At 53.3% G+C, this 141,494-nt stretch overlaps 1 protein-coding gene across 1 annotated transcript in view; it reads right to left on the reverse strand.

Annotated features, from left to right (window-relative positions):
• Positions 1–137,193: 137,193 nt before the first annotated feature.
• LOC132817950 (fibrinogen alpha chain-like) overlaps positions 137,194–141,494 on the reverse strand; it is a 6,343-nt gene continuing 2,042 nt past the window's right edge. The window contains exons 4-5 of the mRNA XM_060828543.1: positions 141,019–141,164; positions 137,194–138,135 (exon numbers count right to left, since the gene is read on the reverse strand). Of these exons, the coding sequence (XP_060684526.1) occupies positions 137,194–138,135; positions 141,019–141,164 (1,088 nt within the window). The remainder of the gene's footprint in view (positions 138,136–141,018; positions 141,165–141,494) is intronic.

Below are 141,494 nucleotides of genomic sequence, written 5' to 3' on the forward strand. Positions count from 1 at the left end.
TCAATTCCCGACTCAGGCGACTGACTGTGTGGAGTTTGCACGTTCTCCCCGTGTCTGCGTGGGTTTCCTCCGGGTGCTCCGGTTTCCTCCCACAGTCCAAAGATGTGCAGGTCAGGTGAATTGGCCATGCTAAATTGCCCGTAGTGCTAGGTAAGGGGTAAATGTAGGGGTATGGGTGGGTTGCGCTTCGGCGGGTCGGTGTGGACTTGTTGGGCCGAAGGGCCTGTTTCCATACTGTAAGTAATCTAATCTAATCTAATCTATTCCTGGCATTGATCACGGAGTCAGTGGTCCTGGTGGGTATCAGGGATTCAGTGGTCCTAGCGGTGATCATTGAGTCGGTGGTCATGGAGTGAGTGGTCCTGGCAGGAATCATGGAGTCAGTGGTCCTGGCGGGTATCAGGGACTCAGTGGTCCTGGCCGTGATCATGGAGTCAGTGGTCCTTGTGGTAATTGTCGTGTTAGTGGTCCTGACTGTGAACATGGAGTCTGTGGTCCTGGCGATGATCACGGAGTCTGTGGTCCTGGCGGTGATCACGGTGTCAGTGGTCCTTGCAGTGCTCATGCAGTCAGCGGTTCTGACAGGGATCATTGAGTCAGTGGTCCTGGCAGTGATCACGGAGTGAGTGGTCCTGACAGAGATCATGGAGTCAGTGGTCCTTGTGGTGATTGTAGAGTCAGTGGTCCAGTCGGTGTTCGTGGTATCAGTGGTCCTGACGGAGATCGTGGAGTCAGTGGTGCTGACAGGGATCATGGCGTCAGTGGTCCTGGCGGTGATCATGGCGTCAGTGGTCCTGACAGGGATCATGGTGTCAGTGGTCCTAACGTTGATCATGGAGTCAGTGGTCCTGACGGTGATCACGGAGTCAGTGGTCCTGGAAGTGATCAGGGAGATAATGGTCCAGGTGGTGATCATAGAGTCAGTGGCTCTGACGGTGATCGTGGAGTCAGTGGTCCTGATGGTGATCATGGTTTCAGCGGTCCTGACAAGTATCAGGGAGTAAATGGTACTGATGGTGATCGTGGTATCAGTGGGGCTGACAGTGATCATGGAGTCAGTCGTGCTGACAGGGATCATGGAGTCAGTGGTCCTGGCGGTGATCATGGCCTCAGTGGTTCTGGCGGTGATCATGGTGTCAGTGGTCCTGACAGTGATCATGGTGTCAGTGGTTCTTCTGGTGATCACAGATTCAGTGGTCCTGACAGGGATCATGGAGTCAGTGTTCCTGACAAGGGTCATGGTGTCAGTAGTCCTGGTATTGATCATGGAGTCAGTAGTCCTGGCAAGGATCATGGAGTCAGTGGTCATGGAGTCAGTGGTCCTTGCAGTGCTCATGGAGTCAGTGGTCCAGGCAGTGATCATGGTGTCAGTGGTCCTGCTGGTGATCATGGTGTCAGTGGTCCTGACAGAGATCATGGAGTCTGTGGTCCTGGCAGGGATCATGGAGTCAGTGGTTCTGGCAGATATCAGGTAGTCAGTGATCCAAATGGTGATCATTGAATGAGTGGTCCTGGCGGTGATCATGGAGTCATTGGTCCTGGTGGGTATGAGGGAGTCAGTGGTCCTGGCCGTGATCATGGAGTCAGTGGTCCTGACGGTGAAGATGGAGTCAGTTGTCCTGGCAATGATCACGGAGTCAGTGGTCCTAGCGATGACCATGGAGTCAGTGGTCCTGGCGATGATCATGGAGTCAGTGGTCCTTGTAGTGCTCATGGAGTTAGTGGTCCTTGCAGTGCTCATGGAGTCAGTGGTCCTTGCGGTGCTCATGGAGTCAGTGGTCCTGGCGGTGATCATGGAGATAGTGGTCCAGGCGGTGATCGTAGAATCAGTGGTCCTGCCAGTGATCATGGAGTCAGTGGTCATGATGGTGATCGTGGTATCCGTGGTCCTAATGGAGATCGTAGAGACAGTGGTGCTGACAGGGATCATGGAGTCAGTGCTCCTGGCGTTGATCATGGAGGCAGTGGTCCTGATGGTGATCAGGGATTCAATGGTCCTGGCCGTGATCATGGAGTCAGTGGTTCTGGCAGCTATCAGGTAGTCAGTGGTCCTGGCGTTGATCATGGAGGCAGTGGTCCTTCCGGTGATCATGGAGTCACTGTTTCTGACAAGGGTCATGGGGTCAGTAGTCCTGGCATTGATCATGGAGTCAGTAGTCCAGGCAGGGATCATGGAGTCAGTGGTCCTGGTGGGTATTAGGGAGTCAGTGGTCCTTGCAGTGCTCATGGAGTCAGTGGTAATGCCGGGGATCATGGAGTCAGTGATCCCAACAGGGATCATGGAGTCAGTGGTCGTGGCATTCATTATGAAGTCAGTGGTCCTGGCGATGATTATGGAGATAGTGGTCCTGGTGGTGATCGTAGAGTCAGTGGTCCTGACGGTGTCCGTGGTATCAGTGGCCCTGACGGTGATCAGGGAGTCAGTGGTCCTTGAAGTGATCAGGGAGTCAGTGGTCCTGGCAGTGATCATGGAGTCATTGGTTCTGGCAAGTATCAGGTAGTCAGTGGTCCAAGCGGTGATCATGGAGTCAGTGGTCCAAGCGGTGATCATGGAGTCAGTGGTCCTGACGGTGATCATGGAGTCAGCGGTCCTAGCAGGGAACATGGATTCAGTGGTCCTGGCGGGTATCATGGAGTCAGTGGTCCTCACCGTGATCATGGAGTCAGTGGTCCTTGTTGTAATTGTGGTGTCTGCGGTCCTGACGGTGAACATGGAATCAGTTGTCCTGGCGATGATCACGGAGTCTGTGGGCCTGGCGATGATCATGGAGTCAGTGGTCTTTGCAGTGCTCATGCAGTCAGTGGTCCTTGCAGTGCACATGGAGTCAGTGGTTCTGACAGGGATCATGGAGTCAGTGGTCCATGGCGGTGATTATGGAGATAGTGGTCCAGGCGGTGATCGTAGAGTCAGTGTTCCTGATGGTGATCATGGAGTCAGTGGTCCTGACAGTGTTCGTGGTATCAGTGGTCCTTACAGTGAACATGGAGTCAGTGGCCCTGACAGTGATCATGGAATCATTGGTCATGATGGTGATTACGGAATCAGTGGTCCTGACAGGTATCAGGGAGTCAGTGGTCCTCTCAGTGTTCGTGGTATCAGCGGTCCTGATGGTGATTGTGGAGTCAGTGGTGCTGACGGTGATCGTGGAGACAGTGGTCCTCACAGGGATCATGGAGTCAGTGGTCCTGCCAGTGATCATGGAGTCAGTGGTCCTGGCGGTGATCATGGAGTCAGTGGTCCTGGCGGTGATCATGGTGTCAGTGGTCCTGGCGGTGATGATGGTGTCAGTGGTCCTGGCAGTGATCATGGAGTCAGTGGTCCTGACAGGGATCATGGCGTCTGTGGTCCTTGCAGTGATCATGGAGGCAGTGCTCCTGGCGGTGATCATGGAGTCAGTGATACTGGAAGTGATCAAGGAGTCAGTGGTCCTGTCAGGAATCAGGGTGTCAGTTGTCCTGGCGGTGATCTTGGCGCAGGGGTTCTGGTGGTGATCATGGAGTCAGTGGTCCTGACAGGGATCATGGAATCATTGGTCCTGATGGTGATTACGGAATCAGTGGTCCTGACAGGTATCAGGGAGTCAGTGATCCTCTCGGTGTTCGTGGTATCAGCGGTCCTGACGGTGATTGTGGAGTCAGTGGTGCTGATGGTGATTGTGGTATCAGTGGTCCTGACGGTGATCGTGGAGTCAATGGTCCTGATGGTGATCGTGGTATCATTGGGCCTGCCGGTGATCATGGAGTCAGTGGAGCTGACAGGGATCATGCAGTCAGCGGTCCTGGCAGGGATCATGGAGTCAGTGGTCCTGGCGGGTTCCGGAAGTCAGTGGTCCTGGCCATGATCGTGGAGTCAGTGGTCCTTGTAATTGTGGTGTCAGTGGTCCTGACGGTGAACATGGAATCAGTTGTCCTGGCAATGATCACGGAGTCAGTGGAACTTACGGTGCTCATGGAGTCAGTGGTCCTGCCGGTGATCATGGAGACAGTGTTCCTGACAGGGATCATGGAGTCAGTGGTCCTGACAGAGATCATGGAGTCAGTGGTCCTGGCAGGAATCAGGGAGTCAGTGGTCCTGACAGTGTTCATGGAGTCAGCAGTCCTGGCAGGGATCATGGATTCAGTGGTCCTGATCGTGATCATGGAGTCAGTGGTTCTGGCAGGTATCAGGAAGTCAATGATCCAAGTGGTGATCATGGAGACAGTGGTCCTGGCCGTGATCATGGAATCAGTTGTCCTGGCAATGATCACGGAGTCAATGGTTCTGGCAGGGATCATGGAGTCAGTGGTCCTTGCGGTGCTGATGGAGTCAGTGGTCCTGCCGGGAATCATGGAGACAGTGTTCCTGACAGAGATCATGGAGTCAGTTATCCTGACAGAGATCATGGAGTCAGTGGTCCTGGCAGGGATCATGGAGTCAGTGGTCCTGGCGGTGATTATGGATATAGTGGTCCATGTGGTGATTATGGAGATAGTGGTCAAGGTGGTGATCGTAGAGTCAGTGGTCCTGACGGTGTCCGTGGTATCAGTGGCCCTGACGGTGATCGTGGGGTTAGTGGTCCTGACGGTGAACATGGATTCAGTGGTCCTGATGGTGATCACGGATTCAGTGGTCCTGACAGGTATCAGGGAGTCAGTGGTCCTGACGGTGTTCGTGGTATCAGTGGTCCTGATGGTGATCGTGGAGTCAGTGGTCCTGGCGGTGATCATGGAATCAGTGGTAATGGAGTCAGTGGTCCTTGCAGTGCTCACGGAGTCAGTGGTCCTGCCGGTGATCATGGAGTCAGTGGTTCTGACAGGGATCATGGAGTCAGTGGTCCTGGCCGTGATCACGGAGTGAGTGGTCCTGACAGAGATCATGGAGTCAGTGGTCCTGGCGGTGATTATGGAGATAGTGGTCCTGACGGAGATCGTGGAGTCAGTGGTCCTGTCGGTGATCATGGAGTCAGTGGTCCTGCCGGTGATCACGGACTCAGTGATCCAGGAAGTGATCAGGGTGTCACTGGTCCTGGCAGGGATCATGGAGTCAGTGGTCCTGGCCATGATCATGGAGTCAGTGGTCCTTGTGGTAATTGTGGTGTCAGTGGTCCTGACGGTGAACATGGAGTCAGTTGTACTGGCGATGATCACGGAGTCAGTGGTCCTGGCGATGATCATGGTGTCAGTGGTCATGCCAGTGCTCATGGAGTCAGTGGTCCTTGCAGTGCTCATGGAGTCAGTGGTTCTGACAGGGATCATGGAGTCAGTGATTCTGACAGTGTTCATGGAGTCAGCGGTCCTGGTGGTGGTTATGGAGATAATGGTCCAGGCGCTGATCGTAGAGTCAGTGGTCCTGCCAGTGATCATGGAGTCAGTGGTCCTGGCAGGGATCATGGAGTCAGTGGTCCTGGCAGGGATCAGGGAGTCAGTGGTCCTGGCGGTGATCATGGAGTGAGTGGTCCTTGCAGTGATCTTGGAGGCAGTGGTCCTGATAGTGATCACGGATTCAGTTGTCCTAGTGGTGATCATGGAGTGAGTGGTCCTTGCAGTGATCATGGAGTCAGTTGTCCTGCCGGTGATCATGGAGACAGTGTTCTTGACAGAGATCATGGAGTCAGTGGTCCTGACAGAGATCATGGAGTCAGTGGTCCTGGCAGGGATCACGGAGTCAGTGGTCCTTGCGGTGCTCATGGAGTCAGTGGTCCTGCCGGTGATCATGGAGACAGTGTTCCTGACAGGGATCATGGAGTCAGTGGTCCTGACAGAGATCATGGAGTCAGTGGTCCTGGCAGGAATCAGGGAGTCAGTGGTCCTGACAGTGTTCATGGAGTCAGCGGTCCTGGCAGGGATCATGGAGTCAGTGTTCCTGGCCGTGATCAAGTAGTCAGTGATCCAAGTGGCAGGGATCATGGAGACAGTGGTCCTGCCGGTGATCATGGAATCAGTTGTCCTGGCAATGATCACGGAGTCAGTGGTCCTGGCGATGATCACGGTGTCAGTGGTCCTTGCGGTGCTCATGGAGTCAGTGGTCCTGCCGGTGATCATGGAGACAGTGTTCCTGACAGAGATCATGGAGTCAGTGGTCCTGGCAGGGATCATGGAGTCAGTGGTCCTGGCGGTGATTATGGATATAGTGGTCCATGTGGTGATTATGGAGATAGTGGTCAAGGTGGTGATCGTAGAGTCAGTGTCCTGACGGTGTCTGTGGTATCAGTGGCCCTGACGGTGATCGTGGAGTTAGTGGTCCTGACGGTGAACATGGTTTCAGTGGTCCTGATGGTGATCACGGATTCAGTGGTCCTGACAGGTATCAGGGAGTCAGTGGTCCTGACGGTGTTCGTGGTATCAGTGGACCTGATGGTGATCGTGGAGTCAGTGGTCCTGGAAGTGATCAGGGTGTCACTGGTCCTGGCAGGGATCATGGAGTCAGTGGTCCTGCCGGGTATCCGGGAGTCAGTGGTCCTGGCCATGATCATGGAGTCAGTGGTCCTTGTGGTAATTGTGGTGTCAGTGGTCCTTGCAGTGCTCATGGAGTCAGTGGTCCTTGCAGTGCTCATGGAGTCAGTGGTTCTGACAGGGATCATGGAGTCAGTGATTCTGACAGTGTTCATGGAGCCAGTGGTCCTGGTGGTGGTTATGGAGATAGTGGTCCAGGCACTGATCGTAGAGTCAGTGGTCCTGCCAGTGATCATGGAGTCAGTGGTCCTGGCAGGGATCGGGGAGTCAGTGGTCCTGGCAGGGATCAGGGAGTCAGTGGTCCTGGCGGTGATCATGGAGTGAGTGGTCCTTGCAGTGATCTTGGAGGCAGTGGTCCTGATAGTGATCACGGATTCAGTTGTCCTAGTGGTGATCATGGAGTGAGTGGTCCTTGCAGTGATCATGGAGTCAGTTGTCCTGCCGGTGATCATGGAGTCAGTGGTCCTGCCGGTGATAAGGGAGTCAGTGGTCCTGGCAGGAATCAGGGAGTCAGTGCTCCAAGCTGTGATCATGGAGTGTGTTGTCCTCGCGGTGATCATGGAGTCAGCGGGCCTGGCGGTGATCATGGAGTCAGTGGTCCTGGCAGGAATCAGGGAGTCAGTGGTCTTGACAGTGATCAATGAGTCAGCGGTCCTGGCGGTGATCATGGAGTCAGTGGCCCTGGCAGGAATCAGGGAGTCAGTGCTCCAAGCTGTGATCATGGAGTGTGTTGTCCTCGCGGTGATCATGGAGTCAGCGGGCCTGGCGGTGATCATGGAGTCAGTGGTCCTGGCAGGAATCAGGGAGTCAGTGGTCTTGACAGTGATCATGGAGTCAGTGGTCCTGGCGGATATCAGCGGGTCAGTGGTCCTGGCAGTGATCATGGAGTCAGTGGTCCTGCCGGGTATCAGGGAGTCAGTGGTCCTGGCCATGATCATGGAGTCAGTGGTCCTTGTGGTAATTGTGGTGTCAGTGGTCCGGACGGTGAACATGGAGTCAGTGGTTCTGACAGTGTTCATGAAGTCAGTGGTCCTGGTGGTGATTATGGAGATAGTGGTACAGGCGCTGATCGTAGAGTCAGTGGTCCTGCCAGTGATTATGGAGTCAGTGGTCCTGGCAGGGATCATGGAGTCAGTGGTCCTGGCAGTGATCATGGAGTCATTGGTTCTGGCAAGTATCAGGTAGTCAGTGGTCCAAGCGGTGATCATGGAGTCAGTGGTCCAAGCGGTGATCATGGAGTCAGTGGTCCTGACGGTGATCATGGAGTCAGCGGTCCTAGCAGGGAACATGGATTCAGTGGTCCTGGCGGGTATCATGGAGTCAGTGGTCCTCACCGTGATCATGGAGTCAGTGGTCCTTGTTGTAATTGTGGTGTCTGCGGTCCTGACGGTGAACATGGAATCAGTTGTCCTGGCGATGATCACGGAGTCTGTGGGCCTGGCGATGATCATGGAGTCAGTGGTCTTTGCAGTGCTCATGCAGTCAGTGGTCCTTGCAGTGCACATGGAGTCAGTGGTTCTGACAGGGATCATGGAGTCAGTGGTCCATGGCGGTGATTATGGAGATAGTGGTCCAGGCGGTGATCGTAGAGTCAGTGTTCCTGATGGTGATCATGGAGTCAGTGGTCCTGACAGTGTTCGTGGTATCAGTGGTCCTTACAGTGAACATGGAGTCAGTGGCCCTGACAGTGATCATGGAATCATTGGTCATGATGGTGATTACGGAATCAGTGGTCCTGACAGGTATCAGGGAGTCAGTGGTCCTCTCAGTGTTCGTGGTATCAGCGGTCCTGATGGTGATTGTGGAGTCAGTGGTGCTGACGGTGATCGTGGAGACAGTGGTCCTCACAGGGATCATGGAGTCAGTGGTCCTGCCAGTGATCATGGAGTCAGTGGTCCTGGCGGTGATCATGGAGTCAGTGGTCCTGGCGGTGATCATGGTGTCAGTGGTCCTGGCGGTGATGATGGTGTCAGTGGTCCTGGCAGTGATCATAGGGTCAGTGGTTCTGGCGGTGATCATGGAGTCAGTGGTCCTGACAGGGATCATGGCGTCTGTGGTCCTTGCAGTGATCATGGAGGCAGTGCTCCTGGCGGTGATCATGGAGTCAGTGATACTGGAAGTGATCAAGGAGTCAGTGGTCCTGTCAGGAATCAGGGTGTCAGTTGTCCTGGCGGTGATCTTGGCGCAGGGGTTCTGGTGGTGATCATGGAGTCAGTGGTCCTGACAGGGATCATGGAATCATTGGTCCTGATGGTGATTACGGAATCAGTGGTCCTGACAGGTATCAGGGAGTCAGTGATCCTCTCGGTGTTCGTGGTATCAGCGGTCCTGACGGTGATCGTGGAGTCAATGGTCCTGATGGTGATCGTGGTATCATTGGGCCTGCCGGTGATCATGGAGTCAGTGGAGCTGACAGGGATCATGCAGTCAGCGGTCCTGGCAGGGATCATGGAGTCAGTGGTCCTGGCGGGTTCCGGAAGTCAGTGGTCCTGGCCATGATCGTGGAGTCAGTGGTCCTTGTAATTGTGGTGTCAGTGGTCCTGACGGTGAACATGGAATCAGTTGTCCTGGCAATGATCACGGAGTCAGTGGAACTTACGGTGCTCATGGAGTCAGTGGTCCTGCCGGTGATCATGGAGACAGTGTTCCTGACAGGGATCATGGAGTCAGTGGTCCTGACAGAGATCATGGAGTCAGTGGTCCTGGCAGGAATCAGGGAGTCAGTGGTCCTGACAGTGTTCATGGAGTCAGCAGTCCTGGCAGGGATCATGGATTCAGTGGTCCTGATCGTGATCATGGAGTCAGTGGTTCTGGCAGGTATCAGGAAGTCAGTGATCCAAGTGGTGATCATGGAGACAGTGGTCCTGGCCGTGATCATGGAATCAGTTGTCCTGGCAATGATCACGGAGTCAATGGTCCTGGCGATGATCACGAAGTCAGTGGTCCTTGCGGTGCTGATGGAGTCGGTGGTCCTGCCGGGAATCATGGAGACAGTGTTCCTGACAGAGATCATGGAGTCAGTTATCCTGACAGAGATCATGGAGTCAGTGGTCCTGGCAGGGATCATGGAGTCAGTGGTCCTGGCGGTGATTATGGATATAGTGGTCCATGTGGTGATTATGGAGATAGTGGTCAAGGTGGTGATCGTAGAGTCAGTGGTCCTGACGGTGTCCGTGGTATCAGTGGCCCTGACGGTGATCGTGGGGTTAGTGGTCCTGACGGTGAACATGGATTCAGTGGTCCTGATGGTGATCACGGATTCAGTGGTCCTGACAGGTATCAGGGAGTCAGTGGTCCTGACGGTGTTCGTGGTATCAGTGGTCCTGATGGTGATCGTGGAGTCAGTGGTCCTGACAGAGATCATGGAGTCAGTGGTCCTGGCGGTGATCATGGAATCAGTGGTAATGGAGTCAGTGGTCCTTGCAGTGCTCACGGAGTCAGTGGTCCTGCCGGTGATCATGGAGTCAGTGGTTCTGACAGGGATCATGGAGTCAGTGGTCCTGGCCGTGATCACGGAGTGAGTGGTCCTGACAGAGATCATGGAGTCAGTGGTCCTGGCGGTGATTATGGAGATAGTGGTCCTGACGGAGATCGTGGAGTCAGTGGTCCTGTCGGTGATCATGGAGTCAGTGGTCCTGCCGGTGATCACGGACTCAGTGATCCAGGAAGTGATCAGGGTGTCACTGGTCCTGGCAGGGATCATGGAGTCAGTGGTCCTGGCCATGATCATGGAGTCAGTGGTCCTTGTGGTAATTGTGGTGTCAGTGGTCCTGACGGTGAACATGGAGTCAGTTGTACTGGCGATGATCACGGAGTCAGTGGTCCTGGCGATGATCATGGTGTCAGTGGTCATGCCAGTGCTCATGGAGTCAGTGGTCCTTGCAGTGCTCATGGAGTCAGTGGTTCTGACAGGGATCATGGAGTCAGTGATTCTGACAGTGTTCATGGAGTCAGCGGTCCTGGTGGTGGTTACGGAGATAATGGTCCAGGCGCTGATCGTAGAGTCAGTGGTCCTGCCAGTGATCATGGAGTCAGTGGTCCTGGCAGGGATCATGGAGTCAGTGGTCCTGGCAGGGATCATGGAGTCAGTGGTCCTGGCGGTGATCATGGAGTGAGTGGTCCTTGCAGTGATCTTGGAGGCAGTGGTCCTGATAGTGATCACGGATTCAGTTGTCCTAGTGGTGATCATGGAGTGAGTGGTCCTTGCAGTGATCATGGAGTCAGTTGTCCTGACAGAGATCATGGAGTCAATGGTCCTGGCGGTGATCATGGAATCAGTGGTAATGGAGTCAGTGGTCTTTGCAGTGCTCACGGAGTCAGTGGTCCTGCCGGTGATCATGGAGTCAGTGGTCCTGCCGGTGATCATGGAATCAGTTGTCCTGGCAATGATCACGGAGGCAGTGGTCCTGGCGATGATCACGTAGTCAGTGGTCCTTGCGGTGCTCATGGAGTCAGTGGTCCTGCCGGTGATCATGGAGACAGTGTTCCTGACAGAGATCATGGAGTCAGTGGTCCTGACAGAGATCATGGAGTCAGTGGTCCTGGCAGGGATCATGGAGTCAGTGGTCCTGGCGGTAATTATGGATATAGTGGTCCATGTGGTGATTATGGAGATAGTGGTCAAGGTGGTGATCGTAGAGTCAGTGTCCTGACGGTGTCCGTGGTATCAGTGCCCCTGACGGTGATCGTGGAGTTAGTGGTCCTGACGGTGAACATGGTTTCAGTGGTCCTGATGGTGATCACGGATTCAGTGGTCCTGACAGGTATCAGGGAGTCAGTGGTCCTGACGGTGTTCGTGGTATCAGTGGACCTTATGGTGATCGTGGAGTCAGTGGTCCTGACAGAGATCATGGAGTCAATGGTCCTGGCGGTGATCATGGAATCAGTGGTAATGGAGTCAGTGGTCCTTGCAGTGCTCACCGAGTCAGTGGTCCTGCCGGTGATCATGGAGTCAGTGGTCCTGGCGGTGATTATGGAGATAGTGGTCCAGGCGGTGATCGTAGAGTCAGGGGTCCTGACGGTGTTCGTGATATCAGTGGTCCTGACGGAGATCGTGGACTCAGTGGTCCTGGAAGTGATCAGGGTGTCACTGGTCCTGGCAGGGATCATGGAGTCAGTGGTCCTGCCGGGTATCCGGGAGTCAGTGGTCCTGGCCATGATCATGGAGTCAGTGGTCCTTGTGGTAATTGTGGTGTCAGTGGTCCTTGCAGTGCTCATGGAGTCAGTGGTCCTTGCAGTGCTCATGGAGTCAGTGGTTCTGACAGGGATCATGGAGTCAGTGATTCTGACAGTGTTCATGGAGCCAGTGGTCCTGGTGGTGGTTATGGAGATAGTGGTCCAGGCACTGATCGTAGAGTCAGTGGTCCTGCCAGTGATCATGGAGTCAGTGGTCCTGGCAGGGATCGGGGAGTCCGTGGTCCTGGCAGGGATCAGGGAGTCAGTGGTCCTGGCAGTGATCATGGAGTGAGTGGTCCTTGCAGTGATCTTGGAGGCAGTGGTCCTGATAGTGATCACGGATTCAGTTGTCCTAGTGGTGATCATGGAGTGAGTGGTCCTTGCAGTGATCATGGAGTCAGTTGTCCTGCCGGTGTTCATGGAGTGAGTGGTCCTGCCGGTGATAAGGGAGTCAGTGGTCCTTAGCAGGAATCAGGGAGTCAGTGCTCCAAGCTGTGATCATGGAGTGTGTTGTCCTCGCGGTGATCATGGAGTCAGCGGGCCTGGCGGTGATCATGGAGTCAGTGGTCCTGGCAGGAATCAGGGAGTCAGTGGTCTTGACAGTGATCATGGAGTCAGTGGTCCTGGCGGATATCAGCGGGTCAGTGGTCCTGGCAGTGATCATGGAGTCAGTGGTCCTGCCGGGTATCAGGGAGTCAGTGGTCCTGGCCATGATCATGGAGTCAGTGGTCCTTGTGGTAATTGTGGTGTCACTGGTCCGGACGGTGAACATGGAGTCAGTTGTTCTGACAGTGTTCATGAAGTCAGTGGTCCTGGTGGTGATTATGGAGATAGTGGTACAGGCGCTGATCGTAGAGTCAGTGGTCCTGCCAGTGATTATGGAGTCAGTGGTCCTAGCAGGGATCATGGAGTCAGTGGTCCAGGCAGGGATCATGGAGTCAGTGGTCCTGGCGGTGATCATGGAGTGAGTGGTCCTTGCAGTGATCTTGGAGGCAGTGGTCCTGATAGTGATCATGGATTCAGTTGTCCGAGTGGTGATCATGGAGTGAGTGGTCCTTGCAGTGATCGTGGAGTCAGTTGTCCTGCCGTTGATCATGGAGTCAGTGGTCCTGCCGGTGATCATGGAGTCAGTGGTCCTGGCAGGAATCAGGGAATCAGTGCTCCAAGCTGTGATCATGGAGTGAGTTGTCCTCGCGGTGATCATGGAGTCAGCGGTCCTGGCGGTGATCATGGAGTCAGTGGTCCTGGCAGGAATCAGGGAGTCAGTGGTCCTGGCAGTGATCATGGAGTCAATGGTCCTTGGGGTAATCGTGGTGTCAGTGGTCCTGACGATGATCATGGAGTCAATGGTCCTTGCAGTGCTCATGGAGTCAGTGGTCCTGCCGGTGATCATGGAGACAGTGGTCCTGCCGGTGATCATGGAGTCAGTGGTCCTAGTGGTGATCAGGGAGTCAGTGGTCCTAGCGGTGATCATGGAGTCGGTGGTCATTGTGTCAGTGGTCCTGCCGATGATCACGGAGTCGGTGGACCTCGCCGTGATCACAGAGTCAGTGGCCCTGGCCGTGATTGTGGTGTCAGTGGTACTGACGGTGAGCATGGAGTCAGTGGTACTGACAGGGATCATGGAGTCAGTCGTCCTGGCAGTGTTCATGGCCTCAGTGGTTCTGGCGGTGATCATGGAGTCAGTGTTCCTGGAAGTGATCAAGGAGTCATTATTCCTGGCAGGAATCAGGGAGTCAGTGGTCCTGGCAGTGTTCATGGAGTCAGTGGTCCTGGCAATGATCACGGAGTCAGTGGTGCTGACAGGGATCATGGAGTCAGTGGTGCTGGCAGTGATCGTGGCCTCAGTGGTCCTGGCGGTGATCATGGAGTCAGTGGTCCTGACAGTGATCATGGTGTCAGTCATCCTGGCGGCAATCACAGATTCAGTGTTCCTGGCAGGGATCACGGATTCAGTGTTCCTGGCGGGTATCATGGAGTCAGTGGTCCTGGCCGTGATCATGGAGTCAGTGGTCCTTGTAATTGTGGTGTCAGTGGTCCTGACGGTGAACATGGAATCAGTTGTCCTGGCAATGATCACGGAGTCAGTGGTCCTGGCTGTGATCATGGAGTCAGTGGTCCTTGCAGTGCTCATGGAGTCAGTGGTCCTGCCGGTGATCATGCAGACAGTTGTTCTGACAGGGATCATGGAGTCAGTGGTTCTGACAGGGATCATGGAGTCAGTGGTCCTGGCAGTGATCACGGAGTGAGTGGTCCTGACAGAGATCATGGAGTCAGTGGTCCTGGCGGTGATTATGGAGATAGTGGTCCAGGCAGTGATCGTGGTGTCAGTGGTACAGACGGTGATCGTGGTGTCAGTGGTCCTGACGGTGTTCGTGGTGTCAGTGGTCCTGATGGCGTTCGTGGTTTCAGTGGTCCTGACGGTGTTCGTGGTATCAGTGGTCCTGACGGTGATTGTGGAGTCAGTGGTCATGATGGTGATTGTGGATTCAGTGGTCATGATGGTGATCGTGGTATCAGTGGTGCTGAAAGGGATCATGGAGTCAGTCGTCCTGGCAGTGTTCTTGGCCTCAGTGGTTCTGGCGGTGATCATGGAGTCAGTGTTCCTGGAAGTGATCAAGGAGTCAGTAGTCCTGGCAGGAATCAGGGAGTCAATGGTCCTGGCCGGAATCAGGGAGTCAGTGGTCCAAGTGGTGATCATGGAGTGAGTGGTCCTGGTGGTGATCATGGAGTCAGTGGTCCTTGCAGTGCTCATGGAGTCGGTGGTCCTGCCGGTGATCATGGAGACAGTAGTTCTGACAGGGATCACGGAGTCAGTGGTTCAGACAGAGATGATGGAGTCAGTGGTCCTGGCGGTGATTATGGAGATAGTGGTCCAGGCGGTGATCGTGGTGTCAGTGGTCCAGGCGGTGATCGTGGTGTCAGTGGTCCTGACGGTGATCATGGAGATAGTGGTCCAGGCGGTGATCGTAGAATCAGTAGTCCTGCCAGTGATCATGGAGTCAGTGGTCATGATGGTGATCGTGGTATCCGTGGTCCTAATGGAGATCGTAGAGACAGTGGTGCTGACAGGGATCATGGGGTCAGTGCTCCTGGTGTTGATCATGGAGGCAGTGGTCCTGATGGTGATCAAGGATTCAGTGGTTCTGGCAGCTATCAGGTAGTCAGTGGTCCTGGCATTGATCATGGAGGCAGTGGTCCTTCCGGTGATCATGGAGTCACTGTTTCTGACAAGGGTCATGGGGTCAGTAGTCCTGGCATTGATCATGGAGTCAGTAGTCCAGGCAGGGATCATGGAGTCAGTGGTCCTGGTAGGTATCAGGGAGTCAGTGGTCCTTGCAGTGCTCATTGAGTCAGTGGTAATGCCGGGGATCATGGAGTCAGTGATCCCGACAGGGATCATGGAGTCAGTGGTCCTGGCATTCATTATGAAGTCAATTGTCCTGGCGATGATTATGGAGATAGTGGTCCTGGTGGTGATCGTAGAGTCAGTGGTCCTGACGGTGTCCGTGGTATCAGTGGCCCTGACGGTGATCAGGGAGTCAGTGGTCCTTGAAGTGATCAGGGAGTCAGTGGTCCTGGCAGTGATCATGGAGTCATTGGTTCTGGCAAGTATCAGGTAGTCAGTGGTCCAAGCGGTGATCATGGAGTCAGTGGTCCAAGCGGTGATCATGGAGTCAGTGGTCCTGACGGTGATCATGGAGTCTGCGGTCCTAGCAGGGAACATGGATTCAGTGGTCCTGGCGGGTATCATGGAGTCAGTGGTCCTCACCGTGATCATGGAGTCAGTGGTCCTTGTTGTAATTGTGGTGTCTGCGGTCCTGACGGTGAACATGGAATCAGTTGTCCTGGCGATGATCACGGAGTCTGTGGGCCTGGCGATGATCATGGAGTCAGTGGTCTTTGCAGTGCTCATGCAGTCAGTGGTCCTTGCAGTGCACATGGAGTCAGTGGTTCTGACAGGGATCATGGAGTCAGTGGTCCATGGCGGTGATTATGGAGATAGTGGTCCAGGCGGTGATCGTAGAGTCAGTGTTCCTGATGGTGATCATGGAGTCAGTGGTCCTGACAGTGTTCGTGGTATCAGTGGTCCTTACAGTGAACATGGAGTCAGTGGCCCTGACAGTGATCATGGAATCATTGGTCATGATGGTGATTACGGAATCAGTGGTCCTGACAGGTATCAGGGAGTCAGTGGTCCTCTCAGTGTTCGTGGTATCAGCGGTCCTGATGGTGATTGTGGAGTCAGTGGTGCTGACGGTGATCGTGGAGACAGTGGTCCTCACAGGGATCATGGAGTCAGTGGTCCTGCCAGTGATCATGGAGTCAGTGGTCCTGGCGGTGATCATGGAGTCAGTGGTCCTGGCGGTGATCATGGTGTCAGTGGTCCTGGCGGTGATGATGGTGTCAGTGGTCCTGGCAGTGATCATAGGGTCAGTGGTTCTGGCGGTGATCATGGAGTCAGTGGTCCTGACAGGGATCATGGCGTCTGTGGTCCTTGCAGTGATCATGGAGGCAGTGCTCCTGGCGGTGATCATGGAGTCAGTGATACTGGAAGTGATCAAGGAGTCAGTGGTCCTGTCAGGAATCAGGGTGTCAGTTGTCCTGGCGGTGATCTTGGCGCAGGGGTTCTGGTGGTGATCATGGAGTCAGTGGTCCTGACAGGGATCATGGAATCATTGGTCCTGATGGTGATTACGGAATCAGTGGTCCTGACAGGTATCAGGGAGTCAGTGATCCTCTCGGTGTTCGTGGTATCAGCGGTCCTGACGGTGATTGTGGAGTCAGTGGTGCTGATGGTGATTGTGGTATCAGTGGTCCTGACGGTGATCGTGGAGTCAATGGTCCTGATGGTGATCGTGGTATCATTGGGCCTGCCGGTGATCATGGAGTCAGTGGAGCTGACAGGGATCATGCAGTCAGCGGTCCTGGCAGGGATCATGGAGTCAGTGGTCCTGGCGGGTTCCGGAAGTCAGTGGTCCTGGCCATGATCGTGGAGTCAGTGGTCCTTGTAATTGTGGTGTCAGTGGTCCTGACGGTGAACATGGAATCAGTTGTCCTGGCAATGATCACGGAGTCAGTGGAACTTACGGTGCTCATGGAGTCAGTGGTCCTGCCGGTGATCATGGAGACAGTGTTCCTGACAGGGATCATGGAGTCAGTGGTCCTGACAGAGATCATGGAGTCAGTGGTCCTGGCAGGAATCAGGGAGTCAGTGGTCCTGACAGTGTTCATGGAGTCAGCAGTCCTGGCAGGGATCATGGATTCAGTGGTCCTGATCGTGATCATGGAGTCAGTGGTTCTGGCAGGTATCAGGAAGTCAGTGATCCAAGTGGTGATCATGGAGACAGTGGTCCTGGCGGTGATCATGGAATCAGTTGTCCTGGCAATGATCACGGAGTCAGTGGTCCTTGCGGTGCTGATGGAGTCAGTGGTCCTGCCGGGAATCATGGAGACAGTGTTCCTGACAGAGATCATGGAGTCAGTTATCCTGACAGAGATCATGGAGTCAGTGGTCCTGGCAGGGATCATGGAGTCAGTGGTCCTGGCGGTGATTATGGATATAGTGGTCCATGTGGTGATTATGGAGATAGTGGTCAAGGTGGTGATCGTAGAGTCAGTGGTCCTGACGGTGTCCGTGGTATCAGTGGCCCTGACGGTGATCGTGGGGTTAGTGGTCCTGACGGTGAACATGGATTCAGTGGTCCTGATGGTGATCACGGATTCAGTGGTCCTGACAGGTATCAGGGAGTCAGTGGTCCTGACGGTGTTCGTGGTATCAGTGGTCCTGATGGTGATCGTGGAGTCAGTGGTCCTGACAGAGATCATGGAGTCAGTGGTCCTGGCAGTAATCAGGGAGTCAGTGGTCCTGACAGTGTTCATGGAGTCAGCAGTCCTGGCAGGGATCATGGATTCAGTGGTCCTGGTCGTGATCATGGAGTCAGTGGTTCTGGCAGGTATCAGGTAGTCAGTGATCCAAGTGGTGATCATGGAGGCAGTGGTCCTGGCGGTGATCATGGAATCAGTTGTCCTGGCAATGATCACGGAGTCAATGGTCCTGGCGATGATCATGGAGTCAGTGGTCCTGGCAGGGATCATGGCGTCTGTGGTCCTTGCAGTGATCATGGAGGCAGTGCTCCTGGCGGTGATCATGGAGTCAGTGATACTGGAAGTGATCAAGGAGTCAGTGGTCCTGTCAGGAATCAGGGTGTCAGTTGTCCTGGCGGTGATCTTGGCGCAGGGGTTCTGGTGGTGATCATGGAGTCAGTGGTCCTGACAGGGATCATGGAATCATTGGTCCTGATGGTGATTACGGAATCAGTGGTCCTGACAGGTATCAGGGAGTCAGTGATCCTCTCGGTGTTCGTGGTATCAGCGGTCCTGACGGTGATTGTGGAGTCAGTGGTGCTGATGGTGATTGTGGTATCAGTGGTCCTGACGGTGATCGTGGAGTCAATGGTCCTGATGGTGATCGTGGTATCATTGGGCCTGCCGGTGATCATGGAGTCAGTGGAGCTGACAGGGATCATGCAGTCAGCGGTCCTGGCAGGGATCATGGAGTCAGTGGTCCTGGCGGGTTCCGGAAGTCAGTGGTCCTGGCCATGATCGTGGAGTCAGTGGTCCTTGTAATTGTGGTGTCAGTGGTCCTGACGGTGAACATGGAATCAGTTGTCCTGGCAATGATCACGGAGTCAGTGGAACTTACGGTGCTCATGGAGTCAGTGGTCCTGCCGGTGATCATGGAGACAGTGTTCCTGACAGGGATCATGGAGTCAGTGGTCCTGACAGAGATCATGGAGTCAGTGGTCCTGGCAGGAATCAGGGAGTCAGTGGTCCTGACAGTGTTCATGGAGTCAGCAGTCCTGGCAGGGATCATGGATTCAGTGGTCCTGATCGTGATCATGGAGTCAGTGGTTCTGGCAGGTATCAGGAAGTCAGTGATCCAAGTGGTGATCATGGAGACAGTGGTCCTGGCGGTGATCATGGAATCAGTTGTCCTGGCAATGATCACGGAGTCAGTGGTCCTTGCGGTGCTGATGGAGTCAGTGGTCCTGCCGGGAATCATGGAGACAGTGTTCCTGACAGAGATCATGGAGTCAGTTATCCTGACAGAGATCATGGAGTCAGTGGTCCTGGCAGGGATCATGGAGTCAGTGGTCCTGGCGGTGATTATGGATATAGTGGTCCATGTGGTGATTATGGAGATAGTGGTCAAGGTGGTGATCGTAGAGTCAGTGGTCCTGACGGTGTCCGTGGTATCAGTGGCCCTGACGGTGATCGTGGGGTTAGTGGTCCTGACGGTGAACATGGATTCAGTGGTCCTGATGGTGATCACGGATTCAGTGGTCCTGACAGGTATCAGGGAGTCAGTGGTCCTGACGGTGTTCGTGGTATCAGTGGTCCTGATGGTGATCGTGGAGTCAGTGGTCCTGACAGAGATCATGGAGTCAGTGGTCCTGGCAGTAATCAGGGAGTCAGTGGTCCTGACAGTGTTCATGGAGTCAGCAGTCCTGGCAGGGATCATGGATTCAGTGGTCCTGGTCGTGATCATGGAGTCAGTGGTTCTGGCAGGTATCAGGTAGTCAGTGATCCAAGTGGTGATCATGGAGGCAGTGGTCCTGGCGGTGATCATGGAATCAGTTGTCCTGGCAATGATCACGGAGTCAATGGTCCTGGCGATGATCATGGAGTCAGTGGTCCTGGCAGGGATCATGGAGTCAGTGGTCCTGGCGGTGATTATGGAGGTAGTGGTCCATGTGGTGATTATGGAGATAGTGGTCAAGGTGGTGATCGTAGAGTCAGTGGTCCTGACGGTGTCCGTGGTATCAGTGGCCCTGACGGTGATCGTGGGGTTAGTGGTCCTGACGGTGAACATGGATTCAGTGGTCCTGATGGTGATCACGGATTCAGTGGTCCTGACAGGTATCAGTGAGTCATTGGTCCTGACGGTGTTCGTGGTATCAGTGGTCCTGATGGTGATCGTGGAGTCAGTGGTCCTGACAGAGATCATGGAGTCAGTGGTCCAGGCGGTGATCATGGAATCAGTGGTAATGGAGTCAGTGGTCCTTGCAATGCTCACGGAGTCAGTGGTCCTGCCGGTGATCATGGAGATAGTGGTCCAGGCAGTGATCGTGGTGTCAGTGGTACAGGCGGTGATCGTGGTGTCAGTGGTCCTGACGGTGTTCGTGGTGTCAGTGGTCCTGATGGCGTTCATGGTATCAGTGGTCCTGACGGTGTTCGTGGTATCAGTGGTCCTGACGGTGATTGTGGAGTCAGTGGTCATGATGGTGATTGTGGATTCAGTGGTCATGATGGTGATCGTGGTATCAGTGGTGCTGAAAGGGATCATGGAGTCAGTCGTCCTGGCAGTGTTCATGGCCTCAGTGGTTCTGGCGGTGATCATGGAGTCAGTGTTCCTGGAAGTGATCAAGGAGTCAGTAGTCCTGGCAGGAATCAGGGAGTCAGTGCTCCTGGCAGTGTTCATGGAGTCAGTGCTCCTGGCAATGATCACGGAGACAGTGGTCCTGGCAATGATCACAGAGTCAGTGGTGCTGACAGGGATCATGGAGTCAGTGGTGCTGGCAGTGATCATGGCCTCAGCGGTCCTGGCGGTGATCATGGAGTCAGTGGTCCTGACAGTGATCGTGGTGTCAGTGGTCCTGGCGGCGATCACGGATTCAGTGGTACCTGGCAGTGATCATGGAGTCAGTGGTCCTGGCAGTGATCATGGAGTCAGTGGTCCTCGCGGGTATCAGGGTATCAATGGTCCTCGCGGTGATCATGGAGTCGGTGGTCATGGAGTCAGTGGAGCTGGCAATGGTCATGGAGTCAGTGGTCCTTGCAGAGCTCATGGATTCAGTGGTCCTGCCGGTGATCATGGTGTCAGTGGTCCTGACAGAGTTCATGGAGTCAGTGGTCCTGGCAGTGATCACGAAGTGAGTGGTCCTGACAGAGATGATGGAGTCAGTGGTCCTGGCGGTGATTATGGAGATAGTGGTCCAGGCGGTGATCGTGGTGTCAGTGGTCCAGGCGGTGATCGTGGTGTCAGTGGTCCTGACGGTGATCATGGAGATAGTGGTCCAGGCGGTGATCGTAGAATCAGTGGTCCTGTCAGTGATCATGGAGTCAGTGGTCCTGATGGTGATCGTGGAGTCAGTGGTCCTGACAGAGATCATGGAGTCAGTGGTCCTGGCGGTGATCATGGAATCAGTGGTAATGGAGTCAGTGGTCCTTGCAATGCTCACGGAGTCAGTGGTCCTGCCGGTGATCATGGAGTCAGTGGTCCTGCCGGTGATGATGGAGTCAGTGGTTCGGACAGGGATCATGGGGTCAGTGGTCCTGGCCGTGATCACGGAGTGAGTGGCCCTGACAGAGATCATGGAGTCAGTGGTCCTGGCGGTGATTATGGAGATAGTGGTCCAGGCGGTGACCGTAGAGTCAGGGGTCCTGACGGTGTTCGTGATATCGGTGGTCCTGACGGAGATCGTGGAGTCAGTGGTCCTGTCGGTGATCATGGAGTCAGTGGTCCTGCCGGTGATCACGGACTCAGTGGTCCAGGAAGTGATCAGGGTGTCACTGGTCCTGGCAGGGATCATGGAGTCAGTGGTCCTGGCCATGATCATGGAGTCAGTGGTCCTGATGGTGATCGTGGAGTCAGTGGTCCTGACAGAGATCATGGAGTCAGTGGTCCTGGCGGTGATCATGGAATCAGTGGTAATGGAGTCAGTGGTCCTTGCAATGCTCACGGAGTCAGTGGTCCTGCCGGTGATCATGGAGTCAGTGGTCCTGCCGGTGATGATGGAGTCAGTGGTTCTGACAGGGATCATGGGGTCAGTGGTCCTGGCCGTGATCACGGAGTGAGTGGCCCTGACAGAGATCATGGAGTCAGTGGTCCTGGCGGTGATTATGGAGATAGTGGTCCAGGCGGTGACCGTAGAGTCAGGGGTCCTGACGGTGTTCGTGATATCGGTGGTCCTGATGGAGATCGTGGAGTCAGTGGTCCTGTCGGTGATCATGGAGTCAGTGGTCCTACCGGTGATCACGGACTCAGTGGTCCAGGAAGTGATCAGGGTGTCACTGGTCCTGGCAGGGATCATGGAGTCAGTGGTCCTGGCCATGATCATGGAGTCAGTGGTCCTTGTGGTAATTGTGGTGTCAGTGGTCCTGACGGTGAACATGGAGTCAGTTGTACTGGCGATGATCACGGAGTCAGTGGTCCTGGCGATGATCATGGTGTCAGTGGTCCTTGCAGTGCTCATGGAGTCAGTGGTCCTTGCAGTGCTCATGTAGTCAGTGGTTCTGACAGGGATCATGGAGTCAGTGATTCTGACAGTGTTCATGGAGTCAGTGGTCCTGGTGGTGGTTATGGAGATAATGGTCCAGGCGCTGATCGTAGAGTCAGTGGTCCTGCCAGTGATCATGGAGTCAGTGGTCCTGGCGATGATCACGGAGTCAGTGGTCCTGGCGATGATCATGGTGTCAGTGGTCCTTGCAGTGCTCATGGAGTCAGTGGTCCTTGCAGTGCTCATGGAGTCAGTGGTTCTGACAGGGATCATGGAGTCAGTGATTCTGACAGTGTTCATGGAGTCAGTGGTCCTGGTGGTGGTTATGGAGATAATGGTCCAGGCGCTGATCGTAGAGTCAGTGGTCCTGCCAGTGATCATGGAGTCAGTGGTCCTGGCAGGGATCATGTAGTCAGTGGTCCTGGCGGTGATCATGGAGTGAGTGGTCCTTGCAGTGATCTTGGAGGCAGTGGTCCCGATAGTGATCACGGATTCAGTTGTCCTAGTGGTGATCATGGAGTGAGTGGTCCTTGCAGTGATCATGGAGTCAGTTGTCCTGCCGGTGATCATGGAGACAGTGTTCTTGTCAGAGATCATGGAGTCAGTGGTCCTGACAGAGATTATGGAGTCAGTGGTCCTGGCAGGGATCATGGAGTCAGTGGTGCTGACAGAGATCATGGAGTCAGTGGTCCTGGCAGGAATCAGGGAGTCAGTGGTCCTGACAGTGTTCATGGAGTCAGCGGTCCTGGCAGGGATCATGGAGTCAGTGTTCCTGGCCGTGATCAGGAAGTCAGTGATCCAAGTGGCAGGGATCATGGAGACAGTGGTCCTGGCGGTGATCATGGAATCAGTTGTCCTGGCAATGATCACGGAGTCAGTGGTCCTGGCGATGATCACGGAGTCAGTGGTCCTTGCGGTGCTCATGGAGTCAGTGGTCCTGCCGGTGATCATGGAGACAGTGTTCCTGACAGAGATTAGACTTACAGTGTGGAAACAGGCCCTTCGGCCCAACAAGTCCACTCCGACCCGCCGAAGCGCAACCCACCCATACCCCTACATTTACCCCTTACCTAACACTACGGGCAATTTAGCTTGGCCAATTCACCTGACCCGCACATCTTTGTGACTGTGGGAGGAAACCGGAGCACCCGGAGGAAACCCACGCAGACACGGGGAGAACGTGCAAACTCCACACAGTCAGTCGCCTGAGTCGGGAATTGAACCTGGATCTACAGGCGCTGTGAGGCAGCAGTGCTAACCACTGTGCCACCGTGCCGCCCACTGGATCATGGAGTCAGTGGTCCTGACAGAGATCATGGAGTCAGTGGTCCATGTGGTGATTATGGATATAGTGGTCCATGTGGTGATTATGGAGACAGTGGTCAAGGTGGTGATCGTAGAGTCAGTGTCCTGACGGTGTCTGTGGTATCAGTGGCCCTGACGGTGATCGTGGAGTTAGTGGTCCTGACGGTGAACATGGATTCAGTGGTCCTGATGGTGATCACGGATTCAGTGGTCCTGACAGGTATCAGGGAGTCAGTGGTCCTGACGGTGTTCGTGGTATCAGTGGTCCTGATGGTGATCGTGGAGTCAGTGGTCCTGACAGAGATCATGGAGTCAATGGTCCTGGCGGTGATCATGGAATCAGTGGTAATGGAGTCAGTGGTCCTTGCAGTGTTCACGGAGTCAGTGGTCCTGCCGGTGATCATGGAGTCAGGGGTCCTGCCGGTGATCATGGATACAGTGGTCCTGGCGGTGATTATGGAGATAGTGGTCCAGGCGGTGATCGTAGAGTCAGGGGTCCTGACGGTGTTCGTGATATCCGTGGTCCTGACGGAGATCGTGGACTCATTGGCCCTGGAAGTGATCAGGGTGTCACTGGTCCTGGCAGGGATCATGGAGTCAGTGGTCCTGCCGGGTATCCGGGAGTCAGTGGTCCTGGCCATGATCATGGATTCAGTGGTCCTTGTGGTAATTGTGGTGTCAGTGGTCCTGACGGTGAACATGGAGTCAGTTGTACTGGCGATGATCACGGAGTCAGTGGTCCTGGCGATGATTATGGTGTCAGTGGTCCTTGCAGTGCTCATGGAGTCAGTGGTCCTTGCAGTGCTCATGGAGTCAGTGGTTCTGACAGGGATCATGGAGTCAGTGATTCTGACAGTGTTCATGGAGCCAGTGGTCCTGGTGGTGGTTATGGAGATAGTGGTCCAGGCGCTGATCGTAGAGTCAGTGGTCCTGCCAGTGATCATGGAGTCAGTGGTCCTGGCAGGGATCGGGGAGTCAGTGGTCCTGGCAGAGATCAGGGAGTCAGTGGTCCTGGCGGTGATCATGGAGTGAGTGGTCCTTGCAGTGATCTTGGAGGCAGTGGTCCTGATAGTGATCACGGATTCAGTTGTCCTAGTGGTGATCATGGAGTGAGTGGTCCTTGCAGTGATCATGGAGTCAGTTGTCCTGCCGGTGATCATGGAGTCAGTGGTCCTGCCGGTGATCATGGAGTCAGTGGTCCTGGCAGGAATCAGGGAGTCAGTGCTCCAAGCTGTGATCATGGAGTATGTTGTCCTCGCGGTGATCATGGAGTCAGCGGTCCTGGCGGTGATCATGGAGTCAGTGGTCCTGGCAGGAATCAGGGAGTCAGTGGTCTTGACAGTGATCATGGAGTCAGTGGTCCTGGCGGATATCAGCGAGTCAGTGGTCCTGGCAGTGATCATGGAGTCAATGGTCCTTGTGGTAATCGTGAGTCTCAGTGGTCGTGAAGATGATCACGGAGTCAATGGTCCTTGCAGTGCTCATGGAGTCAGTGGTCCTGCCGGTGATCATGGAGACAGTGGTCCTAGTGGTGATCAGGGAGTCAGTGGTCCTAGCGGTGACTATGGAGTCGGTGGTCATTGTGTCTGTGGTCCTGCCGATGATCACGGAGTCAGTGGTCCTGGCCGGGATCACAGAGTCAGTGGCCCTGGCCGTGATCGTGGTGTCAGTGGTACTGACGGTGAACATGGAGTCAGTGGTACTGACAGGGATCATGGAGTCAGTAGTCCTGGCAGTGATCATGGAGTCAGTGGTCCTGCCGGTGATCATGGAGTCAGTGGTCCTGGAAGGAATCAGGGAGTCAGTGCTCCAAACTGTGATCATGGAGTGTGTTGTCCTCGCGGTGATCATGGAGTCAGCGGTCCTGGCGGTGATCATGGAGTCAGTGGTCCTGGCAGGAATCTGGGAGTCAGTGGTCTTGACAGTGATCATGGAGTCAGTGGTCCTGGCGGATATCAGCGAGTCAGTGGTCCTGGCAGTGATCATGGAGTCAGTGGTCCTGCCGGGTATCAGGGAGTCAGTGGTCCTGGCCATGATCATGGAGTCAGTGGTCCTTGAGGTAATTGTGGTGTCAGTGGTCCTGACGGTGAACATGGAGTCAGTAGTCCTGGCAGTGATCATGGAGTCAGTGGTCCTGCCGGTGATCATGGAGTCAGTGGTCCTGGCAGGAATCAGGGAGTCATTGCTCCAAGCTGTGATCATGGAGTGTGTTGTCCTCGCGGTGATCATGGAGTCAGCGGTCCTGGCGGTGATCATGGAGTCAGTGGTCCTGGCAGGAATCAGGGAGTCAGTGCTCCAAGCTGTGATCATGGAGTATGTTGTCCTCGCGGTGATCATGGAGTCAGCGGTCCTGGCGGTGATCATGGAGTCAGTGGTCCTGGCAGGAATCAGGGAGTCAGTGGTCTTGACAGTGATCATGGAGTCAGTGGTCCTGGCGGATATCAGCGAGTCAGTGGTCCTGGCAGTGATCATGGAGTCAATGGTCCTTGTGGTAATCGTGAGTCTCAGTGGTCGTGAAGATGATCACGGAGTCAATGGTCCTTGCAGTGCTCATGGAGTCAGTGGTCCTGCCGGTGATCATGGAGACAGTGGTCCTAGTGGTGATCAGGGAGTCAGTGGTCCTAGCGGTGACTATGGAGTCGGTGGTCATTGTGTCTGTGGTCCTGCCGATGATCACGGAGTCAGTGGTCCTGGCCGGGATCACAGAGTCAGTGGCCCTGGCCGTGATCGTGGTGTCAGTGGTACTGACGGTGAACATGGAGTCAGTGGTACTGACAGGGATCATGGAGTCAGTAGTCCTGGCAGTGATCATGGAGTCAGTGGTCCTGCCGGTGATCATGGAGTCAGTGGTCCTGGAAGGAATCAGGGAGTCAGTGCTCCAAACTGTGATCATGGAGTGTGTTGTCCTCGCGGTGATCATGGAGTCAGCGGTCCTGGCGGTGATCATGGAGTCAGTGGTCCTGGCAGGAATCTGGGAGTCAGTGGTCTTGACAGTGATCATGGAGTCAGTGGTCCTGGCGGATATCAGCGAGTCAGTGGTCCTGGCAGTGATCATGGAGTCAGTGGTCCTGCCGGGTATCAGGGAGTCAGTGGTCCTGGCCATGATCATGGAGTCAGTGGTCCTTGAGGTAATTGTGGTGTCAGTGGTCCTGACGGTGAACATGGAGTCAGTAGTCCTGGCAGTGATCATGGAGTCAGTGGTCCTGCCGGTGATCATGGAGTCAGTGGTCCTGGCAGGAATCAGGGAGTCATTGCTCCAAGCTGTGATCATGGAGTGTGTTGTCCTCGCGGTGATCACGGAGTCAGTGGAACTTACGGTGCTCATGGAGTCAGTGGTCCTGCCGGTGATCATGGAGACAGTGTTCCTGACAGGGATCATGGAGTCAGTGGTCCTGACAGAGATCATGGAGTCAGTGGTCCTGGCAGGAATCAGGGAGTCAGTGGTCCTGACAGTGTTCATGGAGTCAGCAGTCCTGGCAGGGATCATGGATTCAGTGGTCCTGATCGTGATCATGGAGTCAGTGGTTCTGGCAGGTATCAGGAAGTCAGTGATCCAAGTGGTGATCATGGAGACAGTGGTCCTGGCGGTGATCATGGAATCAGTTGTCCTGGCAATGATCACGGAGTCAGTGGTCCTTGCGGTGCTGATGGAGTCAGTGGTCCTGCCGGGAATCATGGAGACAGTGTTCCTGACAGAGATCATGGAGTCAGTTATCCTGACAGAGATCATGGAGTCAGTGGTCCTGGCAGGGATCATGGAGTCAGTGGTCCTGGCGGTGATTATGGATATAGTGGTCCATGTGGTGATTATGGAGATAGTGGTCAAGGTGGTGATCGTAGAGTCAGTGGTCCTGACGGTGTCCGTGGTATCAGTGGCCCTGACGGTGATCGTGGGGTTAGTGGTCCTGACGGTGAACATGGATTCAGTGGTCCTGATGGTGATCACGGATTCAGTGGTCCTGACAGGTATCAGGGAGTCAGTGGTCCTGACGGTGTTCGTGGTATCAGTGGTCCTGATGGTGATCGTGGAGTCAGTGGTCCTGACAGAGATCATGGAGTCAGTGGTCCTGGCAGTAATCAGGGAGTCAGTGGTCCTGACAGTGTTCATGGAGTCAGCAGTCCTGGCAGGGATCATGGATTCAGTGGTCCTGGTCGTGATCATGGAGTCAGTGGTTCTGGCAGGTATCAGGTAGTCAGTGATCCAAGTGGTGATCATGGAGGCAGTGGTCCTGGCGGTGATCATGGAATCAGTTGTCCTGGCAATGATCACGGAGTCAATGGTCCTGGCGATGATCATGGAGTCAGTGGTCCTGGCAGGGATCATGGAGTCAGTGGTCCTGGCGGTGATTATGGAGGTAGTGGTCCATGTGGTGATTATGGAGATAGTGGTCAAGGTGGTGATCGTAGAGTCAGTGGTCCTGACGGTGTCCGTGGTATCAGTGGCCCTGACGGTGATCGTGGGGTTAGTGGTCCTGACGGTGAACATGGATTCAGTGGTCCTGATGGTGATCACGGATTCAGTGGTCCTGACAGGTATCAGTGAGTCATTGGTCCTGACGGTGTTCGTGGTATCAGTGGTCCTGATGGTGATCGTGGAGTCAGTGGTCCTGACAGAGATCATGGAGTCAGTGGTCCAGGCGGTGATCATGGAATCAGTGGTAATGGAGTCAGTGGTCCTTGCAATGCTCACGGAGTCAGTGGTCCTGCCGGTGATCATGGAGATAGTGGTCCAGGCAGTGATCGTGGTGTCAGTGGTACAGGCGGTGATCGTGGTGTCAGTGGTCCTGACGGTGTTCGTGGTGTCAGTGGTCCTGATGGCGTTCATGGTATCAGTGGTCCTGACGGTGTTCGTGGTATCAGTGGTCCTGACGGTGATTGTGGAGTCAGTGGTCATGATGGTGATTGTGGATTCAGTGGTCATGATGGTGATCGTGGTATCAGTGGTGCTGAAAGGGATCATGGAGTCAGTCGTCCTGGCAGTGTTCATGGCCTCAGTGGTTCTGGCGGTGATCATGGAGTCAGTGTTCCTGGAAGTGATCAAGGAGTCAGTAGTCCTGGCAGGAATCAGGGAGTCAGTGCTCCTGGCAGTGTTCATGGAGTCAGTGCTCCTGGCAATGATCACGGAGACAGTGGTCCTGGCAATGATCACAGAGTCAGTGGTGCTGACAGGGATCATGGAGTCAGTGGTGCTGGCAGTGATCATGGCCTCAGCGGTCCTGGCGGTGATCATGGAGTCAGTGGTCCTGACAGTGATCGTGGTGTCAGTGGTCCTGGCGGCGATCACGGATTCAGTGGTACCTGGCAGTGATCATGGAGTCAGTGGTCCTGGCAGTGATCATGGAGTCAGTGGTCCTCGCGGGTATCAGGGTATCAATGGTCCTCGCGGTGATCATGGAGTCGGTGGTCATGGAGTCAGTGGAGCTGGCAATGGTCATGGAGTCAGTGGTCCTTGCAGAGCTCATGGATTCAGTGGTCCTGCCGGTGATCATGGTGTCAGTGGTCCTGACAGAGTTCATGGAGTCAGTGGTCCTGGCAGTGATCACGAAGTGAGTGGTCCTGACAGAGATGATGGAGTCAGTGGTCCTGGCGGTGATTATGGAGATAGTGGTCCAGGCGGTGATCGTGGTGTCAGTGGTCCAGGCGGTGATCGTGGTGTCAGTGGTCCTGACGGTGATCATGGAGATAGTGGTCCAGACGGTGATCGTAGAATCAGTGGTCCTGTCAGTGATCATGGAGTCAGTGGTCCTGATGGTGATCGTGGAGTCAGTGGTCCTGACAGAGATCATGGAGTCAGTGGTCCTGGCGGTGATCATGGAATCAGTGGTAATGGAGTCAGTGGTCCTTGCAATGCTCACGGAGTCAGTGGTCCTGCCGGTGATCATGGAGTCAGTGGTCCTGCCGGTGATGATGGAGTCAGTGGTTCGGACAGGGATCATGGGGTCAGTGGTCCTGGCCGTGATCACGGAGTGAGTGGCCCTGACAGAGATCATGGAGTCAGTGGTCCTGGCGGTGATTATGGAGATAGTGGTCCAGGCGGTGACCGTAGAGTCAGGGGTCCTGACGGTGTTCGTGATATCGGTGGTCCTGACGGAGATCGTGGAGTCAGTGGTCCTGTCGGTGATCATGGAGTCAGTGGTCCTGCCGGTGATCACGGACTCAGTGGTCCAGGAAGTGATCAGGGTGTCACTGGTCCTGGCAGGGATCATGGAGTCAGTGGTCCTGGCCATGATCATGGAGTCAGTGGTCCTGATGGTGATCGTGGAGTCAGTGGTCCTGACAGAGATCATGGAGTCAGTGGTCCTGGCGGTGATCATGGAATCAGTGGTAATGGAGTCAGTGGTCCTTGCAATGCTCACGGAGTCAGTGGTCCTGCCGGTGATCATGGAGTCAGTGGTCCTGCCGGTGATGATGGAGTCAGTGGTTCTGACAGGGATCATGGGGTCAGTGGTCCTGGCCGTGATCACGGAGTGAGTGGCCCTGACAGAGATCATGGAGTCAGTGGTCCTGGCGGTGATTATGGAGATAGTGGTCCAGGCGGTGACCGTAGAGTCAGGGGTCCTGACGGTGTTCGTGATATCGGTGGTCCTGATGGAGATCGTGGAGTCAGTGGTCCTGTCGGTGATCATGGAGTCAGTGGTCCTACCGGTGATCACGGACTCAGTGGTCCAGGAAGTGATCAGGGTGTCACTGGTCCTGGCAGGGATCATGGAGTCAGTGGTCCTGGCCATGATCATGGAGTCAGTGGTCCTTGTGGTAATTGTGGTGTCAGTGGTCCTGACGGTGAACATGGAGTCAGTTGTACTGGCGATGATCACGGAGTCAGTGGTCCTGGCGATGATCATGGTGTCAGTGGTCCTTGCAGTGCTCATGGAGTCAGTGGTCCTTGCAGTGCTCATGTAGTCAGTGGTTCTGACAGGGATCATGGAGTCAGTGATTCTGACAGTGTTCATGGAGTCAGTGGTCCTGGTGGTGGTTATGGAGATAATGGTCCAGGCGCTGATCGTAGAGTCAGTGGTCCTGCCAGTGATCATGGAGTCAGTGGTCCTGGCGATGTTCAGGGAGTCAGTGGTCCTGACGGTGAACATGGAGTCAGTTGTACTGGCGATGATCACGGAGTCAGTGGTCCTGGCGATGATCATGGTGTCAGTGGTCCTTGCAGTGCTCATGGAGTCAGTGGTCCTTGCAGTGCTCATGGAGTCAGTGGTTCTGACAGGGATCATGGAGTCAGTGATTCTGACAGTGTTCATGGAGTCAGTGGTCCTGGTGGTGGTTATGGAGATAATGGTCCAGGCGCTGATCGTAGAGTCAGTGGTCCTGCCAGTGATCATGGAGTCAGTGGTCCTGGCAGGGATCATGTAGTCAGTGGTCCTGGCGGTGATCATGGAGTGAGTGGTCCTTGCAGTGATCTTGGAGGCAGTGGTCCCGATAGTGATCACGGATTCAGTTGTCCTAGTGGTGATCATGGAGTGAGTGGTCCTTGCAGTGATCATGGAGTCAGTTGTCCTGCCGGTGATCATGGAGACAGTGTTCTTGTCAGAGATCATGGAGTCAGTGGTCCTGACAGAGATTATGGAGTCAGTGGTCCTGGCAGGGATCATGGAGTCAGTGGTGCTGACAGAGATCATGGAGTCAGTGGTCCTGGCAGGAATCAGGGAGTCAGTGGTCCTGACAGTGTTCATGGAGTCAGCGGTCCTGGCAGGGATCATGGAGTCAGTGTTCCTGGCCGTGATCAGGAAGTCAGTGATCCAAGTGGCAGGGATCATGGAGACAGTGGTCCTGGCGGTGATCATGGAATCAGTTGTCCTGGCAATGATCACGGAGTCAGTGGTCCTGGCGATGATCACGGAGTCAGTGGTCCTTGCGGTGCTCATGGAGTCAGTGGTCCTGCCGGTGATCATGGAGACAGTGTTCCTGACAGAGATTAGACTTACAGTGTGGAAACAGGCCCTTCGGCCCAACAAGTCCACTCCGACCCGCCGAAGCGCAACCCACCCATACCCCTACATTTACCCCTTACCTAACACTACGGGCAATTTAGCTTGGCCAATTCACCTGACCCGCACATCTTTGTGACTGTGGGAGGAAACCGGAGCACCCGGAGGAAACCCACGCAGACACGGGGAGAACGTGCAAACTCCACACAGTCAGTCGCCTGAGTCGGGAATTGAACCTGGATCTACAGGCGCTGTGAGGCAGCAGTGCTAACCACTGTGCCACCGTGCCGCCCACTGGATCATGGAGTCAGTGGTCCTGACAGAGATCATGGAGTCAGTGGTCCATGTGGTGATTATGGATATAGTGGTCCATGTGGTGATTATGGAGACAGTGGTCAAGGTGGTGATCGTAGAGTCAGTGTCCTGACGGTGTCTGTGGTATCAGTGGCCCTGACGGTGATCGTGGAGTTAGTGGTCCTGACGGTGAACATGGATTCAGTGGTCCTGATGGTGATCACGGATTCAGTGGTCCTGACAGGTATCAGGGAGTCAGTGGTCCTGACGGTGTTCGTGGTATCAGTGGTCCTGATGGTGATCGTGGAGTCAGTGGTCCTGACAGAGATCATGGAGTCAATGGTCCTGGCGGTGATCATGGAATCAGTGGTAATGGAGTCAGTGGTCCTTGCAGTGTTCACGGAGTCAGTGGTCCTGCCGGTGATCATGGAGTCAGGGGTCCTGCCGGTGATCATGGATACAGTGGTCCTGGCGGTGATTATGGAGATAGTGGTCCAGGCGGTGATCGTAGAGTCAGGGGTCCTGACGGTGTTCGTGATATCCGTGGTCCTGACGGAGATCGTGGACTCATTGGCCCTGGAAGTGATCAGGGTGTCACTGGTCCTGGCAGGGATCATGGAGTCAGTGGTCCTGCCGGGTATCCGGGAGTCAGTGGTCCTGGCCATGATCATGGATTCAGTGGTCCTTGTGGTAATTGTGGTGTCAGTGGTCCTGACGGTGAACATGGAGTCAGTTGTACTGGCGATGATCACGGAGTCAGTGGTCCTGGCGATGATTATGGTGTCAGTGGTCCTTGCAGTGCTCATGGAGTCAGTGGTCCTTGCAGTGCTCATGGAGTCAGTGGTTCTGACAGGGATCATGGAGTCAGTGATTCTGACAGTGTTCATGGAGCCAGTGGTCCTGGTGGTGGTTATGGAGATAGTGGTCCAGGCGCTGATCGTAGAGTCAGTGGTCCTGCCAGTGATCATGGAGTCAGTGGTCCTGGCAGGGATCGGGGAGTCAGTGGTCCTGGCAGAGATCAGGGAGTCAGTGGTCCTGGCGGTGATCATGGAGTGAGTGGTCCTTGCAGTGATCTTGGAGGCAGTGGTCCTGATAGTGATCACGGATTCAGTTGTCCTAGTGGTGATCATGGAGTGAGTGGTCCTTGCAGTGATCATGGAGTCAGTTGTCCTGCCGGTGATCATGGAGTCAGTGGTCCTGCCGGTGATCATGGAGTCAGTGGTCCTGGCAGGAATCAGGGAGTCAGTGCTCCAAGCTGTGATCATGGAGTATGTTGTCCTCGCGGTGATCATGGAGTCAGCGGTCCTGGCGGTGATCATGGAGTCAGTGGTCCTGGCAGGAATCAGGGAGTCAGTGGTCTTGACAGTGATCATGGAGTCAGTGGTCCTGGCGGATATCAGCGAGTCAGTGGTCCTGGCAGTGATCATGGAGTCAATGGTCCTTGTGGTAATCGTGAGTCTCAGTGGTCGTGAAGATGATCACGGAGTCAATGGTCCTTGCAGTGCTCATGGAGTCAGTGGTCCTGCCGGTGATCATGGAGACAGTGGTCCTAGTGGTGATCAGGGAGTCAGTGGTCCTAGCGGTGACTATGGAGTCGGTGGTCATTGTGTCTGTGGTCCTGCCGATGATCACGGAGTCAGTGGTCCTGGCCGGGATCACAGAGTCAGTGGCCCTGGCCGTGATCGTGGTGTCAGTGGTACTGACGGTGAACATGGAGTCAGTGGTACTGACAGGGATCATGGAGTCAGTAGTCCTGGCAGTGATCATGGAGTCAGTGGTCCTGCCGGTGATCATGGAGTCAGTGGTCCTGGAAGGAATCAGGGAGTCAGTGCTCCAAACTGTGATCATGGAGTGTGTTGTCCTCGCGGTGATCATGGAGTCAGCGGTCCTGGCGGTGATCATGGAGTCAGTGGTCCTGGCAGGAATCTGGGAGTCAGTGGTCTTGACAGTGATCATGGAGTCAGTGGTCCTGGCGGATATCAGCGAGTCAGTGGTCCTGGCAGTGATCATGGAGTCAGTGGTCCTGCCGGGTATCAGGGAGTCAGTGGTCCTGGCCATGATCATGGAGTCAGTGGTCCTTGAGGTAATTGTGGTGTCAGTGGTCCTGACGGTGAACATGGAGTCAGTAGTCCTGGCAGTGATCATGGAGTCAGTGGTCCTGCCGGTGATCATGGAGTCAGTGGTCCTGGCAGGAATCAGGGAGTCATTGCTCCAAGCTGTGATCATGGAGTGTGTTGTCCTCGCGGTGATCATGGAGTCAGCGGTCCTGGCGGTGATCATGGAGTCAGTGGTCCTGGCAGGAATCAGGGAGTCAGTGGTCTTGACAGTGATCATGGAGTCAGTGGTCCTGGCGGATATCAGCGAGTCAGTGGTCCCGGCAGTGATCATGGAGTCAGTGGTCCTGCCGGGTATCAGGGAGTCAGTGGTCCTGGCCATGATCATGGAGTCAGTGGTCCTTGTGGTAATTGTGGTGTCAGTGGTCCTGACGGTGAACATGGAGTCAGTTGTACTGGCGATGATCACGGAGTCAGTGGTCCTGGCGATGATCATGGAGTCATTGGTCCTTGCAGTGCTCATGGAGTCAGTGGTCCTTGCGGTGCTCATGGAGTCAGTGGTTCTGACAGTGTTCATGGAGTCAGTGGTCCTGGTGGTGATTATGGAGATAGTGGTACAGGCGCTGATCGTAGAGTCAGTGGTCTGCCAGTGATCATGGAGTCAGTGGTCCTGGCGGTGATCGTGGAGTCAGTGGTCCTGGCAGTGATCATGGAGTCAGTGGTCCTGGCAGGAATCAGGGAGTCTGTGGTCCTGGCAGTGATCATGGAGTCAGTGGTCCTGGCGGATATCAGCGAGTCTGTGGTCCTGGCAGTGATCATGGAGTCAGTGGTCCTGGCAGGAATCAGGGAGTCAGTGGTCCTGGCAGTGATCATGGAGTCAATGGTCCTTGTGGTAATCGTGGTGTCAGTGGTCCTGACGATGATCACGGAGTCAATGGTCCTTGCAGTGCTCATGGAGTCAGTGGTCCTGCCGGTGATCATGGAGACAGTGGTCCTGCCGGTGATCATGGAGTCAGTGGTCCTAGTGGTGATCAGGGAGTCAGTGGGCCTAGCGGTGATCATGGAGTCGGTGGTCATTGTGTCAGTGGTCCTGCCGATGATCAAGGAGTCAGTGGCCCTGGCCGTGATCGTGGTGTCAGTGGTACTGACGGTGAACATGGAGTCAGTGGTACTGACAGGGATCATGGAGTCAGTAGTCCTGGCAGTGATCATAGAGTCAGTGGCCTTGGAAGGGATCATGGAGTCAGTGGTTCTAGCGGTGATCATGGAGTCGGTCGTCATGGAGTCAGTGGTGCTGGCAATGATCACGGAGTCAGTGGTCCTTGCAGTGCCCATGGAGTCGGTGATCCTGCCGGTGATCATGGTGACAGTGGTCCTTCTGGTGATCACGGATTCAGTGTTCTTGACAAGGATCATGGTGTCAGTAGTCCTGGCATTGATCATGGAGTCAGTGGTCCTGGCGATGATCACAGGTTCAGTGGTCCAGGCGGTGATAATGGAGACAGTGGTCCTGGCGGTGATCATGGACTCAGTAGTCCTGATGGTGATCATGGTGTCAGTGGTCCTTGTGGTGATCTTGGAGGCAGTGGACCTGACAGGGATCACGGAGTCAGCGGTCCTTGCAGTGATCATGGAGTCAGTGGTCCTTCCGGTGATCACGGATTCAGTGGTTCTGACAGTGATCATGGAGTCAGCAGTCCTGGCGTAATCATGGAGTCAGTGGTCCCTGTGGTAATCGTGGTGTCAGTGGTCCTGGCGATGATCACGGAGTCAGTGGTCCTGGCGATGATCACGGAGTCAGTGGTCCTGGCCGTGATCACAGAGTTACTGGTCCTGGCCGTGATCGTGGTGTCAGTTGTACTGATGGTGAACATGGAGCCAGTGGTACTGACAGGGATCATGGAGTCAGTAGTCCTGGCAGTGATCATAGAGTCAGTGGCCTTGGAAGGGATCATGGAGTCAGTGGTTCTAGCGGTGATCATGGAGTCGGTCGTCATGGAGTCAGTGGTGCTGGCAATGATCACGGAGTCAGTGGTCCTTGCAGAGCCCATGGAGTCGGTGATCCTGCCGGTGATCATGGTGACAGTGGTCCTTCCGGTGATCACGGATTCAGTGTTCTTGACAAGGATCATGGTGTCAGTAGTCCTGTCATTGATCATGGCGTCAGTGGTCCTGGCGATGATCACGGAGTCAGTGGTCCTGGTGGTGATCATGAAGTCAGTGGTCCTGGCCATGATCACAGTGTCAATGGTCCTTGCAGTGTTCATGGAGACCGTGGTCCAGGCGGTGATCATGGAGTCAGTGGTCCTGATGGTGATCATGGTGTCAGTGGTCCTTGCGGTGATCTTGGAGGTAGTGGACCTAACAGGGATCACAGTGTCAGCGGTCCTGGCAGTGATCATGGAGTCAGTGGTCCTGACAGTGATCATGGTGTCAGTGGTCCTTCCGGTGATCACGGATTCAGTGGTCCTGACAGTGATCATGGAGTCAGCGGTCCTGGCGGGTTTCAGGGAGTCAGTGTTCCTGGTGGGTAACAGGGAGTCAGTGGTCCCGGCCCTAATCATGGAGTCAGTGGTCCCTGTGGTAATCGTGGTGTCAGTGGTCCTGGCGATGATCACGGAGTCAGTGGTCCTGGCCATGATCATGGAGTCAATGGTCCTTGCAGTGCTCATGGAGTCAATGGTCCTTGCAGTGCTCATGGAGTCAGTGGTCCTGCCGGTGGTCATGGAGTCAGTGGTCCTAGTGGTGATCAGGGAGTCCGTGGGCCTAGCGGTGATCATGGAGTCGGTGGTCATTGTGTCTGTGGTCCTGCCGATGATCACGGAGTCAGTGGTTCTGGCCGTGATCACAGAGTTAGTGGCCCTGGCCGTGATCGTGGTGTCAGTGGTACTGACGGTGAACATGGAGTCAGTGGTACTGACAGGGATCATGGAGTCAGTAGTCCTGGCAGTGATCATAGAGTCAGTGGCCTTGGAAGGGATCATGGAGTCAGTGGTTCTAGCGGTGATCATGGAGTCGGTCGTCATGGAGTCAGTGGTGCTGGCAATGATCACGGAGTCAGTGGTCCTTGCAGTGCCCATGGAGTCGGTGATCCTGCCGGTGATCATGGTGACAGTGGTCCTTCTGGTGATCACGGATTCAGTGTTCTTGACAAGGATCATGGTGTCAGTAGTCCTGGCATTGATCATGGAGTCAGTGGTCCTGGCGATGATCACAGGTTCAGTGGTCCAGGCGGTGATAATGGAGACAGTGGTCCTGGCGGTGATCATGGACTCAGTAGTCCTGATGGTGATCATGGTGTCAGTGGTCCTTGTGGTGATCTTGGAGGCAGTGGACCTAACAGGGATCACGGAGTCAGCGGTCCTGGCAGTGATCATGGAGTCAGTGGTCCTTCCGGTGATCACGGATTCAGTGGTTCTGACAGTGATCATGGAGTCAGCAGTCCTGGCCGTAATCATGGAGTCAGTGGTCCCTGTGGTAATCGTGGTGTCAGTGGTCCTGGCGATGATCACGGAGTCAGTGGTCCTGGCGATGATCACGGAGTCAGTGGTCCTGGCCGTGATCACAGAGTTACTGGTCCTGGCCGTGATCGTGGTGTCAGTTGTACTGACGGTGAACATGGAGTCAGTGGTAGTGACAGGGATCATGGAGTCAGTAGTCCTGGCAGTGATCATAGAGTCAGTGGCCTTGGAAGGGATCATGGAGTCAGTGGTTCTAGCGGTGATCATGGAGTTGGTCGTCATGGAGTCAGTGGTGCTGGCAATGATCACGGAGTCAGTGGTCCTTGCAGAGCCCATGGAGTCGGTGATCCTGCCGGTGATCATGGTGACAGTGGTCCTTCCGGTGATCACGGATTCAGTGTTCTTGACAAGGATCATGGTGTCAGTAGTCCTGTCATTGATCATGGCGTCAGTGGTCCTGGCGATGATCACGGAGTCAGTGGTCCTGGTGGTGATCATGAAGTCAGTGGTCCTGGCCATGATCACAGTGTCAATGGTCCTTGCAGTGTTCATGGAGACCGTGGTCCAGGCGGTGATCATGGAGTCAGTGGTCCTGATGGTGATCATGGTGTCAGTGGTCCTTGCGGTGATCTTGGAGGTAGTGGACCTAACAGGGATCACAGTGTCAGCGGTCCTGGCAGTGATCATGGTGTCAGTGGTCCTTCCGGTGATCACGGATTCAGTGGTCCTGACAGTGATCATGGAGTCAGCGGTCCTGGCGGGTTTCAGGGAGTCAGTGTTCCTGGTGGGTAACAGGAAGTCAGTGGTCCCGGCCCTAATCATGGAGTCAGTGGTCCCTGTGGTAATCGTGGTGTCAGTGGTCCTGGCGATGATCACGGAGTCAGTGGTCCTGGCCATGATCATGGAGTCAATGGTCCTTGCAGTGCTCATGGAGTCAATGGTCCTTGCAGTGCTCATGGAGTCAGTGGTCCTGCCGGTGATCATGGAGTCAGTGGTCCTAGTGGTGAACAGGGAGTCCGTGGTCCTAGCGGTGATCATGGAGTCGGTGGTCATGGTGTCAGTTGTCCTACCGATGATCATGGTGTCAGTGGTCCTGACGGTGTTCGTGGTGTCAGTGGTCCTGACGGTGATTGTGGAGTCAGGGGTCATAATAGTGATCGTGGTATCAGTGGTGCTGACAGGGATCATGGAGTCAGTCGTCCTGGCAGTGTTCATGGCCTCAGTGGTTCTGGCGGTGATCATGGAGTCAGTGTTCCTGGAAGTGATCAAGGAGTCAGTAGTCCTGGCAGGAATCAGGGAGTCAGTGGTCCTGGCAGTGTTCATGGAGGCAGTGGTCCTGGCAGTGTTCATGGAGTCAGTGGTCCTGGCAATGATCACGGAGTCAGTGGTCCTGACAGTGATCATGGTGTCAGTGGTCCTGGCGGTGATCACGGATTCAGTGTTCCTGGCAGGGATCACGGATTCAGTGTTACTGGCAGGTATCATGGAGTCAGTGGTCCAGTCCGTGATCACGGAGTCAGTGGTGCTGACAGGGATCATGGAGTCAGTGGTGCTGGCAGTGATCGTGGCCTCAGTGGTCCTGGCGGTGATCATGGAGTCAGTGGTCCTGGCCGTGATCATGGAGTCAGTGATCCTGGTGGTGATCATGGAGTGAGTGGTCCTGCCGGTGATCATGGAGACAGTTGTTCTGACAGGGATCATGGAGTCAGTGGTTCTGACAGGGATCATGGAGTCAGTGGTCCTGGCAGTGATCACGGAGTGAGTGGTCCTGACAGAGATCATGGAGTCAGTGGTCCTGGCGGTGATTATGGAGATAGTGGTCCAGGCAGTGATCGTGGTGTCAGTGGTCCAGGCGGTGATCGTGATGTCAGTGGTCCTGACGGTGTTCGTGGTGTCAGTGGTCCTGATGGCGTTCGTGGTATCAGTGGTCCTGACGGTGTTCGTGGTATCAGTGGTCCTGACGGTGATTGTGGAGTCAGTGGTCATGATGGTGATTGTGGATTCAGTGGTCATGATGGTGATCGTGGTATCAGTGGTGCTGAAAGGGATCATGGAGTCAGTCGTCCTGGCAGTGTTCATGGCCTCAGAGGTTCTGGCGGTGATCATGGAGTCAGTGTTCCTGGAATTGATCAAGGAGTCAGTAGTCCTGGCAGGAATCAGGGAGTCAATGGTCCTGGCCGGAATCAGGGAGTCAGTGGTCCTGGCAAAGTTCATGGAGTCAGTGGTGCTGACAGGGATCATGGAGTCAGTGGTGCTGGCAGTGATCATGGCCTCAGTGGTCCCGGCGGTGATCATGGAGTCAGTGGTCTTGACAGTGATCATGGAGTCAGTGGTCCTGGCAGTGATCATGGAGTCAGTGGTCCTGGCGGGTATCAGGGTATCAATGGTCCTCGCGGTGATCATGGAGTCGGTGGTCATGGAGTCAGTGGAGCTGGCAATGATCATGGAGTCAGTGGTCCTTGCAGAGCTCATGGATTCAGTGGTCCTGCCAGTGATCATGGGGTCAGTGGTCCTGCCAGCGATCATGGTGTCAGTGGTCCTGACAGAGTTCATGGAGTCAGTGTTTCTGGCAGGTATCAGGTAGTCAGTGGTCCAAGTGGTGATCATGGAGTGAGTGGTCCTGGCGGTGATCATGGAGTGAGTGGTCCTGGTGGTGATCATGGAGTCAGTGGTCCTTGCAGTGCTTATGGAGTCAGTGGTCCTGCCAGTGATCATGGAGACAGTTGTTCTGACAGGGATCATGGAGTCAGTGGTTCTGACAGGGATCATGGAGTCAGTGGTCCTGGCAGTGATCACGAAGTGAGTGGTCCTGACAGAGATGATGGAGTCAGTGGTCCTGGCGGTGATTATGGAGATAGTGGTCCAGGCAGTGATCGTGGTGTCAGTGGCCCAGGTGGTGATCGTGGTGTCAGTGGTCCTGACGGTGTTCGTGGTGTCAGTGGTCCTGATGGCGTTCGTGGTGTCAGTTGTCCTGACCGTGTTCGTGGTATCAGTGGTCCTGACGGTGATTGTGGAGTCAGTGGTCATGATGGTGATTGTGGATTCAGTGGTCATGATAGTGATCGTGGTATCAGTGGTGCTGACAGGGATCATGGAGTCAGTCGTCCTGGCAGTGTTCATGGCCTCAGTGGTTCTGGCGGTGATCATGGAGTCAGTGTTCCTGGAAGTGATCAAGGAGTCAGTAGTCCTGGCAGAAATCAGGGAGTCAGTGGTCCTGGCCGGAATCAGGGAGTCAGTGGTCCTGGCAGTTTTCATGGAGTCAGTGGTCCTGGCAATTATCACGGAGTCAGTGATGCTGACAGGGATCATGGAGTCAGTGGTGCTGGCAGTGATCATGGCCTCAGTGGTCTTGGCGGTGATCATGGAGTCAGTGGTCCTGACAGTGATCATGGTGTCAGTGGTCCTTGCGGTGATCATGGAGTCAGTGTTCCTGGCAGTGATCAAGGAGTCAGTGGTCCTGGCAGAAATCAGGGAGTCAGTGGTCCTGGCCGGAATCAGGGAGTCAGTGGTCCTGGCAGTGTTCATGGAGTTAGTGGTCCTGGCAATGATCACGGAGTCAGTGGTGCTGACAGGGATCATGGAGTCAGTGGTGCTGGCAGTGATCATGGCCTCAGTGGTCCTGGCGGTGATCATGGAGTCAGTGGTCCTGACAGTGATCATGGTGTCAGTGGTCCTGGCGGCGATCACGGATTCAGTGTTCCTGACAGTGATCATGGAGTCAGTGGTCCTGGCAGGTATCAGGGTGTCAATGGTCCTCGCGGTGATCATGGAGTCGGTGGTCATGGAGTCAGTGGAGCTGGCAATGATCACGGAGTCAGTGGTCCTTGCAGAGTTCATGGATTCAGTGGTCCTGCCGGTGATCATGGAGTCAGTGGTCCTGCCGGTGATCATGGTGTCAATGGTCCTGACAGAGTTCATGGAGTCAGTGTTTCTGGCAGGTATCAGGTAGTCAGTGGTCCAAGTGGTGATCATGGAGTGAGTGGTCCTGGCGGTGATCATGAAGTCAGTGGTCCTCGCGGTGATCACGGATTCAGTGGTCCTGACAGTGTTCACGGAGTCAGTCGTCCTGACAGTGTTATTGGAGTCAGCGGTCCCAGCAGGGATCATGGAGTCAGTGGTCCTAGCGGGTAACCGGAAGTCAGTGGTCCTGGCCGTGATCATGGAATCAGTGGTCCTCGTAATTGTGGTGGCAGTGGTCCTGACGATGAACATGGAATCAGTTGTCCTGGCAATGATCACGGAGTCAGTGGCACTGGTGGTGATCACGGAGTCAGTGGTCCTGGCGATGATCAAGGAGTCAGTGGTCCTGGCAATTTTCACGTCGTCAGTGGTCCTTGCAGTGCTCATGGAGTCAGTCGTTCTGACAGGAATCATGGAGTCAGTGGTCCTGGCAGTGATCACGGAGTGAGTGGTCCTGACAGAGCTCATGGAGCCAGTTGTCCTGGAAGTGATAATGGAGATAGTGGTCCAGGCGGTGATCGGAGAGTCAGTGTTCCTGATGGTGATCATGGAGTCAGTGGTCCAGGTGGTGTTCGTGGTATCAGTGGTCCTGGTCGTGATCATGGAGACAGTGGTCCTTGCCGTGATCATGGCGTCAGTGGTCCTGGCGGTAATCACGGATTCATTTGTCCCGACAAGGATTATGGTGTCAGTAGTCCTGGCATTGATCATGGAGTCAGTGGTCCTTGCCGTGATCAGGGAGTCAGTGGTCCTGGTGGTGATCATGGAGTCAGTGGTCCTGGCGATGATCATGGTGTCAGTGGTCCTTGCAGTGCTCATGGAGTCAGTGGTCCTTGCAGTGCTCATGTAGTCAGTGGTTCTGACAGGGATCATGGAGTCAGTCATTCTGACAGTGTTCATGGAGTCAGTGGTCCTGGTGGTGGTTATGGAGATAATGGTCCAGGCGCTGATCGTAGAGTCAGTGGTCCTGCCAGTGATCATGGAGTCAGTGGTCCTGGCAGGGATCATGGAGTCAGTGGTCCTGGCGGTGATCATGGAGTGAGTGGTCCTTGCAGTGATCTTGGAGGCAGTGGTCCTGATAGTGATCACGGATTCAGTTGTCCTAGTGGTGATCATGGAGTGAGTGGTCCTTGCAGTGATCATGGAGTCAGTTGTCCTGCCGGTGATCATGGAGACAGTGTTCTTGTCAGAGATCATGGAGTCAGTGGTCCTGACAGAGATCATGGAGTCAGTGGTCCTGGCAGGGATCATGGAGTCAGTGGTCCTGACAGAGATCATGGAGTCAGTGGTCCTGGCAGGAATCAGGGAGTCAGTGGTCCTGACAGTGTTCATGGAGTCAGCGGTCCTGGCAGGGATCATGGAGTCAGTGTTCCTGGCCGTGATCAGGTAGTCAGTGATCCAAGTGGCAGGGATCATGGAGACAGTGGTCCTGGCGGTGATCATGGAATCAGTTGTCCTGGCAATGATCACGGAGTCAGTGGTCCTGGCGGTGATCACGCAGTCAGTGTTCCTGACAGAGATCATGGAGTCAGTGGTCCTGACAGAGATCATGGAGTCAGTGGTCCTGGCAGGGATCATGGAGTCAGTGGTCCATGTGGTGATTATGGATATAGTGGTCCATGTGGTGATTATGGAGACAGTGGTCAAGGTGGTGATCGTAGAGTCAGTGTCCTGACGGTGTCTGTGGAATCAGTGGTCCTGACGGTGAACATGGATTCAGTGGTCCTGATGGTGATCACGGATTCAGTGGTCCTGACAGGTATCAGGGAGTCAGTGGTCCTGACAGAGATCATGGAGTCAGTGGTCCTGGCGGTGATCATGGAATCAGTGGTAATGGAGTCAGTGGTCCTTGCAGTGCTCACGGAGTCAGTGGTCCTGTCGGTGATCATGGAGTCAGTGGTCCTGGCGGTGATCATGGAGTCAGTGGTCCTGGCGGTGATTATGGAGATAGTGGTCCAGGCGGTGATCGTAGAGTCAGGGGTCCTGACGGTGTTCGCGATATCAGTGGTCCTGACGGAGATCGTGGACTCAGTGGTCCTGGAAGTGATCAGGGTGTCACACTGGTCCTGGCAGGGATCATGGAGTCAGTGGTCCTGCCGGGTATCCGGGAGTCAGTGGTCCTGGCCATGATCATGGAGTCAGTGGTCCTGCCGGTGATCATGGTGTCAATGGTCCTGACAGAGTTCATGGAGTCAGTGTTTCTGGCAGGTATCAGGTAGTCAGTGGTCCAAGTGGTGATCATGGAGTGAGTGGTCCTGGCGGTGATCATGGAGTGAGTGGTCCTGGTGGTGATCATGGAGTCAGTGGTCCTTGCAGTGCTTATGGAGTCAGTGGTCCTGCCAGTGATCATGGAGACAGTTGTTCTGACAGGGATCACGGAGTCAGTGGTTCTGACAGGGATCATGGAGTCAGTGGTCCTGGCAGTGATCACGAAGTGAGTGGTCCTGACAGAGATGATGGAGTCAGTGGTCCTGGCGGTGATTATGGAGATAGTGGTCCAGGCAGTGATCGTGGTGTCAGTGGCCCAGGTGGTGATCGTGGTGTCAGTGGTCCTGACGGTGTTCGTGGTGTCAGTGGTCCTGATGGCGTTCGTGGTGTCAGTTGTCCTGACCGTGTTCGTGGTATCAGTGGTCCTGACGGTGATTGTGGAGTCAGTGGTCATGATGGTGATTGTGGATTCAGTGGTCATGATAGTGATCGTGGTATCAGTGGTGCTGACAGGGATCATGGAGTCAGTCGTCCTGGCAGTGTTCATGGCCTCAGTGGTTCTGGCGGTGATCATGGAGTCAGTGTTCCTGGAAGTGATCAAGGAGTCAGTAGTCCTGGCAGAAATCAGGGAGTCAGTGGTCCTGGCCGGAATCAGGGAGTCAGTGGTCCTGGCAGTTTTCATGGAGTCAGTGGTCCTGGCAATTATCACGGAGTCAGTGATGCTGACAGGGATCATGGAGTCAGTGGTGCTGGCAGTGATCATGGCCTCAGTGGTCATGGCGGTGATCATGGAGTCAGTGGTCCTGACAGTGATCATGGTGTCAGTGGTCCTTGCGGTGATCATGGAGTCAGTGTTCCTGGCAGTGATCAAGGAGTCAGTGGTCCTGGCAGAAATCAGGGAGTCAGTGGTCCTGGCCGGAATCAGGGAGTCAGTGGTCCTGGCAGTGTTCATGGAGTTAGTGGTCCTGGCAATGATCACGGAGTCAGTGGTGCTGACAGGGATCATGGAGTCAGTGGTGCTGGCAGTGATCATGGCCTCAGTGGTCCTGGCGGTGATCATGGAGTCAGTGGTCCTGACAGTGATCATGGTGTCAGTGGTCCTGGCGGCGATCACGGATTCAGTGTTCCTGACAGTGATCATGGAGTCAGTGGTCCTGGCAGGTATCAGGGTGTCAATGGTCCTCGCGGTGATCATGGAGTCGGTGGTCATGGAGTCAGTGGAGCTGGCAATGATCACGGAGTCAGTGGTCCTTGCAGAGTTCATGGATTCAGTGGTCCTGCCGGTGATCATGGAGTCAGTGGTCCTGCCGGTGATCATGGTGTCAATGGTCCTGACAGAGTTCATGGAGTCAGTGTTTCTGGCAGGTATCAGGTAGTCAGTGGTCCAAGTGGTGATCATGGAGTGAGTGGTCCTGGCGGTGATCATGAAGTCAGTGGTCCTCGCGGTGATCACGGATTCAGTGGTCCTGACAGTGTTCACGGAGTCAGTCGTCCTGACAGTGTTATTGGAGTCAGCGGTCCCAGCAGGGATCATGGAGTCAGTGGTCCTAGCGGGTAACCGGAAGTCAGTGGTCCTGGCCGTGATCATGGAATCAGTGGTCCTCGTAATTGTGGTGGCAGTGGTCCTGACGATGAACATGGAATCAGTTGTCCTGGCAATGATCACGGAGTCAGTGGCACTGGTGGTGATCACGGAGTCAGTGGTCCTGGCGATGATCAAGGAGTCAGTGGTCCTGGCAATTTTCACGTCGTCAGTGGTCCTTGCAGTGCTCATGGAGTCAGTCGTTCTGACAGGAATCATGGAGTCAGTGGTCCTGGCAGTGATCACGGAGTGAGTGGTCCTGACAGAGCTCATGGAGCCAGTTGTCCTGGAAGTGATAATGGAGATAGTGGTCCAGGCGGTGATCGGAGAGTCAGTGTTCCTGATGGTGATCATGGAGTCAGTGGTCCAGGTGGTGTTCGTGGTATCAGTGGTCCTGGTCGTGATCATGGAGACAGTGGTCCTTGCCGTGATCATGGCGTCAGTGGTCCTGGCGGTAATCACGGATTCATTTGTCCCGACAAGGATTATGGTGTCAGTAGTCCTGGCATTGATCATGGAGTCAGTGGTCCTTGCCGTGATCAGGGAGTCAGTGGTCCTGGTGGTGATCATGGAGTCAGTGGTCCTGGCGATGATCATGGTGTCAGTGGTCCTTGCAGTGCTCATGGAGTCAGTGGTCCTTGCAGTGCTCATGTAGTCAGTGGTTCTGACAGGGATCATGGAGTCAGTCATTCTGACAGTGTTCATGGAGTCAGTGGTCCTGGTGGTGGTTATGGAGATAATGGTCCAGGCGCTGATCGTAGAGTCAGTGGTCCTGCCAGTGATCATGGAGTCAGTGGTCCTGGCAGGGATCATGGAGTCAGTGGTCCTGGCGGTGATCATGGAGTGAGTGGTCCTTGCAGTGATCTTGGAGGCAGTGGTCCTGATAGTGATCACGGATTCAGTTGTCCTAGTGGTGATCATGGAGTGAGTGGTCCTTGCAGTGATCATGGAGTCAGTTGTCCTGCCGGTGATCATGGAGACAGTGTTCTTGTCAGAGATCATGGAGTCAGTGGTCCTGACAGAGATCATGGAGTCAGTGGTCCTGGCAGGGATCATGGAGTCAGTGGTCCTGACAGAGATCATGGAGTCAGTGGTCCTGGCAGGAATCAGGGAGTCAGTGGTCCTGACAGTGTTCATGGAGTCAGCGGTCCTGGCAGGGATCATGGAGTCAGTGTTCCTGGCCGTGATCAGGTAGTCAGTGATCCAAGTGGCAGGGATCATGGAGACAGTGGTCCTGGCGGTGATCATGGAATCAGTTGTCCTGGCAATGATCACGGAGTCAGTGGTCCTGGCGGTGATCACGCAGTCAGTGTTCCTGACAGAGATCATGGAGTCAGTGGTCCTGACAGAGATCATGGAGTCAGTGGTCCTGGCAGGGATCATGGAGTCAGTGGTCCATGTGGTGATTATGGATATAGTGGTCCATGTGGTGATTATGGAGACAGTGGTCAAGGTGGTGATCGTAGAGTCAGTGTCCTGACGGTGTCTGTGGAATCAGTGGTCCTGACGGTGAACATGGATTCAGTGGTCCTGATGGTGATCACGGATTCAGTGGTCCTGACAGGTATCAGGGAGTCAGTGGTCCTGACAGAGATCATGGAGTCAGTGGTCCTGGCGGTGATCATGGAATCAGTGGTAATGGAGTCAGTGGTCCTTGCAGTGCTCACGGAGTCAGTGGTCCTGTCGGTGATCATGGAGTCAGTGGTCCTGGCGGTGATCATGGAGTCAGTGGTCCTGGCGGTGATTATGGAGATAGTGGTCCAGGCGGTGATCGTAGAGTCAGGGGTCCTGACGGTGTTCGCGATATCAGTGGTCCTGACGGAGATCGTGGACTCAGTGGTCCTGGAAGTGATCAGGGTGTCACACTGGTCCTGGCAGGGATCATGGAGTCAGTGGTCCTGCCGGGTATCCGGGAGTCAGTGGTCCTGGCCATGATCATGGAGTCAGTGGTCCTGCCGGTGATCATGGTGTCAATGGTCCTGACAGAGTTCATGGAGTCAGTGTTTCTGGCAGGTATCAGGTAGTCAGTGGTCCAAGTGGTGATCATGGAGTGAGTGGTCCTGGCGGTGATCATGGAGTGAGTGGTCCTGGTGGTGATCATGGAGTCAGTGGTCCTTGCAGTGCTTATGGAGTCAGTGGTCCTGCCAGTGATCATGGAGACAGTTGTTCTGACAGGGATCACGGAGTCAGTGGTTCTGACAGGGATCATGGAGTCAGTGGTCCTGGCAGTGATCACGAAGTGAGTGGTCCTGACAGAGATGATGGAGTCAGTGGTCCTGGCGGTGATTATGGAGATAGTGGTCCAGGCAGTGATCGTGGTGTCAGTGGCCCAGGTGGTGATCGTGGTGTCAGTGGTCCTGACGGTGTTCGTGGTGTCAGTGGTCCTGATGGCGTTCGTGGTGTCAGTTGTCCTGACCGTGTTCGTGGTATCAGTGGTCCTGACGGTGATTGTGGAGTCAGTGGTCATGATGGTGATTGTGGATTCAGTGGTCATGATAGTGATCGTGGTATCAGTGGTGCTGACAGGGATCATGGAGTCAGTCGTCCTGGCAGTGTTCATGGCCTCAGTGGTTCTGGCGGTGATCATGGAGTCAGTGTTCCTGGAAGTGATCAAGGAGTCAGTAGTCCTGGCAGAAATCAGGGAGTCAGTGGTCCTGGCCGGAATCAGGGAGTCAGTGGTCCTGGCAGTTTTCATGGAGTCAGTGGTCCTGGCAATTATCACGGAGTCAGTGATGCTGACAGGGATCATGGAGTCAGTGGTGCTGGCAGTGATCATGGCCTCAGTGGTCATGGCGGTGATCATGGAGTCAGTGGTCCTGACAGTGATCATGGTGTCAGTGGTCCTTGCGGTGATCATGGAGTCAGTGTTCCTGGCAGTGATCAAGGAGTCAGTGGTCCTGGCAGAAATCAGGGAGTCAGTGGTCCTGGCCGGAATCAGGGAGTCAGTGGTCCTGGCAGTGTTCATGGAGTTAGTGGTCCTGGCAATGATCACGGAGTCAGTGGTGCTGACAGGGATCATGGAGTCAGTGGTGCTGGCAGTGATCATGGCCTCAGTGGTCCTGGCGGTGATCATGGAGTCAGTGGTCCTGACAGTGATCATGGTGTCAGTGGTCCTGGCGGCGATCACGGATTCAGTGTTCCTGACAGTGATCATGGAGTCAGTGGTCCTGGCAGGTATCAGGGTGTCAATGGTCCTCGCGGTGATCATGGAGTCGGTGGTCATGGAGTCAGTGGAGCTGGCAATGATCACGGAGTCAGTGGTCCTTGCAGAGTTCATGGATTCAGTGGTCCTGCCGGTGATCATGGAGTCAGTGGTCCTGCCGGTGATCATGGTGTCAATGGTCCTGACAGAGTTCATGGAGTCAGTGTTTCTGGCAGGTATCAGGTAGTCAGTGGTCCAAGTGGTGATCATGGAGTGAGTGGTCCTGGCGGTGATCATGAAGTCAGTGGTCCTCGCGGTGATCACGGATTCAGTGGTCCTGACAGTGTTCACGGAGTCAGTCGTCCTGACAGTGTTATTGGAGTCAGCGGTCCCAGCAGGGATCATGGAGTCAGTGGTCCTAGCGGGTAACCGGAAGTCAGTGGTCCTGGCCGTGATCATGGAATCAGTGGTCCTCGTAATTGTGGTGGCAGTGGTCCTGACGATGAACATGGAATCAGTTGTCCTGGCAATGATCACGGAGTCAGTGGCACTGGTGGTGATCACGGAGTCAGTGGTCCTGGCGATGATCAAGGAGTCAGTGGTCCTGGCAATTTTCACGTCGTCAGTGGTCCTTGCAGTGCTCATGGAGTCAGTCGTTCTGACAGGAATCATGGAGTCAGTGGTCCTGGCAGTGATCACGGAGTGAGTGGTCCTGACAGAGCTCATGGAGCCAGTTGTCCTGGAAGTGATAATGGAGATAGTGGTCCAGGCGGTGATCGGAGAGTCAGTGTTCCTGATGGTGATCATGGAGTCAGTGGTCCAGGTGGTGTTCGTGGTATCAGTGGTCCTGGTCGTGATCATGGAGACAGTGGTCCTTGCCGTGATCATGGCGTCAGTGGTCCTGGCGGTAATCACGGATTCATTTGTCCCGACAAGGATTATGGTGTCAGTAGTCCTGGCATTGATCATGGAGTCAGTGGTCCTTGCCGTGATCAGGGAGTCAGTGGTCCTGGTGGTGATCATGGAGTCAGTGGTCCTGGCGATGATCATGGTGTCAGTGGTCCTTGCAGTGCTCATGGAGTCAGTGGTCCTTGCAGTGCTCATGTAGTCAGTGGTTCTGACAGGGATCATGGAGTCAGTCATTCTGACAGTGTTCATGGAGTCAGTGGTCCTGGTGGTGGTTATGGAGATAATGGTCCAGGCGCTGATCGTAGAGTCAGTGGTCCTGCCAGTGATCATGGAGTCAGTGGTCCTGGCAGGGATCATGGAGTCAGTGGTCCTGGCGGTGATCATGGAGTGAGTGGTCCTTGCAGTGATCTTGGAGGCAGTGGTCCTGATAGTGATCACGGATTCAGTTGTCCTAGTGGTGATCATGGAGTGAGTGGTCCTTGCAGTGATCATGGAGTCAGTTGTCCTGCCGGTGATCATGGAGACAGTGTTCTTGTCAGAGATCATGGAGTCAGTGGTCCTGACAGAGATCATGGAGTCAGTGGTCCTGGCAGGGATCATGGAGTCAGTGGTCCTGACAGAGATCATGGAGTCAGTGGTCCTGGCAGGAATCAGGGAGTCAGTGGTCCTGACAGTGTTCATGGAGTCAGCGGTCCTGGCAGGGATCATGGAGTCAGTGTTCCTGGCCGTGATCAGGTAGTCAGTGATCCAAGTGGCAGGGATCATGGAGACAGTGGTCCTGGCGGTGATCATGGAATCAGTTGTCCTGGCAATGATCACGGAGTCAGTGGTCCTGGCGGTGATCACGCAGTCAGTGTTCCTGACAGAGATCATGGAGTCAGTGGTCCTGACAGAGATCATGGAGTCAGTGGTCCTGGCAGGGATCATGGAGTCAGTGGTCCATGTGGTGATTATGGATATAGTGGTCCATGTGGTGATTATGGAGACAGTGGTCAAGGTGGTGATCGTAGAGTCAGTGTCCTGACGGTGTCTGTGGAATCAGTGGTCCTGACGGTGAACATGGATTCAGTGGTCCTGATGGTGATCACGGATTCAGTGGTCCTGACAGGTATCAGGGAGTCAGTGGTCCTGACAGAGATCATGGAGTCAGTGGTCCTGGCGGTGATCATGGAATCAGTGGTAATGGAGTCAGTGGTCCTTGCAGTGCTCACGGAGTCAGTGGTCCTGTCGGTGATCATGGAGTCAGTGGTCCTGGCGGTGATCATGGAGTCAGTGGTCCTGGCGGTGATTATGGAGATAGTGGTCCAGGCGGTGATCGTAGAGTCAGGGGTCCTGACGGTGTTCGCGATATCAGTGGTCCTGACGGAGATCGTGGACTCAGTGGTCCTGGAAGTGATCAGGGTGTCACACTGGTCCTGGCAGGGATCATGGAGTCAGTGGTCCTGCCGGGTATCCGGGAGTCAGTGGTCCTGGCCATGATCATGGAGTCAGTGGTCCTTGTGGTATTTGTGGTGTCAGTGGTCCTGACGGTGAACATGGAGTCAGTTGTACTGGCGATGATCACGGAGTCAGTGGTCCTGGCGATGATTATGGTGTCAGTGGTCCTTGCAGTGCTCATGGAGTCAGTGGTCCTTGCAGTGCTCATGGAGTCAGTGGTTCTGACAGGGATCATGGAGTCAGTGATTCTGACAGTGTTCATGGAGCCAGTGGTCCTGGTGGTGGTTATGGAGATAGTGGTCCAGGCGCTGATCGTAGAGTCAGTGGTCCTGCCAGTGATCATGGAGTCAGTGGTCCTGGCAGGGATCGGGGAGTCAGTGGTCCTGGCAGGGATCAGGGAGTCAGTGGTCCTGGCGGTGATCATGGAGTGAGTGGTCCTTGCAGTGATCTTGGAGGCAGTGGTCCTGATAGTGATCACGGATTCAGTTGTCCAATTGGTGATCATGGAGTGAGTGGTCCTTGCAGTGATCTTGGAGGCAGTGGTCCTGATAGTGATCACGGATTCAGTTGTCCTAGTGGTGATCATGGAGTGAGTGGTCCTTGCAGTGATCATGGAGTCAGTTGTCCTGCCGGTGATCATGGAGTCAGTGGTCCTGCAGGTGATCATGGAGTCAGTGGTCCTGGCAGGAATCAGGGAGTCAGTGCTCCAAGCTGTGATCATGGAGTGTGTTGTCCTCGCGGTGATCATGGAGTCAGCGGTCCTGGCGGTGATCATGGAGTCAGTGGTCCTGGCAGGAATCAGGGAGTCAGTGGTCTTGACAGTGATCATGGAGTCAGTGGTCCTGGCGGATATCAGCGAGTGAGTGGTCCTGGCAGTGATCATGGAGTCAGTGGTCCTGCCGGGTATCCGGGAGTCAGTGGTCCTGGCCATGATCATGGAGTCAGTGGTCCTTGTGGTAATTGTGGTGTCAGTGGTCCTGACGGTGAACATGGAGTCAGTTGTACTGGCGATGATCACGGAGTCAGTGGTCCTGGCGATGATCATGGAGTCAGTGGTTCTGACAGTGTTCATGGAGTCAGTGGTCCTGGTGGTGATTATGGAGATAGTGGTACAGGCGCTGATCGTAGAGTCAGTGGTCCTGCCAGTGATTATGGAGTCAGTGGTCCTGGCAGGGATCATGGAGTCAGTGGTCCTGGCAGGAATCAGGGAGTCAGTGCTCCAAGCTGTGATCATGGAGTGAGTTGTCCTCGCGGTGATCATGGAGTCAGCGGTCCTGGCGGTGATCATGGAGTCAATGGTCCTTGTGGTAATCGTGGTGTCAGTGGTCCTGACGATGATCACGGAGTCAATGGTCCTTGCAGTGCTCATGGAATCAGTGGTCCTGCCGGTGATCATGGAGACAGTGGTCCTGCCGGTGATCATGGAGTCAGTGGTCCTAGTGGTGGTCAGGGAGTCAGTGGTCCTAGCGGTGATCATGGAGTCGGTGGTCATTGTGTCAGTGGTCCTGCCAATGATCACGGAGTCAGTGGTCCTGGCCGTGATCACAGAGTCAGTGGCCCTGGCCGTGATTGTGGTGTCAGTGGTACTGACGGTGAGCATGGAGTCAGTGGTACTGACAGGGATCATGGAGTCAGTGGTCCTGGCAGGAATCAGGGAGTCAGTGCTCCAAGCTGTGATCATGGAGTGAGTTGTCCTCGCAGTGATCATGGAGTCAGCGGTCCTGGCGGTGATCATGGAGTCAATGGTCCTTGTGGTAATCGTGGTGTCAGTGGTCCTGACGATGATCACGGAGTCAATGGTCCTTGAAGTGCTCATGGAGTCAGTGGTCCTGCCGGTGATCATGGAATCAGTGGTAATGGAGTCAGTGGTCGTTGCAGTGCTCACGGAGTCAGTGGTCCTGCCGGTGATCATGGAGTCAGTGGTCCTGGCGGTGATCATGGAGTCAGTGGTCCTGGCGGTGATTATGGAGATAGTGGTCCAGGCGGTGATCGTAGAGTCAGGGGTCCTGACGGTGTTCGCGAAATCAGTGGTCCTGACGGAGATCGTGGACTCAGTGGTCCTGGAAGTGATCAGGGTGTCACTGGTCCTGGCAGGGATCATGGAGTCAGTGGTCCTGCCGGGTATCCGGGAGTCAGTGGTCCTGGCCATGATCATGGAGTCAGTGGTCCTTGTGGTAATTGTGGTGTCAGTGGTCCTGACGGTGAACATGGAGTCAGTTGTACTGGCGATGATCACGGAGTCAGTGGTTCTGACAGTGTTCATGGAGTCAGTGGTCCTGGTGGTGATTATGGAGATAGTGGTACAGGCGCTGATCGTAGAGTCAGTGGTCCTGCCAGTGATTATGGAGTCAGTGGTCCTGGCAGGGATCATGGAGTCAGTGGTCCTGGCAGGAATCAGGGAGTCAGTGCTCCAAGCTGTGATCATGGAGTGAGTTGTCCTCGCGGTGATCATGGAGTCAGCGGTCCTGGCGGTGATCATGGAGTCAATGGTCCTTGTGGTAATCGTGGTGTCAGTGGTCCTGACGATGATCACGGAGTCAATGTTCCTTGCAGTGCTCATGGAGTCAGTGGTCCTGCCGGTGATCATGGAGACAGTGGTCCTGCCGGTGATCATGGAGTCAGTGGTCCTAGTGGTGGTCAGGGAGTCAGTGGTCCTAGCGGTGATCATGGAGTCGGTGGTCATTGTGTCAGTGGTCCTGCCAATGATCACGGAGTCAGTGGTCCTGGCCGTGATCACAGAGTCAGTGGCCCTGGCCGTGATTGTGGTGTCAGTGGTACTGACGGTGAGCATGGAGTCAGTGGTACTGACAGGGATCATGGAGTCAGTGGTCCTGGCAGGAATCAGGGAGTCAGTGCTCCAAGCTGTGATCATGGAGTGAGTTGTCCTCGCAGTGATCATGGAGTCAGCGGTCCTGGCGGTGATCATGGAGTCAATGGTCCTTGTGGTAATCGTGGTGTCAGTGGTCCTGACGATGATCACGGAGTCAATGGTCCTTGAAGTGCTCATGGAGTCAGTGGTCCTGCCGGTGATCATGGAATCAGTGGTAATGGAGTCAGTGGTCGTTGCAGTGCTCACGGAGTCAGTGGTCCTGCCGGTGATCATGGAGTCAGTGGTCCTGGCGGTGATCATGGAGTCAGTGGTCCTGGCGGTGATTATGGAGATAGTGGTCCAGGCGGTGATCGTAGAGTCAGGGGTCCTGACGGTGTTCGCGAAATCAGTGGTCCTGACGGAGATCGTGGACTCAGTGGTCCTGGAAGTGATCAGGGTGTCACTGGTCCTGGCCATGATCATGGAGTCAGTGGTCCTGCCGGGTATCCGGGAGTCAGTGGTCCTGGCCATGATCATGGAGTCAGTGGTCCTTGTGGTATTTGTGGTGTCAGTGGTCCTGACGGTGAACATGGAGTCAGTTGTACTGGCGATGATCACGGAGTCAGTGGTTCTGACAGTGTTCATGGAGTCAGTGGTCCTTGTGGTGATTATGGAGATAGTGGTACAGGCGCTGATCGTAGAGTCAGTGGTCCTGCCAGTGATTATGGAGTCAGTGGTCCTGGCAGGGATCATGGAGTCAGTGGTCCTGGCAGGAATCAGGGAGTCAGTGCTCCAAGCTGTGATCATGGAGTGAGTTGTCCTCGCGGTGATCATGGAGTCAGCGGTCCTGGCGGTGATCATGGAGTCAATGGTCCTTGTGGTAATCGTGGTGTCAGTGGTCCTGACGATGATCACGGAGTCAATGTTCCTTGCAGTGCTCATGGAGTCAGTGGTCCTGCCGGTGATCATGGAGACAGTGGTCCTGCCGGTGATCATGGAGTCAGTGGTCCTAGTGGTGGTCAGGGAGTCAGTGGTCCTAGCGGTGATCATGGAGTCGGTGGTCATTGTGTCAGTGGTCCTGCCAATGATCACGGAGTCAGTGGTCCTGGCCGTGATCACAGAGTCAGTGGCCCTGGCCGTGATTGTGGTGTCAGTGGTACTGACGGTGAGCATGGAGTCAGTGGTACTGACAGGGATCATGGAGTCAGTGGTCCTGGCAGGAATCAGGGAGTCAGTGCTCCAAGCTGTGATCATGGAGTGAGTTGTCCTCGCAGTGATCATGGAGTCAGCGGTCCTGGCGGTGATCATGGAGTCAATGGTCCTTGTGGTAATCGTGGTGTCAGTGGTCCTGACGATGATCACGGAGTCAATGGTCCTTGAAGTGCTCATGGAGTCAGTGGTCCTGCCGGTGATCATGGAATCAGTGGTAATGGAGTCAGTGGTCGTTGCAGTGCTCACGGAGTCAGTGGTCCTGCCGGTGATCATGGAGTCAGTGGTCCTGGCGGTGATCATGGAGTCAGTGGTCCTGGCGGTGATTATGGAGTTAGTGGTCCAGGCGGTGATCGTAGAGTCAGGGGTCCTGACGGTGTTCGCGAAATCAGTGGTCCTGATGGAGATCGTGGACTCAGTGGTCCTGGAAGTGATCAGGGTGTCACTGGTCCTGGCCATGATCATGGAGTCAGTGGTCCTGCCGGGTATCCGGGAGTCAGTGGTCCTGGCCATGATCATGGAGTCAGTGGTCCTTGTGGTATTTGTGGTGTCAGTGGTCCTGACGGTGAACATGGAGTCAGTTGTACTGGCGATGATCACGGAGTCAGTGGTTCTGACAGTGTTCATGGAGTCAGTGGTCCTTGTGGTGATTATGGAGATAGTGGTACAGGCGCTGATCGTAGAGTCAGTGGTCCTGCCAGTGATTATGGAGTCAGTGGTCCTGGCAGGGATCATGGAGTCAGTGGTCCTGGCAGGAATCAGGGAGTCAGTGCTCCAAGCTGTGATCATGGAGTGAGTTGTCCTCGCGGTGATCATGGAGTCAGCGGTCCTGGCGGTGATCATGGAGTCAATGGTCCTTGTGGTAATCGTGGTGTCAGTGGTCCTGACGATGATCACGGAGTCAATGGTCCTTGCAGTGCTCATGGAGTCAGTGGTCCTGCCGGTGATCATGGAGACAGTGGTCCTGCCGGTGATCATGGAGTCAGTGGTCCTAGTGGTGATCAGGGAGTCAGTGGTCCTAGCGGTGATCATGGAGTCGGTGGTCATTGTGTCAGTGGTCCTGCCAATGATCACGGAGTCAGTGGTCCTTGCCGTGATCACAGAGTCAGTGGCCCTGTCCGTGATTGTGGTGTCAGTGGTACTGACGGTGAGCATGGAGTCAGTGGTACTGACAGGGATCATGGAGTCAGTGGTCCTGGCAGGAATCAGGGAGTCAGTGCTCCAAGCTGTGATCATGGAGTGAGTTGTCCTCGCGGTGATCATGGAGTCAGCGGTCCTGGCGGTGATCATGGAGTCAATGGTCCTTGTGGTAATCGTGGTGTCAGTGGTCCTGACGATGATCACGGAGTCAATGGTCCTTGCAGTGCTCATGGAGTCAGTGGTCCTGCTGGTGATCATGGAGACAGTGGTCCTGCCGGTGATCATGGAGTCAGTGGTCGTAGTGGTGATCAGGGAGTCAGTGGTCCTAGCGGTGATCATGGAGTCGGTGGTCATTGTGTCAGTGGTCCTGCCAATGATCACGGAGTCAGTGGTCCTTGCCGTGATCACAGAGTCAGTGGCCCTGGCCGTGATTGTGGTGTCAGTAGTACTGACGGTGAGCATGGAGTCAGTGGTACTGACAGGGATCATGGAGTCAGTGGTCCTGGCAGGAATCAGGGAGTCAGTGCTCCAAGCTGTGATCATGGAGTGAGTTGTCCTCGCGGTGATCATGGAGTCAGCGGTCCTGGCGGTGATCATGGAGTCAATGGTCCTTGTGGTAATCGTGGTGTCAGTGGTCCTGACGATGATCACGGAGTCAATGGTCCTTGTAGTGCTCATGGAGTCAGTGGTCCTGCCGGTGATCATGGAATCAGTGGTAATAGAGTCAGTGGTCGTTGCAGTGCTCACGGAGTCAGTGGTCCTGCCGGTGATCATGGAGTCAGTGGTCCTGGTGGTGATCATGGAGTCAGTGGTCCTGGCGGTGATTATGGAGATAGTTGTCCAGGCGGTGATCGTAGAGTCAGGGGTCCTGACGGTGTTCGCGATATCAGAGGTCCTGACGGAGATCGTGGACTCAGTGGTCCTGGAAGTGATCAGGGTGTCACTGGTCCAGGCGGTGATCATGGAGTCAGTGGTCCTGATGGTGATCAGGGTGTCAGTGGTCCTTGCGGTGATCTTGGAGGTAGTGGACCTAACAGGGATCACAGTGTCAGCGGTCCTGGCAGTGATCATGGAGTCAGTGGTCCTGACAGTGATCATGGTGTCAGTGGTCCTTCCGGTGATCACGGATTCAGTGGTCCTGACAGTGATCATGGAGTCAGCGGTCCTGGCGGGTTTCAGGGAGTCAGTGTTCCTGGTGGGTAACAGGGAGTCAGTGGTCCCTGTGGTAATCGTGGTGTCAGTGGTCCTGGTGATGATCACGGAGTCAGTGGTCCTGGCCATGATCATGGAGTCAATGGTCCTTGCAGTGCTCATGGAGTCAATGGTCCTTGCAGTGCTCATGGAGTCAGTGGTCCTGCTGGTGATCATGGAGTCAGTGGTCCTAGTGGTGAACAGGGAGTCTGTGGTCCTAGCGGTGATCATGGAGTCGGTGGTCATGGTGTCAGTTGTCCTACCGATGATCATGGTGTCAGTGGTCCTGACGGTGTTCGTGGTGTCAGTGGTCCTGACGGTGATTGTGGAGTCAGTGGTCATAATAGTGATCGTGGTATCAGTGGTGCTGACAGGGATCATGGAGTCAGTCGTCCTGGCAGTGTTCATGGCCTCAGTGGTTCTGGCGGTGATCATGGATTCAGTGCTCCTGGAAGTGATCAAGGAGTCAGTAGTCCTGGCAGGAATCAGGGAGTCAGTGGTCCTGGCAGTGTTCATGGAGTCAGTGGTTCTGGCGGTGATCATGGAATCAGTGGTAATGGAGTCAGTGGTCCTTGCAGTGCTCACGGAGTCAGTGGTCCTGCCGGTGATCATGGAGTCAGTGGTCCTGGCGGTGATCATGGAGTCAGTGGTCCTGGCGGTGATTATGGAGATAGTGGTCCAGGCGGTGATCGTAGAGTCAGGGGTCCTGACGGTGTTCGCGATATCAGTGGTCCTGACGGAGATCGTGGACTCAGTGGTCCTGGAAGTGATCAGGGTGTCACACTGGTCCTGGCAGGGATCATGGAGTCAGTGGTCCTGCCGGGTATCCGGGAGTCAGTGGTCCTGGCCATGATCATGGAGTCAGTGGTCCTTGTGGTATTTGTGGTGTCAGTGGTCCTGACGGTGAACATGGAGTCAGTTGTACTGGCGATGATCACGGAGTCAGTGGTCCTGGCGATGATTATGGTGTCAGTGGTCCTTGCAGTGCTCATGGAGTCAGTGGTTCTGACAGGGATCATGGAGTCAGTGGTTCTGACAGGGATCATGGAGTCAGTGATTCTGACAGTGTTCATGGAGCCAGTGGTCCTGGTGGTGGTTATGGAGATAGTGGTCCAGGCGCTGATCGTAGAGTCAGTGGTCCTGCCAGTGATCATGGAGTCAGTGGTCCTGGCAGGGATCGGGGAGTCAGTGGTCCTGGCAGGGATCAGGGAGTCAGTGGTCCTGGCGGTGATCATGGAGTGAGTGGTCCTTGCAGTGATCTTGGAGGCAGTGGTCCTGATAGTGATCACGGATTCAGTTGTCCAATTGGTGATCATGGAGTGAGTGGTCCTTGCAGTGATCTTGGAGGCAGTGGTCCTGATAGTGATCACGGATTCAGTTGTCCTAGTGGTGATCATGGAGTGAGTGGTCCTTGCAGTGATCATGGAGTCAGTTGTCCTGCCGGTGATCATGGAGTCAGTGGTCCTGCAGGTGATCATGGAGTCAGTGGTCCTGGCAGGAATCAGGGAGTCAGTGCTCCAAGCTGTGATCATGGAGTGTGTTGTCCTCGCGGTGATCATGGAGTCAGCGGTCCTGGCGGTGATCATGGAGTCAGTGGTCCTGGCAGGAATCAGGGAGTCAGTGGTCTTGACAGTGATCATGGAGTCAGTGGTCCTGGCGGATATCAGCGAGTGAGTGGTCCTGGCAGTGATCATGGAGTCAGTGGTCCTGCCGGGTATCCGGGAGTCAGTGGTCCTGGCCATGATCATGGAGTCAGTGGTCCTTGTGGTAATTGTGGTGTCAGTGGTCCTGACGGTGAACATGGAGTCAGTTGTACTGGCGATGATCACGGAGTCAGTGGTCCTGGCGATGATCATGGAGTCAGTGGTTCTGACAGTGTTCATGGAGTCAGTGGTCCTGGTGGTGATTATGGAGATAGTGGTACAGGCGCTGATCGTAGAGTCAGTGGTCCTGCCAGTGATTATGGAGTCAGTGGTCCTGGCAGGGATCATGGAGTCAGTGGTCCTGGCAGGAATCAGGGAGTCAGTGCTCCAAGCTGTGATCATGGAGTGAGTTGTCCTCGCGGTGATCATGGAGTCAGCGGTCCTGGCGGTGATCATGGAGTCAATGGTCCTTGTGGTAATCGTGGTGTCAGTGGTCCTGACGATGATCACGGAGTCAATGGTCCTTGCAGTGCTCATGGAATCAGTGGTCCTGCCGGTGATCATGGAGACAGTGGTCCTGCCGGTGATCATGGAGTCAGTGGTCCTAGTGGTGGTCAGGGAGTCAGTGGTCCTAGCGGTGATCATGGAGTCGTTGGTCATTGTGTCAGTGGTCCTGCCAATGATCACAGAGTCAGTGGTCCTGGCCGTGATCACAGAGTCAGTGGCCCTGGCCGTGATTGTGGTGTCAGTGGTACTGACGGTGAGCATGGAGTCAGTGGTACTGACAGGGATCATGGAGTCAGTGGTCCTGGCAGGAATCAGGGAGTCAGTGCTCCAAGCTGTGATCATGGAGTGAGTTGTCCTCGCAGTGATCATGGAGTCAGCGGTCCTGGCGGTGATCATGGAGTCAATGGTCCTTGAAGTGCTCATGGAGTCAGTGGTCCTGCCGGTGATCATGGAATCAGTGGTAATGGAGTCAGTGGTCGTTGCAGTGCTCACGGAGTCAGTGGTCCTGCCGGTGATCATGGAGTCAGTGGTCCTGGCGGTGATCATGGAGTCAGTGGTCCTGGCGGTGATTATGGAGATAGTGGTCCAGGCGGTGATCGTAGAGTCAGGGGTCCTGACGGTGTTCGCGAAATCAGTGGTCCTGACGGAGATCGTGGACTCAGTGGTCCTGGAAGTGATCAGGGTGTCACTGGTCCTGGCAGGGATCATGGAGTCAGTGGTCCTGCCGGGTATCCGGGAGTCAGTGGTCCTGGCCATGATCATGGAGTCAGTGGTCCTTGTGGTAATTGTGGTGTCAGTGGTCCTGACGGTGAAAATGGAGTCAGTTGTACTGGCGATGATCACGGAGTCAGTGGTCCTGGCGATGATTATGGTGTCAGTGGTCCTTGCAGTGCCCATGGAGTCAGTGGTCCTTGCAGTGCTCATGGAGTCAGTGGTTCTGACAGGGATCATGGAGTCAGTGGTCCTGGCAGGGATCATGGAGTCAGTGGTCCTGGCAGGAATCAGGGAGTCAGTGCTCCAAGCTGTGATCATGGAGTGAGTTGTCCTCGCGGTGATCATGGAGTCAGCGGTCCTGGCGGTGATCATGGAGTCAATGGTCCTTGTGGTAATCGTGGTGTCAGTGGTCCTGACGATGATCACGGAGTCAATGGTCCTTGCAGTGCTCATGGAGTCAGTGGTCCTGCCGGTGATCATGGAGACAGTGGTCCTGCCGGTGATCATGGAGTCAGTGGTCCTAGTGGTGATCAGGGAGTCAGTGGTCCTAGCGGTGATCATGGAGTCGGTGGTCATTGTGTCAGTGGTCCTGCCAATGATCACGGAGTCAGTGGTCCTTGCCGTGATCACAGAGTCAGTGGCCCTGTCCGTGATTGTGGTGTCAGTGGTACTGACGGTGAGCATGGAGTCAGTGGTACTGACAGGGATCATGGAGTCAGTGGTCCTGGCAGGAATCAGGGAGTCAGTGCTCCAAGCTGTGATCATGGAGTGAGTTGTCCTCGCGGTGATCATGGAGTCAGCGGTCCTGGCGGTGATCATGGAGTCAATGGTCCTTGTGGTAATCGTGGTGTCAGTGGTCCTGACGATGATCACGGAGTCAATGGTCCTTGCAGTGCTCATGGAGTCAGTGGTCCTGCTGGTGATCATGGAGACAGTGGTCCTGCCGGTGATCATGGAGTCAGTGGTCGTAGTGGTGATCAGGGAGTCAGTGGTCCTAGCGGTGATCATGGAGTCGGTGGTCATTGTGTCAGTGGTCCTGCCAATGATCACGGAGTCAGTGGTCCTTGCCGTGATCACAGAGTCAGTGGCCCTGGCCGTGATTGTGGTGTCAGTAGTACTGACGGTGAGCATGGAGTCAGTGGTACTGACAGGGATCATGGAGTCAGTGGTCCTGGCAGGAATCAGGGAGTCAGTGCTCCAAGCTGTGATCATGGAGTGAGTTGTCCTCGCGGTGATCATGGAGTCAGCGGTCCTGGCGGTGATCATGGAGTCAATGGTCCTTGTGGTAATCGTGGTGTCAGTGGTCCTGACGATGATCACGGAGTCAATGGTCCTTGTAGTGCTCATGGAGTCAGTGGTCCTGCCGGTGATCATGGAATCAGTGGTAATAGAGTCAGTGGTCGTTGCAGTGCTCACGGAGTCAGTGGTCCTGCCGGTGATCATGGAGTCAGTGGTCCTGGTGGTGATCATGGAGTCAGTGGTCCTGGCGGTGATTATGGAGATAGTTGTCCAGGCGGTGATCGTAGAGTCAGGGGTCCTGACGGTGTTCGCGATATCAGAGGTCCTGACGGAGATCGTGGACTCAGTGGTCCTGGAAGTGATCAGGGTGTCACTGGTCCAGGCGGTGATCATGGAGTCAGTGGTCCTGATGGTGATCAGGGTGTCAGTGGTCCTTGCGGTGATCTTGGAGGTAGTGGACCTAACAGGGATCACAGTGTCAGCGGTCCTGGCAGTGATCATGGAGTCAGTGGTCCTGACAGTGATCATGGTGTCAGTGGTCCTTCCGGTGATCACGGATTCAGTGGTCCTGACAGTGATCATGGAGTCAGCGGTCCTGGCGGGTTTCAGGGAGTCAGTGTTCCTGGTGGGTAACAGGGAGTCAGTGGTCCCTGTGGTAATCGTGGTGTCAGTGGTCCTGGTGATGATCACGGAGTCAGTGGTCCTGGCCATGATCATGGAGTCAATGGTCCTTGCAGTGCTCATGGAGTCAATGGTCCTTGCAGTGCTCATGGAGTCAGTGGTCCTGCTGGTGATCATGGAGTCAGTGGTCCTAGTGGTGAACAGGGAGTCTGTGGTCCTAGCGGTGATCATGGAGTCGGTGGTCATGGTGTCAGTTGTCCTACCGATGATCATGGTGTCAGTGGTCCTGACGGTGTTCGTGGTGTCAGTGGTCCTGACGGTGATTGTGGAGTCAGTGGTCATAATAGTGATCGTGGTATCAGTGGTGCTGACAGGGATCATGGAGTCAGTCGTCCTGGCAGTGTTCATGGCCTCAGTGGTTCTGGCGGTGATCATGGATTCAGTGCTCCTGGAAGTGATCAAGGAGTCAGTAGTCCTGGCAGGAATCAGGGAGTCAGTGGTCCTGGCAGTGTTCATGGAGTCAGTGGTTCTGGCGGTGATCATGGAATCAGTGGTAATGGAGTCAGTGGTCCTTGCAGTGCTCACGGAGTCAGTGGTCCTGCCGGTGATCATGGAGTCAGTGGTCCTGGCGGTGATCATGGAGTCAGTGGTCCTGGCGGTGATTATGGAGATAGTGGTCCAGGCGGTGATCGTAGAGTCAGGGGTCCTGACGGTGTTCGCGATATCAGTGGTCCTGACGGAGATCGTGGACTCAGTGGTCCTGGAAGTGATCAGGGTGTCACACTGGTCCTGGCAGGGATCATGGAGTCAGTGGTCCTGCCGGGTATCCGGGAGTCAGTGGTCCTGGCCATGATCATGGAGTCAGTGGTCCTTGTGGTATTTGTGGTGTCAGTGGTCCTGACGGTGAACATGGAGTCAGTTGTACTGGCGATGATCACGGAGTCAGTGGTCCTGGCGATGATTATGGTGTCAGTGGTCCTTGCAGTGCTCATGGAGTCAGTGGTCCTTGCAGTGCTCATGGAGTCAGTGGTTCTGACAGGGATCATGGAGTCAGTGATTCTGACAGTGTTCATGGAGCCAGTGGTCCTGGTGGTGGTTATGGAGATAGTGGTCCAGGCGCTGATCGTAGAGTCAGTGGTCCTGCCAGTGATCATGGAGTCAGTGGTCCTGGCAGGGATCGGGGAGTCAGTGGTCCTGGCAGGGATCAGGGAGTCAGTGGTCCTGGCGGTGATCATGGAGTGAGTGGTCCTTGCAGTGATCTTGGAGGCAGTGGTCCTGATAGTGATCACGGATTCAGTTGTCCAATTGGTGATCATGGAGTGAGTGGTCCTTGCAGTGATCTTGGAGGCAGTGGTCCTGATAGTGATCACGGATTCAGTTGTCCTAGTGGTGATCATGGAGTGAGTGGTCCTTGCAGTGATCATGGAGTCAGTTGTCCTGCCGGTGATCATGGAGTCAGTGGTCCTGCAGGTGATCATGGAGTCAGTGGTCCTGGCAGGAATCAGGGAGTCAGTGCTCCAAGCTGTGATCATGGAGTGTGTTGTCCTCGCGGTGATCATGGAGTCAGCGGTCCTGGCGGTGATCATGGAGTCAGTGGTCCTGGCAGGAATCAGGGAGTCAGTGGTCTTGACAGTGATCATGGAGTCAGTGGTCCTGGCGGATATCAGCGAGTGAGTGGTCCTGGCAGTGATCATGGAGTCAGTGGTCCTGCCGGGTATCCGGGAGTCAGTGGTCCTGGCCATGATCATGGAGTCAGTGGTCCTTGTGGTAATTGTGGTGTCAGTGGTCCTGACGGTGAACATGGAGTCAGTTGTACTGGCGATGATCACGGAGTCAGTGGTCCTGGCGATGATCATGGAGTCAGTGGTTCTGACAGTGTTCATGGAGTCAGTGGTCCTGGTGGTGATTATGGAGATAGTGGTACAGGCGCTGATCGTAGAGTCAGTGGTCCTGCCAGTGATTATGGAGTCAGTGGTCCTGGCAGGGATCATGGAGTCAGTGGTCCTGGCAGGAATCAGGGAGTCAGTGCTCCAAGCTGTGATCATGGAGTGAGTTGTCCTCGCGGTGATCATGGAGTCAGCGGTCCTGGCGGTGATCATGGAGTCAATGGTCCTTGTGGTAATCGTGGTGTCAGTGGTCCTGACGATGATCACGGAGTCAATGGTCCTTGCAGTGCTCATGGAATCAGTGGTCCTGCCGGTGATCATGGAGACAGTGGTCCTGCCGGTGATCATGGAGTCAGTGGTCCTAGTGGTGGTCAGGGAGTCAGTGGTCCTAGCGGTGATCATGGAGTCGTTGGTCATTGTGTCAGTGGTCCTGCCAATGATCACAGAGTCAGTGGTCCTGGCCGTGATCACAGAGTCAGTGGCCCTGGCCGTGATTGTGGTGTCAGTGGTACTGACGGTGAGCATGGAGTCAGTGGTACTGACAGGGATCATGGAGTCAGTGGTCCTGGCAGGAATCAGGGAGTCAGTGCTCCAAGCTGTGATCATGGAGTGAGTTGTCCTCGCAGTGATCATGGAGTCAGCGGTCCTGGCGGTGATCATGGAGTCAATGGTCCTTGAAGTGCTCATGGAGTCAGTGGTCCTGCCGGTGATCATGGAATCAGTGGTAATGGAGTCAGTGGTCGTTGCAGTGCTCACGGAGTCAGTGGTCCTGCCGGTGATCATGGAGTCAGTGGTCCTGGCGGTGATCATGGAGTCAGTGGTCCTGGCGGTGATTATGGAGATAGTGGTCCAGGCGGTGATCGTAGAGTCAGGGGTCCTGACGGTGTTCGCGAAATCAGTGGTCCTGACGGAGATCGTGGACTCAGTGGTCCTGGAAGTGATCAGGGTGTCACTGGTCCTGGCAGGGATCATGGAGTCAGTGGTCCTGCCGGGTATCCGGGAGTCAGTGGTCCTGGCCATGATCATGGAGTCAGTGGTCCTTGTGGTAATTGTGGTGTCAGTGGTCCTGACGGTGAAAATGGAGTCAGTTGTACTGGCGATGATCACGGAGTCAGTGGTCCTGGCGATGATTATGGTGTCAGTGGTCCTTGCAGTGCCCATGGAGTCAGTGGTCCTTGCAGTGCTCATGGAGTCAGTGGTTCTGACAGGGATCATGGAGTCAGTGGTCCTGGCAGGGATCATGGAGTCAGTGGTCCTGGCAGGAATCAGGGAGTCAGTGCTCCAAGCTGTGATCATGGAGTGAGTTGTCCTCGCGGTGATCATGGAGTCAGCGGTCCTGGCGGTGATCATGGAGTCAATGGTCCTTGTGGTAATCGTGGTGTAAGTGGTCCTGACGATGATCACGGAGTCAATGGTCCTTGCAGTGCTCATGGAGTCAGTGGTCCTGCCGGTGATCATGGAGACAGTGGTCCTGCCGGTGATCATGGAGTCAGTGGTCCTAGTGGTGATCAGGGAGTCAGTGGTCCTAGCGGTGATCATGGAGTCGGTGGTCATTGTGTCAGTGGTCCTGCCAATGATCACGGAGTCAGTGGTCCTTGCCGTGATCACAGAGTCAGTGGCCCTGGCCGTGATTGTGGTGTCAGTGGTACTGACGGTGAGCATGGAGTCAGTGGTACTGACAGGGATCATGGAGTCAGTGGTCCTGGCAGGAATCAGGGAGTCAGTGCTCCAAGCTGTGATCATGGAGTGAGTTGTCCTCGCGGTGATCATGGAGTCAGCGGTCCTGGCGGTGATCATGGAGTCAATGGTCCTTGTGGTAATCGTGGTGTCAGTGGTCCTGACGATGATCACGGAGTCAATGGTCCTTGTAGTGCTCATGGAGTCAGTGGTCCTGCCGGTGATCATGGAATCAGTGGTAATGGAGTCAGTGGTCGTTGCAGTGCTCACGGAGTCAGTGGTCCTGCCGGTGATCATGGAGTCAGTGGTCCTGGCGGTGATCATGGAGTCAGTGGTCCTGGCGGTGATTATGGAGATAGTTGTCCAGGCGGTGATCGTAGAGCCAGGGGTCCTGACGGTGTTCGCGATATCAGTGGTCCTGACGGAGATCGTGGACTCAGTGGTCCTGGAAGTGATCAGGGTGTCACTGGTCCTGGCAGGGATCATGGAGTCAGTGGTCCTGCCGGGTATCCGGGAGTCAGTGGTCCTGGCCATGATCATGGAGTCAGTGGTCCTTGTGGTATTTGTGGTGTCAGTGGTCCTGACGGTGAACATGGAGTCAGTTGTACTGGCGATGATCACGGAGTCAGTGGTCCTGGCGATGATTATGGTGTCAGTGGTCCTTGCAGTGCTCATGGAGTCAGTGGTCCTTGCAGTGCTCATGGAGTCAGTGGTTCTGACAGGGATCATGGAGTCAGTGATTCTGACAGTGTTCATGGAGCCAGTGGTCCTGGTGGTGGTTATGGAGATAGTGGTCCAGGCGCTGATCGTAGAGTCAGTGGTCCTGCCAGTGATCATGGAGTCAGTGGTCCTGGCAGGGATCGGTTAGTCAGTGGTCCTGGCAGGGATCAGGGAGTCAGTGGTCCTGGCGGTGATCATGGAGTGAGTGGTCCTTGCAGTGATCTTGGAGGCAGTGGTCCTGATAGTGATCACGGATTCAGTTGTCCAATTGGTGATCATGGAGTGAGTGGTCCTTGCAGTGATCTTGGAGGCAGTGGTCCTGATAGTGATCACGGATTCAGTTGTCCTAGTGGTGATCATGGAGTGAGTGGTCCTTGCAGTGATCATGGAGTCAGTTGTCCTGCCGGTGATCATGGAGTCAGTGGTCCTGCAGGTGATCATGGAGTCAGTGGTCCTGGCAGGAATCAGGGAGTCAGTGCTCCAAGCTGTGATCATGGAGTGTGTTGTCCTCGCGGTGATCATGGAGTCAGCGGTCCTGGCGGTGATCATGGAGTCAGTGGTCCTGGCAGGAATCAGGGAGTCAGTGGTCTTGACAGTGATCATGGAGTCAGTGGTCCTGGCGGATATCAGCGAGTGAGTGGTCCTGGCAGTGATCATGGAGTCAGTGGTCCTGCCGGGTATCCGGGAGTCAGTGGTCCTGGCCATGATCATGGAGTCAGTGGTCCTTGTGGTAATTGTGGTGTCAGTGGTCCTGACGGTGAACATGGAGTCAGTTGTACTGGCGATGATCACGGAGTCCGTGGTCCTGGCGATGATCATGGAGTCAGTGGTTCTGACAGTGTTCATGGAGTCAGTGGTCCTGGTGGTGATTATGGAGATAGTGGTACAGGCGCTGATCGTAGAGTCAGTGGTCCTGCCAGTGATTATGGAGTCAGTGGTCCTGGCAGGGATCATGGAGTCAGTGGTCCTGGCAGGAATCAGGGAGTCAGTGCTCCAAGCTGTGATCATGGAGTGAGTTGTCCTCGCGGTGATCATGGAGTCAGCGGTCCTGGCGGTGATCATGGAGTCAATGGTCCTTGTGGTAATCGTGGTGTCAGTGGTCCTGACGATGATCACGGAGTCAATGGTCCTTGCAGTGCTCATGGAGTCAGTGGTCCTGCCGGTGATCATGGAGACAGTGGTCCTGCCGGTGATCATGGAGTCAGTGGTCCTAGTGGTGATCAGGGAGTCAGTGGTCCTAGCGGTGATCATGGAGTCGGTGGTCATTGTGTCAGTGGTCCTGCCAATGATCACGGAGTCAGTGGTCCTTGCCGTGATCACAGAGTCAGTGGCCCTGGCCGTGATTGTGGTGTCAGTGGTACTGACGGTGAGCATGGAGTCAGTGGTACTGACAGGGATCATGGAGTCAGTGGTCCTGGCAGGAATCAGGGAGTCAGTGCTCCAAGCTGTGATCATGGAGTGAGTTGTCCTCGCGGTGATCATGGAGTCAGCGGTCCTGGCGGTGATCATGGAGTCAATGGTCCTTGTGGTAATCGTGGTGTCAGTGGTCCTGACGATGATCACGGAGTCAATGGTCCTTGAAGTGCTCATGGAGTCAGTGGTCCTGCCGGTGATCATGGAATCAGTGGTAATGGAGTCAGTGGTCGTTGCAGTGCTCACGGAGTCAGTGGTCCTGCCGGTGATCATGGAGTCAGTGGTCCTGGCGGTGATCATGGAGTCAGTGGTCCTGGCGGTGATTATGGAGATAGTGGTCCAGGCGGTGATCGTAGAGTCAGGGGTCCTGACGGTGTTCGCGAAATCAGTGGTCCTGACGGAGATCGTGGACTCAGTGGTCCTGGAAGTGATCAGGGTGTCACTGGTCCTGGCAGGGATCATGGAGTCAGTGGTCCTGCCGGGTATCCGGGAGTCAGTGGTCCTGGCCATGATCATGGAGTCAGTGGTCCTTGTGGTATTTGTGGTGTCAGTGGTCCTGACGGTGAACATGGAGTCAGTTGTACTGGCGATGATCACGGAGTCAGTGGTCCTGGCGATGATTATGGTGTCAGTGGTCCTTGCAGTGCTCATGGAGTCAGTGGTCCTTGCAGTGCTCATGGAGTCAGTGGTTCTGACAGGGATCATGGAGTCAGTGATTCTGACAGTGTTCATGGAGCCAGTGGTCCTGGTGGTGGTTATGGAGATAGTGGTCCAGGCGCTGATCGTAGAGTCAGTGGTCCTGCCAGTGATCATGGAGTCAGTGGTCCTGGCAGGGATCGGGTAGTCAGTGGTCCTGGCAGGGATCAGGGAGTCAGTGGTCCTGGCGGTGATCATGGAGTGAGTGGTCCTTGCAGTGGTCTTGGAGGCAGTGGTCCTGATAGTGATCACGGATTCAGTTGTCCAATTGGTGATCATGGAGTCAGTGGTCCTTGCAGTGATCTTGGAGGCAGTGGTCCTGATAGTGGTCACGGATTCAGTTGTCCTAGTGGTGATCATGGAGTGAGTGGTCCTTGCAGTGATCATGGAGTCAGTTGTCCTGCCGGTGATCATGGAGTCAGTGGTCCTGCAGGTGATCATGGAGTCAGTGGTCCTGGCAGGAATCAGGGAGTCAGTGCCCCAAGCTGTGATCATGGAGTGTGTTGTCCTCGCGGTGATCATGTAGTCAGCGGTCCTGGCGGTGATCATGGAGTCAGTGGTCCTGGCAGGAATCAGGGAGTCAGTGGTCTTGACAGTGATCATGGAGTCAGTGGTCCTGGCGGATATCAGCGAGTGAGTGGTCCTGGCAGTGATCATGGAGTCAGTGGTCCTGCCGGGTATCCGGGAGTCAGTGGTCCTGGCCATGATCATGGAGTCAGTGGTCCTTGTGGTAATTGTGGTGTCAGTGGTCCTGACGGTGAACATGGAGTCAGTTGTACTGGCGATGATCACGGAGTCAGTGGTCCTGGCGATGATCATGGAGTCAGTGGTTCTGACAGTGTTCATGGAGACAGTGGTCCTGGTGGTGATTATGGAGATAGTGGTACAGGCGCTGATCGTAGAGTCAGTGGTCCTGCCAGTGATTATGGAGTCAGTGGTCCTGGCAGGGATCATGGAGTCAGTGGTCCTGGCAGGAATCAGGGAGTCAGTGCTCCAAGCTGTGATCATGGAGTGAGTTGTCCTCGCGGTGATCATGGAGTCAGCGGTCGTGGCGGTGATCATGGAGTCAATGGTCCTTGTGGTAATCGTGGTGTCAGTGGTCCTGACGATGATCACGGAGTCAATGGTCCTTGCAGTGCTCATGGAATCAGTGGTCCTGCCGGTGATCATGGAGACAGTGGTCCTGCCGGTGATCATGGAGTCAGTGGTCCTAGTGGTGATCAGGGAGTCAGTGGTCCTAGCGGTGATCATGGAGTCGGTGGTCATTGTGTCAGTGGTCCTGCCGATGATCACGGAGTCAGTGGTCCTGGCCGTGATCACAGAGTCAGTGGCCCTGTCCGTGATTGTGGTGTCAGTGGTACTGACGGTGAGCATGCAGTCAGTGGTACTGACAGGGATCATGGAGTCAGTAGTCCTGACATGGATCATGGAGTCAGTGGTCCTGGCAGGAATCAGGGAGTCAGTGCTCCAAGCTGTGATCATGGAGTGAGTTGTCCTCGCGGTGATCATGGACTCAGCGGTCCTGGCGGTGATCATGGAGTCAATGGTCCTTGTGGTAATCATGGTGTCAGTGGTCCTGACGATGATCACGGAGTCAATGGTCCTTGTAGTGCTCATGGAGTCAGTGGTCCTGCCGGTGATCATGGAGACAGTGGTCCTGCCGGTGATCATGGAGTCAGTGGTCCTAGTGGTGATCAGGGAGTCAGTGGTCCTAGCGGTGATCATGGAGTCGGTGGTCATTGTGTCAGTGGTCCTGCCGATGATCACAGAGTCAGTGGCCCTGGCCGTGATTGTGGTGTCAGTGGTACTGACGGTGAGCATGGAGTCAGTGGTACTGACAGGGATCATGGGGTCAGTAGTCCTGGCAGTGATCATGGAGTCAGTGGTCCTGGCAGGAATCAGGGAGTCAGTGCTCCAAGCTGTGATCATGGAGTGTGTTGACCTCGCGGTGATCATGGAGTCAGCAGTCCTGGCGGTGATCATGGAGACAGTGTTCCTGACAGGGATCATGGAGTCAGTGGTCCTGACAGAGATCATGGAGTCAGTGGTCCTGGCAGGAATCAGGGAGTCAGTGGTCCTGACAGTGTTCATGGAGTCAGCGGTCCTGGCAGGGATCATGGAGTCAGTGTTCCTGGCCGTGATCAGGTAGTCAGTGATCCAAGTGGCAGGGATCATGGAGACAGTGGTCCTGGCGGTGATCATGGAATCAGTTGTCCTGGCAATGATCACGGAGTCAGTGGTCCTGGCGATGATCACGGAGTCAGTGGTCCTTGCGGTGCTCATGGAGTCAGTGGTCCTGCCGGTGATCATGGAGACAGTGTTCCTGACAGAGATCATGGAGTCAGTGGTCCTGACAGAGATCATGGAGTCAGTGGTCCTGGCAGGGATCATGGAGTCAGTGGTCCATGTGGTGATTTGGATATAGTGGTCCATGTGGTGATTATGGAGATAGTGGTCAAGGTGGTGATCGTAGAGCCAGTGTCCTGACGGTGTCCGTGGTATCAGTGGCCCTGACGGTGATCGTGGAGTTAGTGGTCCTGACGGTGAACATGGATTCAGTGGTCCTGATGGTGATCACGGATTCAGTGGTCCTGACAGGTATCAGGGAGTCAGTGGTCCTGACGGTGTTCGTGGTATCAGTGGTCCTGATGGTGATCGTGGAGTCAGTGGTCCTGACAGAGATCATGGAGTCAATGGTCCTGGCGGTGATCATGGAATCAGTGGTAATGGAGTCAGTGGTCCTTGCAGTGTTCACGGAGTCAGTGGTCCTGCCGGTGATCATGGAGTCAGTGGTCCTGCCGGTGATCATGGATACAGTGGTCCTGGCGGTGATTATGGAGATAGTGGTCCAGGCGGTGATCGTAGAGTCAGGGGTCCTGACGGTGTTCGTGATATCAGTGGTCCTGACGGAGATCGTGGAATCATTGGCCCTGGAAGTGATCAGGGTGTCACTGGTCCTGGCCATGATCATGGAGTCAGTGGTCCTGCCGGGTATCCGGGAGTCAGTGGTCCTGGCCATGATCATGGAGTCAGTGGTCCTTGTGGTAATTGTGGTGTCAGTGGTCCTGACGGTGAACATGGAGTCAGTTGTACTGGCGATGATCACGGAGTCAGTGGTCCTGGCGATGATTATGGTGTCAGTGGTCCTTGCAGTGCTCATGGAGTCAGTGGTCCTTGCAGTGCTCATGGAGTCAGTGGTTCTGACAGGGATCATGGAGTCAGTGATTCTGACAGTGTTCATGGAGCCAGTGGTCCTGGTGGTGGTTATGGAGATAGTGGTCCAGGCGCTGATCGTAGAGTCAGTGGTCCTGCCAGTGATCATGGAGTCAGTGGTCCTGGCAGGGATCGGGGAGTCAGTGGTCCTGGCAGGGATCAGGGAGTCAGTGGTCCTGGCGATGATTATGGTGTCAGTGGTCCTTGCAGTGCTCATGGAGTCAGTGGTCCTTGCAGTGCTCATGGAGTCAGTGGTTCTGACAGGGATCATGGAGTCAGTGATTCTGACAGTGTTCATGGAGCCAGTGGTCCTGGTGGTGGTTATGGAGATAGTGGTCCAGGCGCTGATCGTAGAGTCAGTGGTCCTGCCAGTGATCATGGAGTCAGTGGTCCTGGCAGGGATCGGGGAGTCAGTGGTCCTGGCAGGGATCAGGGAGTCAGTGGTCCTGGCGGAGATCATGGAGTGAGTGGTCCTTGCAGTGATCTTGGAGGCAGTGGTCCTGATAGTGATCACGGATTCAGTTGTCCAATGGTGATCATGGAGTGAGTGGTCCTTGCAGTGATCTTGGAGGCAGTGGTCCTGATAGTGATCACGGATTCAGTTGTCCTAGTGGTGATCATGGAGTGAGTGGTCCTTGCAGTGATCATGGAGTCAGTTGTCCTGCCGGTGATCATGGAGTCAGTGGTCCTGCAGGTGATCATGGAGTCAGTGGTCCTGGCAGGAATCAGGGAGTCAGTGCTCCAAGCTGTGATCATGGAGTGTGTTGTCCTCGCGGTGATCATGGAGTCAGCGGTCCTGGCGGTGATCATGGAGTCAGTGGTCCTGGCAGGAATCAGGGAGTCAGTGGTCTTGACAGTGATCATGGAGTCAGTGGTCCTGGCGGATATCAGCGAGTGAGTGGTCCTGGCAGTGATCATGGAGTCAGTGGTCCTGCCGGGTATCCGGGAGTCAGTGGTCCTGGCCATGATCATGGAGTCAGTGGTCCTTGTGGTAATTGTGGTGTCAGTGGTCCTGACGGTGAACATGGAGTCAGTTGTACTGGCGATGATCACGGAGTCAGTGGTCCTGGCGATGATCATGGAGTCAGTGGTTCTGACAGTGTTCATGGAGTCAGTGGTCCTGGTGGTGATTATGGAGATAGTGGTACAGGCGCTGATCGTAGAGTCAGTGGTCCTGCCAGTGATTATGGAGTCAGTGGTCCTGGCAGGGATCATGGAGTCAGTGGTCCTGGCAGGAATCAGGGAGTCAGTGCTCCAAGCTGTGATCATGGAGTGAGTTGTCCTCGCGGTGATCATGGAGTCAGCGGTCCTGGCGGTGATCATGGAGTCAATGGTCCTTGTGGTAATCGTGGTGTCAGTGGTCCTGACGATGATCACGGAGTCAATGGTCCTTGCAGTGCTCATGGAGTCAGTGGTCCTGCCGGTGATCATGGAGACAGTGGTCCTGCCGGTGATCATGGAGTCAGTGGTCCTAGTGGTGATCAGGGAGTCAGTGGTCCTAGCGGTGATCATGGAGTCGGTGGTCATTGTGTCAGTGGTCCTGCCGATGATCACGGAGTCAGTGGTCCTGGCCGTGATCGCAGAGTCAGTGGCCCTGTCCGTGATTGTGGTGTCAGTGGTACTGACGGTGAGCATGGAGTCAGTGGTACTGACAGGGATCATGGAGTCAGTAGTCCTGGCAGTGATCATGGAGTCAGTGGTCCTGGCAGGAATCAGGGAGTCAGTGCTCCAAGCTGTGATCATGGAGTGTGTTGACCTCGCGGTGATCATGGAGTCAGCGGTCCTGGCGGTGATCATGGAGTCAGTGGTCCTGGCAGGAATCAGGGAGTCAGTGGTCTTGACAGTGATCATGGAGTCAGAGGTCCTGGCGGATATCAGCGAGTCAGTGGTCCTGGCCATGATCATGGAGTCAGTGGTCCTTGTGGTAATTGTGGTGTCAGTGGTCCTGACGGTGAACATGGAGTCAGTGGTCCTGGCGATGATCATGGAGTCAGTGGTCCTTGCAGTGCTCATGGAGTCAGTCATCCTGGCGGTGATCATGGAGTCAGTGGTCCTGGCGATGATCATGGAGTCAGTGGTCCTTGCAGTGCTCATGGAGTCAGTGGTCCTGACGGTGATCGTGGAGTTAGTGGTCCTGACGGTGAACATGGATTCAGTGGTCCTGATGGTGATCACGGATTCAGTGGTCCTGACAGGTATCAGGGAGTCAGTGGTCCTGACGGTGTTCGTGGTATCAGTGGTCCTGATAGTGATCGTGGAGTCAGTGGTCCTGACAGAGATCATGGAGTCAATGGTCCTGGTGGTGATCATGGAATCAGTGGTAATGGAGTCAGTGGTCCTTGCAGTGCTCACGGAGTCAGTGGTCCTGCCGGTGATCATGGAGTCAGTGGTCCTGCCGGTGATCATGGAGACAGTGTTCCTGACAGGGATCATGGAGTCAGTGGCCCTGACAGAGATCATGGAGTCAGTGGTCCTGGCAGGAATCAGGGAGTCAGTGGTCCTGACAGTGTTCATGGAGTCAGCGGTCCTGGCAGGGATCATGGAGTCAGTGTTCCTGGCCGTGATCAAGTAGTCAGTGATCCAAGTGGCAGGGATCATGGAGACAGTGGTCCTGGCGGTGATCATGGAATCAGTTGTCCTGGCAATGATCACGGAGTCAGTGGTCCTGGCGATGATCACGGAGTCAGTGGTCCTTGCGGTGCTCATGGAGTCAGTGGTCCTGCCGGTGATCATGGAGACAGTGTTCCTGACAGAGATCATGGAGTCAGTGGTCCTGACAGAGATCATGGAGTCAGTGGTCCTGGCAGGGATCATGGAGTCAGTTGTCCATGTGGTGATTATGGAGATAGTGGTCAAGGTGGTGATCGTAGAGTCAGTGTCCTGACGGTGTCCGTGGTATCAGTGGCCCTGACGGTGATCGTGGAGTTAGTGGTCCTGACGGTGAACATGGATTCAGTGGTCCTGATGGTGATCACGGATTCAGTGGTCCTGACAGGTATCAGGGAGTCAGTGGTCCTGACGGTGTTCGTGGTATCAGTGGTCCTGATGGTGATCGTGGAGTCAGTGGTCCTGACAGAGATCATGGAGTCAATGGTCCTGGCGGTGATCATGGAATCAGTGGTAATGGAGTCAGTGGTCCTTGCAGTGTTCACGGAGTCAGTGGTCCTGCCGGTGATCATGGAGTCAGTGGTCCTGCCGGTGATCATGGATACAGTGGTCCTGGCGGTGATTATGGAGATAGTGGTCCAGGCGGTGATCGTAGAGTCAGGGGTCCTGACGGTGTTCGTGATATCAGTGGTCCTGACGGAGATCGTGGACTCATTGGCCCTGGAAGTGATCAGGGTGTCACTGGTCCTGGCAGGGATCATGGAGTCAGTGGTCCTGCCGGGTATCCGGGAGTCAGTGGTCCTGGCCATGATCATGGAGTCAGTGGTCCTTGTGGTAATTGTGGTGTCAGTGGTCCTGACGGTGAACATGGAGTCAGTTGTATTGGCGATGATCACGGAGTCAGTGGTCCTGGCGATGATTATGGTGTCAGTGGTCCTTGCAGTGCTCATGGAGTCAGTGGTCCTTGCAGTGCTCATGGAGTCAGTGGTTCTGACAGGGATCATGGAGTCAGTGATTCTGACAGTGTTCATGGAGCCAGTGGTCCTGGTGGTGGTTATGGAGATAGTGGTCCAGGCGCTGATCGTAGAGTCAGTGGTCCTGCCAGTGATCATGGAGTCAGTGGTCCTGGCAGGGATCGGGGAGTCAGTGGTCCTGGCAGGGATCAGGGAGTCAGTGGTCCTGGCGGTGATCATGGAGTGAGTGGTCCTTGCAGTGATCTTGGAGGCAGTGGTCCTGATAGTGATCACGGATTCAGTTGTCCTAGTGGTGATCATGGAGTGAGTGGTCCTTGCAGTGATCTTGGAGGCAGTGGTCCTGATAGTGATCACGGATTCAGTTGTCCTAGTGGTGATCATGGAGTGAGTGGTCCTTGCAGTGATCATGGAGTCAGTTGTCCTGCCGGTGATCATGGAGTCAGTGGTCCTGCAGGTGATCATGGAGTCAGTGGTCCTGGCAGGAATCAGGGAGTCAGTGCTCCAAGCTGTGATCATGGAGTGTGTTGTCCTCGCGGTGATCATGGAGTCAGCGGTCCTGGCGGTGATCATGGAGTCAGTGGTCCTGGCAGGAATCAGGGAGTCAGTGCTCCAAGCTGTGATCATGGAGTGTGTTGACCTCGCGGTGATCATGGAGTCAGCGGTCCTGGCGGTGATCATGGAGTCAGTGGTCCTGGCAGGAATCAGGGAGTCAGTGGTCCTGACAGTGATCATGGAGTCAGAGGTCCTGGCAGATATCAGCGAGTCAGTGGTCCTGGCAGTGATCATGGAGTCAGTGGTCCTGCCGGGTATCCGGGAGTCAGTGGTCCTGGCCATGATCATGGAGTCAGTGGTCCTTGTGGTAATTGTGGTGTCAGTGGTCCTGACGGTGAACATGGAGTCAGTGGTCCTGGCGATGATCATGGAGTCAGTGGTCCTTGCAGTGCTCATGGAGTCAGTGGTCCTGGCGGTGATCATGGAGTCAGTGGTCCTGGCGATGATCATGGAGTCAGTGGTCCTTGCAGTGCTCATGGAGTCAGTGGTCCTGACGGTGATCGTGGAGTTAGTGGTCCTGACGGTGAACATGGATTCAGTGGTCCTGATGGTGATCACGGATTCAGTGGTCCTGACAGTTATCAGGGAGTCAGTGGTCCTGACGGTGTTCGTGGTATCAGTGGTCCTGATAGTGATCGTGGAGTCAGTGGTCCTGACAGAGATCATGGAGTCAATGGTCCTGGTGGTGATCATGGAATCAGTGGTAATGGAGTCAGTGGTCCTTGCAGTGCTCACGGAGTCAGTGGTCCTGCCGGTGATCATGGAGTCAGTGGTCCTGCCGGTGATCATGGAGACAGTGTTCCTGACAGGGATCATGGAGTCAGTGGTCCTGACAGAGATCATGGAGTCAGTGGTCCTGGCAGGAATCAGGGAGTCAGTGGTCCTGACAGTGTTCATGGAGTCAGCGGTCCTGGCAGGGATCATGGAGTCAGTGTTCCTGGCCGTGATCAGGTAGTCAGTGATCCAAGTGGCAGGGATCATGGAGACAGTGGTCCTGGCGGTGATCATGGAATCAGTTGTCCTGGCAATGATCACGGAGTCAGTGGTCCTGGCGATGATCACGGAGTCAGTGGTCCTTGCGGTGCTCATGGAGTCAGTGGTCCTGCCGGTGATCATGGAGACAGTGTTCCTGACAGAGATCATGGAGTCAGTGGTCCTGACAGAGATCATGGAGTCAGTGGTCCTGGCAGGGATCATGGAGTCAGTGGTCCATGTGGTGATTATGGATATAGTGGTCCATGTGGTGATTATGGAGATAGTGGTCAAGGTGGTGATCGTAGAGTCAGTGTCCTGACGGTGTCCGTGGTATCAGTGGCCCTGACGGTGATCGTGGAGTTAGTGGTCCTGACGGTGAACATGGATTCAGTGGTCCTGATGGTGATCACGGATTCAGTGGTCCTGACAGGTATCAGGGAGTCAGTGGTCCTGACGGTGTTCGTGGTATCAGTGGTCCTGATGGTGATCGTGGAGTCAGTGGTCCTGACAGAGATCATGGAGTCAATGGTCCTGGCGGTGATCATGGAATCAGTGGTAATGGAGTCAGTGGTCCTTGCAGTGTTCACGGAGTCAGTGGTCCTGCCGGTGATCATGGAGTCAGTGGTCCTGCCGGTGATCATGGATACAGTGGTCCTGGCGGTGATTATGGAGATAGTGGTCCAGGCGGTGATCGTAGAGTCAGGGGTCCTGACGGTGTTCGTGATATCAGTGGTCCTGACGGAGATCGTGGACTCATTGGCCCTGGAAGTGATCAGGGTGTCACTGGTCCTGGCAGGGATCATGGAGTCAGTGGTCCTGCCGGGTATCCGGGAGTCAGTGGTCCTGGCCATGATCATGGAGTCAGTGGTCCTTGTGGTAATTGTGGTGTCAGTGGTCCTGACGGTGAACATGGAGTCAGTTGTACTGGCGATGATCACGGAGTCAGTGGTCCTGGCGATGATTATGGTGTCAGTGGTCCTTGCAGTGCTCATGGAGTCAGTGGTCCTTGCAGTGCTCATGGAGTCAGTGGTTCTGACAGGGATCATGGAGTCAGTGATTCTGACAGTGTTCATGGAGCCAGTGGTCCTGGTGGTGGTTATGGAGATAGTGGTCCAGGCGCTGATCGTAGAGTCAGTGGTCCTGCCAGTGATCATGGAGTCAGTGGTCCTGGCAGGGATCGGGTAGTCAGTGGTCCTGGCAGGGATCAGGGAGTCAGTGGTCCTGGCGATGATTATGGTGTCAGTGGTCCTTGCAGTGCTCATGGAGTCAGTGGTCCTTGCAGTGCTCATGGAGTCAGTGGTTCTGACAGGGATCATGGAGTCAGTGATTCTGACAGTGTTCATGGAGCCAGTGGTCCTGGTGGTGGTTATGGAGATAGTGGTCCAGGCGCTGATCGTAGAGTCAGTGGTCCTGCCAGTGATCATGGAGTCAGTGGTCCTGGCAGGGATCGGGGAGTCAGTGGTCCTGGCAGGGATCGGGTAGTCAGTGGTCCTGGCAGGGATCAGGGAGTCAGTGGTCCTGGCGGAGATCAAGGAGTGAGTGGTCCTTGCAGTGATCTTGGAGGCAGTGGTCCTGATAGTGATCACGGATTCAGTTGTCCAATGGTGATCATGGAGTGAGTGGTCCTTGCAGTGATCTTGGAGGCAGTGGTCCTGATAGTGATCACGGATTCAGTTGTCCTAGTGGTGATCATGGAGTGAGTGGTCCTTGCAGTGATCATGGAGTCAGTTGTCCTGCCGGTGATCATGGAGTCAGTGGTCCTGCAGGTGATCATGGAGTCAGTGGTCCTGGCAGGAATCAGGGAGTCAGTGCTCCAAGCTGTGATCATGGAGTGTGTTGTCCTCGCGGTGATCATGGAGTCAGCGGTCCTGGCGGTGATCATGGAGTCAGTGGTCCTGGCAGGAATCAGGGAGTCAGTGGTCTTGACAGTGATCATGGAGTCAGTGGTCCTGGCGGATATCAGCGAGTGAGTGGTCCTGGCAGTGATCATGGAGTCAGTGGTCCTGCCGGGTATCCGGGAGTCAGTGGTCCTGGCCATGATCATGGAGTCAGTGGTCCTTGTGGTAATTGTGGTGTCAGTGGTCCTGACGGTGAACATGGAGTCAGTTGTACTGGCGATGATCACGGAGTCAGTGGTCCTGGCGATGATCATGGAGTCAGTGGTTCTGACAGTGTTCATGGAGTCAGTGGTCCTGGTGGTGATTATGGAGATAGTGGTACAGGCGCTGATCGTAGAGTCAGTGGTCCTGCCAGTGATTATGGAGTCAGTGGTCCTGGCAGGGATCATGGAGTCAGTGGTCCTGGCAGGAATCAGGGAGTCAGTGCTCCAAGCTGTGATCATGGAGTGAGTTGTCCTCGCGGTGATCATGGAGTCAGCGGTCCTGGCGGTGATCATGGAGTCAATGGTCCTTGTGGTAATCGTGGTGTCAGTGGTCCTGACGATGATCACGGAGTCAATGGTCCTTGCAGTGCTCATGGAGTCAGTGGTCCTGCCGGTGATCATGGAGACAGTGGTCCTGCCGGTGATCATGGAGTCAGTGGTCCTAGTGGTGATCAGGGAGTCAGTGGTCCTAGCGGTGATCATGGAGTCGGTGGTCATTGTGTCAGTGGTCCTGCCGATGATCACGGAGTCAGTGGTCCTGGCCGTGATCACAGAGTCAGTGGCCCTGGCCGTGATTGTGGTGTCAGTGGTACTGACGGTGAGCATGGAGTCAGTGGTACTGACAGGGATCATGGAGTCAGTAGTCCTGGCAGTGATCATGGAGTCAGTGGTCCTGGCAGGAATCAGGGAGTCAGTGCTCCAAGCTGTGATCATGGAGTGTGTTGACCTCGCGGTGATCATGGAGTCAGCGGTCCTGGCGGTGATCATGGAGTCAGTGGTCCTGGCAGGAATCAGGGAGTCAGTGGTCTTGACAGTGATCATGGAGTCAGAGGTCCTGGCGGATATCAGCGAGTCAGTGGTCCTGGCCATGATCATGGAGTCAGTGGTCCTTGTGGTAATTGTGGTGTCAGTGGTCCTGACGGTGAACATGGAGTCAGTGGTCCTGACGATGATCATGGAGTCAGTGGTCCTTGCAGTGCTCATGGAGTCAGTCATCCTGGCGGTGATCATGGAGTCAGTGGTCCTGGCGATGATCATGGAGTCAGTGGTCCTTGCAGTGCTCATGGAGTCAGTGGTCCTGACGGTGATCGTGGAGTTAGTGGTCCTGACGGTGAACATGGATTCAGTGGTCCTGATGGTGATCACGGATTCAGTGGTCCTGACAGGTATCAGGGAGTCAGTGGTCCTGACGGTGTTCGTGGTATCAGTGGTCCTGATAGTGATCGTGGAGTCAGTGGTCCTGACAGAGATCATGGAGTCAATGGTCCTGGTGGTGATCATGGAATCAGTGGTAATGGAGTCAGTGGTCCTTGCAGTGCTCACGGAGTCAGTGGTCCTGCCGGTGATCATGGAGTCAGTGGTCCTGCCGGTGATCATGGAGACAGTGTTCCTGACAGGGATCATGGAGTCAGTGGTCCTGACAGAGATCATGGAGTCAGTGGTCCTGGCAGGAATCAGGGAGTCAGTGGTCCTGACAGTGTTCATGGAGTCAGCAGTCCTGGCAGGGATCATGGAGTCAGTGTTCCTGGCCGTGATCAGGTAGTCAGTGATCCAAGTGGCAGGGATCATGGAGACAGTGGTCCTGGCGGTGATCATGGAATCAGTTGTCCTGGCAATGATCACGGAGTCAGTGGTCCTGGCGATGATCACGGAGTCAGTGGTCCTTGCGGTGCTCATGGAGTCAGTGGTCCTGCCGGTGATCATGGAGACAGTGTTCCTGACAGAGATCATGGAGTCAGTGGTCCTGACAGAGATCATGGAGTCAGTGGTCCTGGCAGGGATCATGGAGTCAGTGGTCCATGTGGTGATTATGGAGATAGTGGTCAAGGTGGTGATCGTAGAGTCAGTGTCCTGACGGTGTCCGTGGTATCAGTGGCCCTGACGGTGATCGTGGAGTTAGTGGTCCTGACGGTGAACATGGATTCAGTGGTCCTGATGGTGATCACGGATTCAGTGGTCCTGACAGGTATCAGGGAGTCAGTGGTCCTGACGGTGTTCGTGGTATCAGTGGTCCTGATGGTGATCGTGGAGTCAGTGGTCCTGACAGAGATCATGGAGTCAATGGTCCTGGCGGTGATCATGGAATCAGTGGTAATGGAGTCAGTGGTCCTTGCAGTGTTCACGGAGTCAGTGGTCCTGCCGGTGATCATGGAGTCAGTGGTCCTGCCGGTGATCATGAATACAGTGGTCCTGGCGGTGATTATGGAGATAGTGGTCCAGGCGGTGATCGTAGAGTCAGGGGTCCTGACGGTGTTCGTGATATCAGTGGTCCTGACGGAGATCGTGGACTCATTGGCCCTGGAAGTGATCAGGGTGTCACTGGTCCTGGCAGGGATCATGGAGTCAGTGGTCCTGCCGGGTATCCGGGAGTCAGTGGCCCTGGCCATGATCATGGAGTCAGTGGTCCTTGTGGTAATTGTGGTGTCAGTGGTCCTGACGGTGAACATGGAGTCAGTTGTATTGGCGATGATCACGGAGTCAGTGGTCCTGGCGATGATTATGGTGTCAGTGGTCCTTGCAGTGCTCATGGAGTCAGTGGTCCTTGCAGTGCTCATGGAGTCAGTGGTTCTGACAGGGATCATGGAGTCAGTGATTCTGACAGTGTTCATGGAGCCAGTGGTCCTGGTGGTGGTTATGGAGATAGTGGTCCAGGCGCTGATCGTAGAGTCAGTGGTCCTGCCAGTGATCATGGAGTCAGTGGTCCTGGCAGGGATCGGGGAGTCAGTGGTCCTGGCAGGGATCAGGGAGTCAGTGGTCCTGGCGGTGATCATGGAGTGAGTGGTCCTTGCAGTGATCTTGGAGGCAGTGGTCCTGATAGTGATCACGGATTCAGTTGTCCTAGTGGTGATCATGGAGTGAGTGGTCCTTGCAGTGATCTTGGAGGCAGTGGTCCTGATAGTGATCACGGATTCAGTTGTCCTAGTGGTGATCATGGAGTGAGTGGTCCTTGCAGTGATCATGGAGTCAGTTGTCCTGCCGGTGATCATGGAGTCAGTGGTCCTGCAGGTGATCATGGAGTCAGTGGTCCTGGCAGGAATCAGGGAGTCAGTGCTCCAAGCTGTGATCATGGAGTGTGTTGTCCTCGCGGTGATCATGGAGTCAGCGGTCCTGGCGGTGATCATGGAGTCAGTGGTCCTGGCAGGAATCAGGGAGTCAGTGGTCTTGACAGTGATCATGGAGTCAGTGGTCCTGGCGGATATCAGCGAGTGAGTGGTCCTGGCAGTGATCATGGAGTCAGTGGTCCTGCCGGATATCCGGGAGTCAGTGGTCCTGGCCATGATCATGGAGTCAGTGGTCCTTGTGGTAATTGTGGTGTCAGTGGTCCTGACGGTGAACATGGAGTCAGTTGTACTGGCGATGATCACGGAGTCAGTGGTCCTGGCGATGATCATGGAGTCAGTGGTTCTGACAGTGTTCATGGAGTCAGTGGTCCTGGTGGTGATTATGGAGATAGTGGTACAGGCGCTGATCGTAGAGTCAGTGGTCCTGCCAGTGATTATGGAGTCAGTGGTCCTGGCAGGGATCATGGAGTCAGTGGTCCTGGCAGGAATCAGGGAGTCAGTGCTCCAAGCTGTGATCATGGAGTGAGTTGTCCTCGCGGTGATCATGGAGTCAGCGGTCCTGGCGGTGATCATGGAGTCAATGGTCCTTGTGGTAATCGTGGTGTCAGTGGTCCTGACGATGATCACGGAGTCAATGGTCCTTGCAGTGCTCATGGAGTCAGTGGTCCTGCCGGTGTTCATGGAGACAGTGGTCCTGCCGGTGATCATGGAGTCAGTGGTCCTAGTGGTGATCAGGGAGTCAGTGGTCCTAGCGGTGATCATGGAGTCGGTGGTCATTGTGTCAGTGGTCCTGCCGATGATCACGGAGTCAGTGGTCCTGGCCGTGATCACAGAGTCAGTGGCCCTGGCCGTGATTGTGGTGTCAGTGGTACTGACGGTGAGCATGGAGTCAGTGGTACTGACAGGGATCATGGAGTCAGTAGTCCTGGCAGTGATCATGGAGTCAGTGGTCCTGGCAGGAATCAGGGAGTCAGTGCTCCAAGCTGTGATCATGGAGTGTGTTGACCTCGCGGTGATCATGGAGTCAGCGGTCCTGGCGGTGATCATGGAGTCAGTGGTCCTGGCAGGAATCAGGGATTCAGTGGTCCTGACAGTGATCATGGAGTCAGAGGTCCTGGCAGATATCAGCGAGTCAGTGGTCCTGGCAGTGATCATGGAGTCAGTGGTCCTGCCGGGTATCAGGGAGTCAGTGGTCCTGGCCATGATCATGGAGTCAGTGGTCCTTGTGGTAATTGTGGTGTCAGTGGTCCTGACGGTGAACATTGAGTCAGTGGTCCTGGCGATGATCATGGAGTCAGTGGTCCTTGCAGTGCTCATGGAGTCAGTGGTCCTGGCGGTGATCATGGAGTGAGTGGTCCTTGCAGTGATCTTGGAGGCAGTGGTCCTGATAGTGATCATGGATTCAGTTGTCCTAGTGGTGATCATGGAGTGAGTGGTCCTTGCAGTGATCGTGGAGTCAGTTGTCCTGCCGGTGATCATGGAGTCAGTGGTTCTGACAGTGTTCATGGAGTCAGTGGTCCTGGTGGTGATTATGGAGATAGTGGTACAGGCGCTGATCGTAGAGTCAGTTGTCCTGCCAGTGATTATGGAGTCAGTGGTCCTGGCAGGGATCATGGAGTCAGTGGTCCTGGCAGGGATCAGGGAGTCAGTTGTCCTGCAGGTGATCATGGAGTCAGTGGTCCTGCTGGTGATCACGGAGTCAGTGGTCCTGGCAGGAATCACTGACTCTACGATCAGCGCCTGTAAGGATAGTAGTGGGAAGTTGTGTGTGGAGGCGGAGGAGATTGGAGAGACACTAAATCAATACTTTTCATCAGTATTCACTCAGGAACAGGACACTGTTGCTGATGTGAATATGGAGTCACAAATGATTAGAATGGATGGCCTGGAAATATGCAGGGAAGAGGTTCTGGGAATATTGGAGAGGATGAAAATAGATAAGTCTCCTGGGCCTGATGGCATTTACCCTAGGATCCTATGGGAAGCTAGGGAGGAGATAGCAGAGCCATTGGCCTGGATTTTTATGTCGTCATTGTCAACGGGAATAGTACCAGAGGACTGGAGGATAGCGAATGTGGTCCCCTTGTTCAAGAAAGGGAGTAGGGATAGCCCTAGTAACTATAGGCCAGTGAGTCTGACTTCAGTGGTGGGCAAAGTCTTAGAGAGAATGGTAAGGGATAAGATTTATGAACATCTGGATAGGAGTAACGTGATCAAGGATAGCCAGCATGGTTTTGTGAAGGGCAGGTCGTGCCTCACAAACCTTATTGAGTTCTTTGAGAAGGTGACTAAGGATGTGGACGAGGGTAAAGCGGTAGATGTTGTGTATATGGATTTTAGTAAGGCGTTCGATAAGGTTCCCCATGGTAGGCTAATGCTAAAACTACGGAGGTATTGCATTGAGGATACATTAGAGGTTTGGATTAGGAATTGGCTGGCTGGAAGGAGACAGAGGGTAGTAGTTGATGGACTATGTTCATCTTGGAGAGCAGTTACTAGCGGTGTACCACAAGGATCTGTTTTGGGACCATTGCTTTTTGTTATCTTTATAAATGATCTAGAGGAAGGGCTTGAAAGCTGGGTAAGCAAGTTTGCGGATGACACAAAAGTCGGTGGAGTTGTGGATAGTGAGGAAGGAAGTGATAGGTTACAGCGGGATATAGATAAGTTGCAGAGCTGGGCAGAAATGTGGCAAATGGAATTCAATGTAGCTAAGTGTGAAGTCATTCACTTTGGTAGGAGTAACAAGAAGATGGATTACTGGGCTAATGGTAGGCTACTTGGTAGTGTGGATGAGCAGAGGGATCTTGGTGTCCATGTACACAGATCTCTGAAAGTTGCCACCCAGGTAAATAGTGCTGTGAGGAAGGCATATGGTGTACTGGGCTTTATTGGTAGAGGAATTGAGTTCCGGAGTCCTGAGGTCATGTTGCAACTGTATAAGACTCTGGTGCGGCCTCATCTGGAGTATTGTGTGCAGTTTTGGTCGCCATACTATAGGAAGGATGTGGAGGCATTGGAACGAGTGCAGAGGAGGTTTACCAGGATGTTGCCTGGAATGGTAGGAAAATCCTATGAGGAAAGGCTGAGGCACTTGGGGCTGTTCTCATTGGAGAAGAGAAGGTTTAGGGGATATTTGATAGAGGTGTATAAGATGATTAGGGGTTTAGATAGGGTCGACACTGAGAACCTTTTACCGCTAATGGAGTCAGGTGTTACTAGGGGACACAGCTTTAAATTAAGGGGTGGTAGGTATTGGACAGATGTTAGGGGTAGATTCTTTACACAGCGGGTTGTGAGTTCATGGAATGCCCTGCCAGTAGCAGTGGTGAACTCTCCTTCTTTATGGTCATTTAAGCAGGCATTGGATAGGCATTTGGAAGTTATTGGGCTAGTGTAGGTTAGGTAGGATTCGGTCGGCGCAACATCGAGGGCCGAAGGGCCTGTACTGCGCTGTATCTTTCTATGTTCTATGTTCTATGAATCAGGGAGTCAGTGCTCCAAGCTGTGATCATGGAGTGAGTTGTCCTCGCGGTGATCATGGAGTCAGCGGTCCTGGCGGTGATCATGGAGTCAGTGGTCCTGGCAGGAATCAGGGAGTCAGTGGTCTTGACAGTGATCATGGAGTCAGTGGTCCTGGCGGATATCAGCGAGTCAGTGGTCCTGGCAGTGATCATGGAGTCAATGGTCCTTGTGGTAATCGTGGTGTCAGTGGTCCTGACGATGATCACGGAGTCAATGGTCCTTGCAGTGCTCATGGAGTCAGTGGTCCTGCCGGTGATCATGGAGACAGTGGTCCTGCCGGTGATCATGGAGTCAGTGGTCCTAGTGGTGATCAGGGAGTCAGTGGTCCTAGCGGTGATCATGGAGTCGGTGGTCATTGTGTCAGTGGTCCTGCCGATGATCACGGAGTCAGTGGTTCTGGCCGTGATCACAGAGTTAGTGGTCTTGGCCGTGATCGTGGTGTCAGTGGTACTGACGGTGAACATGGAGTCAGTGGTACTGACAGGGATCATGGAGTCAGTAGTCCTGGCAGTGATCATAGAGTCAGTGGCCTTGGAAGAGATCATGGAGTCAGTGGTTCTAGCGGTGATCATGGAGTCGGTCGTCATGGAGTCAGTGGTGCTGGCAATGATCACGGAGTCAGTGGTCCTTGCAGTGCCCATGGAGTCGGTGATCATGGTGACAGTGGTCCTTCCGGTGATCACGGATTCAGTGGTCCTGACAAGGATCATGGTGTCAGTAGTCCTGGCATTGATCATGGAGTCAGTGGTACTGGCGATGATCATGGAGTCAGTGGTCCTGGTGGTGATCATGAAGTCAGTGGTCCTGGCCATGATCACAGTGTCAATGGTCCTTGCAGTGTTCATGGAGACAGTGGTCCAGGCGGTGATCATGGAGTCAGTGGTCCTGATGGTGATCAGGGTGTCAGTGGTCCTTGCGGTGATCTTGGAGGTAGTGGACCTAACAGGGATCACAGTGTCAGCGGTCCTGGCAGTGATCATGGAGTCAGTGGTCCTGACAGTGATCATGGTGTCAGTGGTCCTTCCGGTGATCACGGATTCAGTGGTCCTGACAGTGATCATGGAGTCAGCGGTCCTGGCGGGTTTCAGGGAGTCAGTGTTCCTGGTGGGTAACAGGGAGTCAGTGGTCCCTGTGGTAATCGTGGTGTCAGTGGTCCTGGTGATGATCACGGAGTCAGTGGTCCTGGCCATGATCATGGAGTCAATGGTCCTTGCAGTGCTCATGGAGTCAATGGTCCTTGCAGTGCTCATGGAGTCAGTGGTCCTGCTGGTGATCATGGAGTCAGTGGTCCTAGTGGTGAACAGGGAGTCTGTGGTCCTAGCGGTGATCATGGAGTCGGTGGTCATGGTGTCAGTTGTCCTACCGATGATCATGGTGTCAGTGGTCCTGACGGTGTTCGTGGTGTCAGTGGTCCTGACGGTGATTGTGGAGTCAGTGGTCATAATAGTGATCGTGGTATCAGTGGTGCTGACAGGGATCATGGAGTCAGTCGTCCTGGCAGTGTTCATGGCCTCAGTGGTTCTGGCGGTGATCATGGATTCAGTGCTCCTGGAAGTGATCAAGGAGTCAGTAGTCCTGGCAGGAATCAGGGAGTCAGTGGTCCTGGCAGTGTTCATGGAGTCAGTGGTCCTGGCAGTGTTCATGTTGTCAGTGGTCCTGGCAATGATCACGGAGTCAGTGGTGCTGACAGGGATCATGGAGTCAGTGGTGCTGGCAGTGATCGTGGCCTCAGTGGTCCTGGCGGTGATCATGGAGTCAGTGGTCCTGACAGTGATCATGGTGTCAGTGGTCCTGGCGGCGATCACGGATTCAGTGTTCCTGGCGGGTATCCTGGAGTCAGTGGTCCTGGCCGTGATCATGGAGTCAGTGGTCCTTGTAATTGTGGTGTCAGTGGTCCTGACGGTGAACATGGAATCAGTTGTCCTGGCAATGATCACGGAGTCAGTGGCTCTGGCGATGATCATGGAGTCAGTGATCCTGGTGGTGATCATGTTGTCAGTGGTCCTTGCAGTGCTCATGGAGTCAGTTGTTCTGACAGGGATCATGGAGTCAGTGGTTCTGACAGGGATCATGGAGTCAGTGGTCCTGGCAGTGATCACGGAGTGAGTGGTCCTGGCGGTGATTATGGAGATAGTGGTCCAGGCAGTGATCGTGGTGTCAGTGGTCCAGGCGGTGATCGTGGTGTCAGTGGTCCTGACGGTGTTCGTGATGTCAGTGGTCCTGATGGCGTTTGTGGTCTCAGTGGTCCTGACAGTGTTCGTGATATCAGTGGTCCTGACGGTGATTGTGGAGTCAGTGATCATGATGGTGATCGTGGTATCAGTGGTGCTGAAAGGGATCATGGAGTCAGTCGTCCTGGCAGGAATCAGGGAGTCAATGGTCCTGGCTGGAATCAGGGAGTCAGTGGTGCTGACAGGGATCATGGGGTCAGTGGTGCTGGCAGTGATCACGGAGACAGTGGTCCTGGCAATGATCACGGAGACAGTGGTCCTGGCAATGATCACGGAGACAGTGGCCCTGGCAATGATCACAGAGTCAGTGGTGCTGACAGGGATCATGGAGTCAGTGGTGCTGGAAGTGATCAAGGAGTCAGTAGTCCTGGCAGGAATCAGGGAGTCAATGGTCCTGGCTGGAATCAGGGAGTCAGTGGTGCTGACAGGGATCATGGAGTCAGTGGTGCTGGCAGTGATCACGGAGACAGTGGTCCTGGCAATGATCACGGAGACAGTGGTCATGGCAATGATCACAGAGTCAGTGGTGCTGACAGGGATCATGGAGTCAGTGGTGCTGGCAGTGATCATGGCCTCAGTGGTCCTGGCGGTGATCATGGAGTCAGTGTTCCTGGCAGTGATCATGGAGTCAGTGGTCCTGGCAGTGATCATGGAGTCAGTGGTCCTGGCGGGTATCAGGGAGTCAATGATCCTCGCGGTGATCATGGAGTCGGTGGTCATGGAGTCAGTGGAGCTGGCAATGATCATGGAGTCAGTGGTCCTTGCAGAGCTCATGGATTCAGTGGTCCTGCCGGTGATCATGGTGTCAGTGGTCCTGACAGAGTTCATGGAGTCAGTGTTTCTGGCAGGTATCAGGTAGTCAGTGGTCCTAGCGGTGATCATGGAGTGAGTGGTCCTGGCGGTGATCATGAAGTCAGTGGTCCTCGCGGTGATCACGGATTCAGTGGTCCTGACAGTGTTCACGGAGTCAGTGGTCCTGACAGTGTTCATGGAGTCAGCGGTCCTGCCGGTGATCATGGAGACAGTGGTCCTAGCGGTGATCATGGAGTCGGTGGTCATTGTGTCAGTGGTCCTGCCGATGATCACGGAGTCAGTGGTCCTGCCGGTGATCATGGAGACAGTGGTCCTGCCGGTGATCATGGAGTCAGTGGTCCTAGCGGTGATCATGGAGTCGGTGGTCATTGTGTCAGTGGTCCTGCCAATGATCACGGAGTCAGTGGTCCTGGCCGTGATCACAGAGTTAGTGGTCCTGGCCGTGATCGTGGTGTCAGTGGTACTGACGGTGAACACGGAGTCAGTGGTTCTGACAGGGATCATGGAGTCAGTAGTCCTGGCAGTGGTCATAGAGTCAGTGGCCTTGGAAGGGATCATGGAGTCAGTGGTTCTAGCGGTGATCATGGAGTCGGTTGTCATGGAGTCAGTGGTGCTGGCAATGATCACGGAGTCAGTGGTCCTTGCAGTGCCCATGGAGTCGGTGATCATGGTGACAGTGGTCCTTCCGGTGATCACGGATTCAGTGGTCCTGACAAGGATCATGGTGTCAGTAGTCCTGGCATTGATCATGGCGTCAGTGGTCCTGGCGATGATCACGGAGTCAGTGGTCCTGGTGGTGATCATGAAGTCAGTGGTCCTGGCCATGATCACAGTGTCAATGGTCCTTGCAGTGTTCATGGAGACCGTGATCCAGGTGGTGATCATGGAGTCAGTGGTCCTGATGGTGATCAGGGTGTCAGTGGTCCTTGCGGTGATCTTGGAGGTAGTGGACCTAACAGGGATCACAGAGTCAGCGGTCCTGGCAGTGATCATGGAGTCAGTGGTCCTGACAGTGATCATGGTGTCAGTGGTCCTTCCGGTGATCACGGATTCAGTGGTCCTGACAGTGATCATGGAGTCAGCGGTCCTGGCGGGTTTCAGGGAGTCAGTGTTCCAGGTGGGTATCAGGGAGTCAGTGGTCCTGGCCCTAATCATGGAGTCAGTGGTCCCTGTGGTAATCGTGGTGTCAGTGGTCCTGGCGATGATCACGGAGTCAGTGGTCCTGGCCATGATCATGGAGTCGATCATGGTCCTTGCAGTGCTCATGGAGTCAATGGTCCTTGCAGTGCTCATGGAGTCAGTGGTCCTGCCGGTGATCATGGAGTCAGTGGTCCTAGTGGTGATCAGGGAGTCCGTGGGCCTAGCGGTGATCATGGAGTCGGTGGTCATGGTGTCAGTTGTCCTGACGGTGATCGTGGTGTCAGTGGTCCTGGCGGCGATCACGGATTCAGTGTTCCTGGCAGGGATCACGGATTCAGTGTTCCTGGCGGGTATCATGGAGTCAGTGGTCCTGGCCGTGATCATGGAGTCAGTGGTCCTTGTAATTGTGGTGTCAGTGGTCCTGACGGTGAACATGGAATCAGTTGTCCTGGCAATGATCACGGAGTCAGTGGCTCTGGCGATGATCATGGAGTCAGTGATCCTGGTGGTGATCATGTTGTCAGTGGTCCTTGCAGTGCTCATGGAGTCAGTGGTCCTGCCGGTGATCATGCAGACAGTTGTTCTGACAGGGATCATGGAGTCAGTGGTTCTGACAGGGATCATGGAGTCAGTGGTCCTGGCAGTGATCACGGAGTGAGTGGTCCTGACAGAGATCATGGAGTCAGTGGTCCTGGCGTTGATTATGGAGATAGTGGTCCAGGCAGTGATCGTGGTGTCAGTGGTACAGGCGGTGATCGTGGTGTCAGTGGTCCTGACGGTGTTCGTGGTGTCAGTGGTCCTGATGGCGTTCGTGGTATCAGTGGTCCTGACGGTGTTCGTGGTATCAGTGGTCCTGACGGTGATTGTGGAGTCAGTGGTCATGATGGTGATTGTGGATTCAGTGGTCATGATGGTGATCGTGGTATCAGTGGTGCTGAAAGGGATCATGGAGTCAGTCGTCCTGGCAGTGTTCATGGCCTCAGTGGTTCTGGCGGTGATCATGGAGTCAGTGTTCCTGGAAGTGATCAAGGAGTCAGTAGTCCTGGCAGGAATCAGGGAGTCAATGGTCCTGGCCGGAATCAGGGAGTCAGTGGTCCTGGCAGTGTTCATGGAGTCAGTGCTCCTGGCAATGATCACGGAGACAGTGGTCCTGGCAATGATCACAGAGTCAGTGATGCTGACAGGGATCATGGAGTCAGTGGTGCTGGCAGTGATCATGGCCTCAGTGGTCCTGGCGGTGATCATGGAGTCAGTGGTCCTGGCAGTGATCATGGAGTCAGTGGTCCTGGCGGGTATCAGGGTGTCAATGGTCCTCGCGGTGATCATGGAGTCGGTGGTCATGGAGTCAGTGGAGCTGGCAATGATCATGGAGTCAGTGGTCCTGCCAGTGATCATGGAGTCAGTGGTCCTGCCGGCGATCATGGTGTCAGCGGTCCTGACAGAGTACATGGAGTCAGTGTTTCTGGCAGGTATCAGGTAGTCAGTGGTCCAAGTGGTGATCATGGAGTGAGTGGTCCTAGCGGTGATCATGGAGTGAGTGGTCCTGGTGGTGATCATGGAGTTAGTGGTCCTTGCAGTGCTCATGGAGTCAGTGGTCCTGCCGGTGATCATGGAGACAGTTGTTCTGACAGGGATCACAGAGTCAGTGGTTTTGACAGGGATCATGGAGTCAGTGGTCCTGGCAGTGATCACGGAGTGAGTGGTCCTGACAGAGATGGTGGAGTCAGTGGTCCTGGCGGTGATTATGGAGATAGTGGTCCAGGCGGTGATCGTGGTGTCAGTGGTCCAGGCGGTGATCGTGGTGTCAGTGGTCCTGACGGTGTTCGTGGTGTCAGTGGTCCTGATGGCGTTCGTGGTGTCAGTTGTCCTGACCGTGTTCGTGGTATCAGTGGACTGATGGTGATTGTGGAGTCAGTGGTCATGATGGTGATTGTGGATTCAGTGGTCATGATAGTGATCGTGGTATCAGTGGTGCTGACAGGGATCATGGAGTCAGTCGTCCTGGCAGTTTTCATGGCCTCAGTGGTTCTGGCGGTGATCATGGAGTCAGTGTTCCTGGAAGTGATCAAGGAGTCAGCAGTCCTGGCAGAAATCAGGGAGTCAGTGGTCCTGGCCGGAATCAGGGAGTCAGTGGTCCTGGCAGTGTTCATGGAGTCAGTGCTCCTGGCAATGATCACAGAGTCAGTGGTCCTGGCAATGATCGCGGAGTCAGTGGTGCTGACAGGGATCATGGAGTCAGTGGTGCTGGCAGTGATCATGGCCTCAGTGGTCCTGGCGGTGATCATGGAGTCAGTGGTCCTGACAGTGATCATGGAGTCAGTGGTCCTGGCAGTGATCATGGAGTCAGTGGTCTTGGCAGGTATCAGGGAGTCAATGGTCCTCGCGGTGATCATGGAGTCGGTGGTCATGGAGTCAGTGGAGCTGGCAATGATCACGGAGTCAGTGGTCCTTGCAGAGCTCATGGATTCAGTGGTCCTGCCAGTGATCATGGTGTCAGTGGTCCTGACAGAGTTCATGGAGTCAGTGTTTCTGGCAGGTATCAGGTAGTCAGTGGTCCAAGTGGTGATCATGGAGTGAGTGGTCCTAGCGGTGATCATGGAGTGAGTGGTCCTGGCGGTGATCATGAAGTCAGTGGTCCTCGCGGTGATCACGGATTCAGTGGTCCTGACAGTGTTCATGGAGTCAGCGGTCCTAGTAGGGATCATGGAGTCAGTGGTCCTAGCGGGTAACCAGAAGTCAGTGGTCCTGGCCGTGATCATGGACCAGTGGTCCTTGTAATCGTCGTGACAGTGGTCCTGACGATGAACATGGAATCAGTTGTCCTGGCAATGATCACGGAGTCAGTGGCACTGGCGGTGATCACGGAGTCAGTGGTCCTGGCGATGATCAAGGAGTCAGTGGTCCTGGCAATTTTCACGTCGTCAGTGGTCCTTGCAGTGCTCATGGAGTCAGTCGTTCTGACAGGGATCATGGAGTCAGTGGTCCTGGCAGTGATCACGGAGTGAGTGGTCCTGACAGAGCTCATGGAGCCAGTTGTCCTGGAAGTGATAATGGAGATAGTGGTCCAGGCGGTGATCGTAGAGTCAGTGTTCCTGATGGTGATCATGGAGTCAGTGGTCCAGGTGGTGTTCGTGGTATCAGTGGTCCTGGTCGTGATCATGGAGACAGTGGTCCTGGCCGTGATCATGGAGACAGTGGTCCTGGCGGTGATCACGGAGTCAGTGATCCTGGCTGTGATCATTGTGTCAGTGGTCCTTCCTGTAATCACGGATTCATTTGTCCCGACAAGGATTATGGTGTCAGTAGTCCTGGCATTGATCATGGAGTCAGTGGTCCTGGCGATGATCAGGGAGTCAGTGGTCCTGGTGGTGATCATGGAGTCAGTGGTCCAGGCGGTGACCATGGAGTCAGTGGTCCTGGCGGTGATCATGGAGTCAGTGGTCCTGATGATGATCATGATGTCAGTGGTCCTTGCAGTGATCTTGGAGGCAGTGGACCTAACAGGGATCACGGAGTCAGCGGTCCTGACAGTGATCATGGAGTCAGTGGTCCTTCCGGTGATCATGGAGGCAGTGGAACCTGTGGTAATCGTGGTGTCAGTGGTCCTGGCCATGATCACGGAGTCAATGGTCATTGCAGTGCTCATGGAGTCAGTGGTCCTGGCGTTGATCATGGAGACAGTGGTCCTGGCTGTGATCACTGTGTCAGTGGTCCTGGTGGTGATCATGGAGTCAGTGATCCTGGCGGTGATCATGGAGTCAGTGGTCCTGACAGTGATCATGGTGTCAGTAGTCCTTCCGGTGATCACGGATTCAGTGGTCCTGACAAGGGTCATGGTGTCAGTAGTCCTGGCAGTGTTCATGGAGTCAGTGCTCCTGGCAATGATCACAGAGTCAGTGGTCCTGGCAATGATCACGGAGTCAGTGGTGCTGACAGGGATCATGGAGTCAGTGGTGCTGGCAATGATCATGGCCTCAGTGGTCCTGGCGGTGATCATGGAGTCAGTGGTCCTGGCAGGTATCAGGGAGTCAATGGTCCTCGCGGTGATCATGGAGTCGGTGGTCATGGAGTCAGTGGAGCTGGCAATGATCACGGAGTCAGTGGTCCTTGCAGAGCTCATGGATTCAGTGGTCCTGCCAGTGATCATGGTGTCAGTGGTCCTGACAGAGTTCATGGAGTCAGTGTTTCTGGCAGGTATCAGGTAGTCAGTGGTCCAAGTGGTGATCATGGAGTGAGTGGTCCTAGCGGTGATCATGGAGTGAGTGGTCCTGGCGGTGATCATGAAGTCAGTGGTCCTCGCGGTGATCACGGATTCAGTGGTCCTGACAGTGTTCACGGAGTCAGTGGTCCTGACAGTGTTCATGGAGTCAGCGGTCCTAGCAGGGATCATGGAGTCAGTGGTCCTAGCGGGTAACCAGAAGTCAGTGGTCCTGGCCGTGATCAGGAGTCAGTGGTCCTTGTAATCGTCGTGGCAGTGGTCCTGACGATGAACATGGAATCAGTTGTCCTGGCAATGATCATGGAGTCAGTGGCACTGGCGGTGATCACGGAGTCAGTGGTCCTGGCGATGATCAAGGAGTCAGTGGTCCTGGCAATTTTCACGTCGTCAGTGGTCCTTGCAGTGCTCATGGAGTCAGTCGTTCTGACAGGGATCATGGAGTCAGTGGTCCTGGCAGGGATCACGGAGTGAGTGGTCCTGACAGAGCTCATGGAGCCAGTTGTCCTGGAAGTGATAATGGAGATAGTGGTCCAGGCGGTGATCGTAGAGTCAGTGTTCCTGATGGTGATCATGATGCCAGTGGTCCTTGCGGTGATCTTGGAGGCAGTGGCCCTAACAGGGATCACGGAGTCAGCGGTCCTGGCAGTGATCATGGAGTCAGTGGTCCTTCCGGTGATCATGGAGGCAGTGGACCCTGTGGTAATCGTGGTGTCAGTGGTCCTGGCCATGATCACGGAGTCAATGGTCATTGCAGTGCTCATGGAGTCAGTGGTGCTGCCGGTGATCATGGAGACAGTGGTCCTGGCTGTGATCACGGAGTCAGTGGTCCTAGTGGTGATCAGGGAGTCAGTGGTCATTGCAGTGCTCATGGAGTCAGTGGTGCTGCCGGTGATCATGGAGACAGTGGTCCTGGCTGTGATCACGGAGTCAGTGGTCCTAGTGGTGATCAGGGAGTCAGTGGTCCTAGCGGTGATCATGGAGTCGGTGGTCATGGTGGCAGTGGTCCTGCCAATGATCATGGAGTCAGTGGTCCTGGCCGTGATCACGGAGTCAGTGGTCCTGGCCATGATCACGGAGTCAATGGTCCTTGCAGTGCTCATGGAGTCAGTGTTCCTGACAAGAATCATGTTGTCAGTCGTCCTGGCAGTGATCTTGGAGTCAGTGGTCCTGGCAGGGATCAGGGAGTCAGTGGTTCTAGCGGTGATCATGGAGTCGGTGGTCCTGCCGGTGATCATGGAGACAGTTGTTCTGACAGGGATCACGGAGTCAGTGGTCCTGGCAGTGATCACGGAGTGAGTGGTCCTGACAGAGATGATGGAGTCAGTGGTCCTGGTGATGATTATGGAGATAGTGGTCCAGGCGGTGATCGTGGTGTCAGTGGTCCAGGCGGTGATCGTGGTGTCAGTTGTCCTGATGGCGTTCGTGGTGTCAGTTGTCCTGACCGTGTTCGTGGTATCAGTGGTCCTGACGGTGATTGTGGATTCAGTGGTCATGATAGTGATCGTGGTATCAGTGGTGCTGACAGGGATCATGGAGTCAGTCGTCCTGGCAGTGTTCATGGCCTCAGTGGTTCTGGCGGTGATCATGGAGTCAGTGTTCCTGGAAGTGATCAAGGAGTCAGTAGTCCTGGCAGAAATCAGGGAGTCAGTGGTCCTGGCCGGAATCAGGGAGTCAGTGGTCCTGGCAGTTTTCATGGAGTCAGTGCTCCTGGCAATGATCACGGAGTCAGTGGTGCTGGCAGTGATCATGGCCTCAGTGGTCTTGGCGGTGATCATGGAGACAGTGGTCCTGACAGTGATCATGGTGTCAGTGGTCCTGGCGGCGATCACGGATTCAGTGTTCCTGGCAGTGATCAAGGAGTCAGTAGTCCTGGCCGGAATCAGGGAGTCAGTGGTCCTGGCAATGATCACGGAGTCAGTGGTGCTGACAGGGATCATGGAGTCAGTGGTGCTGGCGGTGATCATGGAGTCAGTGTTCCTGACAGTGATCATGGAGTCAGTGGTCCTGACAGTGATCACGGAGTCAGTGGTCCTGGCCATGATCATGGAGTCGATCATGGTCCTTGCAGTGCTCATGGAGTCAATGGTCCTTGCAGTGCTCATGGAGTCAGTGGTCCTGCCGGTGATCATGGAGTCAGTGGTCCTAGTGGTGATCAGGGAGTCCGTGGGCCTAGCGGTGATCATGGAGTCGGTGGTCATGGTGTCAGTTGTCCTGACGGTGATCGTGGTGTCAGTGGTCCTGGCGGCGATCACGGATTCAGTGTTCCTGGCAGGGATCACGGATTCAGTGTTCCTGGCGGGTATCATGGAGTCAGTGGTCCTGGCCGTGATCATGGAGTCAGTGGTCCTTGTAATTGTGGTGTCAGTGGTCCTGACGGTGAACATGGAATCAGTTGTCCTGGCAATGATCACGGAGTCAGTGGCTCTGGCGATGATCATGGAGTCAGTGATCCTGGTGGTGATCATGTTGTCAGTGGTCCTTGCAGTGCTCATGGAGTCAGTGGTCCTGCCGGTGATCATGCAGACAGTTGTTCTGACAGGGATCATGGAGTCAGTGGTTCTGACAGGGATCATGGAGTCAGTGGTCCTGGCAGTGATCACGGAGTGAGTGGTCCTGACAGAGATCATGGAGTCAGTGGTCCTGGCGTTGATTATGGAGATAGTGGTCCAGGCAGTGATCGTGGTGTCAGTGGTACAGGCGGTGATCGTGGTGTCAGTGGTCCTGACGGTGTTCGTGGTGTCAGTGGTCCTGATGGCGTTCGTGGTATCAGTGGTCCTGACGGTGTTCGTGGTATCAGTGGTCCTGACGGTGATTGTGAAGTCAGTGGTCATGATGGTGATTGTGGATTCAGTGGTCATGATGGTGATCGTGGTATCAGTGGTGCTGAAAGGGATCATGGAGTCAGTCGTCCTGGCAGTGTTCATGGCCTCAGTGGTTCTGGCGGTGATCATGGAGTCAGTGTTCCTGGAAGTGATCAAGGAGTCAGTAGTCCTGGCAGGAATCAGGGAGTCAATGGTCCTGGCCGGAATCAGGGAGTCAGTGGTCCTGGCAGTGTTCATGGAGTCAGTGCTCCTGGCAATGATCACGGAGACAGTGGTCCTGGCAATGATCACAGAGTCAGTGATGCTGACAGGGATCATGGAGTCAGTGGTGCTGGCAGTGATCATGGCCTCAGTGGTCCTGGCGGTGATCATGGAGTCAGTGGTCCTGGCAGTGATCATGGAGTCAGTGGTCCTGGCGGGTATCAGGGTGTCAATGGTCCTCGCGGTGATCATGGAGTCGGTGGTCATGGAGTCAGTGGAGCTGGCAATGATCATGGAGTCAGTGGTCCTGCCAGTGATCATGGAGTCAGTGGTCCTGCCGGCGATCATGGTGTCAGCGGTCCTGACAGAGTACATGGAGTCAGTGTTTCTGGCAGGTATCAGGTAGTCAGTGGTCCAAGTGGTGATCATGGAGTGAGTGGTCCTAGCGGTGATCATGGAGTGAGTGGTCCTGGTGGTGATCATGGAGTTAGTGGTCCTTGCAGTGCTCATGGAGTCAGTGGTCCTGCCGGTGATCATGGAGACAGTTGTTCTGACAGGGATCACAGAGTCAGTGGTTTTGACAGGGATCATGGAGTCAGTGGTCCTGGCAGTGATCACGGAGTGAGTGGTCCTGACAGAGATGGTGGAGTCAGTGGTCCTGGCGGTGATTATGGAGATAGTGGTCCAGGCGGTGATCGTGGTGTCAGTGGTCCAGGCGGTGATCGTGGTGTCAGTGGTCCTGACGGTGTTCGTGGTGTCAGTGGTCCTGATGGCGTTCGTGGTGTCAGTTGTCCTGACCGTGTTCGTGGTATCAGTGGACTGATGGTGATTGTGGAGTCAGTGGTCATGATGGTGATTGTGGATTCAGTGGTCATGATAGTGATCGTGGTATCAGTGGTGCTGACAGGGATCATGGAGTCAGTCGTCCTGGCAGTTTTCATGGCCTCAGTGGTTCTGGCGGTGATCATGGAGTCAGTGTTCCTGGAAGTGATCAAGGAGTCAGCAGTCCTGGCAGAAATCAGGGAGTCAGTGGTCCTGGCCGGAATCAGGGAGTCAGTGGTCCTGGCAGTGTTCATGGAGTCAGTGCTCCTGGCAATGATCACAGAGTCAGTGGTCCTGGCAATGATCGCGGAGTCAGTGGTGCTGACAGGGATCATGGAGTCAGTGGTGCTGGCAGTGATCATGGCCTCAGTGGTCCTGGCGGTGATCATGGAGTCAGTGGTCCTGACAGTGATCATGGAGTCAGTGGTCCTGGCAGTGATCATGGAGTCAGTGGTCTTGGCAGGTATCAGGGAGTCAATGGTCCTCGCGGTGATCATGGAGTCGGTGGTCATGGAGTCAGTGGAGCTGGCAATGATCACGGAGTCAGTGGTCCTTGCAGAGCTCATGGATTCAGTGGTCCTGCCAGTGATCATGGTGTCAGTGGTCCTGACAGAGTTCATGGAGTCAGTGTTTCTGGCAGGTATCAGGTAGTCAGTGGTCCAAGTGGTGATCATGGAGTGAGTGGTCCTAGCGGTGATCATGGAGTGAGTGGTCCTGGCGGTGATCATGAAGTCAGTGGTCCTCGCGGTGATCACGGATTCAGTGGTCCTGACAGTGTTCATGGAGTCAGCGGTCCTAGTAGGGATCATGGAGTCAGTGGTCCTAGCGGGTAACCAGAAGTCAGTGGTCCTGGCCGTGATCATGGACCAGTGGTCCTTGTAATCGTCGTGACAGTGGTCCTGACGATGAACATGGAATCAGTTGTCCTGGCAATGATCACGGAGTCAGTGGCACTGACGGTGATCACGGAGTCAGTGGTCCTGGCGATGATCAAGGAGTCAGTGGTCCTGGCAATTTTCACGTCGTCAGTGGTCCTTGCAGTGCTCATGGAGTCAGTCGTTCTGACAGGGATCATGGAGTCAGTGGTCCTGGCAGTGATCACGGAGTGAGTGGTCCTGACAGAGCTCATGGAGCCAGTTGTCCTGGAAGTGATAATGGAGATAGTGGTCCAGGCGGTGATCGTAGAGTCAGTGTTCCTGATGGTGATCATGGAGTCAGTGGTCCAGGTGGTGTTCGTGGTATCAGTGGTCCTGGTCGTGATCATGGAGACAGTGGTCCTGGCCGTGATCATGGAGACAGTGGTCCTGGCGGTGATCACGGAGTCAGTGATCCTGGCTGTGATCATTGTGTCAGTGGTCCTTCCTGTAATCACGGATTCATTTGTCCCGACAAGGATTATGGTGTCAGTAGTCCTGGCATTGATCATGGAGTCAGTGGTCCTGGCGATGATCAGGGAGTCAGTGGTCCTGGTGGTGATCATGGAGTCAGTGGTCCAGGCGGTGACCATGGAGTCAGTGGTCCTGGCGGTGATCATGGAGTCAGTGGTCCTGATGATGATCATGATGTCAGTGGTCCTTGCAGTGATCTTGGAGGCAGTGGACCTAACAGGGATCACGGAGTCAGCGGTCCTGACAGTGATCATGGAGTCAGTGGTCCTTCCGGTGATCATGGAGGCAGTGGAACCTGTGGTAATCGTGGTGTCAGTGGTCCTGGCCATGATCACGGAGTCAATGGTCATTGCAGTGCTCATGGAGTCAGTGGTCCTGGCGTTGATCATGGAGACAGTGGTCCTGGCTGTGATCACTGTGTCAGTGGTCCTGGTGGTGATCATGGAGTCAGTGATCCTGGCGGTGATCATGGAGTCAGTGGTCCTGACAGTGATCATGGTGTCAGTAGTCCTTCCGGTGATCACGGATTCAGTGGTCCTGACAAGGGTCATGGTGTCAGTAGTCCTGGCAGTGTTCATGGAGTCAGTGCTCCTGGCAATGATCACAGAGTCAGTGGTCCTGGCAATGATCACGGAGTCAGTGGTGCTGACAGGGATCATGGAGTCAGTGGTGCTGGCAATGATCATGGCCTCAGTGGTCCTGGCGGTGATCATGGAGTCAGTGGTCCTGGCAGGTATCAGGGAGTCAATGGTCCTCGCGGTGATCATGGAGTCGGTGGTCATGGAGTCAGTGGAGCTGGCAATGATCACGGAGTCAGTGGTCCTTGCAGAGCTCATGGATTCAGTGGTCCTGCCAGTGATCATGGTGTCAGTGGTCCTGACAGAGTTCATGGAGTCAGTGTTTCTGGCAGGTATCAGGTAGTCAGTGGTCCAAGTGGTGATCATGGAGTGAGTGGTCCTAGCGGTGATCATGGAGTGAGTGGTCCTGGCGGTGATCATGAAGTCAGTGGTCCTCGCGGTGATCACGGATTCAGTGGTCCTGACAGTGTTCACGGAGTCAGTGGTCCTGACAGTGTTCATGGAGTCAGCGGTCCTAGCAGGGATCATGGAGTCAGTGGTCCTAGCGGGTAACCAGAAGTCAGTGGTCCTGGCCGTGATCAGGAGTCAGTGGTCCTTGTAATCGTCGTGGCAGTGGTCCTGACGATGAACATGGAATCAGTTGTCCTGGCAATGATCATGGAGTCAGTGGCACTGGCGGTGATCACGGAGTCAGTGGTCCTGGCGATGATCAAGGAGTCAGTGGTCCTGGCAATTTTCACGTCGTCAGTGGTCCTTGCAGTGCTCATGGAGTCAGTCGTTCTGACAGGGATCATGGAGTCAGTGGTCCTGGCAGGGATCACGGAGTGAGTGGTCCTGACAGAGCTCATGGAGCCAGTTGTCCTGGAAGTGATAATGGAGATAGTGGTCCAGGCGGTGATCGTAGAGTCAGTGTTCCTGATGGTGATCATGATGCCAGTGGTCCTTGCGGTGATCTTGGAGGCAGTGGCCCTAACAGGGATCACGGAGTCAGCGGTCCTGGCAGTGATCATGGAGTCAGTGGTCCTTCCGGTGATCATGGAGGCAGTGGACCCTGTGGTAATCGTGGTGTCAGTGGTCCTGGCCATGATCACGGAGTCAATGGTCATTGCAGTGCTCATGGAGTCAGTGGTGCTGCCGGTGATCATGGAGACAGTGGTCCTGGCTGTGATCACGGAGTCAGTGGTCCTAGTGGTGATCAGGGAGTCAGTGGTCATTGCAGTGCTCATGGAGTCAGTGGTGCTGCCGGTGATCATGGAGACAGTGGTCCTGGCTGTGATCACGGAGTCAGTGGTCCTAGTGGTGATCAGGGAGTCAGTGGTCCTAGCGGTGATCATGGAGTCGGTGGTCATGGTGGCAGTGGTCCTGCCAATGATCATGGAGTCAGTGGTCCTGGCCGTGATCACGGAGTCAGTGGTCCTGGCCATGATCACGGAGTCAATGGTCCTTGCAGTGCTCATGGAGTCAGTGTTCCTGACAAGAATCATGTTGTCAGTCGTCCTGGCAGTGATCTTGGAGTCAGTGGTCCTGGCAGGGATCAGGGAGTCAGTGGTTCTAGCGGTGATCATGGAGTCGGTGGTCCTGCCGGTGATCATGGAGACAGTTGTTCTGACAGGGATCACGGAGTCAGTGGTCCTGGCAGTGATCACGGAGTGAGTGGTCCTGACAGAGATGATGGAGTCAGTGGTCCTGGTGATGATTATGGAGATAGTGGTCCAGGCGGTGATCGTGGTGTCAGTGGTCCAGGCGGTGATCGTGGTGTCAGTTGTCCTGATGGCGTTCGTGGTGTCAGTTGTCCTGACCGTGTTCGTGGTATCAGTGGTCCTGACGGTGATTGTGGATTCAGTGGTCATGATAGTGATCGTGGTATCAGTGGTGCTGACAGGGATCATGGAGTCAGTCGTCCTGGCAGTGTTCATGGCCTCAGTGGTTCTGGCGGTGATCATGGAGTCAGTGTTCCTGGAAGTGATCAAGGAGTCAGTAGTCCTGGCAGAAATCAGGGAGTCAGTGGTCCTGGCCGGAATCAGGGAGTCAGTGGTCCTGGCAGTTTTCATGGAGTCAGTGCTCCTGGCAATGATCACGGAGTCAGTGGTGCTGGCAGTGATCATGGCCTCAGTGGTCTTGGCGGTGATCATGGAGACAGTGGTCCTGACAGTGATCATGGTGTCAGTGGTCCTGGCGGCGATCACGGATTCAGTGTTCCTGGCAGTGATCAAGGAGTCAGTAGTCCTGGCCGGAATCAGGGAGTCAGTGGTCCTGGCAATGATCACGGAGTCAGTGGTGCTGACAGGGATCATGGAGTCAGTGGTGCTGGCGGTGATCATGGAGTCAGTGTTCCTGACAGTGATCATGGAGTCAGTGGTCCTGACAGTGATCATGGAGTCAGTGGTCTTGGCAGGTATCAGGGTATCAATGGTCCTCGCGGTGATCATGGAGTCGGTGGTCATGGAGTCAGTGGAGCTGGCAATGATCACGGAGTCAGTGGTCCTTGCAGAGCTCATGGATTCAGTGGTCCTGGCGATGATCATGGTGTCAGTGGTCCTGACAGAGTTCATGGAGTCAGTGTTTCTGGCAGGTATCAGGTAGTCAGTGGTCCAAGTGGTGATCATGGAGTGAGTGGTCCTGGCGGTGATCATGAAGTCAGTGGTCCTCGCGGTGATCACGGATTCAGTGGTCCTGACAGTGTTCACGGAGTCAGTGGTCCTGACAGTGTTCATGGAGTCAGCGGTCCTAGCAGGGATCATGGAGTCAGTGGTCCTAGCGGGTAACCGGAAGTCAGTGGTCCTGGCCGTGATCATGGAGTCAGTGGTCCTTGTAATTGTGGCGGCCGTGGTCCTGACGATGAACATGGAATCAGTTGTCCTGGCAATGATCACGGAGTCAGTGGCACTGGCGGTGATCACGGAGTCAGTGATCCTGGCAATTTTCATGTAGTCAGTGGTCCTTGCAGTGCTCATGGAGTCAGTGGTTCTGACAGGGATCATGGAGTCAGTGGTCCTGGCAGGGATCACGGAGTGAGTGGTCCTGACAGAGCTCATGGAGCCAGTTGTCCTGGAAGTGATAATGGAGATAGTGGTCCAGGCGGTGATCGTAGAGTCAGTGTTCCTGATGGTGATCATGGAGTCAGTGGTCCAGGTGGTGTTCGTGGTATCAGTGGTGCTGAAAGGGATCATGGAGTCAGTGGTCCTGGCGATGATCAGGGAGTCAGTGGTCCTGGTGGTGATCATGGAGTCAGTGGTCCTGGCGGTGATCATGGAGTCAGTGGTCCTGATGGTGATCATGATGTCAGTGGTCCTTGCGGTGATCTTGGAGGCAGTGGACCTAACAGGGATCACGGAGTCAGCGGTCCTGGCTGTGATCATGGAGTCAGTGGTCCTTCCGGTGACCATGGAGGCAATGGACCCTGTGGTAATCGTGGTGTCAGTGGTCCTGGCAATGATCACGGAGTCAGTGGCCCTGGCCATGATCACGGAGTCAATGGTCATTGCAGTGCTCATGGAGACAGTGGTCCTGGCTGTGATCACGGAGTCAGTGGTCCAGTGGTGATCAGGGAGTCAGTGGTCCTAGCGGTGATCATGGAGTCGGTGGTCATGGTGGCAGTGGTCCTGCCAATGATCATGGAGTCAGTGGTCCTGTCCGTGATCACGGAGTCAGTGGTCCTGGCCGTGATCACGGAGTCAATGGTCCTTGCAGTGCTCATGGAGTCAGTGTTCCTGACAAGGATCATGTTGTCAGTAGTCCTGGCAGTGATCTTGGAGTCAGTGGTCCTGGCAGGAATCACGGAGTCAGTGGTTCTAGCGGTGATCATGGAGTCGGTCATCATGGAGTCAGTGGTGCTGGCAATGATCACGGAGTCAGTGGTCCTTGCAGTGCCCTTGGAGACAGTGGTCCTGCCAGTGATCAAGGAGTCAGTGGTCCTGCCGGTGATCATGGAGTGAGTGGTCCTGGCGGTGATCATGGAGTCGGGGATCCTGGCGATGATCAGGGAGTTAGTGGTCCTGGTGGTGATCATGGAGTCAGTGGTCCTGGCGGTGATCATGGAGTCAGTGGTCCTGATGGTGATCATGATGTCAGTGGTCCTTGCGGTGATCTTGGAGGCAGTGGACCTAACAGGGATCACGGAGTCAGCGGTCCTGGCTGTGATCATGGAGTCAGTGGTCCTTCCGGTGACCATGGAGGCAATGGACCCTGTGGTAATCGTGGTGCCAGTGGCCCTGGCCATTATCACGGAGTCAATGGTCATTGCAGTGCTCATGGAGTCAGTGGTCCTGCCGGTGATCATGGAGACAGTGGTCCTGGCTGTGATCACGGAGTCAGTGGTCCTAGTGGTGATCAGGGAGTCAGTGGTCCTAGCGGTGATCATGGAGTCGGTGGTCATGGTGGCAGTGGTCCTGCCAATCATCATGGAGTCAGTGGTCCTGGCCGTGATCACGGAGTCAGTGGTCCTGGCCATGATCACGGTGTCAATGGTCCTTGCAGTGCTCATGGAGTCAGTGTTCCTGACAAGAATCATGGTGTCAGTAGTCCTGGCAGTGATCTTGGAGCCAGTGGTCCTGGCAGGGATCATGGAGTCAGTGGTTCTAGCGGTGATCATGGAGTCGGTCATCATGGAGTCAGTGGTGCTGGCAATGATCACGGAGTCAGTGGTCCTTGCAGTGCCCTTGGAGACAGTGGTCCTGCCAGTGATCAAGGAGTCAGTGGTCCTGCCGGTGATCATGGAGTGAGTGGTCCTGGCGGTGATCATGGAGTCGGGGATCCTGGCGATGATCAGGGAGTTAGTGGTCCTGGTGGTGATCATGGAGTCAGTGGTCCTGGCGGTGATCATGGAGTCAGTGGTCCTGATGGTGATCATGATGTCAGTGGTCCTTGCGGTGATCTTGGAGGCAGTGGACCTAACAGGGATCACGGAGTCAGCGGTCCTGGCTGTGATCATGGAGTCAGTGGTCCTTCCGGTGACCATGGAGGCAATGGACCCTGTGGTAATCATGGTGCCAGTGGCCCTGGCCATTATCACGGAGTCAATGGTCATTGCAGTGCTCATGGAGTCAGTGGTCCTGCCGGTGATCATGGAGACAGTGGTTCTGGCTGTGATCACGGAGTCAGTGGTCCTAGTGGTGATCAGGGAGTCAGTGGTCCTAGCGGTGATCATGGAGTCGGTGGTCATGGTGGCAGTGGTCCTGCCAATGATCATGGAGTCAGTGGTCCTGGCCGTGATCACGGAGTCAGTGGTCCTGGCCGTGATCACGGAGTCAATGGTCCTTGCAGTGCTCATGGAGTCAGTGTTCCTGACAAGAATCATGGTGTCAGTAGTCCTGGCAGTGATCTTGGAGTCAGTGGTTCTAGCGGTGATCATGGAGTCGGTCATCATGGAGTCAGTGGTGCTGGCAATGATCACGGAGTCAGTGGTCCTTGCAGTGCCCTTGGAGACAGTGGTCCTGCCAGTGATCAAGGAGGCAGTGGTCCTGCCGGTGATCATGGAGTGAGTGGTCCTGGCGGTGATCATGGAGTCGGGAATCCTGCCGGTGATCATGGTGTCATTGGTCATGGTGGTGATCACGTAGTCAGTGGTCCTGGCGGTGATCACGTAGTCAGTGGTCCTGACAGTGTTCATGGAGTCAGCGGTCCTGGCAGGGATCATGGAGTCAGTGGTCCTAGTGGGTATCCAGAGGTCAGTGGTCCTGGCCGTGATCATGGAGTCTGTGGCCCTGTAATTGTGGTGTCAATGGTCCTGACGGTGAACATGGAATCAGTTGTCCTGGCAATGATCACGGAGTCAGTGGTCCTGGCGATGATCATAGCGTCAGTGATCCTGGTGGTGATCATGGAGTCAGTGGTCCTGCCGGTGATCATGGAGACAGTTGTTCTGACAGGGTTCATGGAGTCAGTGGTTCTGACAGGGATCATGGAGTCAGTGGTCCTGGCAGTGATCACGGAGTGAGTGGTCCAGGCGGTGATCGTAGTGTCAGTGATCCAGGTGGTGATCGTGGTGTCAGTGGTCCTGACAGTGTTCATGGTGTCAGTGGTCCTGACGGTGTTCGTGGTATCAGTGGTCCTGACGGTGATTGTGGAATCAGTGGTCATGATAGTGATCGTGGTATCAGTGGTGCTGACAGGGATCATGGAGTCAGTCGTCCTGGCAGTGTTCATGGCCTCAGTGGTTCTGGCGATGATCATGGAGTCAGTGTTCCTGGAAGTGATCAAGGAGTCGGTGGTCCTGTCAGGAATCAGGGAGTCAGTGGTCCTGGCAGTGTTCATGGAGTCAGTGGTCCTGGCAATGATCACGGAGTCAGTGGTCCTGGCAATGATCATGGAGTCAGTGATGCTGACAGGGATCATGGAGTCAGTGGTGCTGGCAGTGTTCATGGCCTCCGTGGTCCTGGCGGTGATCATGGAGTCAGTGGTCCTGACAGTGATCATGGTGTCAGTGGTCCTGGCAGGGATCATGGAGACAGTGTTCCTGGCAGTGATCATGGAGTAAGTGGTCCTGGCAGTGATCATGGAGTCAGTGGTCCTGAGAGGGATCATGGAGTCAGTGGTCCTGGCGGGTATCAGGGAGTCAGTGGTCCTGCCGGTGATCATGGAGTCAGTGGTTCTGGCAGGTATCCGGTAGTCAGTGGTCCAAACTGTGATCATGGAGTGAGTGGTCCTGGCAGTGATCACGTAGTCACTGGTCCTGGCAGGGATCACGGAGTCAGTGGTCCTGGGAATGATCATGGAGTCAGTTGTCCTTGTGGTAATTGTGGTGTCAGTGATCCTGATGGTGAACATGGTGTCAGTTGTCCTGACGATGATCACAGAGTCAGTGATCCTGGTGGTGATCACGGAGTGAGTGGTCCTGGCAATTTTCATGGACTCAGTGGTCCTTGCAGTGCTCATGGAGTCAGTGGTCCTTGCAGTGCTCATGGAGTCAGTGGTTCTGACAGGGATCATGGAGTCAGTTGTCCTGGCGTTGATCATGGAGGCAGTGATCCTGGTGGTGATCACGGAGTGAGTGGTCCCGGCAATTTTCATGGACTCAGTGGTCCTTGCAGTGCTCATGGAGTCAGTGGTCCTAGTGGGTATCCAGAGGTCAGTGGTCCTGGCCGTGATCATGGAGTCTGTGGCCCTGTAATTGTGGTGTCAATGGTCCTGACGGTGAACATGGAATCAGTTGTCCTGGCAATGATCACGGAGTCAGTGGTCCTGGCGATGATCATAGCGTCAGTGATCCTGGTGGTGATCATGGAGTCAGTGGTCCTGCCGGTGATCATGGAGACAGTTGTTCTGACAGGGTTCATGGAGTCAGTGGTTCTGACAGGGATCATGGAGTCAGTGGTCCTGGCAGTGATCACGGAGTGAGTGGTCCAGGCGGTGATCGTAGTGTCAGTGATCCAGGTGGTGATCGTGGTGTCAGTGGTCCTGACAGTGTTCATGGTGTCAGTGGTCCTGACGGTGTTCGTGGTATCAGTGGTCCTGACGGTGATTGTGGAATCAGTGGTCATGATAGTGATCGTGGTATCAGTGGTGCTGACAGGGATCATGGAGTCAGTCGTCCTGGCAGTGTTCATGGCCTCAGTGGTTCTGGCGATGATCATGGAGTCAGTGTTCCTGGAAGTGATCAAGGAGTCGGTGGTCCTGTCAGGAATCAGGGAGTCAGTGGTCCTGGCAGTGTTCATGGAGTCAGTGGTCCTGGCAATGATCACGGAGTCAGTGGTCCTGGCAATGATCATGGAGTCAGTGATGCTGACAGGGATCATGGAGTCAGTGGTGCTGGCAGTGTTCATGGCCTCAGTGGTCCTGGCGGTGATCATGGAGTCAGTGGTCCTGACAGTGATCATGGTGTCAGTGGTCCTGGCAGGGATCATGGAGACAGTGTTCCTGGCAGTGATCATGGAGTAAGTGGTCCTGGCAGTGATCATGGAGTCAGTGGTCCTGAGAGGGATCATGGAGTCAGTGGTCCTGGCGGGTATCAGGGAGTCAGTGGTCCTGCCGGTGATCATGGAGTCAGTGGTTCTGGCAGGTATCCGGTAGTCAGTGGTCCAAACTGTGATCATGGAGTGAGTGGTTCTGGCAGTGATCACGTAGTCACTGGTCCTGGCAGGGATCACGGAGTCAGTGGTCCTGGGAATGATCATGGAGTCAGTTGTCCTTGTGGTAATTGTGGTGTCAGTGATCCTGATGGTGAACATGGTGTCAGTTGTCCTGACGATGATCACAGAGTCAGTGATCCTGGTGGTGATCACGGAGTGAGTGGTCCTGGCAATTTTCATGGACTCAGTGGTCCTTGCAGTGCTCATGGAGTCAGTGGTCCTTGCAGTGCTCATGGAGTCAGTGGTTCTGACAGGGATCATGGAGTCAGTTGTCCTGGCGTTGATCATGGAGGCAGTGATCCTGGTGGTGATCACGGAGTGAGTGGTCCCGGCAATTTTCATGGACTCAGTGGTCCTTGCAGTGCTCATGGAGTCAGTGGTCCTTGCAGTGCTCATGGAGTCAGTGGTTCTGACAGGGATCATGGAGTCAGTTGTCCTGGCGTTGATCATGGAGGCAGTGGTCCTGATGGTGATCACGGATTCAATGGTCCTGGTGGTGATCATGGAGTCAGTGATCCTGGCGGTGATCATGGAGTCAGTGGTCATGATGGTGATTGTGGATTCAGTGGTCATGATAGTGATCGTGGTATCAGTGGTGCTGACAGGGATCATGGAGTCAGTCGTCCTGGCAGTGTTCATGGCCTCAGTGGTTCTGGCGGTGATCATGGAGTCAGTGTTCCTGGAGGTGATCAAGGAGTCAGTGGTCCTGGCAGGAATCAGGGAGTCAGTGGTCCTGGCGGTGAACATGGAGTCAGTGGTCCTGGCAGTGATCACGGTGTCAGTGGTCCTGGCCGTGATCATGGAGCCAGAGGTCCTTGCAGGTATCAGGGAGTCAGTGGTCCTGACGGTGGTCATAGAGTCAGTGGCCCTGGGAGTGGTCATGGAGTCAGTGGTCCTGGCAGTGATCGCGGTGTCAGTGGTCCTGCAGTGATTATGGAGTCAGTGGTCCTGGCAGTGATTATGGAATCAGTGGTCCTGAGAGTGACCATGGTGTCAGTGATCCTTACCGTTATCACGGAATCAGTAATCCTGGCAGTGATCATGGAGTCAATAGTCCTGGCGGTGATCATGAAGTCAGTGGCCCTGGCTGTGATCATGGAGTCAGTGGTCCTGACGATGATCATGGAGTCAGTGACCCTGGCTGTGATCACGGAGTCAGTGGTCCTGGGAGTGGTCATGGAGTCAGTGGTCCTGCCAGTGATTATGGAGTCAGTGGTCCTGGTAGTGATTATGGAGTCAGTGGTCCTGCCCGTGATCATGGAGTCAGCGGTCCTGGCGGGTATCAGGGAGTCAGAGGTCCTGGTAGTGATCATGGTGTCAGTGGTCCTGAAAGTGATCATGGAGTCAGTGGTCCTGGTAGTGATTATGGAGTCAGTGGTCCTGCCAGTGATCATGGAGTCAGTGGTCCTGTCCGTAATTATGGAGTCAGTGGTCCTGACAGTGATCATGGAGTCAGTAGTCCTGGCGGGTATCAGGGAGTCAGTGTTCCTGGAGGGTATCAGGGAGTCAGTGGTCCTGGCCGTGATCATGGAGTCAGTGGTCCCTGTGGTAATCGTGGTGCCAGTGGTCCTGGCGATGATCACGGAGTCAGTGATCCTGGTGGTGACCATGGAGTCAGTGGTCCTGGCCATGATCACGGTGTCAGTGGTCCTTGCAGTGCTCATGGAGTCAGTGGTCCTGCCGGAGATCATGGAGACAGTGGTCCTTATCGTCAACATTGAGTCTGTGGTCCTGGCAGGGATCATGGAGTCAGTGGTCCTGGCCGTGATCATGGAGTCAGTGGTCCTTATCGTCAACATTGAGTCTGTGGTCCTGGCCGTGATCATGGAGTCAGTGGTCCTGGCCGTGATCATGGAGTCAGTGGTCCTTGTAATTGTGGTGTCAGTGGTCCTGATGGTGAACATGGAATCAGTTGTCCTGGCGATGATCACGGAGTCAGTGGTCCTGGCGATGATCACGGAGTCAGTGGTCCTGGTGGTGATCATGGAGTCAGTGCTCCTTGCGGTGCTCATGGAGTCTGTGGTCCTGCCGGGGATCACGGAGACAGTTGTTCTGACAGGGATCATGGAGTCAGTGGTTCCGACAGGGATCATGGAGTCAGTGGTCCTGGCAGTGATCACGGAGTGAGTGGTCCTGACAGAGATCATGGAGTCAGTGGTCCTGGCGGTGATTACGGAGAGAGTGGTCCAGGCGGTGATCGTGGTGTCAGTGGTCCAGGTGGTGATCGTGGTGTCAGTGGTCCTGACTGTGTTCGTGGTGTCAATGGTCCTGACGGTGATTGTGGAGTCAGTGGTCATGATGGTGATTGTGGATTCAGTGGTCATGATAGTGATCGTGGTATCAGTGGTGCTGACAGGGATCATGGAGTCAGTCGTCCTGGCAGTGTTCATTGCCTCAGTGGTTCTGGCGGTGATCATGGAGTCAGTGTTCCTGGAGGTGATCAAGGAGTCAGTGGTCCTGGCAGGAATCAGGGAGTCAGTGGTCCTGGCAGTGTTGATGGAGTCAGTGGTCCTGGCAGTGATCACGGTGTCAGTGGTCCTGGCCGTGATCATGGAGCCAGAGGTCCTTGCAGGTATCAGGGAGTCAGTGGTCCTGACGGTGGTCATAGAGTCAGTGGCCCTGGGAGTGGTCATGGAGTCAGTGGTCCTGGCAGTGATCGCGGTGTCAGTGGTCCTGCAGTGATTATGGAATCAGTGGTCCTGAGAGTGACCATGGTGTCAGTGATCCTTACCATTATCACGGAATCAGTAATCCTGGCAGTGATCATGGAGTCAATAGTCCTGGCGGTGATCATGGAGTCAGTAGTCCTGACGGTGATCATGGATTTAGTGGTCCTGGCGGTGATCATGAAGTCAGTGGCCCTGGCTGTGATCATGGAGTCAGTGGTCCTGGCGATGATCATGGAGTCAGTGACCCTGGCAGTGCTCATGGAGTCAGTGGTCCTGGGAATGGTCATGGAGTCAGTGGTCCTGACAGGGATCACGGAGTCAGTGGTCCTGACAGGGATCACGGAGTCAGTGTTCCTGGCCGTGATCATGGAGTCAGTGTTCCTGGCCGTGATCACGGAGTCAATGGTCCTATCGGTGACCATGGAGTCAGTGTTCCTGGCCGTGATCATGGAGTCAGTGGTCCTGACGGTGGTCATGGAGTCAGTGGTCCTGGCAATGATCATGGAGTCAGTGGTCCTGGCAGTGCTCATGGAGTCAGTGGTCCTGACAGTGGTCATGGAGTCAGTGGTCCTGGCAATGATCATGGAGTCAGTGGTCCTGGCAGTGCTCATGGAGTCAGTGGTCCTGGCAAGTATCAGGGAGTCAGTGGTCCTGGCAGTGATCGTGGAGTGAGTGGTCCTGGTGGTGATCATGAAGTCAGTGGCCCTGGTTGTGATCACGGAGTCAGTGGTCCTGGGAGTGGTCATGGAGTCAGTGGTCCTGACGGTGATTATGGAGTCAGTGGTCCTGGCAGTGATCATGGAGTCAGCGGTCCTGGCGGGTATCAGGGAGTCAGTGCTCCTGCCAGTGATCATGGAGTCAGTGGTCCTGCCAATGATCATGGAGTCAGAGGTCCTGGTAGTGATCATGGAGTCAGTGGTCCTTATAGTGAATATGGAGTCAGTGGTCCTGACAGGGATCACGGAGTCAGTGGTCCTGACAGGGGTCACGGAGTCAGTGTTCCTGGCCGTGATCATGGAGTCAGTGGTACTGGCAGTGATCACGGAGTCAATGGTCCTATCGGTGACCATGGAGTCAGTGGTCCTGGCCGTCATCATGGAGACAGTGGTCTTGGCCGTGATCATGGAGTCAGTGTTCCTGGCCGTGATCATGGAGTCGGTGTTCCTGTTAGTGATCATGGAGTCAGTGGTCCTGGCAATGATCATGGAGTCAGTGGTCCTGGCAGTGCTCATGGAGTCAGTGGTCCTGGCAAGTATCAGGGAGTCAGTAGTCCTGGCAGTGATCGTGGAGTGAGTGGAGTGAGTGGTCCTCATGAAGTCAGTGGCCCTGGCTGTGATCACGGAGTCAGTGGTCCTGGGAGTGGTCATGGAGTCAGTGGTCCTGACGGTGATCATGGAGTCAGTGATCCTGGCGGTGATCATGGAGTCAGTGGTCCTGACATTGATCATGGTGTCAGTGGCCCTTCCGGTGATCACGGATTCAGTGGTCCTGACAGGGATCATGGTGTCAGTGTTTCTGACAAGGGTCATGGTGTCAGTAGTCCTGGCATTGATCATGGAGTCAGTAGTCCTGGCAGGGCTCATGGAGTCAGTGGTCCTGGCGGGTATCAGGGGGTCAGTGGTCATAGCGGTGATCATGGCGTCGGTGGTCATGGAGTCAGTGGTCCTGGCGGGTATCAGGGAGTCAGTGCTCCTGCCAGTGATCATGGAGTCAGTGGTCCTGCCAGTGATCATGGTGTCAGTGGTCCTGCCAATGATCATGGAGTCAGAGGTCCTGGTAGTGATCATGGTGTCAGTGGTCCTGACAGTGATCATGGAGTCAGTGGTCCTGTCCGTAATTATGGAGTGAGTGGTCCTGACAGAGATCATGGAGTCAGTGGTCCTGGCGGTGATTACGGAGAGAGTGGTCCAGGCGGTGATCGTGGTGTCAGTGGTCCAGGTGGTGATCGTGGTGTCAGTGGTCCTGACTGTGTTCGTGGTGTCAATGGTCCTGACGGTGATTGTGGAGTCAGTGGTCATGATGGTGATTGTGGATTCAGTGGTCATGATAGTGATCGTGGTATCAGTGGTGCTGACAGGGATCATGGAGTCAGTCGTCCTGGCAGTGTTCATGGCCTCAGTGGTTCTGGCGGTGATCATGGAGTCAGTGTTCCTGGAGGTGATCAAGGAGTCAGTGGTCCTGGCAGAAATCAGGGAGTCAGTGGTCCTGGCAGTGTTGATGGAGTCAGTGGTCCTGGCAGTGTTCACGGATCAGTGGTCCTGGCAATGATCATGGAGTCAGTGGTGCTGGCAGTGATCATGGCCTCAGCGGTCCTGGCGGTGATCATGAAGTCAGTGTTCCTGGCGGTGATCATGAAGTCAGTGTTCCTGGCGGTGATCATGGAGTCAGTGGTCCTGGCCGTGATCATGGAGCCAGAGGTCCTGGCGGGTATCAGGGAGTCAGTGGTCCTGACAGTGGTCATGGAGTCAGTGGTCCTGACGGTGGTCATAGAGTCAGTGGTCCTGGCAGTGCTCAAGGAGTCAGTGGTCCTGGCAATGATCACGGCATCAGTAGTCCTGGCGGTGATCATGAAGTCTGTGGCGCTGGCTGTGATCACGGAGTCAGTGGTCCTGGGAGTTGTCATGGATTCAATGGTCCTGGCGGTGAACATGGAGTCAGTGGTCCTGGCGGTGAACATGGAGTCAGTGGTCCTGGCAGTGATCACGGTGTCAGTGGTCCTGGCCGTGATCATGGAGCCAGAGGTCCTGGCGGGTATCAGGGAGTCAGTGGTCCTGACGGTGGTCAAAGAGTCAGTAGTCCTGACGGTGATCATGGATTCAGTGGTCCTGGCAGTGTTCATGGAGTCAGTGGTCCTGGCAGTGTTCACGGATCAGTGGTCCTAGCAATGATCATGGAGTCAGTGGTCCTGGCAGTGTTCATGGAGTCAGTGGTCCTGGCAGTGTTCATGGAGTCAGTGGTCCTAGCAATGATCATGGAGTCAGTGGTCCTGGCAGTGTTCATGGAGTCAGTGGTCCTGGCAATGATCATGGAGTCAGTGTTCCTGGCGGTGATCATGAAGTCAGTGTTCCTGGCGGTGATCATTGAGTCAGTGGTCCTGGCCATGATCATGGAGCCAGAGGTCCTGGCGGGTATCAGGGAGTCAGTGGTCCTGACGGTGGTCATAGAGTCAGTGGTCCTGACGGTGGTCATAGAGTCAGTGGTCCGGGCAGTGCTCAAGGAGTCAGTGGTCCTGGCAATGATCACGGCATCAGTAGTCCTGGCGGTGATCATGAAGTCAGTGGTGCTGGCTGTGATCACGGAGTCAGTGGTCCTGTGAGTGGTCATGGATTCAATGGTCCTGGCGGTGAACATGGAGTCAGTGGTCCTGGCAGTGATCACGGTGTCAGTGGTCCTGGCCGTGATCATGGAGCCAGAGGTCCTGGCGGGTATCAGGGAGTCAGTGGTCCTGACGGTGGTCATAGAGTCAGTGGTCCTGGCTGTGATCACGGAGTCAGTTGTCTTGGGAGTGGTCATGGAGTCAGTGGTCCTGGCAGTGATCACGGTGTCAGTGGACCTGCAGTGATTATGGAGTCAGTGGTCCTGGCAGTGATTATGGAATCAGTGGTCCTGAGAGTGACCATGGTGTCAGTGATCCTTACCGTTATCATGGAATCAGTAATCCTGGCAGTGATCATGGATTTAGTGGTCCTGGCGGTGATCATGGAGTCAGTAGTCCTGGCGGTGATCATGGAGTCAGTAGTACTGACGGTGATCATGGATTCAGTGGTCCTGGCGGTGATCATGAAGTCAGTGGCCCTGGCTGTGATCATGGAGTCAGTGTTCCTGGCGATGATCATGGAGTCAGTGACCCTGGCTGTGATCACGGAGTCAGTGGTCCTGGGAATGGTCATGGAGTCAGTGGTCCTGACAGGGATCACGGAGTCAGTGGTCCTGACAGGGATCACGGAGTCAGTGTTCCTGGCCGTGATCATGGAGTCAGTGTTCCTGGCCGTGATCACGGAGTCAATGGTCCAATCGGTGACCATGGAGTCAGTGTTCCTGGCTGTGGTCATGGAGTCAGTGGTCCTGGCAATGATCATGGAGTCAGTGGTCCTGGCAGTGCTCATGGAGTCAGTGGTCCTGGAAAGTATCAGGGAGTCAGTGGTCCTGGCAGTGATCGTGGAGTGAGTGGTCCTGGTGGTGATCATGAAGTCAGTGGCCCTGGTTGTGATCACGGAGTCAGTGGTCCTGGGAGTGGTCATGGAGTCAGTGGTCCTGACGGTGATTATGGAGTCAGTGGTCCTGGCAGTGATCATGGAGTCAGCGGTCCTGAGAGTGACCATGGTGTCAGTGATCCTTACCGTTATCATGGAATCAGTAATCCTGGCAGTGATCATGGATTTAGTGGTCCTGGCGGTGATCATGGAGTCAGTAGTCCTGGCGGTGATCATGGAGTCAGTAGTACTGACGGTGATCATGGATTCAGTGGTCCTGGCGGTGATCATGAAGTCAGTGGCCCTGGCTGTGATCATGGAGTCAGTGTTCCTGGCGATGATCATGGAGTCAGTGACCCTGGCTGTGATCACGGAGTCAGTGGTCCTGGGAATGGTCATGGAGTCAGTGGTCCTGTCAGGGATCACGGAGTCAGTGGTCCTGACAGGGATCACGGAGTCAGTGTTCCTGGCCGTGATCATGGAGTCAGTGTTCCTGGCCGTGATCACGGAGTCAATGGTCCAATCGGTGACCATGGAGTCAGTGTTCCTGGCTGTGGTCATGGAGTCAGTGGTCCTGGCAATGATCATGGAGTCAGTGGTCCTGGCAGTGCTCATGGAGTCAGTGGTCCTGGAAAGTATCAGGGAGTCAGTGGTCCTGGCAGTGATCGTGGAGTGAGTGGTCCTGGTGGTGATCATGAAGTCAGTGGCCCTGGTTGTGATCACGGAGTCAGTGGTCCTGGGAGTGGTCATGGAGTCAGTGGTCCTGACGGTGATTATGGAGTCAGTGGTCCTGGCAGTGATCATGGAGTCAGCGGTCCTGGCGGGTATCAGGGAGTCAGTGCTCCTGCCAGTGATCATGGAGTCAGTGGTCCTGCCAATGATCATGGAGTCAGAGGTCCTGGTAGTGATCATGGAGTCAGTGGTCCTTATAGTGAATATGGAGTCAGTGGTCCTGACAGGGATCACGGAGTCAGTGGTCCTGACAGGGGTCACGGAGTCAGTGTTCCTGGCCGTGATCATGGAGTCAGTGGTACTGGCAGTGATCACGGAGTCAATGGTCCTATCGGTGACCATGGAGTCAGTGGTCCTGGCCGTCATCATGGAGACAGTGGTCTTGGCCGTGATCATGGAGTCAGTGTTCCTGGCCGTGATCATGGAGTCGGTGTTCCTGTTAGTGATCATGGAGTCAGTGGTCCTGGCAATGATCATGGAGTCAGTGGTCCTGGCAGTGCTCATGGAGTCAGTGGTCCTGGCAAGTATCAGGGAGTCAGTAGTCCTGGCAGTGATCGTGGAGTGAGTGGAGTGAGTGGTCCTCATGAAGTCAGTGGCCCTGGCTGTGATCACGGAGTCAGTGGTCCTGGGAGTGGTCATGGAGTCAGTGGTCCTGACGGTGATCATGGAGTCAGTGATCCTGGCGGTGATCATGGAGTCAGTGGTCCTGACATTGATCATGGTGTCAGTGGCCCTTCCGGTGATCACGGATTCAGTGGTCCTGACAGGGATCATGGTGTCAGTGTTTCTGACAAGGGTCATGGTGTCAGTAGTCCTGGCATTGATCATGGAGTCAGTAGTCCTGGCAGGGCTCATGGAGTCAGTGGTCCTGGCGGGTATCAGGGGGTCAGTGGTCATAGCGGTGATCATGGCGTCGGTGGTCATGGAGTCAGTGGTCCTGGCGGGTATCAGGGAGTCAGTGCTCCTGCCAGTGATCATGGAGTCAGTGGTCCTGCCAGTGATCATGGTGTCAGTGGTCCTGCCAATGATCATGGAGTCAGAGGTCCTGGTAGTGATCATGGTGTCAGTGGTCCTGACAGTGATCATGGAGTCAGTGGTCCTGTCCGTAATTATGGAGTGAGTGGTCCTGACAGAGATCATGGAGTCAGTGGTCCTGGCGGTGATTACGGAGAGAGTGGTCCAGGCGGTGATCGTGGTGTCAGTGGTCCAGGTGGTGATCGTGGTGTCAGTGGTCCTGACTGTGTTCGTGGTGTCAATGGTCCTGACGGTGATTGTGGAGTCAGTGGTCATGATGGTGATTGTGGATTCAGTGGTCATGATAGTGATCGTGGTATCAGTGGTGCTGACAGGGATCATGGAGTCAGTCGTCCTGGCAGTGTTCATTGCCTCAGTGGTTCTGGCGGTGATCATGGAGTCAGTGTTCCTGGAGGTGATCAAGGAGTCAGTGGTCCTGGCAGAAATCAGGGAGTCAGTGGTCCTGGCAGTGTTGATGGAGTCAGTGGTCCTGGCAGTGTTCACGGATCAGTGGTCCTGGCAATGATCATGGAGTCAGTGGTGCTGACAGGGAGCATGGAGTCAATGGTGCTGGCAGTGATCATGGCCTCAGCGGTCCTGGCGGTGATCATGAAGTCAGTGTTCCTGGCGGTGATCATGAAGTCAGTGTTCCTGGCGGTGATCATGGAGTCAGTGGTCCTGGCCGTGATCATGGAGCCAGAGGTCCTGGCGGGTATCAGGGAGTCAGTGGTCCTGACAGTGGTCATGGAGTCAGTGGTCCTGACGGTGGTCATAGAGTCAGTGGTCCTGGCAGTGCTCAAGGAGTCAGTGGTCCTGGCAATGATCACGGCATCAGTAGTCCTGGCGGTGATCATGAAGTCTGTGGCGCTGGCTGTGATCACGGAGTCAGTGGTCCTGGGAGTTGTCATGGATTCAATGGTCCTGGCGGTGAACATGGAGTCAGTGGTCCTGGCGGTGAACATGGAGTCAGTGGTCCTGGCAGTGATCACGGTGTCAGTGGTCCTGGCCGTGATCATGGAGCCAGAGGTCCTGGCGGGTATCAGGGAGTCAGTGGTCCTGACGGTGGTCAAAGAGTCAGTAGTCCTGACGGTGATCATGGATTCAGTGGTCCTGGCAGTGTTCATGGAGTCAGTGGTCCTGGCAGTGTTCACGGATCAGTGGTCCTAGCAATGATCATGGAGTCAGTGGTCCTGGCAGTGTTCATGGAGTCAGTGGTCATGGCAATGATCATGGAGTCAGTGTTCCTGGCGGTGATCATGAAGTCAGTGTTCCTGGCGGTGATCATTGAGTCAGTGGTCCTGGCCATGATCATGGAGCCAGAGGTCCTGGCGGGTATCAGGGAGTCAGTGGTCCTGACGGTGGTCATAGAGTCAGTGGTCCTGACGGTGGTCATAGAGTCAGTGGTCCGGGCAGTGCTCAAGGAGTCAGTGGTCCTGGCAATGATCACGGCATCAGTAGTCCTGGCGGTGATCATGAAGTCAGTGGTGCTGGCTGTGATCACGGAGTCAGTGGTCCTGTGAGTGGTCATGGATTCAATGGTCCTGGCGGTGAACATGGAGTCAGTGGTCCTGGCAGTGATCACGGTGTCAGTGGTCCTGGCCGTGATCATGGAGCCAGAGGTCCTGGCGGGTATCAGGGAGTCAGTGGTCCTGACGGTGGTCATAGAGTCAGTGGTCCTGGCTGTGATCACGGAGTCAGTTGTCCTGGGAGTGGTCATGGAGTCAGTGGTCCTGGCAGTGATCACGGTGTCAGTGGACCTGCAGTGATTATGGAGTCAGTGGTCCTGGCAGTGATTATGGAATCAGTGGTCCTGAGAGTGACCATGGTGTCAGTGATCCTTACCGTTATCATGGAATCAGTAATCCTGGCAGTGATCATGGATTTAGTGGTCCTGGCGGTGATCATGGAGTCAGTAGTCCTGGCGGTGATCATGGAGTCAGTAGTACTGACGGTGATCATGGATTCAGTGGTCCTGGCGGTGATCATGAAGTCAGTGGCCCTGGCTGTGATCATGGAGTCAGTGTTCCTGGCGATGATCATGGAGTCAGTGACCCTGGCTGTGATCACGGAGTCAGTGGTCCTGGGAATGGTCATGGAGTCAGTGGTCCTGACAGGGATCACGGAGTCAGTGGTCCTGACAGGGATCACGGAGTCAGTGTTCCTGGCCGTGATCATGGAGTCAGTGTTCCTGGCCGTGATCACGGAGTCAATGGTCCAATCGGTGACCATGGAGTCAGTGTTCCTGGCTGTGGTCATGGAGTCAGTGGTCCTGGCAATGATCATGGAGTCAGTGGTCCTGGCAGTGCTCATGGAGTCAGTGGTCCTGGAAAGTATCAGGGAGTCAGTGGTCCTGGCAGTGATCGTGGAGTGAGTGGTCCTGGTGGTGATCATGAAGTCAGTGGCCCTGGTTGTGATCACGGAGTCAGTGGTCCTGGGAGTGGTCATGGAGTCAGTGGTCCTGACGGTGATCAGGGATTCAGTGATCTTGACAGGCATCAGGTAGTCAATAGTCTTATTGGTGATCATGGAGTCAGTGATCCTGGAAGTGATCAAGGAGTCAGTGGTCCTGGCAATGATCATGGCATCAGTAGTCCTGGCGGTGATCATGAAGTCAGTGGCCCTGGCTGTGATCACGGAGTCAGTGGTCCTGGCGATGATCATGGAGTCAGTGACCTTGGCTGTGATCACGGAGTCAGTGGTCCTGGGAGTGGTCATGGAGTCAGTGGTCCTGACGGTGATCAGGGATTCAGTGATCCTGACAGGTATCAGGTAGTCAGTGGTCATATCGGTGATCATGGAGTCAGTGATCCTGGAAGTGATCAAGCAGTCAGTGGTCTTGGCAGGCATCATGCAGTCAGTGGTCCTGGTGGTGATCATGCAGTCAGTGGTTCTGGCAGTGATCATGGAGTCAGTGGTCCTTATAGTGAATATGGAGACAGTGGTCCTGACAGGGATCACGGAGTCAGCTTTCCTGACAGGGATCAAGGAGTCAGTGTTCCTGGCCGTGATCATGGAGTCAGTGGTACTGGCAGTGATCACGGAGTCAATGGTCCTATCGGTGACCATGGAGTCAGTGGTCCTGGCCGTCATCATGGAGACAGTGGTCTTGGCCGTGATCATGGAGTCAGTGTTCCTGGCCGTGATCATGGAGTCGGTGTTCCTGTTAGTGATCATGGAGTCAGTGGTCCTGGCAATGATCATGGAGTCAGTGGTCCTGGCAGTGCTCATGGAGTCAGTGGTCCTGGCAAGTATCAGGGAGTCAGTAGTCCTGGCAGTGATCGTGGAGTGAGTGGAGTGAGTGGTCCTCATGAAGTCAGTGGCCCTGGCTGTGATCACGGAGTCAGTGGTCCTGGGAGTGGTCATGGAGTCATTGGTCCTTGCAGTGCTCAAGGAGTCAGTGGTCCTGGCAATGATCACAGCATCAGTAGTCCTGGCGGTGATCATGAAGTCAGTGGCCGTGGCTGTGATCACGGAGTCAGTAGTCCTGGCGATGATCATGGAGTCAGTGACCTTGGCTGTGATCACAGAGTCAGTGGTCCTGGGAGTGGTCATGGAGTCAGTGGTCCTGACGGTGATCAGGGATTCAGTGATCCTTACAGGCATCAGGTAGTCAATGGTCTTATTGGTGATCATGGAGTCAGTGATCCTGGAAGTGATCAAGGAGTCAGTGGTCCTGGCAGTGCTCAAGGAGTCAGTGGTCCTGGCAATGATCACGGCATCAGTAGTCCTGGCGGTGATCATGAAGTCAGTGGCCCTGGCTGTGATCATGGAGTCAGTGGTCCTGGGAGTGGTCATGGAGTCAGTGGTCCTGACGGTGATCATGGAGTCAGTGGTCCTGGTAGTGATCACGGTGTCAGTGGTCCTGCAGTGATCATGGAGTCAGTGGTCCTGGCAGTGATTATGGAGTCAGTGGTCCTGAAAGTGATCATGGTGTCAGTGATCCTTACCGTAATCACGGAATCAGTAATCCTGGCAGTGATCACGTAGTCAATGGTCCTGTCAGTGATCATGGAGTCAGTGGTCCTGGCTGTAATCATGGAGCCAGTGGCCCTAGCGATGAAAACGGAGTCAGTGGGCTTGACAGTGATCATGGTGTCAGTGGTCCTGGCAATGATCACGGAGTCAGTGGTCCTGACAGTGCTCATGAAGTCAGTGGCCCTGACGTTGATCACAGAGTCAGTGATCCTGGCCATGATCATAGAGCCAATGGTCCTGGCGGTGATCATGGAGTCAGTGGTCCTGGCGGTGATCATGCAGTCAGTGGTTCTGGCAGTGATCATGGAGTCAGTGGTCCTTATAGTGAATATGGAGTCAGTGGTCCTGACAGGGATCACGGAGTCAGTGGTCCTGACAGGGATCACGGAGTCAGTGTTCCTGGCCGTGATCATGGAGTCAGTGGTCCTGTTAGTGATCACGGAGTCAATGGTCCTATCGGTGACCATGGAGTCAGTGGTCCTGGCCGTCATCATGGAGACAGTGGTCTTGGCCGTGATCATGGAGTCGGTGTTCCTGTTAGTGATCACGGTGTCAGTGGTCCTGCAGTGATCATGGAGTCAATGGTCCTGGCAGTGATTATGGAGTCAGTGGTCCTGAAAGTGATAATGGTGTCAGTGATCCTTACCATAATCACGGAATCATTAATCCTGGCAATGATCATGGAGTCAATAGTCCTGGCGGTGATCATGGAGTCAGTGGTCATGGCGGTGGTCATGGAGTCAGTGGTCCTGGCAGTGCTCAAGGAGTCAGTGGTCCTGGCAATGAACACGGCATCAGTAGTCCTGGCGGTGATCATGAAGTCAGTGGCCCTGGCTGTGATCACGGAGTCAGTGGTCCTGGGAGTGGTCATGGAGTCAGTGGTCCTGACGGTGATCATGGTATCAGTGGTGCTGACGCTGATCGTGGAGTCAGTGGTCCTGAAAGTGATAATGGTGTCAGTGATCCTTACCATAATCACGGAATCATTAATCCTGGCAATGATCATGGAGTCAATAGTCCTGGCGGTGATCATGGAGTCAGTGGTCATGGCGGTGGTCATGGAGTCAGTGGTCCTGGCAGTGCTCAAGGAGTCAGTGGTCCTGGCAATGATCACGGCATCAGTAGTCCTGGCGGTGATCATGAAGTCAGTGGCCCTGGCTGTGATCATGGAGTCAGTGGTCCTGGGAGTGGTCATGGAGTCAGTGGTCCTGACGGTGATCATGGTATCAGTGGTGCTGACGCTGATCGTGGAGTCAGTGGTCCTGAAAGTGATAATGGTGTCAGTGATCCTTACCATAATCACGGAATCATTAATCCTGGCAATGATCATGTAGTCAATAGTCCTGGCGGTGATCATGGAGTCAGTGGTCATGGCGGTGGTCATGGAGTCAGTGGTCCTGGCAGTGCTCAAGGAGTCAGTGGTCCTGGCAATGATCACGGCATCAGTAGTCCTGGCGGTGATCATGAAGTCAGTGGCCCTGGCTGTGATCACGGAGTCAGTGGTCCTGGGAGTGGTCATGGAGTCAGTGGTCCTGACGGTGATCATGGAGTCAGTGGTCCTGGCAGTGATCACGGTGTCAGTGGTCCTGCAGTGATCATGGAGTCAGTGGTCTGGTAGTGATTATGGAGTCAGTGGTCCTGAAAGTGATCATGGTGTCAGTGATCCTTACCGTAATCACGGAATCAGTAATCCTGGCAGTGATCACGTAGTCAATGGTCCTGTCAGTGATCATGGAGTCAGTGGTCCTGGCTGTAATCATGGAGCCAGTGGCCCTAGCGATGAAAACGGAGTCAGTGGGCTTGACAGTGATCATGGTGTCAGTGGTCCTGGCAATGATCACGGAGTCAGTGGTCCTGACAGTGCTCATGAAGTCAGTGGCCCTGACGTTGATCACAGAGTCAGTGATCCTAGCCATGATCATAGAGCCAATGGTCCTGGCGGTGATCATGGAGCCAGTGGTCCTGGCGGTGATCATGGAGTCAGTGGTCCTGGCAATGATCATGGAGTCAGTGGTCCTGGCAGTGATCACGGATTCAGTGGTCCTGCCGGTGATCATGGAGACAGTGGTCCTTACAGTGAACATGGAGTCAATGGTCCTGACAGGTATCATGGAGTCATTGGTCCTGGCAGTGATCACGTTGTCAGTGGTCCTGCAGTGATCATGGACTCAGTGGTTGTGGTGGTGGTCATGGAGTCAGTGGTCCTGGCAGTGCTCAAGGAGTCAGTGGTCCTGGCAGTGATCACGGTGTCAGTGGTCCTGCTGTGATCATGGAGTCAGTGGTCCTGGCAGTGATTATGGAGTTAGTGGTCCTGAAAGTGATAATGGTGTCAGTGATCCTTACCATAATCACGGAATCATTAATCCTGGCAATGATCATGGAGTCAATAGTCCTGGCGGTGATCATGGAGTCAGTGGTCATGGCGGTGGTCATGGAGTCAGTGGTCCTGGCAGTGCTCAAGGAGTCAGTGGTCCTGGCAATGATCACGGCATCAGTAGTCCTGGCGGTGATCATGAAGTCAGTGGCCCTGGCTGTGATCATGGAGTCAGTGGTCCTGGGAGTGGTCATGGAGTCAGTGGTCCTGACGGTGATCATGGAGTCAGTGGTCCTGGTAGTGATCACGGTGTCAGTGGTCCTGCAGTGATCATGGAGTCAGTGGTCCTGGCAGTGATTATGGAGTCAGTGGTCCTGGCGGTGATCATGGTGTCAGTGATCCTTACCGTAATCACGGAATCAGTAATCCTGGCAGTGATCACGTAGTCAATGGTCCTGTCAGTGATCATGGAGTCAGTGGTCCTGGCTGTAATCATGGAGCCAGTGGCCCTAGCGATGAAAACGGAGTCAGTGGGCTTGACAGTGATCATGGTGTCAGTGGTCCTGGCAATGATCACGGAGTCAGTGGTCCTGACAGTGCTCATGAAGTCAGTGGCCCTGACGTTGATCACAGAGTCAGTGATCCTGGCCATGATCATAGAGCCAATGGTCCTGGCGGTGATCATGGAGCCAGTGGTCCTGGTGGTGATCATGGAGTCAGTGGTCCTGGCAATGATCATGGAGTCAGTGGTCCTGGCAGTGCTCATGGAGTCAGTGGTCCTGGCAAGTATCAGGGAGTCAGTAGTCCTGGCAGTGATCGTGGAGTGAGTGGAGTGAGTGGTCCTCATGAAGTCAGTGGCCCTGGCTGTGATCACGGAGTCAGTGGTCCTGGGAGTGGTCATGGAGTCATTGGTCCTTGCAGTGCTCAAGGAGTCAGTGGTCCTGGCAATGATCACAGCATCAGTAGTCCTGGCGGTGATCATGAAGTCAGTGGCCGTGGCTGTGATCACGGAGTCAGTAGTCCTGGTGATGATCATGGAGTCAGTGACCTTGGCTGTGATCACAGAGTCAGTGGTCCTGGGAGTGGTCATGGAGTCAGTGGTCCTGACGGTGATCAGGGATTCAGTGATCCTTACAGGCATCAGGTAGTCAATGGTCTTATTGGTGATCATGGAGTCAGTGATCCTGGAAGTGATCAAGGAGTCAGTGGTCCTGGCAGGCATCATGCAGTCAGTGGTCCTGGCGGTGATCATGCAGTCAGTGGTTCTGGCAGTGATCATGGAGTCAGTGGTCCTTATAGTGAATATGGAGTCAGTGGTCCTGACAGGGATCACGGAGTCAGTGGTCCTGACAGGGATCACGGAGTCAGTGGTCCTGACAGGGATCACGGAGTCAGTGTTCCTGGCCGTGATCATGGAGTCAGTGGTCCTGTTAGTGATCACGGAGTCAATGGTCCTATCGGTGACCATGGAGTCAGTGGTCCTGGCCGTCATCATGGAGACAGTGGTCTTGGCCGTGATCATGGAGTCGGTGTTCCTGTTAGTGATCACGGTGTCAGTGGTCCTGCAGTGATCATGGAGTCAATGGTCCTGGCAGTGATTATGGAGTCAGTGGTCCTGAAAGTGATAATGGTGTCAGTGATCCTTACCATAATCACGGAATCATTAATCCTGGCAATGATCATGGAGTCAATAGTCCTGGCGGTGATCATGGAGTCAGTGGTCATGGCGGTGGTCATGGAGTCAGTGGTCCTGGCAGTGCTCAAGGAGTCAGTGGTCCTGGCAATGATCACGGCATCAGTAGTCCTGGCGGTGATCATGAAGTCAGTGGCCCTGGCTGTGATCACGGAGTCAGTGGTCCTGGGAGTGGTCATGGAGTCAGTGGTCCTGACGGTGATCATGGTATCAGTGGTGCTGACGCTGATCGTGGAGTCAGTGGTCCTGAAAGTGATAATGGTGTCAGTGATCCTTACCATAATCACGGAATCATTAATCCTGGCAATGATCATGGAGTCAATAGTCCTGGCGGTGATCATGGAGTCAGTGGTCATGGCGGTGGTCATGGAGTCAGTGGTCCTGGCAGTGCTCAAGGAGTCAGTGGTCCTGGCAATGATCACGGCATCAGTAGTCCTGGCGGTGATCATGAAGTCAGTGGCCCTGGCTGTGATCATGGAGTCAGTGGTCCTGGGAGTGGTCATGGAGTCAGTGGTCCTGACGGTGATCATGGTATCAGTGGTGCTGACGCTGATCGTGGAGTCAGTGGTCCTGAAAGTGATAATGGTGTCAGTGATCCTTACCATAATCACGGAATCATTAATCCTGGCAATGATCATGTAGTCAATAGTCCTGGCGGTGATCATGGAGTCAGTGGTCATGGCGGTGGTCATGGAGTCAGTGGTCCTGGCAGTGCTCAAGGAGTCAGTGGTCCTGGCAATGATCACGGCATCAGTAGTCCTGGCGGTGATCATGAAGTCAGTGGCCCTGGCTGTGATCACGGAGTCAGTGGTCCTGGGAGTGGTCATGGAGTCAGTGGTCCTGACGGTGATCATGGAGTCAGTGGTCCTGGCAGTGATCACGGTGTCAGTGGTCCTGCAGTGATCATGGAGTCAGTGGTCTGGCAGTGATTATGGAGTCAGTGGTCCTGAAAGTGATCATGGTGTCAGTGATCCTTACCGTAATCACGGAATCAGTAATCCTGGCAGTGATCACGTAGTCAATGGTCCTGTCAGTGATCATGGAGTCAGTGGTCCTGGCTGTAATCATGGAGCCAGTGGCCCTAGCGATGAAAACGGAGTCAGTGGGCTTGACAGTGATCATGGTGTCAGTGGTCCTGGCAATGATCACGGAGTCAGTGGTCCTGACAGTGCTCATGAAGTCAGTGGCCCTGACGTTGATCACAGAGTCAGTGATCCTAGCCATGATCATAGAGCCAATGGTCCTGGCGGTGATCATGGAGCCAGTGGTCCTGGCGGTGATCATGGAGTCAGTGGTCCTGGCAATGATCATGGAGTCAGTGGTCCTGGCAGTGATCACGGATTCAGTGGTCCTGCCGGTGATCATGGAGACAGTGGTCCTTACAGTGAACATGGAGTCAATGGTCCTGACAGGTATCATGGAGTCATTGGTCCTGGCAGTGATCACGTTGTCAGTGGTCCTGCAGTGATCATGGACTCAGTGGTTGTGGTGGTGGTCATGGAGTCAGTGGTCCTGGCAGTGCTCAAGGAGTCAGTGGTCCTGGCAGTGATCACGGTGTCAGTGGTCCTGCTGTGATCATGGAGTCAGTGGTCCTGGCAGTGATTATGGAGTTAGTGGTCCTGAAAGTGATAATGGTGTCAGTGATCCTTACCATAATCACGGAATCATTAATCCTGGCAATGATCATGGAGTCAATAGTCCTGGCGGTGATCATGGAGTCAGTGGTCATGGCGGTGGTCATGGAGTCAGTGGTCCTGGCAGTGCTCAAGGAGTCAGTGGTCCTGGCAATGATCACGGCATCAGTAGTCCTGGCGGTGATCATGAAGTCAGTGGCCCTGGCTGTGATCATGGAGTCAGTGGTCCTGGGAGTGGTCATGGAGTCAGTGGTCCTGACGGTGATCATGGAGTCAGTGGTCCTGGTAGTGATCACGGTGTCAGTGGTCCTGCAGTGATCATGGAGTCAGTGGTCCTGGCAGTGATTATGGAGTCAGTGGTCCTGGCGGTGATCATGGTGTCAGTGATCCTTACCGTAATCACGGAATCAGTAATCCTGGCAGTGATCACGTAGTCAATGGTCCTGTCAGTGATCATGGAGTCAGTGGTCCTGGCTGTAATCATGGAGCCAGTGGCCCTAGCGATGAAAACGGAGTCAGTGGGCTTGACAGTGATCATGGTGTCAGTGGTCCTGGCAATGATCACGGAGTCAGTGGTCCTGACAGTGCTCATGAAGTCAGTGGCCCTGACGTTGATCACAGAGTCAGTGATCCTGGCCATGATCATAGAGCCAATGGTCCTGGCGGTGATCATGGAGCCAGTGGTCCTGGTGGTGATCATGGAGTCAGTGGTCCTGGCAATGATCATGGAGTCAGTGGTCCTGGCAGTGCTCATGGAGTCAGTGGTCCTGGCAAGTATCAGGGAGTCAGTAGTCCTGGCAGTGATCGTGGAGTGAGTGGAGTGAGTGGTCCTCATGAAGTCAGTGGCCCTGGCTGTGATCACGGAGTCAGTGGTCCTGGGAGTGGTCATGGAGTCATTGGTCCTTGCAGTGCTCAAGGAGTCAGTGGTCCTGGCAATGATCACAGCATCAGTAGTCCTGGCGGTGATCATGAAGTCAGTGGCCGTGGCTGTGATCACGGAGTCAGTAGTCCTGGTGATGATCATGGAGTCAGTGACCTTGGCTGTGATCACAGAGTCAGTGGTCCTGGGAGTGGTCATGGAGTCAGTGGTCCTGACGGTGATCAGGGATTCAGTGATCCTTACAGGCATCAGGTAGTCAATGGTCTTATTGGTGATCATGGAGTCAGTGATCCTGGAAGTGATCAAGGAGTCAGTGGTCCTGGCAGGCATCATGCAGTCAGTGGTCCTGGCGGTGATCATGCAGTCAGTGGTTCTGGCAGTGATCATGGAGTCAGTGGTCCTTATAGTGAATATGGAGTCAGTGGTCCTGACAGGGATCACGGAGTCAGTGGTCCTGACAGGGATCACGGAGTCAGTGTTCCTGGCCGTGATCATGGAGTCAGTGGTCCTGTTAGTGATCACGGAGTCAATGGTCCTATCGGTGACCATGGAGTCAGTGGTCCTGGCCGTCATCATGGAGACAGTGGTCTTGGCCGTGATCATGGAGTCGGTGTTCCTGTTAGTGATCACGGTGTCAGTGGTCCTGCAGTGATCATGGAGTCAATGGTCCTGGCAGTGATTATGGAGTCAGTGGTCCTGAAAGTGATAATGGTGTCAGTGATCCTTACCATAATCACGGAATCATTAATCCTGGCAATGATCATGGAGTCAATAGTCCTGGCGGTGATCATGGAGTCAGTGGTCATGGCGGTGGTCATGGAGTCAGTGGTCCTGGCAGTGCTCAAGGAGTCAGTGGTCCTGGCAATGATCACGGCATCAGTAGTCCTGGCGGTGATCATGAAGTCAGTGGCCCTGGCTGTGATCACGGAGTCAGTGGTCCTGGGAGTGGTCATGGAGTCAGTGGTCCTGACGGTGATCATGGTATCAGTGGTGCTGACGCTGATCGTGGAGTCAGTGGTCCTGAAAGTGATAATGGTGTCAGTGATCCTTACCATAATCACGGAATCATTAATCCTGGCAATGATCATGGAGTCAATAGTCCTGGCGGTGATCATGGAGTCAGTGGTCATGGCGGTGGTCATGGAGTCAGTGGTCCTGGCAGTGCTCAAGGAGTCAGTGGTCCTGGCAATGATCACGGCATCAGTAGTCCTGGCGGTGATCATGAAGTCAGTGGCCCTGGCTGTGATCATGGAGTCAGTGGTCCTGGGAGTGGTCATGGAGTCAGTGGTCCTGACGGTGATCATGGTATCAGTGGTGCTGACGCTGATCGTGGAGTCAGTGGTCCTGAAAGTGATAATGGTGTCAGTGATCCTTACCATAATCACGGAATCATTAATCCTGGCAATGATCATGTAGTCAATAGTCCTGGCGGTGATCATGGAGTCAGTGGTCATGGCGGTGGTCATGGAGTCAGTGGTCCTGGCAGTGCTCAAGGAGTCAGTGGTCCTGGCAATGATCACGGCATCAGTAGTCCTGGCGGTGATCATGAAGTCAGTGGCCCTGGCTGTGATCACGGAGTCAGTGGTCCTGGGAGTGGTCATGGAGTCAGTGGTCCTGACGGTGATCATGGAGTCAGTGGTCCTGGCAGTGATCACGGTGTCAGTGGTCCTGCAGTGATCATGGAGTCAATGGTCTGGCAGTGATTATGGAGTCAGTGGTCCTGAAAGTGATCATGGTGTCAGTGATCCTTACCGTAATCACGGAATCAGTAATCCTGGCAGTGATCACGTAGTCAATGGTCCTGTCAGTGATCACGGAGTCAGTGGTCCTGGCTGTAATCATGGAGCCAGTGGCCCTAGCGATGAAAACGGAGTCAGTGGGCTTGACAGTGATCATGGTGTCAGTGGTCCTGGCAATGATCACGGAGTCAGTGGTCCTGACAGTGCTCATGAAGTCAGTGGCCCTGACGTTGATCACAGAGTCAGTGATCCTAGCCATGATCATAGAGCCAATGGTCCTGGCGGTGATCATGGAGCCAGTGGTCCTGGCGGTGATCATGGAGTCAGTGGTCCTGGCAATGATCATGGAGTCAGTGGTCCTGGCAGTGATCACGGATTCAGTGGTCCTGCCGGTGATCATGGAGACAGTGGTCCTTACAGTGAACATGGAGTCAATGGTCCTGACAGGTATCATGGAGTCATTGGTCCTGGCAGTGATCACGTTGTCAGTGGTCCTGCAGTGATCATGGACTCAGTGGTTGTGGTGGTGGTCATGGAGTCAGTGGTCCTGGCAGTGCTCAAGGAGTCAGTGGTCCTGGCAGTGATCACGGTGTCAGTGGTCCTGCTGTGATCATGGAGTCAGTGGTCCTGGCAGTGATTATGGAGTTAGTGGTCCTGAAAGTGATAATGGTGTCAGTGATCCTTACCGTAATCACGGAATCATTAATCCTGGCAGTGATCACGTAGTCAATGGTCCTGTCAGTGATCATGGAGTCAGTGGTCCTGGCTGTAATCATGGAGCCAGTGGCCCTAGCGATGAAAACGGAGTCAGTGGGCTTGACAGTGATCATGGTGTCAGTGGTCCTGGCAATGATCACGGAGTCAGTGGTCCTGACAGTGCTCATGAAGTCAGTGGCCCTGACGTTGATCACAGAGTCAGTGATCCTGGCCATGATCATAGAGCCAATGGTCCTGGCGGTGATCATGGAGCCAGTGGTCCTGGTGGTGATCATGGAGTCAGTGGTCCTGGCAATGATCATGGAGTCAGTGGTCCTGGCAGTGATCACGGATTCAGTGGTCCTGCCGGTGATCATGTAGACAGTGGTCCTTACAGTGAACATGGAGTCAATGGTCCTGACAGGTATCAGGGAGTCAGTGGTCCTGACGGTGTTCATGGTATCAGTGGTGCTGACGCTGATCGTGGAGTCAGTGGTCCTGAAAGTGTTAATGGTGTCAGTGATCCTTACCGTAATCACGGAATCAGTAATCCTGGCAGTGATCACGTAGTCAATGGTCCTGTCAGTGATCATGGAGTCAGTGGTCCTGGCTGTAATCATGGAGCCAGTGGCCCTAGCGATGAAAACGGAGTCAGTGGGCTTGACAGTGATCATGGTGTCAGTGGTCCTGGCAGTGATCCTGCAGTCAGTTGTCCTGGCAATGATCACGGAGTCAGTGGTCCTGACAGTGCTCATGAAGTCAGTGGCCCTGACGTTGATCACAGAGTCAGTGATCCTGGCCATGATCATGGAGCCAGTGGTCCTGGCGGTGATCATGGAGTCAGTGGTCCTGGCAATGATCATGGAGTCAGTGGTCCTGGCAATGATCACGGATTCAGTGGTCCTGGCAGTGCTCGTGGAATCAGTGGTCCTGCCGGTGATCATGGAGACAGTGGTCCTTACAGTGAACATGGAGTCAATGGTCCTGACAGGTATCAGGGAGTCAGTGGTCCTGACGGTGTTCATGGTATCAGTGGTGCTGACGCTGATCGTGGAGTCAGTGGTGCTGACAGTGATCACGGAGTGAGTGGTCCTTGCAGTGAACATGGAGTCAGTGGTCCTGGCGGTGACCACGGAGTCCGTGGTCCTGGCGGTGACCACGGAGTCCGTGGTCCTGGTGGTGACCACGGAGTCCGTGGTCCTGGCGGTGATCATGGAGCCAGTGGTCCTGGCGATGAAAATGGACTCAGTGGGCTTGACAGTGACCATGGAGTCAGTGGTCCTGGCAGTGATCCTGCAGTCAGTTGTCCTGGCGATGATCATGGAGTCAGTGGTCCTGGCAGTGAAAATGGAGTCTGTTGTCCTGGCAGGGATTGCGTAGGCTGTGTAATCAGCAGTGCCTGGTTCTGGTGCATTGGGGGCTAAACTGTTCTCATCATTTGCCACAGTACTGGTGGCTGTGGCAGCCACATGATAATGGCATCTGACCTGTTCCAGAGGCCATAAGAAAAGTCTGGTGTGGTTGAGGAATCCCAGGGTTTGTCTAAGTACGTGAGAGTTTGGTGTACTTACGTTCCTTAAATATCCAATAAACTGAAGAAAAAGCATTTATTGAGTGTGTGGATTCCTCTCAGGAGGTCCTTTGCAGTTCTGGGAGAATGTGGCCCTGAGTTGGGGCAGGGCTGACCTCAGGGAGAGTAGGTGACGGCGCATAGCTACAACATTAGAGTGGAGGACCATGGAAGGAGAAACATTTCTGGAAGCTTTGGATTTGCTGTAGGCAGTGTTTTGATCAAGTCCAAATTGTGATGGTCTGCATGTAGTCCAGAGTCCCCGGATCAGTGAGTTCTGGGGGCAAGCGCTGAGGAAGGAGATGTGGCTGTAGTAGCAGGTCTGCTTCAGGATGTGGCTGAAAAGCTGTACGATAAAGGAGACAACCTTGGGAATGCAATGAGAGAGAGAGAGAGAGAGACCAACTGAGATCCTTGTGGAGGGAGGAGGCGATCTTCTTCAAGTTTGGCATCCTTGGGAGAAGCTTCACAGTAAGGTTACAGAGACGAGGAAAAAGTGAGGATTGCAGATGCTGGAGATCAGAGTCGAAACGTGTGACGCTAGAAAAGCACAGCAGGACAGACAGCATCTGAGGAGCAGGCTTTCTGGGCTGCCAACCCATTACCGTTTCTTTACACCTTTTAACTCTTATTAGCTCCATACTAAAAGTACTTTATCGAAGGCTACCCTGAATGACTGTTAATACTGTAACCTACTCAGTATAGATTACTGAGTAACGATGGCTATCCCCACTATCATGTCTCCATAACTCACTCAAAACTATAGAAAAATTATAATAATTGCTTTTGGTATTTCAACATCACAGCATAATCCAGTCTGTTGACCAATTTTGTTAAAGATACAAGTCCCTTCTCTGTATAATGCTATCCTGAGGTTATCATCTGCTTCACCTTCTATAATGGCACTTATTTCATCTCTGGCCAGAGAGCATTCACATGGCTCCCAATCCACGGGTGAGTTTAATGCTACCTCGTGTATGTATCCCATACATAAATCACTCCGCCAAACTGCTTAGCCAGAGACACAAGATGGCTATCTCTGAAACCCAGTATTTATTTGCGATTGCACTGGCTTTCAATGATATGGCCAGATTAACTCGAGAAGCTATAATCCTGGCTTCGGTTCTGGAAAAGGTGGGAAATGATACATTCTCCGCCTTTAACAGAATGAATTATGAAATAGTCGCTATCTCATGGTGGCACTCCAGAACTGAATGGACCTTGATTTTGTTTTGGCCAAGAGAGGGGGCATCACTACCCTGATTGTTTCTGAATGTTGTATCTCTATTCCTGATAACTTATGTCATATTAGGAAAGAGGTTGAAAAGATCGACAACTTCCTCTCTCTTCCCTGTGGAGTTGGGCGACATGATGGCTGGGATCCTTAGGAACCTCCATTGTACAGGGACTCATGATATTAATTATTGTTATTCCAGCTGTGTATGTTGTTTTGTATTTTATAAAGTGCAGTTGCCAACAGCTATTAAAGTTATAAACTATCCCCAACTACAAGCCATGTCCCCACAACCTCCTCGAATATCTAAAGGACTCAAGTGGTACAGTTGGGTTATGATAAAAATTGAGTGATTCTCTTCAAAGGGTATCAGTAGAATCAAAATGTGCAGCTGTGAGATATTGTATTATGATTCTCTTTACTAACTCACTTGGAAGTGTTCTATGTTTACTGTCCTGCATTTCTATTCATTCTTTCATAAAACAGTTTTTTTTTTAGATTAGATTACTTACAGTGTGGAAACAGGCCCTTCGGCCCAACAAGTCCACACCGACCCGCCGAAGCGCAACCCACCCATACCCCTACATTTACCCCTTACCTAACACTATGGACAATTTAGCATGGCCAATTCACCTGACCCGCACATCTTTGGACTGTGGGAGGAAATCGGAGCATCCGGACGAAACCCACGCAGACACGGGGAGAACGTGCAAACTCCACATTTTGTAGTACATTTTAATCTTGCAAAATAAAATCCCCTCCTCAGCTACCAACCCATGACTGTTTCTTTACACCTTTTAATTCTTATCAGTGTTCAAAGCTGTTTCTGTATCAAAGGCTACCCCGAATAACTGTTAACACTATAATCAGAACAATGTCAGCCACACCATTATATCTGTATAACTTATTTGAAACAATGGACAAATTATAATATTAATTACAGAAGTAATTAACCATCTCTTGCAGCCTGAATAGGCTGCAGGGTATCAGTTCCTCCAACAATGCTTCCCACAACCTGCTGCTTTTTATCTTTTTGAAATTTTCTTATACACTATCTATTTCTATAACACTATACTATTTCTAACTTTTATTTGGGACTATCTTGTACTAATGTACAGATCTGTACTTTTAAAATACATATTAAATAGAGCAACTGCCCCCTTTAAGAAACTTACTATCAAAACAGTGCTTCTGTGAAACTGCATGAACTATCAAACACTGGCAATAGTAGATGAAATCTCATGACCCAGTTGTGGGAGATCAGTTTAATATCTTCTGTATTTTTATTTACTACACATATAATTACTCACTTACTTAGATCATATAGGTCTAATATTTCTACTAACATTATTGGCAGCAAGGTATAGATACCCTAACTGTCAGTCTGGGAAGAGCAAAAGGTAACAACGTACACATCAGTTTTTATACATATCCATTTGGCAGTTGGATCAAGTGAAGGGTGCTTGACATGTACTGACAAAATAGTAACAAGATTTACAGAGATCTGAACAAACAAGATGCAGTTACAAATTTACAAGTGTAGTAACACCATATTGTGAAAAAGAACAAAAACAAATGATCAGGTAAGCTAGAACAATGGTCAGGCTCTATGGCCTAATGAGACTACAATTAACAGATATGCTCCCAAAATTATGGGCGTAAAGATCTACTTCCATATTATAGCTTCTGTGTATTTCTATCCCATTTCCAGTATCAATCCTATTTTGTTATTCTCTATTTCAAGGAGAGTCCTAAAGTAAGCGCTTCTTCAATGTTCCTTTCCTGTTAATGATAGACTCCAAAAACATTCCTATATTCCAATATTCACTTTAAATCAAATTAAGGACTCGTTTCAGTCTCCAAATGCACATAATGCGCAGTCTCATTAAGCAAGGACAGGGGTTTGGTTCTGTTGGCTGGTTTGAGATACAGTCCAATTCGATTACTGTGATGGATTCTTCCTCTTCACCTCTCCCCATGCTTGAGGTGTGGATGACTCTCTACTGGTTGTCTCAATCCAGTAGGAATACAGCATATTTCACCTTTAATGCAAGATTAATTCAACAAATATTCAAATGATTCATCTTGTGATGAGGTGTGATCAGAAGTAGACAATTGATGGGTGCAAGACTTTAGAGACAGATCAACTGATTGTGGAGAATGGGCACGGAATAGTTCTGAAAGAAAATTGACTTTCCAAGGCTCAATCGGTACAGAGGAGGAGTGGCAGATCGACTTTAGGTTAAGAATAATAAGTATTTTTCTAATATATTACCTAGCAGAATTTCAAATGTGCTCATATTATTTACATCATGGTTTAACATTAATCATTTTTAATTTTGTTTGTTTCAGCAACTTAGAGTGCAAAATAGAGTCATAGAACGATAAAGTACAGGAGACAAATTAGCTCATTATGTCTTTTCAGCTCTTTTGAAAGAATTACCCAATTAGTGCCATTCCCACATTCTTTCCAAAAAGTATAGCAAATTTATTTGACTATTTATTCAGTCAATAGAAACATCAAGCATATCATCCCTTTTCTGTACTTAACGGTGTCTTTGATCAATTCTGCCACCATTTCTTTTGAAAATACCAAAAAAAGCCTCATGTTTGCTGTAAAATGTCTTTATTGATCTTCAAAAAGTGATCATTCTTTCTTTAAGCAATAAATGAATTGAGAAGATCATTAATAAAATCATTGATAAGAGTTGGGAGTCAGGTTAAAGATGGTCTCCATTCCCTGTTGATTTACTGCAAAACAAAACAAAGGTTTCTTGAGTTTTTAGACAAGTTGCACGACATCTATCAAAAGCAGGAGAAGATGTCTCAATCATGTAGGAAACATTTATCCTTCAACCAGTGTCAAGGAAACAGTTATCTGGATATTTATCTCACTGCTTGGGATGTTGAGGCCATCAGAGAAGCTTTATAGATGCACATTATCTAAACTCTTCTACAGAAGTGAACCTAATACAGTCAGCATTATACTATAGACCAAATATATAAAGGGTTTTTCTTCTTTTATTTATTTTCAGTTACCTTCTTTTCAAGTGCTTGATACAATCAAAACTAGAACTATTCCTGTGGCCCAATTGATTTTAATTCATAGTCTCACTAAATATTGAGAAGGCTAAATATTTAGAATATTTTAGTATCTCACTGGAACTTTATTGTGGACAAAATTCTGTTGTATTGTTCTTTATATTTTGTTTCAATTTTTTTACCATATATTTTTATCCATCTTTCTTCAACTAGAGCTCCGTTACAAGGAGTAAAGTTTAATCTCACGTCCTCTTATAATGTGCAATCCTGAAGGTCCATTAGGAACTATAAAAATGAAAGTAAAAGGAAGAACCCACTGTTAGGCCATTACTTCAGACTTCCTGGGTATCTTTTGGTTCCTGCATCTATTTCTCACTTATATACTCTCCTTCAGCAGCAGCATCCAAAGACAAGCCATTAGGTTCCAAGTAAGCAATAATGACACCTTGTTCTGCCTCACTGCCAGTTCTGCCAAATCCTCCACTGCCTCGATGTTGTCATCATGTTTGTGTAACATTCAGTGAACATGAGCTCTAATTCCTTGTAGAAAGCACACAAAGACTGAAGTCATTGCTTTCAGCCCTTACGATTACCACAATTCCACAATTATCATTTTCAATTCACTCTTGGCCACTGTTTCAGGCTGAAATGGATTGTTGATACCTCTAATCTATTTGATCCAGATGTGAACCTCTGCTTTTATTTTTTTTAACACAAAACAGCTATTCCCAGCACTATAACATCATCCACCTGTGTGCCTGTTTTAGGACCCATACAGCTAAAACACTCATCATACCTTTATTACTTCCTACTCCAATGTTCTTCTCACTGGCCACCCATCAAATACCATCTACAAACTTGAGCTCATCCCAAACTATTCTGCACACATCCTAATGCATAGTCAGTCTGCTCAACAATACGGCCAGAGAGAGAAATCCTACTGCTGCTTCTGTTTCTGAGCCACATATTACCCAGCAACCCCCCACACTACAATTAACCTTTCCCCTCACATCCCTTTCCGAGGGCTACCTTTTGACTTTCAGAGGTTATGTTTTAGTGTTCAGAACATATTTTGCATTCTCACTAGCTCATTTATGAGGTGATGCCATCACGTAGTAATAATATCTTCTGTACATGTGTTGAGAGACTGGGTATTTTCGTACAATTGAAACAATATTAGAAGAATTCAGAAATCTATCTAATCAACTGTTCATTAAACTTAAAGCTGTAGTACACAAACATTAATTTCTTAGGCATCACAGCAATTAAATTGGAAATTTTAACAGACACAAGTTAGCAATAAAACCATTTTTTCAAAATAGCTAACTCACATCAACATGCAGCATACAACAATAGGGCAGCACGGTGGCACAGTGGTTAGCACTGCTGCCTCACAGCGCCAGGGACCTGGGTTCAATTCCCGCCTCAGGCGACTGACTGTGTGGAGTTTGCACGTTCTCCCCGTGTCTGCGTGGGTTTCCTCCGGGTGCTCCGGTTTCCTCCCACAGTCACAAAGATGTGCGGGTCAGGTAAGTTGGCCATGCTAAATTGCCCGTAGTGTTAAGTAAGGGGTAAATGTAGGGGTATGGGTGGGTGGCGCTTCGGCGGGTCGGTGTGGACTTGTTGGGCTGAAGGGCCTGTTTCCACACTGTAAAGTAATCTAATCTAATCTAATCTAATCTAAAACATGCTTCTGGGGAAATGCGAGTACAGAAGTGCACATAGCGTGGTAAAGTTGGAACATTGGAAGCACTGGTTGCCACCTGGAATTACGGTGTAATTGAAATAACTAACTCAACTAGAATAAAGGAAGAGTACGTGATTCTTTTCATACGCAGTGAGTTTTTACTATTGGGACTGTACTATCTGAAAGGGTTTTAGAAGCAAATTCAAAGCAAATTAGATGAATAGTTGAAGGCAAAATACTTAGTGGGCCATGGAGATAGAGCAGAAAAATTGATTTAAGTAAGTGTCTTTCTTGAAACTTGCTTGGTCACAGGCAACTGACCTGTGAGATGTAGTTTTGGGGTCTTTGGGTGGAATTTTGCTGCTTCTTTGACAGTGGGTTTGGAAGTAGGGGCTTTTGAGTCATGACCAGGAAAATAGACAGGAATCAAGTTGAAATGGATCTCTGATGCATTTCCCCAAGCTCAGAACTTTCTCTGAGTTGGACTGAGAAGAAGTTTAGTTACCTGCTCCAAAATTGCAGGTCTTGCTCATTAAGGTCACAACCACAAGGAATTTTGCCACTTGTGACTGAACCTGCATCCTGCCCCACCCACCGCTGTCACATGTGGAGGTAGCCAGCTCAATGAAGGCAGAAAACTGGTTGGCAAGCTTCATGTAGCCCAAAGAGAATCAGCTTACATGAAAGGCCAAAATAATCGCCGAAACTGATGGGATGGAATAATTTTTCTCCATTTCAATTGACCTTTTGATCTAGAATCTGATGAGTTGTATTTGTGTAGGCTGGTGAGAGCACCAGAGTTGCCAGCTATTTAATTGGTTTTGCAGCATTGGGAGCCCTGTTCACTGTTCTCAACTGGATAGCAAGCAAGTCTGAGCTTAGCTCTTTACTTAATATTATTTTGTTCATCATCATCGTTCATCATTTTTGACCATTAAATACATTCTTTAGAAGTATATGAAAATATTTCAACTTTTTTTAGGATTACAAACACTATTTCAACTAAAAGTAAAACATTAGCTTATTAAGGCTCAGTTTGTCCCCGGAAACAATATATAGATTCCATGATTATATTTTCTTTACTGTCGTCTAATTCTGCACATAAAAGGAATTGGCCATTTCCAGAAATATGATCACACTTACGAAACCTACCTTTTCTAAGTGTTGTTTTCATTTAATTATTGTTTCCTTCTAAAACGTTTTAATACCTGGATCACTTCCTCCAGTTTCATCTTCAGATAGACGGGCAACTTCATGATTTGAATCTGCAGTTGCTTTGAATCCCTTAGTACCACCAACACTGGATGAATGTTGACTTCTTGATTCATAACTAATTGTTTTGCTTGAACCACTAACCCCATCTAGTGGGCCCAAATGATCTTCATGACGAAAAGTAGAAAAATCAGTGCTAAAGTCTCCTATGTTTTGAAAATCACCTGTCTCACCAGTAGATGTGTATGTTTTTGTGTGGACTACAGTCTTAGACCCAGTTGATTTAACTCCAGAATTTAGCAAGCTTCCTAAACCATCATCTACATGATGTGAAGATGTGTGTGTCTCAGTTAAAGTGGTAGTTGAACCCTTAGTCTTACCATCTAATCCATATTTCTCTATTAGCTCATCTACTGAAAGAGGATAAGAACCAGAATCAACCTCTGTTGTGACTGTTTTAGTAACTTCACCTTGTTTTGAAACAATTGTTTTGGTGGTCACTGACCGTTCTGAATGGAAAATGTTTTGATCTGGATGTGAAAATTCACTGACTACTTTATGACTGCTTCCAGTGCTAATGCTACTACTGGTCGGATGAGTTTTGCTAACACTTGGATCTTTTGTATTTTCTTCTAGGATGAGCGTCCTAACATTTGCTCCTTCCCAAACATTAGGATACAATGTTGTTTCTGGCACATATTTTGTTTCAAAAGATTTATATTTGCTGTCAACTGCGCAATCCTTAGTATTCCCAGTTTTAAGTGACGCAATTAGCTTCTCAGACAGATTATTCTCCATGCTGTCAGAAGTTATTGACGTAATATTTTTCTTCATTTCCTCATTCAGATTTTCATCAATGATGTAAGCAAATGATTTTGCACAAGATCCTTTGCAAGCTCGTAGCTTGATATCAATGTCCACCTATCAAATAAACAGAATTTAAAAGTTGGTAAGAAAATAGCTTATAATGCATTTTAAATTGAAATATTGTTCTTTGTCAACTTTCAAACTATTTAAAAAGAACAATGGCACTTAATATTATTCAGATCAGCAAAACTGCAGCTATCAAAGCATTAATTAGCAAAGCTTCTTCAAAAATTTCTTATTACGTTCATAAGAATAATGGGAAAACTTATAACTAATCATGTACTTAATTACCTGAATTTATAGAATGAGGCGATTGCACATTGTGGATGACAGACACAGCAACATCATAACCTCACATGGGTGGAGTATGGGAATGTGCTGCTATCTGCTGTTGAGATCAAAAGCTACAGTTTCATCTATAAGTCATAGAGTCATAGAGATGTACAGCATGGAAACAGACCTTTCAGTCCAACCCGTCCATGCTGACCAGATATCCCAACCCAATCTAATCCCACCTTCCAGGTCCCAGCCCATATCCCTCCAAACCCTTCCTATTCATATACCTATCCAAATGCTTCTTCAATGTTGCAATTGTACCAGCCTCCACCACTTCCTCTGGCAGCTCATTCCATTAACGTACCACCCTCTGCGTGAAAAAGTTGCCCCTTAGGTCTCTTCTATATCTTTCCCCTCTCACTCTAAACCTATGCCTTCCAATTCTGGACTCCCCGACCCCAGGGAAAAGACTTTGTCTATTTCCCCTATCCATGCCCCAAACCTCTATAAGGTCACCCCTCAGTCTCCGACGCTCCATTGCAGCTTCTCTAGGAGGGCCTCTTTGCTTACACAAGTTGTTAAGTAAATGAATACTGTAGGCAACAGACTTACCAGCATTTGCTTTCCCCACTTACAAGCATATTGACTAATGCTTCATGCCAGTTCTATTGTGTATTATTTGCAAAAGGAGCAATCATTTTGATATCATCTGCAGTAATAACTAGAAAAAAGTGGGAAATACCATATGCCCACAGGTGTGGTCAACACTGTCTTCATATAACCTATCAGTGAGAGGTTGGAATGCTTGTTTAAGAAAGGCAGTAGGTCCTATTAAAGTGTTAAACAATATTCTGTGACAGATATAGCCCAATATCCAATACAAGTTCGCACTGCTCGAAGTACACCCCATGTGTACTTCATACAATTTCAATTGGTATTCCAACTAAAAAGATGCCTGGAAAACTAATCTTAATTTATCTTTATGGATTCAAAACTAGCACAATTGTTCCTTCAGGCTCCAAAAATATAAAATTCAGTCAGATTCAAGAAACATTCAACCAAATATTTTCCAGGCCCAGGTCTTGCTGTGTTATCCAATGCTTTTTAACTGACCAGAATGAATAGGTCACTCTTGGGTGTCTATTTTCTACCTGGAGCTTGCTGCTGTTGTGCATACAAGGTATGCTGCGTAAAATTGACTAGAACACAGTTGGAACTATCAGGTAGTCGAGAAAAACAGAGGAAATCCCCAACTAATTAAGGGAATGGAATGGGATCCACCTAGCTTACATTCTAATTCCATCCTCCAGCCACCCAAACACCATTCCAGTTGATCTGAGAGGTATGCAGCCTTTCAGGACTACCTTTTTAAGTACACCTACTACTCAGCCATTGTAAACTTTGGACAATGCCAGAAAGCAATTACATGAAATTCAACAGGAATCAGCATGCTGCTTCATGCTCAATACTAATGAAGATACCTCTAAGCCTGTAGGAGATAATGGATTTTGATTTTGCAATCTCCAGTTTCCCCATATGACAAGAGGCAGCTAGCTGCCTTAAAGCATACATCCAGTTGATCAGGGTTAGCTAATGGTCTTGGCAGGTTGGTCTGTTGATGGATTCAACCTCTGCACCTTTTCTACACCACCTCACGGTGATGGCATGGCTGATTTTTTTATATTTCATTTGATTTTTCTTTTACAAACTTGGTGAAAGAACACATTCATGTTCTTACATTATCTGCTGCTTCTCTCAAGCTGGATTGCCTCTAATTGGCCTTCAAGCCTAAGAGCCAGTATGCAGCCCTTAAATGGCAATCAAGGCAGAATTTCCAATTAAGAACGTTTCCACCGAGCGACAGATTCCAGACCCAGAAATAGACATGACTCGTATCTTTCAGCCTAATTTTGTTTTAATCCACCTTCATAGTAAATGCTTTCATCGTTGCAAACAAATGCCTGTAAACTTCTACTAAAATCCAGCTTGCTGTACCTAACAAAAAACTTCTTAGAGTCATAGTTAGAGAGATGTACAGTGTGGAAATAGACCCTTCGGTCCAATTCATCCATGCCAACCAGATATCTAGATAAACCTAGTCCCATTTACCAGCATTTAGACCATATCCCTCTAAACTCTTCCTTTACATATAACCATCCTGATTACTTTTAAATATTGTAATTGTGCCAGCCTTCACCAATTCCCCTAGCAGCTCATTTCATACATGCACCATCCTCAGAGTGAAAAAGTTGATATTTGGGTGCCTTTTATACCTTCCCCCTCTCACCTTAAATGTATCTTGTATTGGAATATCTTAAGCATTAAACAGTAGTACCCCAAATGTCTTATTTGTTTCCAAAGCAGAGTTTACCATATTTTTCTGCATGTTGTGCTATCCTGGACAGACACTACTTTGATTTTCACTCAACAGAAATGTAATATTCAGAAGTGCACACAATTACAACTTTGTGATGATGAAAAATGATTGCATAGTCTGTTTTTTTAAAAAAAACTGTCTGCAATATAACAAAATAAAAAAAATCGATTTTGCAAATATGTCGTAAATTAATCAATTTGACAATACATTCTAAAATTTGAACCAAACTCTTTTCGCACAGTGCAAGAATTTAGTGGGACATTGATATTTACTGCACTGCTTACCTCCAACCTTGAGATTTCTTTGTATTGTTCTATTATATTGTTTTTTAGTATGTTTTCTCTGGCAATGTGGTCATCAACTTTTTTTTGTAAGTCGATAAGTTTGTAATTCAGAGGATTCATCTCTTCTTGACAGCTGTCCTCAATTTCTAAAAATCAGCAAATGATACAATAATTTGAGTGGAAATTAATATGATTGAAATGGGCTACTAATAAATATATTTAAATTTCCAGAATGAACGTTTATTTTTTAGATTTAAAACAGAGTGAGGAAGGAATGAAAAGTTTGAAAACAATTATCTTTTTATTAACTAATTTAGGCTGATTGAAATTTTCAATGTTCGTGGATAGTTTTGTTTTGTTTTGTGTGTAAGAGTGACTTGATATTTGACAGCATGGGTGTTTTGAGTGGTCTGTTTGATGTGTGATCCTACTGGTTGAATTACTTTATGGGTAGTAGCTGGAGTTACCACATGCAC

Source organism: Hemiscyllium ocellatum, chromosome 1, assembly GCF_020745735.1.
Source record: "Hemiscyllium ocellatum isolate sHemOce1 chromosome 1, sHemOce1.pat.X.cur, whole genome shotgun sequence".
Taxonomy (NCBI): Eukaryota; Metazoa; Chordata; class Chondrichthyes; order Orectolobiformes; family Hemiscylliidae; genus Hemiscyllium; species Hemiscyllium ocellatum.